Source organism: Entelurus aequoreus, linkage group LG01 (genome assembly GCF_033978785.1).
Source record: "Entelurus aequoreus isolate RoL-2023_Sb linkage group LG01, RoL_Eaeq_v1.1, whole genome shotgun sequence".
NCBI classification, from domain to species: domain Eukaryota; kingdom Metazoa; phylum Chordata; class Actinopteri; order Syngnathiformes; family Syngnathidae; genus Entelurus; species Entelurus aequoreus.
In genome coordinates this window covers 75,745,602-75,889,780 of record NC_084731.1, presented here as the reverse complement: position 1 = coordinate 75,889,780, position 144,179 = coordinate 75,745,602, and the positions used below count along the sequence as shown (strand labels likewise).

The window sequence follows — 144,179 nt, the reverse complement described above, 5'->3', positions numbered from 1 at the left end:
TGTTTATAAGATACTGTGATTAATTGTGTCAAATGCTTTACTTAAATCCATAAACACTGCAGCCGCACATTTTTTGCTATCTATTGCATTGGTGATCTCTTCCGTTATCTCGATTAATGGCATTGATGTTGAGATGTTGGCTCTGTATCCATATTGATTGTCTGAGTTTTTATTCATGAATTGGTCTAATCTGTTGTTAAACAGTTTTTCAATGATTTTAGAAAATTGTGGAAGTAGAGAAACAGGTCTGTAGTTTGTAAACTGGTGTATGTCTCCAATCTTATAAATCGGTACGACTTTTGCTAATTTCATTTGATCTGGGAATTTGCCTGTTGGAAATGATATGTTGCTGATATATGTTAAAGGTTCTGAAATCTCTTCAATAACCTGCTTTATCGTTTCCATATCAATTCCGTTACAATCAGTTGAGGTATTGGATTTACCTTTCTTCACAATATTGATTATTTCCTCTTTGGTCCCTCCTTCGAGGAACATAGAGTCGGGGTTTCTGTCTATGATGTCATTCAAGTCCTCAACTGACTCGGGATCTGAAATCTTTTCCTCCAGATTTGGTCCAATGTTCACAAAGTACTTATTGAGGCTTTCAACTACTTTGTTCATATAGTAATTTTTTACATTTCCATCTGAGAAGTATTTAGGATAGTCACTTTTAGCACCATTTTAATCATGCTATTTAGGATGCCCCATGTTGCTCTCATATTGTTTTTGTTCCAGTCCAATAATTGACTGTAATATTATTTTCTACATGTTCGTAGTATGCCAGTTAGCTTGTTCTCATACATATTGTACTTGTTTTCTGCTTCTGTAGATTGTTTTTTATTATGTCTGAACAAGATCAAGCAAAGTTTAAGAACAGTCAGGGTCTCAGTCTCTTGAGTAGCTTACTTACAACATTCATGGTTTTAACGTTGTTTTTCTTAAAAATAACATTGTTTGCAAGCAGATGTTTCAAACAATCGAGTGATGTATTTTTATAAAGAAAAAAAGACATTGACTTGACACTCTAAATTAGCCAAAAACCAACAGAGCAATGCATTGTGGGTACACAGCGGAAGCCGTTTTAACTGCCCTGTTACATTCTGGGGGGAAAACATCACTTAAAACAGCAACGTATTTAGGTGCCTCCAAATACTTTGTTCTTCCAGCATCATTAGAAGTTGTGTCACCTGAACCTAAGTCAAGCAGCTATTTTATTCATGGTGGTATGGTTCAGTGTGGAAAGCAGTCAACGTGAAATTTGTGGATTTGCCCCAGGGCAGCGCCAAATTGCAGGAGGTGAATTTTTTTTTGATAACAACAACAATTGTTGGATAATGCGCACTTATTTGTAACATTTTCTTTTAAAAAAAACAACAATCTAACCCAGGGGTCCCCAAAGTTTTTGACTCGGGGCCCACATTGGGTTAAAAAAATGTGGCCGTGGGCCAGGCTGTGTGTGTGTGTGTGTGTGTATATATATATATATATATATATATGTATATATATATATATATATATATATATATATATATATATATATATATATATATATATATATATATATTCCTCACACACTAATTGATTAAAAAAGTGCGCACTTGCCGCCCGGTCGCCCGATGGTGTCACGTAATCGATAGGAAAATGCATTTTTAGACAATATGATTTGCCTGAGCGTCTAGGAGACCCCAAGAGTAACAAGCGGTAGAAAATAGATTAGAAAGGACACTTTTTTTTTTTTAAACTTGAGACTTCCTGTGGGCCGGATTTTGGACGCTGGCGGGCCGTATTCGGACGTAGTTTGGGGACCCCTAAGCTAAATTTACCGCTGCCTGGTATTTTTTTCTACACTTTTATTGTAATATTTTCAGAATGTGTTTGTTCTATTTTTGGCCAAAGTAAAACAGAAAACAATCTGAAGTTGTCCTCATTTTTCAGTTTCAATGCCATGATTTTAATAGTCCGGCCTGCGTGTTCACAGATTTATCCCTCCATGCGGCCCCTGAGCTAAAATGAGTTGGACACCCCTGATGTACGATATTACAGTATATGTAACAGCTGCAGCAAAAAAGGGCAGCATAAAATAGAGAGTAGATCCAGCAGAAAATAGACATTATAAACAAAGAGAGGTAGCTAACATAGAGGCGGTTGGACAAATAAAATAAAAAAACTTGAGGCTTACCGCGGGCCGGATTTTGGACGCTGGCGGGCCGGATTCGGAGGAGGAGGAAATACGAGTTGAAAGCATACGTGCGTTAGCATCATGACTTTTCTTATATGAGCTAACAACAATAAGCGAGTGTTGCTCTTAATTCCTATTGAGGGACAGCAAGAGTAGTTTGCATACGATAACTAATATATTAGCTCAACTGGGGGAACTTCTTAGGTAAACAAAGTAAGTAAGCAAAATCTGTAAAGCAGAACATCCAGAAATTAAACTACTTTTATAGTAATCTATTGGCTCGTTTGGAAGCTATCATTTAAATGAAATAATGGAGGCTATTTGCGATGTGATGCAATAAGAACATATTTACAGGCATGTGGAGAGGCTGCTACAGAGGAGGAGGTGGCACTGTGTTAGTGTGTTCACCTGTCGTGAAGAAACATGTACGTTTTTCAGTTTTGGAATATGATTGCAGAGAAACTCCTTCCCATTATCTATGTTTTATTCATCAATAAATACAATTTGAATGTAGAAAAAGTACTTTAGAGTAAGAATGCATTCAGACATGACATTTGTGCCATTTTGTGTTTTACAGTACAGCAACTATTCAGACAGCAAGCAGCAGCAGCACATTTGCTGCTGAGAGACAGACTCAACATGTAGATCCAGGTGAGGGTTTGTTATTTGTAACAGACTGTAGTAACAATCCTTTTTCACTTCAAAAGTATACAACATATATTTTCAATGGTCCATCATCCATCCATCTTCTTCCGCTTATCCGAGGTCGGGTCGCGGGGGCAGCAGCTTAAGCAGGGAAGCCCAGACTTCCCTCTCCCCAGCCACTCCGTCCAGCTCCTCCCGGGGGATCCCGAGGCGTTCCCAGGCCAGCCGGGAGACATAGTCTTCCCAACGTGTCCTGGGTCTTCCCCGTGGCCTCCTACCGGTCGGACGTGCCCTAAACACCTCCCTAGGGAGGCGTTCGGGTGGCATCCTGACCAGATGCCCGAACCACCTCATCTGGCTCCTCTCGATGTGGAGGAGCAGCGGCTTTACTTTGAGCTCCCCCCGGATGGCAGAGCTTCTCACCCTATCTCTAAGGGAGAGCCCCGCCACCCGGCGGAGGAAACTCATTTCGGCCGCTTGTACCCGTGATCTTGTCCTTTCGGTCATAACCCAAAGCTCATGACCGTAGGTGAGGATGGGAACGTAGATCGACCGGTAAATTGAGAGCTTTGCCTTCCGGCTCAGCTCCTTCTTCACCACAACGGATCGATACAGCGTCCGCATTACTGAAGACGCCGCACCGATCCGCCTGACGATCTCACGATCCACTCTTCCCTCACTCGTGAACAAGACTCCGAGGTACTTGAACTCCTCCACTTGGGGCAGGGTCTCCTCCGCAACCCGGAGATGGCACTCCACCCTTTTCCGGGCGAGAACCATGGATTCGGACTTGGAGGTGCTGATTCTCATCCCAGTCGCTTCACACTCAGCTGCGAACCGATCCAGCGAGAGCTGAAGATCCTGGCCAGATGAAGCCATCAGGACCACATCATCTGCAAAAAGCAGAGACCTAATCCTGCAGCCACCAAACCAGATCCCCTCAACGCCTTGACTGCGCCTAGAAATTCTGTCCATAAAAGTTATGAACAGAATCGGTGACAAAGGGCAGCCTTGGCGGAGTCCAACTCTCACTGGAAACGTGTCCGACTTACTGCCGGCAATGCGGACCAAACTCTGGCACTGATCATACAGGGAGCGGACCGCCACAATCAGACAGTCCGATACCCCATACTCTCTGAGCACTCCCCACAGGACTTCCCGAGGGACACGGTCAAATGCCTTCTCCAAGTCCACAAAACACATGTAGACTGGTTGGGCAAACTCCCATGCACCCTCAAGGACCCTGCCGAGAGTATAGAGCTGGTCCACAGTTCCACGACCAGGACGAAAACCACACTGTTCCTCCTGAATCCGAGGTTCGACTATCCGGCGTAGCCTCCTCTCCAGCACACCTGAATAGACCTTACCGGGAAGGCTGAGGAGTGTGATCCCACGATAGTTAGAACACACCCTCCGGTTCCCCTTCTTAAAGAGAGGAACCACCACCCCGGTCTGCAAATCCAGAGGTACCGCCCCCGATGTCCACGCGATGCTGCAGAGTCTTGTCAACCAAGACAGCCCCACAGCATCCAGAGCCTTAAGGAACTCTGGGCGGATCTCATCCACCCCCGGGGCCTTGCCACCGAGGAGCTTTTTAACTACCTCAGCAACCTCAGCCCCAGAAATAGGAGAGCCCACCACAGATTCCCCAGGCACTACTTCCTCATAGGAAGACGTGTTGGTGGGATTGAGGAGGTCTTCGAAGTATTCCCTCCGCCGATCCACAACATCCGCAGTCGAGGTCAGCAGAACACCATCCTCACCATACACGGTGTTGATAGTGCACTGCTTCCCCTTCCTGAGGCGGCGGATGGTGGTCCAGAATCGCTTCGAAGCCGTCCGGAAGTCGTTTTCCATGGCTTCCCCGAACTCCTCCCATGTCCGAGTTTTTGCCTCCGCGACCGCTGAAGCCGCACACCGCTTGGCCTGTCGGTACCTGTCCGCTGCCTCAGGAGTCCTATGAGCCAAAAGAACCCGATAGGACTCCTTCTTCAGCTTGACGGCATCCCTCAACGCCGGTGTCCACCGACGGGTTCTAGGATTACCGCCACGACAGGCACCAACTACCTTGCGGCCACAGCTCCAATCAGCTGACTCGACAATAGAGGTGCGGAACATGGTCCATTCGGACTCAATGTCCAGCACCTCCCTCGTGACATGTTCAAAGTTCTTCCGGAGGTGGGAATTGAAACTCTCTCTGACAGGAGACTCTGCCAGACGTTCCCAGCAAACCCTCACAATGCGTTTGGGCCTGCCAGGTCTGTCCGGCATCCTCCCCCACCATCGCAGCCAACTCACCACCAGGTGGTGATCGGTAGAAAGCTCCGCCCCTCTCTTCACCCGAGTGTCCAAAACATGAGGCCGCAAATCCGACGACACAACTACAAAGTCGATCATGGAACTGCGGCCTAGGGTGTCCTGGTGCCAAGCGCACATATGGACACTCTTATGTTTGAACATGGTGTTTGTTATGGACAATCTGTGACGGGCACAAAAGTCCAATAACAAAACACCGCTCGGGTTCAGATCCGGGCAGCCATTCTTCCCAATCACGCCTCTCCAGGTTTCACTGTCGCTGCCAACATGAGCATTGAAGTCCCCCAGTAGAACGAGGGAATCACCCGGGGGAGCACTCTCAAGTACTCCCTCGAGTGAATCCAAAAAGGGTGGGTAATCTGAGCTGCGGCTTGGCGCGTAAGCGCAAACCACAGTCAGGACCCGTTCCCCCACCCGAAGGCGGAGGGAAGCTACCCTCTCGTCCACCGGGTTGAACTCCAACATGCAGGCTCTGAGCCGGGGGGCAACAAGAATTGCCACCCCAGCCCGTCGCCTCTCACTGCCGGCAACGCCAGAGTAGAAGAGAGTCCAGCCCCTCTCGAGAGAACTGGTTCCAGAGCCCTTGCTGTGCGTCGAAGTGAGTCCGACTATGTCTAGTCGGAACTTCTCCACCTCGCGCACTAGCTCAGGCTCCTTCCCCCCCAGCGAGGTGACGTTCCACGTCCCAAGAGCTAGCTTCTGTAGCCGAGGATTGGACCGAGCTGGGCGGCAGCCGAAGGCAGGGCACATATTTTCAATGGTAATACATGTAAATCAATATTAGACTATTTTTTGTCACAATGTCCTCTGAAATAGTTGTCTTACTTTGGCTGCATTAAAATGTATTTTATTACTAATAACATCATGCTGCTAGAGAAAATAATGGATATTAATCATGGATATTAGCTTGCATGCTCATAAACTAGCTTTCAGTGCTGTTATATGGACTTTTTCGCAATAGATAAGTATAGTTAGTATAACTATTACTGGAATAGGTATATTATGGGTTGCACCCTATCATTATATTATACTCATATACAGTATACTATATATACTTTGCTTGTATACTTTGACATATAATTACAGTATATCATGATATACAACAGGGCATAGTGAACACTCAAAACAAAGTCAAAATTTAAAATGTTGATCTTGTAATTGAATTAAAATCATATTTTTTAATAATACATCTACAGATATATTTCAAAGTTGTTCTGTGTGTTTAATTTTCCTACAGGATAACGACGCAGTAGCAGCAGACTCAATGTTACAATCCAACAACCTGAAGACACATCCTCAGCTTCAACAGATGCCTGTGAAAGCTGCCCCCATAGATCCTGTTAACTGGCCACACCATTTGACTGACACACTAAGAACTGAATTGCTTAGCCGAAGATCTTATGAGGTGAACTCAGACTTCATATTCCCTAAAAAAGATAATGGAAGAAGTTTCCATCACCACTACTTCCACAGACGTTTAGTGAACAGAGAGAAAATTAACAGAACGTGGCTCATGTATTCTCCTAATTTCCCCCAATGCTATTTGCACTACATCGCCCCATAGATCTTCTGTGCCAGTGCATTGAGCAAGTCAAACACTGGATGTGCCAAAATTTCCTACAACTAAATGAAGATAAAACTGAGATAATTGTTTTTGGTGCTAAAAAAGAAAGGTTTAAAGTCATCCAACACCTTAAATCACTGTCCCTGAAAACCTCAAATAAAGCCAGAAATCTTGGGGTTATTTTAGATTCTGATTTACATTTCGACAGTCACATCAAATCAGTAACAAAATCGGCCTACTATCACCTCAAAAATGTAAAAAGACTTAGAGGGCTCATGTCAGCTCAAGACTTAGAAAAACTTGTACATGCCTTTATTACCAGTAGGCTAGACTATTGTAATGGTCTCCTTGCAGGTCTTCCCAAAAAAACTGTCAGGCAGCTACAGCTTGTTCAGAACGCTGCTGCTAGAGTTCTAACAAAGACCAAAAAATGTGAGCACATTACACCAATTCTTAAATCCTTACATTGGCTCCCTGTACATCAGAGAATAGATTTCAAAATCCTCCTGCTCACATATAAATCACTACATGGTCTAGGGCCCAAGTATATCACTGATATGCTCCCACTATATACGCCCTCTAGATCACTAAGATCTTCTGAGACCAATCTGTTAGCGGTTCCAAGAGTAAACTCAAATCAAGGGAGATCATCATTCAGTCACTATGCAACACATAGCTGGAATAAACTTCCTGAAGATGTCAGACTCTCCCCAACTCTCACTACTTTTAAAACTAGACTGAAGACTTTTATGTTCACCTTAGCTTTCAGCTAAATCTTTTAATCTTTTAACTTTTAACGTCTGCACTGTTTTTATTTTTTATTGTCTGCATTTTAATTTTGCTTTTATTTTCTTTCATTTCACTTTGTTGTCTGTGAAGCACTTTGAGTCTGCCTTGTGTATGAAAAGCGCTATACAAATAAAGTTGCCTTGCCTTGCCTTGCCTACATTTGTAGGTGTAAAGTCATTATTTCATTGTCAGATAAATTATTTAAATGGTTTATATTTTTTGTCTGTTGACATTTTTGTGTCTTTACATGTCAAATACATAATTACTGTGTAATGCTGGATATATACTTGTTGACACAATAGTAAAATATATCATTCATCAAATTCCACTTTGACGTGAGGCAGGTAAGTGTTGCGTCATTATCTTGTTGTTGAACTTGCATGTTAACTTTTTTTAAACCAATTTTGAGCCAAATACAAATGGCACTTGACACATACTAACTGTTATTATGCTAACTGTTTACGCTGTATACCTCAGAGTCATATAACTTGGTCCCTGACGCATTCTGCCGGTCGATGGTGGAGGATGTGTCAGTCGATCGCCAGCCAGGCATTAAAAAAATAGACCTAAAAATTGGCGATCATCAATCTTCACCAAGACGTCACTTTCGTCACTTGATTGACATTCACGGCACCCGAGGGTCTTGTGAGATGAAGCTGGCTGCTGCCAGCTCATTATTAAGAAAAAATGACCGACAGAAAGGCGAGAAACACTTTTTATTTCAACAGACTGCCGTACCTGCTGTCAAAACTCTAAAGACCGACTGCACAGTTCCTGTCTTCACAATAAAAGCCCTGCTTCATCCTGCCTGCGCTAACAAAATAAGAGTCTCAAAAAGTCAGCGTGCACAAGCTGGCAAGCTACAGAGTTTGCCACCTATGTATTTGTTGTAAAGTGTATAAAGGAGTATGGAAGCTGGACAAATAAGATGCCAAAACCAACCACTTTTATGTATATATTGGACAGAAAGGAGGACTTTTTTTCCTCCTCCATTTGAAAATGCGGACGTTCTCAGCACTACAGTCTGACTCCTATCAATGCAAGTCATCAGAATCAGGTAATACACCAAATTATTTACTTTTCTTCATGAAAGAAATGACTCTATATGTGTTAAAGTTAAAGTCCCAACAATTGTTAAACACACACTGGGTGTGGTGAAATGTGTCCTCTGCATTTGACCCATCCCCATGGTCACCCACCAGGAGGTGAGGGGAGCAGTGAGCAGCAGCGTGCTCCATTCTCGGGAATCATTTAGTGATTTAACCCCCAGTTCCAACCCTTGATGCTGAGTGCCAAGCAGGGAGGCAATGGGTCCCATTTTTTGTAGTATCTGGAGTTTGAACTCGCGACCTCCCAGTCTCAGGGTGGACACTCTAACTGCAAGGCCACTGAGTTGGTGTTAAACTTGCTTGTATTATCATTAAACAAATGTTTTACTTTTTAACAAAAACGTCTCTTTCATAAATAAATAAATATAAATGAAATATATGAATGAGATAGATCCCTTCGACTTGGTCAATTGAAAAGTAGCTCGCCTGCAGAAAAAGTGTGGGCAGTTGCAGTTCTTCTTCCGGCCTGCAAGTGTCGCTGCCACTTCACGTCTTGTCGCCAGGCAAGGAAACAGGAGTCAGTGAAGAAGACAATGCGGATGCTTTTGTGATTATGGTGTCAACAAAGAGACGACTACTTATGTCCTTTTTACGATTTTGAGATTTTTAGCGACGGCCGGCCTGTTTTTTTGGGGGGGACCCACGTGACCATGGTGAGTGAGTTTGGTGCTGGCGAAGTAGAAGAGAAAGATCTCGAAGCCGAAAACAGCCGTGCCGATGAACAATAATGACGTCAATGTTGGATTTGTATCTTCCTTATTCTTTCTTCATTCTTCTTCATTGTTTGTTTCCCTGCTACACGTGGGCGTGTTGTTTGTTTGTATTGATGTCATGAGCATTTGATCAGTCTTTTTTTTCTTTTTTTCTTATATTTTGTTTTTGCATTTGCTAATTCTAGCTAGAGAGGCTAACGCTACACATGACGTCACGTCCTGTTTAGGTAGCTGGGACGTGCTCCTGTGAGTAGCAAGTCTAAACTACTGTTATTGTAGAAAACACGATCAAACAGAAGAATTTAGATAAATAATCACATTAAACGTGTATTAATATCACATGTTTTGACGTTGACAATAATGTAAACTGCATAGAAATCCATTGATAAACAAGCACGTTATGGTTTATTTTCAATATACATGCATAGCCTTTGATGTGAACTTGGCCCTCACCAAGATGGCCGCTACATAGGCACAATGTTTGCAATTAGGTGTGGAACGGTTTGTAAAAGTCATGATTCGGGTTTTATCATGATTTTGTGACACAGTTTTCGGTTCAGTTTGACGTACATTGTTGTTCTTTTTGACACCCCATAATACTTCCATCCATCCATTATCTACCGCTTGTCCCTTTCGGGGTCGCGGGGGGTGCTGGAGCCTATCTCAGCTGAATTTGGGTGGTAGGTGGGGGACACCCTGGACAAGTCGCCACCTCATCGCAGGGCTAACACAGATAGACAACATTCACACTCCCATTGACACACTAGAGCCAATTTAGTGTTGCCAATCAACTTATCCCCAGGTGCATGTCTTTGGAGGTGGGAGGAAGCCGGAGTACCCGGAGGGAACCCACGCAGTCACGGGGAGAACATGCGATCTCCACACAGAAAGATCCCAAGCACGGGATTGAACTCAGAACCTTCGTATTGTAAGGCACATGCACTAACCCCTGTGCCACCCCATAATACAATGCTTCTCAAATAGTGGGTGCCATTATTGTTTGCATTTATTTTGACGTCCTCATTTTAACCAAAAAAATCAGCACAAATAATTTTATTAGTTTTTGTTTTTTTAGGTATTTTTTATATAATGTACTCCTGAGTTAATGTTGCATATCAATTTGAATTTGGTATTTACGATTAACTAAAATTTTTTAGTATCAAACAGTCCGGTAGCTCTCATCTATTCATTATTGGGCTTTTACAGTTTATTTTCAAGTTCATATGGATATCGACAAAGTACTTACTCACTGCAAACCAGTGACGTGCACTGAGATTTGAGGTTGGGGAGGCACTGACCCACTAGTCAGATTTACACACATACAGTATGATGCTAAGTCACTGACTCACAAGTCAGATTTACAAACATGACAGTATGATGCAATGGCACCGGCTCAAAAACACACAGTATGATGCTAGTATGATGCTAGAATAAGACATTTCAATACACTTAGCACACAATTAACACAGCACTGCAGAGCAGACACTAGACCAGGGGTCCCCAAACATTTTGACTTGGGGGCCGCATTGGGTTAAAACAATTTGGCCGAGGGCCCGGTTGTATGTATATATATATATACACACAGTCGTGGTCAAAAGTTTACATACACTTGTAAAGAACATAATGTCATGGCTGTCTTGAGTTTCCAATACTTTCTACAACTCTTATTTTTTTGTGATAGAGTGATTGGAGCACATACTTGTTGGTCACAAAAACATTCATGAAGTTTGGTTATTTTATGAATTTAGTATGGGTCTACTAAAAATGTGACCAAATCTGCTGGGTCAAAAGTATACATACAGCAATGTTAATATTTGGTTACATGTCCCTTGGCAAGTTTCACTGCAATAAGGCGCTTTTGGTAGCCATCCACGAGCTTCTGGTTGAATTTTTCACCACTCCACTTGACAAAATTGGTGCAGTTCAGCTAAATTTGTTGGTTTTCTGACATGGACTTGTTTCTTCAGCATTGTCCACACGTTTAAGTCAGGACTTTGGGAAGGCCATTCTAAAACCTTAATTCTAGTCTGATTTAGCCATTCCTTTACCACTTTTGACATGTGTTTGGGGTCATTGTCCTGTTGGAACACCCAACTGCGCCCAAGACTCAACCTCCGGGCTGATGATTTTAGGTTGTCCTGAAGAATTTGGAGGTAATCCTCCTTTGTCATTGTCCCATTTACTGTCTGTAAAACACCAGTTCCATTGGCAACAAAACAGGCCCAGAGCATAGTACTACCACCACCATGCTTGAAGGTAGGATGGTGTTCCTGGGATTAGAGGCCTCACCTTTTCTCCTCCAAACATATTGCTGGGTATTGTGGCCAAACAGCTAAATTTTTGTTTCATCTGACATCACATGGACCAAAATAAGACCTTCTGGAGGAAAGTTCTGTGGTCGTTTTACCAATATCCATAGTGGAATCACTAGACTTTAAAGGCCTACTGAAACCCACTACTACCGACCACGCAGTCTGATAGTTTATATATCAATGATGAAATCTTAACATTGCAACACATGCCAATACGGCCGGGTTAACTTATAAAGTGCAATTTTAAATTTCCCGGGAAACTTCCGGCTGAAAACGTCTAGGTATGAAGACATTTGCGCGTGACGTCAAGGGTTGAAGCGGAAGTATTCGGACACCATTGTATCCCAATACAAACAGCTCTGTTTTCATCGCAAAATTCCACAGTATTCTGGACATCTGTGTTGGTGAATCTTTTGCAATTTGTTCAATTAACAATGGAGACTGCAAAGAAGAAAGCTGTAGGTGGGAACGGTGTATTAGCGGCTGGCTACAGCAACACAACCAGGAGGACTTTGAGTTGCATAGCAGACGCGCTACCGTGACTACAGCTTTGGCTTCCAAACATTTGATCGCTTGCCCGTACGTGCGTGTCGCTATGTGCATGTCACGTACGTAACTTTGGGGAAATATATGTTTCTTGCCGACTCTGATGGCGGCCGGGGTGTCGTCGAAAGCTACTACGCCCGCCGCCGCCCGCGCAGCTGTCCTCACCTTGACTTCCTCCGTCTCCGGGCCGCCGACCGCATCGATGATCGGGTGAAGTCCTTCGTCGCGCCGTCGATCGCTGGAACGCAGGTGAGCATGGGTGTTGATGAGCAGATGAGGGCTGGCGTAGGTGGAGAGCAAATGTTTTTAGCATAGCTCTGTCGAGGTCCCGTAGCTAAGTTAGCTTCAATGGCGTCGTTAGCAACAGCATTGCTAGGCTTCGCCAGGCGGTACAGCATTAACCGTGTGGTTACAGGTCCAGAGTTTGGTAGTATTGTTGATCTTGTCTATCCTTCCAGTCAGGGGCTTATTTCGTCTGTTTCTATATGCAGTTAAGCACGATGCTATCACGTTAGCTCCGTAGCTAAAGTGCTTCGCCGATGTATTGTCGTGGAGATAAAAGTAACTGAATGTCTATTTCACGTTCTCGACTCTCATTTTCAAGAGGATATAGTATCCGAGGTGGTTTAAAATACAAATCTGTGATCCACAATAGAAAAAAGGGGGAGTGTGGATTCCAATGAGCCCTTGTACCTAAGTTACGGTCAGAGCGAAAAAAGATACGTCCTGCACTGCACTCTAATCCTTCACTCTCACGTTCCTCATCCACAAATCTTTCATCCTGGCTCAAATTAATGGGGTAATCGTCGCTTTCTCGGTCCAAATCACTCTCGCTGCTGGCGGCCATCATTGAAAACAATGGGGAAATGTGAGGAGCCTTTCAACCTGCGACGTCACGCTAATTCCGGTACAGGCAAGGCTTTTTTTTATCAGCGACCAAAAGTTGCGAACTTTATCGTCGATGTTCACTACTAAATCCTTTCAGCAAAAATATGGCAATATCGCGAAATGATCAAGTATGACACAGAATGGATCTGCTATCCCCGTTTGAATAAATAAAATTAATTTCAGTAGGCCTTTAACTTAACCGCGGTAGGGGTGCCCCGATCCAATATTGATATTAGTCTGATATCAGCAAAGAAAAAATAGGGGACAATATCGTCATGTCTGATACAAGTCGTCATGCAGTGTGTTTACTTGTGCAAAGTTAGCATCTAAATGTCCTCCAATAAGCACACACTTTCTTCTATTTTAGTCGAGTCGTTTACAAAAGATGCACATGCTCGGCTATAGTCCAGTGACCGTTGTTGGGCCTAGAGGGCTGGCAAAAATATCGTTTTCAGCTGGAGTCTATTTGGGCCGACGCGGTACACAGTTGTAATACCCTTTTCCTCCACTTGTGGCAGTATTGACAAAATCAAATAAACAGAAGAAGTCTAAGGCTTAAGTCATAGAGAAGTTTGCTAAGCTCAAAAAATACGACTTAAGTGGTGAAGCTGTATTTTCGTTTTTCATTAAAAAAAATTATATGTAATTATTATTATTAATTGAATTAGATTTTAATTTTTATTTCAGCACTGCATAATTGTATGTACATTTATTTTCCATCAGTTTTTATGGGTCCCTTCTTTTGCAGTATATTGTGATTGATTGTGATCAGCCTTACATAATCCTTGGTATTATGTTTTGTTATTAACACATGCGTTTATGTCATTTGACAAGGATTATCCTGTTAAACTGTAAGTAAGTTAGATATAATGATTGAGTATGTTCAAATCAAGATTTCTAATTCAGTGTTAATTTTTGAGTGGGCTCTGAGGTCAAAAAGGTCAAGAACCCCTGCTACTATGAGCTAGCGGATACACAACAGCTAAGCACACAATAGCACACAGGCTAGACTAATGTAATAATAATTGAACAATATTGCAGTCTAAAACAGCACATTTGTCAATATACAAAAGCTAAACATGGGAGCTACAGGCTACTAGGAGCTAGCAGCTACACAACAACTCAGCACACAATAGCAAAGAAGCTTAGTGAAACAACATCACAGTCTAAAACACATTTGTCTACATAAACAAGTATCAAATAAGAATAGTTTCATGTTACTTACACATACAAAGTCTCCAAGGCAGAAGCGTATTAGAAAGTATCCAGTAACAGACGTGTCCGCATCATTCAACTTACTGCGTAATGACCTAAATTTATTGTGACCACTAGATCTTGCAAAAAAAACTATTACCACTCCACTTCAACTTAAAAACAGTCCATTCCAGACGGTTAATAATAAATAGGTTAGTGTTTTTCATACCGACAATTGTTCTACTTTTGACTCGTTTCATAAGATCAAAGCTTTTCCAACATTCCACGTTACAAACTAATACAAGTATGTGTGACACCTGCTGATATCGTATCAGGTTAATGTCCGTATCGGCCAACCATCAAGGCTCCACATCATATATCGGAAGTGAAAAAGTAAACTAGTAACTGCAGTGAATTGTTTGTTGTCTTTGAGGCTGACGAGGCTTTGCATCGTTTCCCTGATGTCGATGACGAGGAGGAGGAAGAGGGGGAGGTTACCAAGGAAACGCCAAAGCGTCCTGTCTACTGCATATGCAGGAAGTCTGACATCAATTGTTTTATGATGTAATACCCCCGAACTGCACTACATCCACGCTGTGCCCTTTGTGCACTCTGTCATACTGTTGTCGTCCAATCAGAGGCTGCGATGGCTGCGCAGAGTGGTTCCATGGCAACTGCGTGGGCGTGTCAGAGAAGGCAGCCAAAGCCATCAGAGTTTGGTTCTGTCCGTCCTGCCGAGGTCGCTCGTCTTTTTGGTGAACAAAACACTTTACGTCACCGCTAGCAGGTTAGCGCTTAGCGTCCTCTCCTCGTCTTTAGAGATTGACCCCTCTCTAGAGGTGAAGTATCGCCAGAAGAAGACAAAGGAGGCAGAGGAAGACGGGGAGGAATGGGAGGAGGACGGCAGCTCCACCCCCCAGGCCAAGATGGACAGGAGGCGGGGCTCGCAGCAGGTAACCTGGCAACCAGGAATTTGTTGGCTTGCACAAACAAACCTGCTGCGAGACAACCTTTGGCTTTGTCCCTCTGCTTCCTGTCCCGCAGCAAATCAAGCGCTCAGCTCGCATGTGTGGCGAGTGCAACGCCTGCTTGAGGACGCGCGACTGTGCCACCTGTGACTTCTGCAAAGACATGAAGAAGTTCGGAGGCCCTAACAAAATACGACAAAAGTGTCGCCTCAGGCAGTGTGAGGTGCGCGCACGGGTGAGTGACCGCAACGCACACACAGCCTCGAGCACACCTTCAGGCGTGTAAACATGTATCTAGCACGCGTGTAGTAGACATGTTCACACCTGTAGCATGCATGTAGCAGACATGATCACGCCTGTAGCATGCATGTAGCAGACATGATCACACCTGTAGCATGCATGTAGCAGACATGATCACACCTGTAGCATGCATGTAGCAGACATGTTCACACCTGTAGCATGCATGTAGCAGACATGTTCACACCTGTAGCATGCATGTAGCAGACATGATCACTCCTGTAGCACGTGTAGTAGACATGTCCACAGCTGTAGCACACATGAGCATGTGTAGCAGACATGTTCACACCAGTAGCATGTGTAACAGACATGTTCACACCTGTAACATGCATGGAGCAGGCATGATCACACCTGTAGCACGTGTAGTAGACATGTCCACAGCTGTAGCACACATGAGCATGTGTAGCAGACATGTTCACACCTGTAGCACACATGAACAAGTGTAGTAGACATGTTCACACCTGCAATTTGTGTAGCAGACATGTTCACACCTGTAGCATGTGTAGCAAACATGTCCACACCTGTAGCACACGTGAGCATGTGTAGCAAACATGTCCACATCTGTAGCACACATGAGCATGTGTAGCAGACATGTTCACACCTGTAACATGCATGTAGCAGACATGATCACACCTGTAGAACACATGAGCATGTGTAGCAGACATGTTCACACTTGTAAAATGCATCTAGCAGACATGTTTGCACCTCTAACATGCATCTAGCAGACATGGTCACACCTGTAACATGCATGTAGCAGACATGATACATCTTTAGCATGTCTAGCAGACATGTTCACACCTGTAGCATGTGTAGCAGACATGCTCACACTTGTAACATGCATGTAGTAGACATGTTCACACCTGAAGCTCGTATGTTCACACCTGTAGCATGTGTAGTAGATATGTTTACACCTGTAGCATCCATGTAGTAGACATTTTCACACCTGTAGCTTGTACGTTCACACTTGTAGCATGTGTAGCAGACATAATCACACCTGTAACATGTGTAGCAGACATAATCACACCTGTAGCATGTGTAGCAGACATTAACACATGTGTAGCAGACATATTCAGACCTGTAGCATGCATGTAGCAGACATGTTCACACCTGAAGCGTGTGCATTCACACCTGTAGCATGTGTAGCAGACATTTTTACACCTGTTGCATGTGTAACAGACATAGTCACACCTGTAGCATGCCTGTAATAGACACCTTCACACCTGAAGCTTGTATATTCACACCTGTGACATGTGTAGCAGATATGTTCACACCTATAGCATGCATGTAGTTGACATGTTCACACCTGAAGCTTGTGTAGTAGACATGGACACACATGTAGCATGTGTAACAGACATATTTACACTTGTAGCATGCATGTAGTAGACATGTTCACACCTGAAGCTTATGTAGTAGACATGTACACAACTGTTGAATGTGTAGCACACAATCACACCTGTAGCATGCATGTAGTAGACATGTTTACACCTGTAGCATGTGTAACATAAATATTCACACCTGTAGCATGCATGTAATAGACATGTTCACACCTGTAGCATGTTTAGCCGACATGTTTACACCTGTAGTTTTCATGTTCACACCTGTGGCAGACATGTTTACACCTCTAGCATGCGTGTGTAACACTTGTTGACGCCTGTAGCATGCATGTACAACACACCTGTTGCAGACATGTTGACGTCTGTAGCTGACATGTTGACACCTGTGGCAGACATGTTTACATCTGTAGCATGCGTGTGTAACACCTGTTGATGCCTGTAGAATGCATGTACAACACACCTGTTGACGCCTGTAACAGACATGTCGACGCCTGTAACAGACATGTTGACGCCTGTAGCAGACATATCAACGCCTGTGACACAGTTAATTTAATTTAATTTATTTAGCCTTTATTTAACCAGGTAAAATCCCATTGTGATCAAAGATCTCTTTTCCAAGGGAGACCTGGCCAAGAGGGCAGCAGCAAGGTCACATTAAAAACAGTAAACAACACATAAAACATAAAATTTACAACATTAAAACTTGCTCACATAACACATGTGCATACAGACAAGGTAGACTGCAATCCTTTCACAGAAGCTTTAAGCCTGTAGCAGACATGTTGATGCCTGTAGCAGACATGTTGTTGCCTGTAGCTGACATGTTGACGCCTGTAGCAGACATGTTGACGCCTGTAGCTGACATGTTGTTGCCTGTAACTGACATGTTGTTGCCTGTAGCAGACATGTTGACGCCTGTAGCAGACACGTTGACGCCTGTAGCAGACATGTTGATGCCTGTAGCAGACATGTTGACACCTGTAGCAGACATGTTGACACCTGTGGCAGACACGCTGACGCCTGTAGCAGACACACTGACGCCTGTAGCAGACACGTTGACGCCTGTAGCAGACATGTTGACGGCTGTAGCAGACATGTTGTTGCCTGTAGCTGACATGTAGCTGACGCGTTGACGCCTGAAGCAGACAAGTTGACGCCTGTTGCTGACCTGTTGACGCCTGTAACAGACACGTTGACGCCTGTGACACGGTTAATTTAATTTATTTTATTTAGCCTTTATTTAACCCGGTAAAATCCCATTGTGATCAAAGATCTCTTTTCCAAGGGAGACCTGGCCAAGAGGTCAGCAGCCAGGTTACATTAAAAACAGTAAACAACACATAAAACATAAAATTTACAACATTAAAACTTGCTCACATAACACATGTGCATACAAACAAGGTAGACTGCAATCCTTTCACAGAAGCTTTAAGCCTGTAGCAGACATGTTGACGCCTGAAGCAGACATGTTGACGCCTGTAGCTAACATGTTGTTGCCTGTAGCTGACATGTCGTTGCATGTAGCTGACATGTTGTTGCCTGTAGCTGACATGTTGTTGCCTGTAGCAGACATGTTGACGCCTGAAGCAGACATGCTGACGTCTGTAGCAGACATGCTGACGTCTGTAATAGACATGTGGACGCCTTTAGCTGACATGTGGACGCCTTTAGCTGACATGTGGACGCCTTTAGCTGACATGTGGACGCCTGTAGAAGACATGTGGATGCCTGTAGCAGACATGTGGACACCTGTAGCTGACATGTGGACGCCTGTAGCTGACATGTCGACGCCTGTAGCAGACATGTCGACGCCTGTAGCAGACATGTCGACGCCTGTAGCAGACATGTCGACGCCTGTATCTGACATGTCGACGCCTGTATCTGACTTGTCGACGCCTGTATCTGACATGTCGGCCCCTGTAGTAGACATGTCGACGCCTGTAGCAGACATGTCGACGCCTGTAGCTGACATGTTGATGCCTGTAGCAGACATGTGGACGCGTGTAGCTGACATGTGGACGCCTTTAGCTGACATGTGGACGCCTTTAGCTGACATGTGGATGCCTGTAGCAGACATGTCGACGCCTGTATCTGACATGTCGGCGCCTGTAGCAGACATGTCGACGCCTGTAGCTGACATGTCGACGCCTGTAGCTGACCTGTCGACGCCTGTAGCTGACATGTTGACGCCTGTAGCTGACATGTTGACGCCTGTAGCTGACATGTTGACGCCTGTAGCAGACATGTTGACACCTGTAGCAGACATGTTGACGCCTGTAGCAGACATGTTGACGCCTGTAGCAGACATGTTGAAGCCTGTAGCTGACATGTTAATGCCTGTAGCTGACTTGTTGACGCCTGTAGCTGACATGTGGACGCCTGTAGCAGACATGTCGACGCCTGTATCTGACATGTCGACGCCTGTATCTGACATGTCGGCGCCTGTAGCTGACATGTCGACGCCTGTAGCAGACATGTCGACGCTTGTAGCAGACATGTCGACGCCTGTAGCTGACATGTCGACGCCTGTAGCAGACACGTTGAAGCCTGTAGCTGACCTGTTGACGCCTGTAGCTGACTTGTTGACGCCTGTAGCTGACATGGCGACGCCTGCAGCAGACATGCTGACGTCTGTAGCAGACATGCTGACGTCTGTAGCAGATATGGTGACGTCTGTAGCAGACATGCTGACGTCTGTAGCTGACATGTTGACGCATGTAGTAGACATGTTGACGCCTGTTGCTGACATGTTAACGCCTGTAGCTGACATGTAGAGGCCTGTCGCAGACATGTGGACGCCTGTAGCTGACATGTGGACGCCTGTAGCTGACATGTGGACGCCTGTAGCTGACATGTGGACGCCTGTATCTGACATGTCGACGCCTGTAGCTGACATGTTGGCGCCTGTAGTAGACATGTCGACGCTTGTAGCAGACATATCGGCGCCTGTAGCAGACATGTCGACGCCTGTAGCTGACACGTTGACGCCTGTAGCAGACATGTCGACGCCTGTAGCTGACACGTTGACGTCTGTAGCTGACGCATGTAGCTGACACGCTGACACCTGTAGCTGACGCCTGTAGCTGACACGTTGATGCCTGTAGCTGACGCCTGTAGCTGACACGCTGACGCCTGTAGCTGACATGTTGACGCCTGTAGCTGACATGTTGACGCCTGTAGCTGACATGTGGACGCCTGTAGCTGACATGTCGACGCCTGTATCTGAAATGTCGACACCTGGAGTAGACATTTCGACGCCTGTAGCAGACATGTCGACGCCTGTAGCAGACATGTCGACGCCTGTAGCAGACATGTTGACGCCTGTAGCTGACATGTCGACGCCTGTAGCTGACATGTCGACGCCTGTAGCTGACATGTCGACGCCTGTAGCAGACATGCTGACGTCTGTAGCTGACATGTTGACGTCTGTAGCTGACATGTTGACGTCTGTAGCTGACATGTGGACGCATGTAGCAGACATGTTGACGCCTGTAGCTGACATGTTGACGCCTGTAGCTGACATGTAGACGCCTGTAGCTGACATGTAGACCCCTGTAGCAGACATGTCGACGCCTGTCGCAGACATGTCGGCGCCTGTAGGGAACATGTCGACGCCTGTAGCTGACACGCTGACGCTTGTAGCTGACACGCTGACGCCTGTAACTGACACTTTGACGCCTGTAGCAGACATGTCGACGCCTGTAGCGGACATGTCGACGCCTGTAGCTGACATGCTGACGCCTGTAGCTGACACGCTGACGCCTGTAACTGACACTTTGACGCCTGTAGCAGACATGTGGACGCCTGTAGCTGACATGTGGACGCCTGTAGCTGACATGTGGACGCCTGTAGCAGACATGTCGACGCCTGTTGCTGAGATGTCGACGCCTGTAGCTGAGATGTCGACGCCTGTAGCTGACATGACCGCGCCTGTAGCTGACATGACCGCGCCTGTAGCTGACATGACCGCGCCTGTAGCAGACAAGTCAACGCCTGTAGCTGACATGACCGCGCCTGTAGCAGACATGTTGAGGCCTGTAGCAGACATGTCGACGCCTGTAGCTGACATGTTGACGCCTGTAGCTGACATGTTGACGCCTGTAGCAGACATGTCGACGCCTGTAGCTGAGATGTCGACGCCTGTAGCTGAGATGTCGACGCCTGTAGCTGACATGACGGCGCCTGTAGCTGACATGACCGCGCCTGTAGCTGACATGACCGCGCCTGTAGCAGACAAGTCAACGCCTGTAGCTGACATGACCGCGCCTGTAGCAGACATGTTGAGGCCTGTAGCAGACATGTCGACGCCTGTAGCTGACATGTTGACGCCTGTAGCAGACATTTCGACGCCTGTAGCTGACATGTTTCATTCATGTCCACACATGTTTCCGCCTGTAGCACATGAGGTTGTGTAAGAAGTTGGACGTTGGCACTGTGGAGCAGAAGATGCTTCGGGTGAAAGAAGTGGAGGAGGCGAGAGCGAGCGGCGTGAAGGGGCGGGGCCTCCACAGAAAAAGTCACATGACCGAGGAGGAGGAGGAGGAGGAGGAGGAGGAAGAGGAGGCCTTCAGTGAAAGTGAGCTGGAGCTCTACAAGCAGTACAAAGCTGCTGGATTCAGAGACATGGTTAGTAGCAAGTGGGCGGAGCCAGTGGGTTGTGAGAGGCGGGACTTCCTGTCATGTGTCTTGCTGTCACAGGTGTGGCACAGCGAGGAGGAGGAGGAGGAGGAGGAACCCGACACCTTAAGGAAAAAGGCGGTGAAGGTGAAGCACGTGAAGAGACGCGAGAAGAAGCCTGAGAAGAAGGTGAGCTGGTCCTCGTAGACCGCCATCACGCCACTGACGCTGTCGCCGTCTGGCAGAAGTCTGTGTCCGCTCCCAAGGTGGAGGTGCGGCGTCACAAGGTCAAGCAGCGGCACAAGGAGCGCGTGCGGCACAGCGAAAGAGGCGGAGAGGGTGGAGCCAAGGAGCCGGGCGGGACCCTGCGCCAGTGCCTCGGTCCGGGCTGCGTCCAGGCGGCCCGGAACAACTCCAAGTACTGCACCGACGACTGTGGCATGAAGCTCGCCGCCAAGTCAGTGGCACGCATGCACCATCATCCTTCCCGCCACGTCACATGACCATGGCCATGTTTGCGTGTCCGCAGTCGCATCTACGAGATCGTGCCTCAGAGGATCCAGCAGTGGCAGCAGAGTCCCTGCGTGGCGGAGGAAATGGGGCGGAGACAGCTGGAGCGAATCAGGAAGGAGCAGCAGGCGGCCAGGCTCCGCCTCACGCTGATGGAGAAGCGCTTCCACGAGCTGGAAGGCATCATCGCCAACTCCAAGGTGCACCAGGTGCTGCACGACGAGGAGGTGAGGACGCGCGCTTACGCAGGAAGTCAGGCCGCCTTTCAAAGTAAAAGCGTGCGCGTGTGTGTTGGCGCAGGTGAACGAAGGCGAGGGCGACGACACCGACTTTCAAATCTTCTGCGTGTCCTGCAGTCACCCTGTCAACCCCAAGGTGGCGCTGAGACACATGGAGAGGTGCTACGCCAAGGTCAGTCTCCACGCCCTCCATGTTGGCTTTCAGGTGACCTCTGCTGACCTTTGACCCTACAGTACGAGAGCCAGACCTCCTTTGGATCCATGTACCCCACACGCATCGAAGGGTAGGACACCCATCTCTCCGCCTGTCTCTGCGACTGTCCCTCACAGTCTGTCCCTTACAGTCTGTCCCTCACAGTCTGTCCATCACAGTCTGTCCCTCACAGTCTGTCCCTCACAGTCTGTCCCTTTTAGCCTGTCCCTCACAGTCTGTCCCTTACAGTCTGTCCTTCACAATCTGTCCCTCACAGTCTGTCCCTTACAGTGTGTCCCTCACAGTCTGTCCCTCAAAGTCAGTCCCTCACAGTCTGTCCCTCACAGTCTGTCCCTTTTAGTCTGTCCCTCACAGTCTGTCCCTTACAGTCTGTCCTTCACAATCTGTCCCTCACAGTCTGTCCCTTACAGTCTGTCCTTCACAATCTGTCCCTCACAGTCTGTCCCTTACAGTCTGTCCCTCACAGTCTGTCCCTCAAAGTCAGTCCCTCACAGTCTGTCCCTCACAGTCTGTCCCTTTTAGTCTGTCCCTCACAGTCTGTCCCTTACAGTCTGTCCTTCACAATCTGTCCCTCACAGTCTGTCCCTTACAGTGTGTCCCTCACAGTCTGTCACTTACAGTCTGTCCCTTCCAGTGTGTCCCTCACAGTCTGTCCCTTACAGTGTGACCCTTAAAGTGTGTCCCTCACAGTCTGTCCCTAACAGTCTGTCCCTTACAGTCTGTCCCTTCCAGTGTGTCCCTCACAGTCCGTCCCTCACAGTCTGTCCCTCACAGTCTGTCCCTTACAGTCTGTCCCTTCCAGTGTGTCCCTCACAGTCCGTCCCTCACAGTCTGTCCCTCACAGTCTGTCCTGTCCACCTTGCAGAGCCACCCGCTTGTTCTGCGACGTCTACAACCCTCACAGCAAAACCTACTGCAAGCGCCTGCAGGTCTTATGTCCGGAACATTCCAGAGATCCAAAGGTTTGACCCGCCTTTTGCCCTAGTGCTAATGCTAACGCTAGTGCTGTCGATGTCAAATCTCAACAATGCTAGTAGTCTTGTGCATATGTCAACAATGCTAATATAACAACAATGCTACTAGTGTTGTCAATGACATGTCAACAATGCTAATATGTCAACAATGCTACTAGCGTTGTCCATGACATGTCAACAATGCTAATATGTCAACAATGCTACTAGCGTTGTCCATGACATGTCAACAATGCTAATATGTCAACAATGCTACTAGCGTTGTCCATGACATGTCAACAATGCTAATATGTCAACATTGCTACTAGCGTTGTCCATGACATGTCAACAATGCTAATATGTCAACAATGCTACTAGCGTTGTCCATGAAATGTCAACAATGCTAATATGTCAACAATGCTACTAGTGTCGTCAATGACATGTCAACAATGCTAATATGTCAACAATGCTACTAGTGTTGTCCATGACATGTCAACAATGCTAATATGTCAACAATGCTACTAGTGTTGTCAATGATATGTCAACAATGCTAACATGTCAACAATGCTAATTTGTCAACAATGCTACTAGCGTCAACATGTTAACAATGCTAATATGTCAACAATGCTACTAGCGTTGTTTATGACATGTCAACAATGCTAATATGTCAACAATGCTACTAGCGTTGTCCATGACATGTCAACAATGCTAATATGTCAACATTGCTACTAGCGTTGTCCAAGACATGTCAACAATGCTAATATGTCAACAATGCTACTAGCGTTGTCCATGAAATGTCAACAATGCTAATATGTCAACAATGCTACTAGTGTTGTCAATGACATGTCAACAATGCTAATATGTCAACAATGCTACTAGTGTTGTCCATGACATGTCAACAATGCTAATATGTCAACAATGCTACTAGTGTTGTCAATGATATGTCAACAATGCTAACATGTCAACAATGCTAATATGTCAACAATGCTACTAGCGTTGTCCACGACATGTCAACAATGCTAATATGTCAATGCTAATGGCTTTGTCCACAACTTCTCAACAATGCTAATATGTCATCAATGCTAATATGTCAACAATGCTAATATGTCAACAATGCTAACATGTCAAAAATGCTATTAGCGTTGTCCTTGACATGTCAACAATGCTACGAGCGTTGTCAACATGTCAACAATGCTAACATGTCAACAATGCTACTCGCGTTGTCAACATGTTAACAATGCTAATATGTCAACAATCCTAATATGCCAACAGTGCTAATTTGTCAACAATGCTACTAGCGTTGTCAACATGTTAACAATGCTAATATGTCAACAATGCTACTAGCGTTGTCCATGACATGTCAACAATGCTAATATGTCAACAATGCTACTAGCGTTGTCCATGACATGTCAACAATGCTAATATCTCAACAATGCTACTGGTGTTGTCAATGACATGTCAACAATGCTAACATGACAACAATACTAACATGACAACAATGCTGATACGTCAACAATGCTACTAGCGTTGTCCACGACATGTCAACAGTGCTAATATGTCAATGCTAATGGGTTTGTCCACAACTTCTCAACAATGCTAATATGTCATCAATGCTAATATGTCATCAATGCTAATATGTCAACAATGCTAATATGTCAACAATGCTACTCGCGTTGTCAACATGTTAACAATGCTAATATGTCAACAATCCTAATATGCCAACAATGCTAATATGTCAACAATGATACTAGCATTTTCAGCATGTTAACAATGCTAATATGTCAACAATGCTACTAGCGTTGTCCATGACATGACAACAATCCTAATATGTCAACAATGCTAATATGTCAACAATCCTAATATGTCAATGCTAATGGCTTTGTCCACAACTTCTCAACAATGCTAATATGTCATCAATGCTAATATGTCATCAATGCTAATATGTCAACAATGCTACTAGCGTTGTCAACATGTTAACAATGCTAATATGTCATCAATGCTACTAGCGTTGTCCATGACATGACAACAATCCTAATATGTCAACAATGCTAATATGTCAACAATGCTAATATGTCAACAATCCTAATATGTCAATGCTAATGGTTTTATCCACAACTTCGCAACAATGCTAATATGTCATCAATGCTAATATGTCATCAGAGCTAATATGTCAACAATGCTACTAGCGTTGTCAACATGTTAACAATGCTAATATGTCAACAATGCTACTAGCGTTGTCCATGACATGACAACAATCCTAATATGTCAACAATGCTAATATGTCAACAATCCTAATATGTCTATGCTAATGGCTTTGTCCACAACTTCTCAACAATGCTAATATGTCATCAATGCTAATATGTCATCAAAGCTAATATGCCAACAACGCTAACATGTCAACAATGCTACTAGCGTTGTCAACATGTCAACAATGCTAATATGTCAACAATGCTACTAGTGTTGTCAACATGTTAACAATGCTAATATGTCCATGACATGACAACAATCCTAATATGTCAACAATGCTAATATGTCAACAATGCTACTAGTGTTGTCAACATGTTAACAATGCTACTAGCGTTGTTCATGACATGACAACAATGCTAATATGTCAACAATGCTACTAGCGTTGTCAACATGTTAACAATGCTAATATGTCAACAATGCTACTAGTGTTGTCAACATGTTAACAATGCTACTAGCGTTGTTCATGACATGACAACAAACTTAATTTGTCAACAATGCTAATATGTCAACAATGCTAATATGTCAACAATCCTAATATGTCAATGCTAATGGCTTTGTCCACAACTTCTCAACAATGCTAATATGCCAACAATGCTAACATGTCAATAATGCTACTAGCGTTGTCAACATGTCAACAATGCTACTAGCGTTGTCAACATGTTAACAATGCTAATATGTCCATGACATGACAACAATCCTAATATGTCAACAATGCTAATATGTCAACAATGCTACTAGTGTTGTCAACATGATAACAATGCTACTAGCGTTGTCAACATGTTAACAATGCTACTAGCGTTGTTCATGACATGACAACAATGCTAATATGTCAACAATGCTAACATGTCAACAATGCTAACATGTCAACAATGCTAACATGGCATCAATGCTAATAGTGTTGTTCCAATGCTAAGGTTGATGTAGAAAGATGTCCTGCAGGTGGCAGCAGACGAGGTGTGCGGCTGTCCTCTGGTCAAAGATGTCTTCCAGCCCACAGGAGAGTTCTGTCGCATCTCCAAGAGGAAGTGTAACAAACATTACTGCTGGGAGAAACTACGCCGCGCTGAGGTCGACCTGGAGAGAGTCCGAGTGGTACTGCAGGTTTTTTAAACACTGTCTTGACGGTGGGACCCAATGACGCCAACAAGTGTGTGTGTGTGTGTGTGTGTGTGTGTGTGTGTGTGTGTGTGTGTGTGTGTGTCTGGGTGTGTGTCCTCAGTGGTACAAACTGGACGAACTGTTCGAGCAGGAGAGGAGCCTACGCGCCGCCATGACCAATCGAGCAGGTCTACTGGCTCTCATGCTGCATCAGACCATCCAGCACGACCCCATCACCACTGACCTGCGCTCGGGCAAAGACCGCTAGGGATGGCTTTTATTGTGAAGGGGAGAAAGGAAGTGTGCTGTGATCACCGCTAAACCCAGCAGCACTTCCTCAAAACATCTGTAACTCCAGCCTTCTGTTTTATACCATTTGTAACTTTTAAATGTTGACATATTATCTTGTATTTCTTACATATTGTGTTTCATTTTTATATTTGTTTCTTCACAAATACACCTCACGTATCCCTTTTCACTTTCATAGAAACACAACAAGTACTTTGTATGAACACTTTTGGAAATGACATACCAAGAAACTTCATACAAAATATGAATTTCTGTTTTTAGGGCGAAAAAAACAAAGACAATAAATGGACCTTAAAACAATGTCAGTCAGGTTTATTTTGTTTAATTATAATGGGGTACATAATTCTAACTTGTAAGAATGCTGTGTGTGATGATGATGTTAGCATGTGTCATATAGCAAGTTATATGACTGAGGAAAACGGTTAAATTAGCAAGAAAAGTTAGCATGCTAATGTTGGCAGCACATGTCAAATACCAAGTTATATGGCTCTGGGGTAAACGACTGAAAAGTTAGCTAAAAGAGTTAGAATATGTCATGTGCCAAGTTATATGGCTTTACCATACCATACCAACTTTATTTATAAAGCCCTTTAAAAAGCAAGCACAGTTGAAGAACAAAGGGCGGTACACCACAAAGAAATAGAGGCAAAGGACAGAAATAAAAATACACATTGAAAAAACAAATGCAAATTACCCTAAGAAAAATTTGTTAGATAAAAAACAGTTTAAAAAGTTAAAAACAGTTAAAAAAGTTAAAAGCTAAAAACAGTTTAAAGCAGTGGTTCTTAACCTGGGTTCGATCGAACCCTAGGGGTTCGGTGAGTCGGGCTCAACGGTTCGGGGGAGGTCAAAACACCCAACTCATCGTGTAAATAAAAACTTCTCCCTATCGGCGTATTACGGATACGGCAACAGCAGAAGTCACACTGATTTGCAGGTGTGTAATTTGTTGTGAGTTTATGCAGTGTGTTGGTTTTGTTGTTTGAACAAGGTGATGTTCATGCACGGTTCATTTTGTGCACCAGTAAAAAAAACATGGTAACACTTTAGTATGGGGAACATATTCACCATTAATTAGTTGCTTATTAACATGCAAATTAGTAACATATTGGCTCTTAACTAGTCATTATTAAGTACTTATTAATGCCTTATTCGAGCGGCATGGCCTTATTATAACCCTAACCCTCTAACCCTAACCAAATAACTCTAAATTAAGTCTTTTGTAACCCAGGCTTGAAAACACCATATGCCTGGAGTTTAAATAATTCATTTGAGTTAAAATAATTCATTTAGTAACGATACATTCATTTCAGTTAAATAACAGTGTTAAAACAGGTACAAACTAATCTGCACTTTACGTTATTCATTTATATTTTTAACCTGCTCTACAAGTTGTTAAAATAGAAAATACACAATATACATAAAAATGTTGACACAAACATGGTGTCTTAACAGAAATTGCAGAGGTAAAAATTACCTGTCTCCATGATTGTCACCTCTAGAGGGCAATCAGTGAGCCTGTGAGCCCTTCCGTGTCACTCGTTTTATGACGCAACTTCCTGTAGTGTGGAAGAAGAGAAACTCCTCTTCCGGTTTTGTCGGTACATGCGATCAATCCTTAGCCATCCACTCGGTAAGGCTTGAAAATAAGCTTGCAATTCGATCCATCCACATTTCTAATGTTGTTATACAACTTTTGATCCGTATATTGTGTTGTTTGAACCTTGTAGAGCAGTGTGACATCCGAGTGTAATATTCACTGACTGATATCCGGTGTGCAGTCATTTCACTTGATCAGCGGTAGTGTTGGGTTGATTTTTTTTTATTATTATAGAGGTTTATTTGAAATAGGGACAGATACAAAAACATAGACATCTGAAACAGTTATCCGATGCATGCATCACAGTGTTTGTAGCCAAAGCTAATTTACAACACTTGTCCCCAACAACAACAACAACAACAACAACAACACAGATCCAACATCATTAAAATAGGAAAATAAAAAATAGAGTGAGTTGATAATAATGATAATAGTAATAACACAGACAAAGTGCAAACTAGATAAAAGCCAATAATAATAATAATAACACATACAAAGTGCAGACTAGATAAAAACCAATTAGTAAAAATGAGTAAAAACTAAACATGGGAACACGATTGTTGCTCAACTAGCCATAATTTTGTTTGTTTTTTGAAAGTGACAAGTGCAGGTATACTTTTCAAAGTGTCCGGTAAAGAGTTCCATAGTTGTGGTCCTTTTATTGAAAAGGCAGTCTGGGCAAAAGATGTTCTACGGAATGGAACACAACAGTTGCCTTTTGACACTGCTCGGGTGGTAGATCTGGTACCACTTTGCAGTCTTGTAATTGCCTTGCAGAGCAATTGGGGAGCAGAGTTATGCAAGCATTTAAAAACCAGTTTGACTGTGTGTAACAAAATAAAATTGGTAAAACTTAAAATATTGTATTTGGTTAAAATTTGGCAATGATGATATCGTATACTCTTCTTGTCTAGAACTTTCAAGGTGCGGTTATAAAGACACTCAATGGTCTTGATTGATGACTGGTGTGCCTGGGACCATGTGGTTAAGCCATAAGATATGTGTGACAGAATCATTGCATTCATAAAAGTAAAAGCACAGCTAAGAGTTAAGCAGTGTCTTATAATCTTAAAACAGCCTAGGTTTGCCTTCAGGGTTTTACACATCTTCTTAATGTGACTTTTAAAATTCAGCTGATAGTCTATGATTATGCCCAAATATTTGACTTCAGGTACTTGTTCAATGACCTCCTCATTAATTTTTATATTCAGGTTTGTTTGAGGTAGCTTTTTTATGGAGAAGCAGACAGAGTTAGTCTTTTTAGTGTTTAGGGTTAAACAGGATGACTCCAGCCAAGATGCTATTTTGTCTAATTGAGCATTTAACTTCTCAGCAACTAGAGTACAGGTCTTACCTGATGTATATACCACTGTGTCATCCGCATACATCTGTAAATCTATATCTGTGCATACATCTGGTAGGTCATTGATGTATAGACTGAATAGTATAGGTCCCAAGACACTACCCTGAGGTATCCCTGTTTCTATTTTGCGGAAGGAAGATCTCACATTATTAATGGTGACACATTGTTCACGGCCCTTTAGATATGACTCAAACCAGGACAATGACTGTTTGGATAAATTGAATTTAGTTAGTTTTGAAATTAAAATGTCATGATTGACTGTATCAAATGCTTTTTTTAAGTCTAGAAATACTGCACCGACCACCTGTCCTTTGTCAAGAGAATGTTTGATCCTTTCAGTTAAAAAACAAGTGGCAGATTCTGTAGAATGGTTATGTCTGAATCCGAATTGTAGGGGAGTCAAATAGTGATTTGTCTCAAGGTGGTGCATTAATTGTTCCGAAACAATCTTCTCCAGGACTTTAGATAAAACTGGAAGAAGGCTGATAGGTCTATAGTTAGATGTCATTCCAGCATCACCAGATTTTAAAAGTGGTATTACCTGTGCAGTTTTCCATCCATCTGGGAATTGCCCAGTTTTAATGGAAATATTAATAAGACGGGTAAGAGGCTGTATAAGGATGCCGCTATATTTTTTAAGAAAAGCTGTGTCTAGGTTATAAATATCCTTTGAGTATGTGGTGTTTAGGTCATGTATGACATTTAGGACAGTTGTCTGACTAACCTCCTTGAGCTGAAATGAGCTGTCTTGTTCATTAGGTATGTCTGTTGTTTGATCATCATTAGTCCTACAAGAGAAACCAGAGGAAAGGTTTTTGACAGATTCTATAAAGAATTTATTGAACTCATTTGAGACTTGTGTACAATCAGTAATGATTTTGTCTCCTACTTTAAGTTTATATTGGGTTTGGGTGGTGTTACCCTCTGGGTTTAATAGGCTGTGTAGTAGTTTCCAGATCATTTTGCCATTTCCTTTGGCCTCTAATAGCATGTGGATGTAGTAGTTTGATTGGGACATTCTGAGCTGTTTAACTACTTGATTACGCAAGCCTTTAAATATTTTCAAATCAGTGTCACTACGAGTTTTGACAAAAGTTTTTAAGGCATAATCTCTCTTTTTCATTAATTTCCGGATATCATCATTAATCCATGGTAATTGAAATTTTCTGTGGGATTTTTTTCGCTTTCTAATAAATTTATCAATAATGCGTCCGATAGTAGACATTAGCTGATTACAACAGGCGTGTACTTGGTCATGTTGTTGGAGCTCGTCCCAATTAATACCCTTTAATTCGTTTTCAAAAGCAGTTGTTGATTGGCGAGGGATCTCAAGTTTAAAAGTTTTCTGATCTTGATTTTTAAACCTTGTCAGACGTGTCTTTGTGAGTTTTCTTGCAGCTAATGTCAGATTATGGTCTGACAAGCCGGTGACTAGATTGTACGTTTTTACGATTCTGTCAGGCTTGTTTGTGAAGATTAAATCAATTAGTGTCTGAGTGTTTTTAGTGATACGTGTGGGGGTTTCTATCTTCTGACTAAAGTCATGTTTAGATGTGAGGTCTTTTAGTTTTTTTCTGCAGTGTTTGTCAAGCCAGTTTAAGTTAAAGTCTCCGAAGACAAGTACTTCACTGTTATTCTTAAAATTCTTAAACAGTACATCTAAGTCTTCGCATAGCGTTCCAACGCATGCAGATGGAGGGCTGTATACCACCAATACATTGAATTGCATATTTTGTGATAGTGTGACATTAATACATAAACATTCAGTAGATGAGGCCTCATGAAGCGTTTCGACACATTGCAAAACTGTATTGATACTGTGTCACTAAATACTGACATCTGCTGGACATTAAAAATCCCTACAGGCAACCTATGGACCGACTCAACTGACACTGATTTTATGACTTAGTATATACAATAATATAAACCAAGTCATTGTATTTCATTTAGGATTATTTAATATCTTCATTTAAATAAAAATATATTTTTATCTTTTTTAGATACAGTCAAATAATGTGAACATGTATCGTGACTAGGATGGCAGAAGGTGGGGATTGAACCCCAGTAACCAGCAACCCTCCGATTGCTGGCACGGCCACTCTACCAACTTCACCACGCCGTCATTCCTGTAACTTCTCTAGTAACAGTAGTGATGGGTCCTGCAACACAGATGCATCGGCGCATGCGTCGAGCTCCTAGAGCGAAACCCTGTTTCGGTGCGCGTACCGCTTTTAGAAAGTCCGATCATGAGCTGCTTTGGTCACGTGACCGATACGCGAACTGTATCGCACTGACGCCTCCTCTGTGCCCTGTGAGCAACGTTCCCTCTAAGGTGCGCGCCTGCGCAATTGCGCAGTGCTCAAGCGTCCTCCGCGCACACCGTGCGCCGCACAGCCAATATATGCCGCGCACCAAATCAAACCCATCTGAATTCTAAACAAAATAGACACATTTATTCTGTGTAATTTTGAAATGCAACTTTGAGTGACAGTGACAACAAGCGGCCCTAACGGTGTTCGTCAACAACACGCATTGCGCCGCTTCCTAATAAACACAGTTTGGCGCGCAGGCGTCAGTGCGATACAGTTCATGAGCGGTCACGTGACCAGAACAGCTCATGAGCGGTCACGTGACCAAAACAGCTCGTGTTCGGTCACGTGACTTTCTAAAAGCGATACGCGCACCGACACGGTATCGCTCTATGAGCTGGACGCATGCGCCGATGCATCGGTGTTGCCGGACCCATCACTAATCAGCGGTGAGTGAATAACAATGATGTGATGTTTTATTTGAGCCATAAGTGTTGGTGATAAGTGTTGGTGATATTCATGTTTACAGCACATGCTAGGAACACTGTGATTATTTTTGTTTTACTGAAGTAATAGATTACTGAGTACTTTTGATTTAGTGATTGAAGGGGTAATTTTTAGTGCATCTCTCACCTGTGCTAGCAAGGGAGAGATTTAGCACGTTGTAACCTTATATACCTCCAAGTTGCTACACAAAAGTCCATTTTGAGCATTAATGTGAACTTTGTGCAATTAACCTACCTCGTTTAATTGTGAACTTAAAGGTGCATTTAAATAGTATTTGTATTTTTGTATTTGAAGAAACATTTCATATATTTTTGAATATTTGAACAATTGGAAAAAAGAACTATAATAAGCGCTTAACTTTTATTTTGATATTTCATATTTTGAAAACAAATACATTGTAAACCAAAGCATTTGAGATACATGATTGGTGATTAATGACATGATTGAGCTAATTAATGCTAGTTAAAAGTATTTAAGCTAATTCATGGTTATTTAAGAACACAGTTGAAACCAGTGTGTGTGAATAATACAAGCTATTGGGTCTTGTCTGATCTATTGTTAGGTCAGGTTTTTTGATTGGGTGATTCAAATACCATCTTAATTCCTTGGAGCACCTTGTGTGGAGAGGACGACATCGCCCTTCCAGCCCAGGTGGATGAGAGGCTCCGCAGTCTCTCCAACTCCAACACTGATTCCCCCCATTCCCTAGATCCATCAATCCGATTCCCAGTGCATACTGGGTGGCGAGCTACCTTAGAATCTGGACACTGTGGTGCAGTGTTGACGCCCCCTCCCCCACGGTCTGTGCGGTAGGACAATACTTATACAGTGCACTGTTAGCTACAGAGAAACGGGCCCCAACGAACTATTTAAACAAACTTTGGGAACTTTGAAAAAAGGGTTTCTATTCTGCCGGCTTTTCTTATTCTTGTTCATTATTTTTCATATACTGCAGTTGTTGTAAATTTATATGTGCACTTTTCAATACATGTTTGGCCATTCAACATTCAAGTTCATCGTTGTCTGTGTCATTATTGATATGCAACACTGGCTCTTAAAAACACTAGGATTCTTCTGATACTAGTCCAGTTCGATATTTACACCATTGACTACTACTCACCTGTTTCCTCTATTACTAGTTCGTAACTAGGCTTACAGAATTGGCGAGCTAGCCAGGAGCCAGTAATTTGCATATCAATATTGAAATTGTGTCCAATATGGATTTTGTACAAAACTCTGGTGTTAAAGTCCCGAATGCAGTCATTGCTAGTGGGGTAACCGGTACTAAAGAACAGGATGACCAAGGCATTGATTTTCTTAAGAAATACGGCACTATTGAAAGATCCCTTTACGTTGATGATGATTCGTCCCCGTTTTACAAAAACCTGATCGTTGAATACTCAAACCGCGAAGATGTAGAAATCTTAAAAGCAATTTTGCCTTACAGCAATCACATGATACATGGTGAACACAGTGTTGTTTATACTGTTAAAACATTAGGCAGTGTGTACACTACTGAAATGGGCAGCGACGTTACCAAAACGTTCCTAAATGACCTTAAAACCATAGCTAAGCTAAGTGGCAAAGAGTATGAGGAGGTGCTGCAAGAAATGATGTCCCAGATTGGCAGGGATATTGGAGCTACGAGCCCTGTGACCGAAGAGGACTCAACTGTGCATGTTGAGACCACTTTTGTGACCCCACAGCTCCTTTTCACCGGTGAACAGTCTGAACATCCCCCCATTTCCTCCTCAAATGCCTCTCAGAATAACGTTGGTCTCAATGTCGCTGACTCAGCCCCCATTTCTAGTGAAAGAAGAGCCCCTTTACTTTTAGTAAGTGACTTGAACCCCCCAGAGATACAGAAGGTTGGGGTTGAGCATATTGTGAGAAGGGAAGATGTAAGCTCACACTTGCAGTCTCCAGTAAGGCTCCGTTCCTTTTCCGGCAAGACTCCCAAACCCAACAATGAAACCGATTACGACACTTGGCGCTCACATGTTGAGTTAAATGGGTTATACTTGTATAGCGCTTTTCTACCTTCAAGGTACTCAAAGCGCTTTGACAGTATTTCCACATTCACCCATTCACACACACATTCACACACTGATGAAGGGAGCTGCCATGCAAGGCGCTACCAGCACTCATCAGGAGCAAGGGTGAAGTGTCTTGCCCAAGGACACAACGGACGTGACTAGGATGGTAGAAGGTGGGGATTGAACCCCAGTAACCAGCAACCCTCCGATTGCTGGCACAGCCACTCTACCAACTTCGCCACGCCGTCCTCATGAAAGATCCGAACATGTCCCCTTTCCAAATATCCAGAAGGATTCTGGAAAGCTTGCTTTCACCCGCAGCCGAAGTAGCCAAAGGGCTACGGCCTGATTCACCACCTTTAACCTACCTGCAGCTGCTCGACTCAGCCTTTGGCACCGTCGAGGAGGGAGAAGAGCTTTTTGCACAATTCCTAAATACTTACCAAGATCCTGCTGAAAAGTCCTCCACTTACCTCCATCGGCTGCAGGCAGCTCTTAACCTTGTTGTGAAAAGAGAGGGAGTTGCACCTGAAGAAGTAGACAACCATCTCCTTAAGCAGTTTTGTAGGGGGTGTTTCGATTTTTCTCTGCTTTCTACTCTGCAACTAGACCAAAAGAAAAGCAGCCCACCTTCATTTTCAGCACTCCTGCTAATGGTGCGAACTGAAGAGGATCGGCAGCAGCAGAAATCTATTCGCATGAAAAAACACTTTGGTGCCACAAAACAGCGAGCCCAACTTCAGTCTCAAGGCGCATGTGCTTGGGCTGAGCCAGAAAGGAAAACAGAAGTCAGTCCCAATGTTATTGAGGAACTTATGAGGCAGGTGGCAAGCCTGCAAAGTCAATTAACCACTTTTATGACTCAGAAAAAGAGCAAAGGTTCCAATAAGGGATCTGAAAATTAATCCCAAAGCAAAGTACCAGACAATGCAAATGCAGACACACAGAAGCAGACAAGAGAAAAGCAAAGAGGCAGACCAAGACCCTGGTACTGCTTTAATTGTGGAGAAGATGGGCACATTTCGCCACCATGCACTGAAACTGCAAACCCTGCCCTAGTGGCTAAAAAGAAAAAACAATTAGAAGACAAGCGGCGTGCATGTGAGGCGCAAAACCATCCCAATTCTCATTTAAACGACTAACAGCTCCTGTTGTGGGACAAACAGGTGCTGAAAAGAGTCAACGTCCCCCAGTCGTGAATGTCAAGAGCAAAGCTCAAGTATATAACAACTCAGAACAGTCAGAGAAAACTCATCCATTCAAACTCCCTAAGGGGTTGGTTGGTACCAAGAGTACGGCCTTAGTTAAGGTAAAGGATGAAGCTGTTAACTGTCTACTTGATACGGGATCCCAAGTCACAACTGTTCCCCAATCATTCTATGAACAGCATTTCTCAGAACAAGAAATTAAGCCCCTATACAACCTCCTAGAAGTGGAGGGAGCGGCAGGTCAATTTGTTCCCTACATAGGTTACATTGAATTGGCTATAACTTTTACAAAAGAGTTTGTAGGGATACCAGTTGATGTAACTACACTTGCTCTGGTAGTCCCCGACATTAAACTCACCACAGAGTCCCTTGTACTGATAGGAACCAATACACTTGATGTCCTGTATGACATCTACTCCAAAGCTGGAATGACACACCAGCCGATTCCACATGGCTACAGAGCAGTCCTCAAAATACTTGAGGTGAGACACCAACAGACGAGCAACACTGTGCCTCGTTGTGCAGTGAGGCTGCAAGGAAAGAGTACACAAGTTATCCCAGCTGGAGAAACTGTTGTACTGGAAGGAATTGCTCCATTGGATGGAGTACAGAATGAAAAGTCTGTTGTCATTGAACAACCAGCTTCACCTTCCTTACCAGGGGGCTTACTAGTGAAAGCTGGCTTGGTAGATCTCCCCCAACGGGAGCCTTACAAGCTACCGGTTGTAATCTGTAACGAGTCCAACCACGATATTGTCATTCCTGCAAAATGTACAATAGCAGAGATCTGTACTTACCAGAGTATTCTGTTAAAAGAACACAGTGTCAAGTCAGCAGAACCTTCCCAAAACCCCACCATAGCCTTTAACTTTGGTGAATCCCCAGTTCCCCCTGAGTGGAAGGAACGCATCACTCTGCAGCTTAACAACATGCCTGATGTGTTTGCGCAACATGACCTGGACTTTGGCCGAACGGATAAAGTAAGACCCCACATAAAGCTCTCAGACGAAGCTCCTTTCAAACAGCGTGCTCGACCGATACACCCACAGGATATCGAAGCTGTTCGAAAACACATTCAAGAGCTTCTCGAATCTGGAGTTATCAGAGAGTCTGAGTCTCCATTCTCTTCACCAATTGTGGTGGTCAGAAAAAAGAACGGCCAAGTCCGGTTGTGTATTGATTACCGACGTCTGAATCTTCAGACCATAAAAGACGCATACTCTCTCCCAAAACTAGAGGACACCTTCTGTGCGCTGAATGGCTCCCAGTGGTTTTCTGTCCTCGATTTGAAATCAGGATTTTATCAGATAGAAGTTGAGGAGGCAGATAAACCAAAGACTGCTTTTGTTTGCCCCCTTGGCTTCTGGGAGTTCAACCGCATGCCTCAAGGTGTGACAAATGCCCCTAGTACATTTCAAAGATTAATGGAAAAGTGCATGGGAGATATGCACCTGAAGGATGTGCTAGTCTTTATTGACGACTTGATTGTGTTCTCAAAAACCCTAGAGGAACACGAAGAGAGGCTGATGAAAGTACTCTCTCGCCTCAAAGAATTTGGTCTTAAACTGTCCCCGGAAAAGTGTGTCTTCTTCCAAACATCAGTTCGTTACCTTGGCCACGTAGTGTCCAGGAACGGAGTTGAGACCGATCCGGAGAAGATCACAGCCCTTAAGACTTGGCCAGTTCCCCAGAACTTACGAGAACTAAGATCATTTCTCGGGTTCGCTGGGTACTATAGGAGATATGTGAAGGGCTGCTCCAGTATCGTCAAGCCACTTCACGACCTAACCTCTGGCTACCCTCCTTCTCAAAGGAAAGCCAAACTAAAACAGAAATCAGATCAGTACCGAAATCCGAAAGAGCTCTTTGGAGAGCGGTGGACCCCTGCTTGTCAGCACGCATTCAAGCTGGTTATTCATAACCTCACCACTGCCCCTGTGTTGGGTTTTGCGGATCCCCGAGAGCCCTATATACTTCACACCGATGCCAGCACCACCGGGCTCGGTGCTGTCCTGTATCAGGAGCAGGGAGACCAACTTCGAGTGATTGGCTATGCAAGCAGAGGGCTGTCACGAAGTGAGAGTCGCTACCCAGCGCATAAATTAGAATTTCTGGCACTGAAATGGTCAGTCACTGAAAAGTTCAGCGATTACTTATACGGCAACCATTTCACTGTCATTACCGACAGTAATCCCCTGACATATATATTGACATCCGCAAAACTGGATGCGACGAGTTATAAATGGCTGGTAGCGCTGTCTACATTCTCGTTCAAACTTCTCTATCGCCCTGGAAAGCAGAATGGTGATGCAGACGGCTTGTCTCGCAGACCTCATGGGGAGTTGGCAGATGATCACAAATCTCAAAAAGAGAGAGAACGTATTCTCCAATTTACCCAAGACCACCTTTCTGATCCAGACAACATTGATGCGGTGGACCAAGAAGTTGTGCAAGCAATCTGCGAGAGGCAACTCATCTACAGTGTCAACCCTGATGACCCCAGTAGTGCAGATAATGTCGCCTTAGTTGAATGTCTTGCCATCTCCGCTGATGCTGTACGTGACAGCTATGGACAAGAGTATCAGTCTGGAGGGTTGCCAGTTATCCCCCATCTAACTGAGACAGAGCTAATAGACAAACAGAGAGCTGATCAGTGTATAAGGCATGTCATCACTCAAATTGAAAACGGTGACAAACCACCCCCCACTTTACGAAGTGAACTCCCTGACCTCCCACTACTTCTGAGAGAGTTAAACCGCCTTGAGCTAATAGATAACATCCTATACAGGCGACGCCAAGAAGGTCCCAAGACAACTTACCAGCTTGTACTCCCAGCTGAGCTCCGTGATACAGTCCTGACCAGCTTACATGATCACATGGGTCATATGGGAGTGGACCGTACAATGGATCTTGTAAGGACCAGGTTCTATTGGCCGAGGATGGCTGTAGATGTGGAGAGGAAGGTGAGGACTTGTGGAAGATGTGTACGGAGGAAGGCACAGCCTGAGAGAGCTGCACCCCTAGTAAACATTGAAACCACAAGACCTCTTGAGCTCCTTTGCATGGACTATCTCTCTCTCGAACCTGACAAAAGTGGAACCAAGGACATTCTAGTGATCACGGACCACTTTACCAAATTTGCGGTTGCTATTCCAACATCTAACCAAAAGGCCCGCACAGTTGCAAAGTGTCTGTGGGAAAACTTTATGGTACATTACGGAATGCCAGAGAAATTACATAGTGACCAGGGACCAGATTTTGAATCTCGGTTGATAAAAGAGTTCTGTCAAGTGGCTGGCATACACAAAGTAAGGACAACCCCTTATCACCCCAGGGGAAACCCTGTTGAGCGATTTAATCGCACCTTACTAAACATGCTAGGCACTCTTCAGAACCAGGATAAGTCCCGTTGGCGTGACTTCGTCAAACCCCTAGTCCACGCCTACAATTGCACCAGAAATGATGTGACAGGCTTCACTCCATACGAGCTAATGTTTGGGCGCCAGCCTCGCCTGCCGGTTGATTTGGCGTTCGGATTGCCGGTGCGTGAAGGTCGACCTACATCACACTCTGACTATGTGCAAAATCTCAAGTCACGGCTTGAAGAAAGCTACAAAATAGCCATGGACAATGCTGCTAAGATAGCGCACAAGAACAAAACAAGATTTGACAGACGTGTAACTGCCTCAGACTTGGAAGTTGGAGACCGAGTATTAATCAGAAATGTCCGCATCCGTGGGAAACATAAGATCTCAGACAAATGGGAGTCAACTATCCATGTAGTTGTGAGCAGAGCAGGTACTCTCCCTGTCTATACGTTCAAACCCGAAAACAAGGATGGTCCTCTCAGGACACTGCATAGAGATTTACTTCTCCCATGTGGATACTTGCCTACAGGGGAAAACATTGAGCCTGCCCAGCAGTCTGCAAGACGCAGACCAGCAACTCGTGCAAACCCAGCTGTGGATGCTGATCATTCCCTGGAAGAAGAAGAGGAGGATGATAATCTCACTCCAGTCTACTGGTTTAGAGAATCACCAAACCCTCAGGTCCCCACCATCCATGAAAGTCCAGTACCGCCTGATCCATCTATGTCTACCGAGCAATATACAAAGCATGCTAAACCTCCAGGCATATGTCCTGTCGAGAATTCAGTAAATGCTCACGATGTTGATTGCAATCCTGGAAGTGACAACCCACCTGATATGTCCGATGGTACATCAGATAGTCCCCTGGTGCTTGACGAATCTACCAGGCCTCAGGGTGACACCGAGTACTTACCTACTGAAGAAATAATTCCTACCGAACAAGAACTAAACCCAAATGAAAGTGACTTACCTGATACTGAATGTTCTGTCGAAAACAGCAACTTACCTGGAAATGAAGAACACGAGGAGAGAGAAATGGACAAGTTGGATGAAACGGAAACAGCAACTGAAGAGACAGAGGAACAAACAGGCATGGATACCTCTATCAGGAGATCAGAGAGAAGTCATCAGCCTTCAAAGCGTCTTGACTATGTCGAACTTGGAAATCCCTTGGTCACAGTGGTGAAATCATTCTTCCATGGGCTTACCACAGTTTTGGCCGATGCTCTAAGTGAGACTGAGAACAATCCCCTTGCCCCATCCCGTCAAATGATAACTGTTTAAGTTATTGCTAATAACTAATTTGTTACCATGCACAGGGACGTACATGAGTTCAGGAGGGGAGGGTGTAACCCAGGCTTGAAAACACCATATGCCTGGAGTTGAAATAATTAATTTGAGTTAAAATAATTCATTTAGTAACGATACATTCATTTCAGTTAAATAACTAAGTGTTAAAACATGTACAAACTAATCTGCACTTTACGTTATTCATTTATATTTTTAACCTGCTCTACAAGTTGTTAAAATAGAAAATACACAATATACATAAAAATGTTGACACAAACATGGTGTCTTAACAGAAATTGCAGAGGTAAAAATTACCTGTCTCCATGATTGTCACCTCTAGAGGGCAATCAGTGAGCCTGTGAGCCCTTCCGTGTCACTCGTTTTATGACGCAACTTCCTGTAGTGTGGAAGAAGAGAAACTCCCCTTCCGGTTTTGTTGGTACATGCGTGGCAATGCAAACACACGCGGAGAACCTGTCGATCAATCCTTGACCATCCACTCGGTAAGGCTTGAAAATAAGCTTGCAATTCGATCCATCCACATTTCTAATGTTGTTATACAACTTTTGATCCGTATATTGTGTTGTTTGAACCTTGTAGAGCAGTGTGACATCAGAGTGTAATATTCACTGACTGATATCCTGTGTGCAGTCATTTCACTTGATCAGCGGGGAGTGAATAACAATGATGTGATGTTTTATTTGAGCCATAAGTGTTGGTGATATTTATTTTGTTCATGTTTACAGCACATGCTAGGAACACTGTGATTATTTTTGTTTTACTGAAGTAATAGATTACTGAGTACTTTTGATTTAGTGATTGAAGGGGTAATTTTTAGTGCATCTCTCACCTGTGCTAGCAAGGGAGAGATTTAGCACGTTGTAACCTTATATACCTCCAAGTTGCTACACAAAAGTCCATTTTGAGCATTAATGTGAACTTTGTGCAATTAACCTACCTCGTTTAATTGTGAACTTAAAGGTGCATTTAAATAGTATTTGTATTTTTGTATTTGAAGAAACATTTCATATATTTTTGAATATTTGAACAATTGGAAAAAAGAACTATAATAAGCGCTTAACTTTTATTTTGATATTTCATATTTTGAAAACAAATACATTGTAAACCAAAGCATTTGAGATACATGATTGGTGATTAATGACATGATTGAGCTAATTAATGCTAGTTAAAAGTATTTAAGCTAATTCATGGTTATTTAAGAACACAGTTGAAACCAGTGTGTGTGAATAATACAAGCTATTGGGTCTTGTCTGATCTATTGTTAGGTCAGGTTTTTTGATTGGGTGATTCAAATACCATCTTAATTCCTTGGAGCACCTTGTGTGGAGAGGACGACATTGCCCTTCCAGCCCAGGTGGATGAGAGGCTCCGCAGTCTCTCCAACTCCAACACTGATTCCCCCCATTCCCTAGATCCATCAATCCGATTCCCAGTGCATACTGGGTGGCGAGCTACCTTAGAATCTGGACACTGTGGTGCAGTGTTGACGCCCCCTCCCCCACGGTCTGTGCGGTAGGACAATACTTATACAGTGCACTGTTAGCTACAGAGAAACGGGCCCCAACGAACTATTTAAACAAACTTTGGGAACTTTGAAAAAAGGGTTTCTATTCTGCCGGCTTTTCTTATTCTTGTTCATTATTTTTCATATACTGCAGTTGTTGTAAATTTATATGTGCACTTTTCAATACATGTTTGGCCATTCAACATTCAAGTTCATCGTTGTCTGTGTCATTATTGATATGCAACACTGGCTCTTAAAAACACTAGGATTCTTCTGATACTAGTCCAGTTCGATATTTACACCATTGATTACTACTCACCTGTTTCCTCTATTACTAGTTCGTAACTAGGGTTACAGAATTGGCGAGCTAGCCAGGAGCCAGTAATTTGCATATCAATATTGAAATTGTGTCCAATATGGATTTTGTACAAAACTCTGGTGTTAAAGTCCCGAATGCAGTCATTGCTAGTGGGGTAACCGGTACCAAAGAACAGGATGACCAAGTCATTGATTTTCTTAAGAAATACGGCACTATTGAAAGATCCCTTTACGTTGATGATGATTCGTCCCCGTTTTACAAAAACCTGATCGTTGAATACTCAAACCGCGAAGATGTAGAAATCTTAAAAGCAATTTTGCCTTACAGCAATCACATGATACGTGGTGAACACAGTGTTGTTTATACTGTTAAAACATTAGGCAGTGTGTACACTACTGAAATGGGCAGCGACGTTACCAAAACGTTCCTAAATGACCTTAAAACCATAGCTAAGCTAAGTGGCAAAGAGTATGAGGAGGTGCTGCAAGAAATGATGTCCCAGATTGGCAGGGATATTGGAGCTACGAGCCCTGTGACCGAAGAGGACTCAACTGTGCATGTTGAGACCACTTTTGTGACCCCACAGCTCCTTTTCACCGGTGAACAGTCTGAACATCCCCCCATTTCATCCTCAAATGCCTCTCAGAATAACGTTGGTCTCAATGTCGCTGACTCAGCCCCCATTTCTAGTGAAAGAAGAGCCCCTTTACTTTTAGTAAGTGACTTGAACCCCCCAGAGATACAGAAGGTTGTGGTTGAGCATATTGTGAGAAGGGAAGATGTAACCTCACACTTGCAGTCTCCAGTAAGGCTCCGTTCCTTTTCCGGCAAGACTCCCAAACCCAACAATGAAACCGATTACGACACTTGGCGCTCACATGTTGAGTTAAATGGGTTATACTTGTATAGCGCTTTTCTACCTTCAAGGTACTCAAAGCGCTTTGACAGTATTTCCACATTCACCCATTCACACCCACATTCACACACTGATGAAGGGAGCTGCCATGCAAGGCGCTACCAGCACTCACCAGGAGCAAGGGTGAAGTGTCTTGCCCAAGGACACAACGGACGTGACTAGGATGGTAGAAGGTGGGGATTGAACCCCAGTAACCAGCAACCCTCCGATTGCTGGCACAGCCACTCTACCAACTTCGCCACGCCGTCCTCATGAAAGATCCGAGCATGTCCCCTTTCCAAATATCCAGAAGGATTCTGGAAAGCTTGCTTTCACCCGCAGCCGAAGTAGTCAAAGGGCTACGGCCTGATTCACCACCTTTAACCTACCTGCAGCTGCTCGACTCAGCCTTTGGCACCGTCGAGGAGGGAGAAGAGCTTTTTGCACAATTCCTAAATACTTACCAAGATCCTGCTGAAAAGTCCTCCACTTACCTCCATCGGCTGCAGGCAGCTCTTAACCTTGTTGTGAAAAGAGAGGGAGTTGCACCTGAAGAAGTAGACAACCATCTCCTTAAGCAGTTTTGTAGGGGGTGTTTCGATTTTTCTCTGCTTTCTACTCTGCAACTAGACCAAAAGAAAAGCAGCCCACCTTCATTTTCAGCACTCCTGCTAATGGTGCGAACTGAAGAGGATCGGCAGCAGCAGAAATCTATTCGCATGAAAAAACACTTTGGTGCCACAAAACAGCGAGCCCAACTTCAGTCTCAAGGCGCATGTGCTTGGGCTGAGCCAGAAAGGAAAACAGAAGTCAGTCCCAATGTTATTGAGGAACTTATGAGGCAGGTGGCCAGCCTGCAAAGTCAATTAACCACTTTTATGACTCAGAAAAAGAGCAAAGGTTCCAATAAGGGAGCTGAAAATAAATCCCAAAGCAAAGTACCAGACAATGCAAATGCAGACACACAGAAGCAGACAAGAGAAAAGCAAAGAGGCAGACCAAGACCCTGGTACTGCTTTAATTGTGGAGAAGATGGGCACATTTCGCCACCATACACTGAAACTGCAAACCCTGCCCTAGTGGCTAAAAAGAAAAAACAATTAGAAGACAAGCGGCGTGCATGGGAGGCGCAAAACCATCCCAATTCTCATTTAAACGACTAACAGCTCCTGTTGTGGGACAAACAGGTGCTGAAAAGAGTCAACGTCCCCCAGTCGTGAATGTCAAGAGCAAAGCTCAAGTATATAACAACTCAGAACAGTCAGAGAAAACTCATCCATTCAAACTCCCTAAGGGGTTGGTTGGTACCAAGAGTACGGCCTTAGTTAAGGTAAAGGATGAAGATGTTAAGTGTCTACTTGATACGGGATCCCAAGTCACAACTGTTCCCCAATCATTCTATGAACAGCATTTCTCAGAACAAGAAATTAAGCCCCTATACAACCTCCTAGAAGTGGAGGGAGCGGCAGGTCAATTTGTTCCCTACATAGGTTACATTGAATTGGCTATAACTTTTCCAAAAGAGTTTGTAGGGATACCAGTTGATGTAACTACACTTGCTCTGGTAGTCCCCGACATTAAACTCACCACAGAGTCCCTTGTACTGATAGGAACCAATACACTTGATGTCCTGTATGACATCTACTCCAAAGCTGGAATGACACACCAGCCGATTCCACATGGCTACAGAGCAGTCCTCAAAATACTTGAGGTGAGACACCAACAGACGAGCAACACTGTGCCTCGTTGTGCAGTGAGGCTGCAAGGAAAGAGTACACAAGTTATCCCAGCTGGAGAAACTGTTGTACTGGAAGGAATTGCTCCATTGGATGGAGTACAGAATGACAAGTCTGTTGTCATTGAACAACCAGCTTCACCTTCCTTACCAGGGGGCTTACTAGTGAAAGCTGGCTTGGTAGATCTCCCCCAACGGGAGCCTTACAAGCTACCGGTTGTAATCTGTAACGAGTCCAACCACGATATTGTCATTCCTGCAAAATGTACAATAGCAGAGATCTGTACTTACCAGAGTATTCTGTTAAAAGAACACAGTGTCAAGTCAGCAGAACCTTCCCAAAACCCCACCATAGCCTTTAACTTTGGTGAATCCCCAGTTCCCCCTGAGTGGAAGGAACGCATCACTCTGCAGCTTAACAACATGCCTGATGTGTTTGCGCAACATGACCTGGACTTTGGCCGAACGGATAAAGTAAGACCCCACATAAAGCTCTCAGACGAAGCTCCTTTCAAACAGCGTGCTCGACCGATACACCCACAGGATATCGAAGTTGTTCGAAAACACATTCAAGAGCTTCTCGAATCTGGAGTTATCAGAGAGTCTGAGTCTCCATTCTCTTCACCAATTGTGGTGGTCAGAAAAAAGAACGGCCAAGTCCGGTTGTGTATTGATTACCGACGTCTGAATCTTCAGACCATAAAAGACGCATACTCTCTCCCAAAACTAGAGGACACCTTCTGTGCGCTGAATGGCTCCCAGTGGTTTTCTGTCCTCGATTTGAAATCAGGATTTTATCAGATAGAAGTTGAGGAGGCAGATAAACCAAAGACTGCTTTTGTTTGCCCCCTTGGCTTCTGGGAGTTCAACCGCATGCCTCAAGGTGTGACAAATGCCCCTAGTACATTTCAAAGATTAATGGAAAAGTGCATGGGAGATATGCACCTGAAGGATGTGCTAGTCTTTATTGACGACTTGATTGTGTTCTCAAAAACCCTAGAGGAACACGAAGAGAGGCTGATGAAAGTACTCTCTCGCCTCAAAGAATTTGGTCTTAAACTGTCCCCGGAAAAGTGTGTCTTCTTCCAAACATCAGTTCGTTACCTTGGCCACGTAGTGTCCAGGAAAGGAGTTGAGACCGATCCGGAGAAGATCACAGCCCTTAAGACTTGGCCAGTTCCCCAGAACTTACGAGAACTAAGATCATTTCTCGGGTTCGCTGGGTACTATAGGAGATATGTGAAGGGCTACTCCAGTATCGTCAAGCCACTTCACGACCTAACCTCTGGCTACCCTCCTTCTCAAAGGAAAGCCAAACTAAAACAGAAATCAGATCAGTACCGAAATCCGAAAGAGCTCTTTGGAGAGCGGTGGACCCCTGCTTGTCAGCACGCATTCAAGCTGGTTATTCATAACCTCACCACTGCCCCTGTGTTGGGTTTTGCGGATCCCCGAGAGCCCTATATACTTCACACCGATGCCAGCACCACCGGGCTCGGTGCTGTCCTGTATCAGGAGCAGGGAGACCAACTTCGAGTGATTGGCTATGCAAGCAGAGGGCTGTCATGAAGTGAGAGTCGCTACCCAGCGCATAAATTAGAATTTCTGGCACTGAAATGGTCAGTCACTGAAAAGTTCAGCGATTACTTATACGGCAACCATTTCACTGTCATTACCGACAGTAATCCCCTGACATATATATTGACATCCGCAAAACTGGATGCGACGAGTTATAGATGGCTGGCAGCGCTGTCTACATTCTCGTTCAAACTTCTCTATCGCCCTGGAAAGCAGAATGGTGATGCAGACGGCTTGTCTCGCAGACCTCATGGGGAGTTGGCAGATGATCACAAATCTCAAAAAGAGAGAGAACGTATTCTCCAATTTACCCAAGACCACCTTTCTGATCCAGACAACATTGATGCGGTGGACCAAGAAGTTGTGCAAGCAATCTGCGAGAGGCAACTCATCTACAGTGTCAACCCTGATGACCCCAGTAGTGCAGATAATGTCGCCTTAGTTGAATGTCTTGCCATCTCCGCTGATGCTGTACGTGACAGCTATGGACAAGAGTATCAGTCTGGAGGGTTGCCAGTTATCCCCCATCTAACTGAGACAGAGCTAATAGACAAACAGAGAGCTGATCAGTGTATAAGGCATGTCATCACTCAAATTGAAAACGGTGACAAACCACCCCCCACTTTACGAAGTGAACTCCCTGACCTCCCACTACTCCTGAGAGAGTTAAACTGCCTTGAGCTAATAGATAACATCCTATACAGGCGACGCCAAGAAGGTCCCAAGACAACTTACCAGCTTGTACTCCCAGCTGAGCTCCGTGATACAGTCCTGACCAGCTTACATGATCACATGGGTCATATGGGAGTGGACCGTACAATGGATCTTGTAAGGACCAGGTTCTATTGGCCGAGGATGGCTGTAGATGTGGAGAGGAAGGTGAGGACTTGTGGAAGATGTGTACGGAGGAAGGCACAGCCTGAGAGAGCTGCACCCCTAGTAAACATTGAAACCACAAGACCTCTTGAGCTCCTTTGCATGGACTATCTCTCTCTCGAACCTGACAAAAGTTGAACCAAGGACATTCTAGTGATCACGGACCACTTTACCAAATTTGCGGTTGCTATTCCAACATCTAACCAAAAGGCCCGCACAGTTGCAAAGTGTCTGTGGGAAAACTTTATGGTACATTACGGAATGCCAGAGAAATTACATAGTGACCAGGGACCAGATTTTGAATCTCGGTTGATAAAAGAGTTCTGTCAAGTTGCTGGCATACACAAAGTAAGGACAACCCCTTATCACCCCAGGGGAAACCCTGTTGAGCGATTTAATCGCACCTTACTAAACATGCTAGGCACTCTTCAGAACCAGGATAAGTCCCGTTGGCGTGACTTCGTCAAACCCCTAGTCCACGCCTACAATTGCACCAGAAATGATGTGACAGGCTTCACTCCATACGAGCTAATGTTTGGGCGCCAACCTCGCCTGCCGGTTGATTTGGCGTTCGGATTGCCGGTGCGTGAAGGTCGACCTACATCACACTCTGACTATGTGCAAAATCTCAAGTCACGGCTTGAAGAAAGCTACAAAATAGCCATGGACAATGCTGCTAAGATAGCGCACAAGAACAAAACAAGATTTGACAGACGTGTAACTGCCTCAGACTTGGAAGTTGGAGACCGAGTATTAATCAGAAATGTCCGCATCCGTGGGAAACATAAGATCTCAGACAAATGGGAGTCAACTATCCATGTAGTTGTGAGCAGAGCAGGTACTCTCCCTGGCTATACGTTCAAACCCGAAAACAAGGATGGTCCTCTCAGGACACTGCATAGAGATTTACTTCTCCCATGTGGATACTTGCCTACAGGGGAAAACATTGAGCCTGCCCAGCAGTCTGCAAGACGCAGACCAGCAACTCGTGCAAACCCAGCTGTGGATGCTGATCATTCCCTGGAAGAAGAAGAGGAGGATGATAATCTCACTCCAGTCTACTGGTTTAGAGAATCACCAAACCCTCAGGTCCCCACCATCCATGAAAGTCCAGTACCCGCCTGATCCATCTATGTCTACCGAGCAATATACAAAGCATGCTAAACCTCCAGGCATATGTCCTGTCGAGAATTCAGTAAATGCCCACGATGTTGATTGCAATCCTGGAAGTGACAACCCACCTGATATGTCCGATGGTACATCAGATAGTCCCCTGGTGCTTAACGAATCTACCAGGCCTCAGGGTGACACCGAGTACTTACCTACTGAAGAAATAATTCCTACCGAACAAGAACTAAACCCAAATGAAAGTGACTTACCTGATACTGAATGTTCTGTCGAAAACAGCAACTTACCTGGAAATGAAGAACATGAGAGAGAAATGGACAAGTTGGATGAAACGGAAACAGCAACTGAAGAGACAGAGGAACAAACAGGCATGGATACCTCTGTCAGGAGATCAGAGAGAAGTCATCAGCCTTCAAAGCGTCTTGACTATGTCGAACTTGGAAATCCCTTGGTCACAGTGGTGAAATCATTCTTCCATGGGCTTACCACAGTTTTGGCCGATGCTCTAAGTGAGGCTGAGAACAATCCCCTTGCCCCATCCCGTCAAATGATAACTGTTTAAGTTATTGCTAATAACTAATTTGTTACCATGCACAGGGACGTACATGAGTTCAGGAGGGGAGGGTGTAACCCAGGCTTGAAAACACCATATGCCTGGAGTTGAAATAATTCATTTGAGTTAAAATAATTCATTTAGTAACGATACATTCATTTCAGTTAAATAACTAAGTGTTAAAACAGGTACAAACTAATCTGCACTTTACGTTATTCATTTATATTTTTAACCTGCTCTACAAGTTGTTAAAATAGAAAATACACAATATACATAAAAATGTTGACACAAACATGGTGTCTTAACAGAAATTGCAGAGGTTAAAATTACCTGTCTCCATGATTGTCACCTCTAGAGGGCAATCAGTGAGCCCTTCCGTGTCACTCGTTTTATGACACAACTTCCTGTAGTGTGGAAGAAGAGAAACTCCCCTTCCGGTTTTGTCGGTACATGCGTGGCAATGCAAACACACGCGGAGAACCTGTCGATCAATCCTTGGCCATCCACTCGGTAAGGCTTGAAAATAAGCTTGCAATTCGATCCATCCACATTTCTAATGTTGTTATACAACTTTTGATCCGTATATTGTGTTGTTTGAACCTTGTAGAGCAGTGTGACATCCGAGTGTAATATTCACTGACTGATATCCTGTGTGCAGTCATTTCACTTGATCAGCGGTGAGTGAATAACAATGATGTGATGTTTTATTTGAGCCATAAGTGTTGGTGATATTTATTTTGTTCATGTTTACAGCACATGCTAGGAACACTGTGATTATTTTTGTTTTACTGAAGTAATAGATTACTGAGTACTTTTGATTTAGTGATTGAAGGGGTAATTTTTAGTGCATCTCTCACCTGTGCTAGCAAGGGAGAGATTTAGCACGTTGTAACCTTATATACCTCCAAGTTGCTACACAAAAGTCCATTTTGAGCATTAATGTGAACTTTGTGCAATTAACCTACCTCGTTTAATTGTGAACTTAAAGGTGCATTTAAATAATATTTGTATTTTTGAATTTGAAGAAACATTTCATATATTTTTTAATATTTGAACAATTGGAGAAAAGAACTATAATAAGCGCTTAACTTTTATTTTGATATTTCATATTTTGAAAACAAATACATTGTAAACCAAAGCATTTGAGATACATGATTGGTGATTAATGACATGATTGAGCTAATTAATGCTAGTTAAAAGTATTTAAGGCAGCACGGTGGCAGAGGGGTTAGTGCGTCTGCCTCACAATACGAAGGTCCTGAGTAGTCTTGGGTTCAATCCCGGCCTCGGGATCTTTCTGTGTGGAGTTTGCATGTCCTCCCCGTGACTGCGTGGGTTCCCTCCGGGCACTCCGGCTTCCTCCCACCTCCAAAAGACATGCACCTGGGGATAGGTTGATTGGCAACACTAAATTGGCCCTAGTGTGTGAATGTGAGTGCGAATGTTTTCTGTCTATCTGTGTTGGCCCTGCGATGAGGTGGCGACTTGTCCAGGGTGTACCCCGCCTTCCGCCCGATTGTAGCTGAGATAGGCTCCAGCGACCCCAAAGGGAATAAGCGGTAGAAAAAAAAAAAATGGATGGAAAAGTATTTAAGCTAATTCATGGTTATTTAAGAACACAGTTGAAACCAGTGTGTGTGAATAATACAAGCTATTGGGTCTTGTCTGATCTATTGTTAGGTCAGGTTTTTTGATTGGGTGATTCAAATACCATCTTAATTCCTTGGAGCACCTTGTGTGGAGAGGACGACATCGCCCTTCCAGCCCAGGTGGATGAGAGGCTCCGCAGTCTCTCCAACTCCAACACTGATTCCCCCCATTCCCTAGATCCATCAATCCGATTCCCAGTGCATACTGGGTGGCGAGCTACCTTAGAATCTGGACACTGTGGTGCAGTGTTGACGTCCCCTTCCCCCACGGTCTGTGCGGTAGGACAATACTTATACAGTGCACTGTTAGCTACAGAGAAACGGGCCCCAACGAACTATTTAAACAAACTTTGGGAACTTTGAAAAAAGGGTTTCTATTCTGCCGGCTTTTTTTATTCTTGTTCATTATTTTTCATATACTGCAGTTGTTGTAAATTTATATGTGCACTTTTCAATACATGTTTGGCCATTCAACATTCAAGTTCATCGTTGTCTGTGTCATTATTGATATGCAACACTGGCTCTTAAAAACACTAGGATTCTTCTGATACTAGTCCAGTTCGATATTTACACCATTGACTACTACTCACCTGTTTCCTCTATTACTAGTTCGTAACTAGGGTTACACTTTGTTACTTAGAATATGTTCCCCTAGTGTCCAAAAAACTCTAAATTAAGTCTTTGTTACTTAGAATATGTTCCCCTAGTGTCCAAAAAACTCTAAATTAAGTCTTCGTTACTTAGAATATGTTCCCCTAGTGTCCAAAAAAACTCTAAATTAAGTCTTTGTTATTGAGAATATGTTACCCATACTAAAATGTTACCGAAAACATATAACTTTGTCTTGAATTTGAAAAATAACATTTTATTTTTCACTAAAGAAGGGTTCGGTGAATGCGCATATGAAACTGGTGGGGTTCGGTACCGCCAACAAGGTTAAGAACCACTGGTTTAAAGTCTCATGCTGGGTTAAAAGCCAGTGAATAAAAATGGGTTTTAAGAAGGGTCTTAAAAATAGCCAAAGAAGGGGCCTGTCTCACATACAGAGGGAGATCGTTCCAGAGTTTGGGCCCCGCAACAGAGAAGGCTCTGTCCCCTCTGAGCTTGTGCTTTGTTTTGGGTACCTCCAGGATCAGCTGACCTGAGGGACCGGGTGGGGGCATAGAGGTGGAGCAGCTCAGAGAGGTAAGGTGGGGCAAGACCACGTAAGGTTTTAAAAACGAGTAAGATCATTTTAAAACGGACTCTAAAAGACACAGGCAGCCAGTGGAGGGAGGCTAAAACAGGAGTAATGTGCCCTCTTTTTCTTGTGTTTGTTAAAAGTCGGGCAGCTGCTGCAGACGTGAAAGGGAGATTGACTAATTCCAAAATACGAGTTACAGTAATCCAGCTGAGATGTGATAAAGGCATGGATTACTGTCTCTAACTGTTGCCTAGAAAGAAGGTTTTTAACGTCGGCCAGCTGACGTAAATTAAAAAAAGATGGCTTTCACCACTGTGCCAATCTGACGGTCCAATTTAAAATCACTGTCAATACGAAAGCCCAGGTTGGTGATTATGGGCTTGCTTTGGGGTAAACGGTTGTAAAATAGGAAAAAAATGTGCATGTTAACAGTTATTATATGTCACATACTAAGTTATATGACTAAGATGCACGGCTGCAAAATCAGCTTAATATAATAGTATATTAGTGTTAGCATGTAAACAGTTAGCATATGTCAGGTACCAAGTTGTATGACTGAGGTAAACGGTTGTAAAATTAGCGCACACAAAAAAGTCAGCAGGCTAATGTTAGCATATTAACGTTAGCATGGTAACACTTAGCATATATAAAGTGCCACGTTATATGACTGCGTTAAATTATTGAAAAATTAGCTAAAAGAGTTAGCATATGTCAAGTACCAAGTTATGTAGCTCTCAGGAAACGGTTGTAAAGTTAGCAATAAATGTTAGCATGTTAACAGCACATGTCAAGTACCAAGTTATTGTTTTTACAAATGATGACAGATGTGAACAAAAGCATGTATTGTCTTTGTGTGATGATGTAAATGAGGTGTGGTTGTATTGTATATTAAGTATGTGTCCATGAAAGGGCATTTTATGACTTTTTTCTTAATACTTGTGTATGATTTTATTGTTATAATTTTATTGCATTATTTTTGTATCCCTTTAATTTAGGTAGCCAGGGACTGCAGATGGAAATTAGCTATTTAGCTATAATCTGGTACAGAACATATCTGTCTTTGAGCTTAATGTTTCTGTACATTGTCCCTTCAAATAAAGACTAAACTAATATGGCTCTGGGGTAAACGGCTGAAAAGTGAGCTAAAAGAGTTAGAATATGTCATGTGCCAAGTTATATGACTTCGGGGTAAACGGTCATAAAATTTGCAAAAAATATGTAGTATACTAACGGTTAGCATGTGTCATGTACTAATTTATATGACACAGATGTACGACTGTAAAATTACCTTAAACAATTAGCATGTTAATGTTAGCATGCTAAAAGTTAGCATATGTCACATACCAAGTGATATGACTCTGAGATGCACGACAGCAAAATTATCTTAAAACATAGTATATTAGTGTTGGCATGCTAACAGATAGCATATGTCAGGTACCAAGTTGTATGACTGAGGTAAACGGTTGTAAAATTAGCACACAAAAAAGTCAGCACGCTAATGTTAGCATACTAATGTTAGCATGATAACAGTTAGCATATATAAAGTGCCAAGTTACATGACTCTGGAATAAATGGTTGTAAAATTAGCAAAAAAATTGAGTATACTAACGGTTAGCATGTGTCACGGACCAATTTGTATGACACAGATGTACAGCTGCAAAATTAGCTTAAAAATTAGCATGTTAAAAGTTAGCATATTTCACATACCAAGTTATATGACTGAGATGCACGGCTGCAAAATTAGCTTAAAATAATAGTATATTAGTGTTAGCATATGTCAGGTACCAAGTTGTATAACTGAGGTAAACGGCTGTAAAATTAGTACACACAAAAAAGTCAGCACGCTAATGTTAGTATATTAACGTTAGCATGGTAACACTTAGCATATATAAAGTGCCACGTTATATGACTCTGGGGTAAATGTTTGAAAAATTTGCTAAAATGTTAGCATATGTCAAGTACCAAGTTATATAGCTCTGAGGAAACGGTTATAAATTAGCAATAAAAGTTAGCATGTTAACAGCACATGTCAAATACCAAGTTGTATGACTTTGGGGTAAACGGCTGAAAAGTGAGCTAAAAGTGTTAGAATATGTCATGTGCCAAGTTATATGACTTTGGGGTAAACGGTTGTAAAATTTGCAAAAAAATTTTTAGTATACTAACGGTTAGCATGTGTCACGTACTAATTTATATGACACAGATGTACGACTGTAAAATTACGTTCAACAATTAGCATGTTAATGTTAGCATGCAAACAGTTAGCATATGTCACATACCAAGTGATATGACTCTGAGATGCACGGCTGCAAAATTAGCTTAAGAAATAGTATATTAGTGTTAGTATGCTAACACTTAGCATATGTCAGGTACCAAGTTGTATGACTGAGGTAAACGGTTGTAAAATTAGCACAAAAAAAGTCAGCATGCTAATGTTTGCATGCTAACAGTTAGCATGTATAAAGTGCCAAGTTGTATGACTCTGGGGTAAATGGTTGAAAAATTAGCTAAAAGAGTTAGCATATGTCAAGTACCAACGTATACGACTTTGGGGTAAAAGGTTGCAAAAGTAGCAAAAGAAATGGAGTATGCTACGGTTAGCATGTGTCAGGTACCAAATGATATGACTCTTGAGATGTACGGCTGCAAAATTTGCTTAAAATATTTGCATGTTAATGTTAGCATGCTAACACTTAGCATATGTCACATACCAAGTTATATGACTGAAATGCATGGCTGCAAAATTAGCTTAAAAAAATAGTATATTAGTTTTAGCATGCTAACAGTTAGCATATGTCAGGTACTGTCACTCCAATTTTCTTCCCATTACAAAAACCTTCCTACCCCCCATTTACTTCCGGGGTCATTTCCGCTTACGTCAGTTCCTCTTACTTACGTCATTTCCTCTTACTTACGTCATTTCCTCTTACGTCATTGACAGCGATCGATAAATCCAAATCTCCTGAAAATGGTGGTGTCACTGGATGATATTCGTCTTTATCTGTCCCAGGGGACTTATGTCAAACACCAGCAGGCTTCGCAACATTTCAAGCGGAGTGTTAGGGCCGCTGCTGCGAACTTCTGTCTTCGTGGTAACGTGCAAAAAATATTAATTAATATATAATACTGTTAAATGTCTGTACTACTTTAAATCAACATTATTGTTGAAACCATTTCACTAATATTAATTAATATATAATAATGTTAAATGTCTGTACTTTAAATCAGCATTATTGTTGAAACATTTTAGTAATATTAATTAATATATAATGTTAAATGTCTGTACTTTAAATCAACATTATTGTTGAAACCATTTCACTAATATTAATTAATATATAATACTGTTAAATGTCTGTACTACTTTAAATCAACATTATTGTTTAAACAATTTCACTAATATTAATTAATATATAATAATGTTAAATGTCTGTACTTTAAATCAACATTATTGTTGAAACATTTCAGTAATATTAATTAATATATATAATGTTAAATGTCTGTACTTTAAATCAACATTATTGTTGAAACCATTTCACTAATATTAATTAATATATAATACTGTTAAATGTCTGTACTACTTTAAATCAACATTGTTGTTGAAACCATTTCACTAATATTAATTAATATATAATAATGTTAAATGTCTGTACTTTAAATCAACATTATTGTTGAAACCATTTCACTAATATTAATTAATATATAATAATGTTAAATGTCTGTACTTTAAATCAACATTATTGTTGAAACCATTTCACTAATATTAATTAGTATATAATAATGTTAAATGTCTGTACTTTAAATCAACATTATTGTTGAAACCATTTCACTAATATTAATTAATATATAATACTGTTAAATGTCTGTACTTTTAATCAACATTATTGTTGAAACCATTTCACTAATATTAATTAATATATAATACTGTTAAATGTCTGTACTACTTTAAATCAACATTGTTGTTGAAACCATTTCACTAATATTAATTAATATATAATAATGTTAAATGTCTGTACTTTAAATCAACATTATTGTTGAAACCATTTCACTAATATTAATTAATATATAATAATGTTAAATGTCTGTACTTTAAATCAACATTATTGTTGAAACCATTTCACTAATATTAATTAATATATAATACTGTTAAATGTCTGTACTTTTAATCAACATTATTGTTGAAACCATTTCACTACAATATTGTGTGTGCTGCTGTCCTGTGTAGAAGAGGTCCTGTACCATGGGAACAGAAGGGTCATTTGGACAGAGGAGGAGAAAGTGGCTGTGTTAACCGAAGCCCATGCAGGCCATTTTGGACCACGGAGGATGCAAGCGAAGATTGCTCCCCGGTTTTATTGGCGGTCCATCACACAGGACACATTGGATTGGGTAAGCAAGCTCCTAGAAGGAAGATATTTGCTTTTAATTTTAATTTTTAGTTGAAACACTCAGGTTAGTAGTTAGTAGTAGGTCGCAAAGTGTTGTGGAATCAAATCATATCTACAATATGTTTCCCTTTATTACTGCTTTTAGGTGCGCACATGTCCTGACTGCCAGCGCTTTGAAAAATGAAAGACTGAGGCGCCTGAGCTGAAGCCCATCAAGGTCGTATCACCTTGGTACATGGTTGGTGAGTGGCTTTATTCACACATCCCTCACCTTTTCACGCACAACTATACAAAAACTCAGTCCACATTCAAATATTTGCTAAACTGAGAACAGGAATTCATGCTCTAGGTGTGGACCTTTTTGGACCTGTGAAAAAGTCGTCTAAGGGGAACAGATATTGTCTCACTTTGACCGATTATTTCACCAAGTGGGTTGTTGTACTAATATAATTTCTGTGGTGCCCCACAGGCCTTGAGGGACATTTTCTACACTCATGGTTTGCCTGAAGTTATCCTCACTGACCAGGGCACTGAATTCAAGAAAGAGGTAACTTTCTTTTTCTACAACTGCATGTTTAAACTGGCCATATTTTTAGCAGACACACACATTCCTCAAAACACAAGTAACGGACTCCTTTTTCGTGTATAGGCTGAGGTAGCTTTCAAGGAGTTGGACATTGAACATCGGGTTTCGTCAGCATACCACCCCCAGACCACTGGGCTTGATGAGGACGAACCAAACCATTAAAGTGTCTATTGGGAAGACCATCAGGGGCCAACAGGAGAAGTGGGAGGACAAGCTCAGGGAGATAGTGTATGCCCATAACACCTGTGTACAGGCATCGACCAGGTACTCCCCCTTCCGCCTGTTGTTTGGTCGAGAGGCACGGATGTTTACGGAGGTAGGTGGTTTGTTTTTATTTAGCTCTATGTAGGTCAAATCAAAATGAGTGCTCATTACACAGTGGTACCTCGCAATACGAGTTCATTTCATTCCTAGACGAGCTCATTATGTGAAACTCATTTTGTGAGACAAATATTCCCATAAGAAATGATATTCGTGCCATTCATACATTCCAGGACCCTAATATAACCACAGCCTTTTGAACAAAACAATACGCTCCTGTGTAGATGAAAGTGTCTTTGTAGCCATAAATTCATACTTAGAAGTCTGTGTTGTCTTTCAATGTGTTAAAGGTTACAACTGAGTGTCCTGAGGTGATGGCAGCTCCTGACCAGGCTGATTCTCTGGAGGCCTTTGTGCAGCTCCGAGTTGGCCAGGATGAGGACATTTTTGGGAAGGTACTCATTATGTTGATGTATGACAACGTGTCCTGTTGAAGGATGATTACTTAATGGCTACTGGTTAATATTTAGTTATTTATGTTTCTTTAAATGCTCTGTAATCTAAACATCTTGAATCAATTAAGGTGATCAACAATGTGGAGAGGGCCCAAGAGAGACAGAAATTGTCATACCGGCAGAGGATGAAGAAGGGGGTCAAGCGCTTCATCATCCAACCTGGAATGGAGGTCCTCAAGAAGGATGCGAGGAAGAAAGGGAGACCTGGGCGAACCATGGACCCAAACTGGAGCCAGACCATCTACAGGTATGCTTATCTAATGTCCCATTACATTTCATACCAAAAGTATCGCTGATGGCTTTTTTTCTATTTTCAGCTCAATACATCTGTTTGATTGTTATCTGTGAAAACATTTGCAAAGAAAAAATTATTTGATTGGAAACCAAGTAAATGGTGGTCTTTGACTATTGTACTCTAGGATTGTAATTCAGTCTGAATGTACTCACATGCTTGAATGCAATATTGAATTCTAACCACAACGTTACTGGTAAAATGTTTCATGATTGTCATATTGGTGATGACCAAGCCAGAACTCATTCCCTTGATGTTACAGAGTTATGCAGGTAATAGGTTTACTCTATAAAATATACATTTCTTGTAGTAAACCCAAAGGCTGTATACATTTTCATGGTGCTAATGTGTATTACCAGGAGATCCCACGCCAGACCTCAGGGAATGACTGTGGTGTTTTCATGCTCATGGTAAGTTGAGCATTTTTAAAGAAGAAGAGTAGGTTAAACTTCCCCCACAATGATGTGAAACACAGTATCAAATTACAAAAATATTTGGTTGCAATTATTGCTTCCAGAGATATTCCTATCCATCACATTTCCAGTATTGATGTTGACGGCTCTTTTAATCAATTTAGTAGATTATTACAAAGTAGAGAAATATTTTTTTCATTACACAATTATTAATACTATTTTCTATTTTTAGTACTCCCTCTGGCTCTGTACGGACACTACTTTTCACTACAGTGTGGTAAGTATTTAGATATTTAAAAGATTTCAAAATAAGCGGCTCTGAGAGGTAAAAATAATTAACTCATTGTTATATCTGCTCTAGCTGGACATGCAGTCAATCCGGCGTTTGTGGTGTGTCCTTCTAATGGAGCGCTTTGGCATTGAAGGGTAGGACAACTTCTTGAAATATCTGCTGTATTGTTTATCATGATTAGTAACTGCCTGCGATGAGGTGGCGACTTGTCCAGGGTGTACCCTGCCTTCCGCCCGAATGCAGCTGAGATAGGCTACAGCGACCCCCCGCGACCCCAAAAAGGGACAAGCGGTAGAAAATGGATGGATGGATGGATGGATTAGTAACTGTAACATGGCCAGAGGTTCTGTTATTGGACAGACAAGGCGAGCGGCCTATTGCAGGGCATTCTTCAGCCAGTCTTTAGGGTATCCAGAAACTCAGTCCAGGCCATCGACTGCGTCATCAAAGAATAACTGAATACAGTACTGGTATGCCATGACACAAAAGTGAATAAATTGTATCATACCTATGTTGCTCCATAAAAAACATGATTGGAGAAATATGTAAGCTGGGGGAAAAAAATAACTGGTTCAAAAATAATAATCTAATAACCTTTATTGGTTTGTACCTTGATGGGGTTTAAGAGCTTTTCATTATAACATGTCTACTTCTGAGGTGACCACCACTTGTGATTATAATTGATGCTTTGTCCTTTATCTGTGTTCCCCATTCTTTAGGTGCAGCTCCTGCAATGTTTGGAACAAAACATTTGTAAACAATAAAAAATCATTTTACATGGCAGTTTCTTGTCTCATTTTAAAGTCTTGAAGAAATACCCAAGGTTTTTCTTTATTTTTATGTTCTTATTCTAAATATTGTCGTTTGTCTGACCACGGGTCATCTGACTTCACTGAGGTACATATGTGCACATAAATGTCATTTTAATTTAGTTCACTTACACAGAGAACTAAAAAAAACTGAATGTAACGAATACATTTAGTTTTAATAAAGTTTGATAATGTTGATTGATAATGAATTAACTTATTGTACACTGTTATTCATTTCCGCATACGTCCACGAGTCAAATGTGCAGTCAGGAATATCCTCAAGTTAATTTGTCAGATTAATACTTGTCTGATTAATACAGACGTTTTGTTAACGCTGTATTATAAAAAAAAGAGTCAAACGAAGTGCTATCGATCGCTGTCAATGACGTAAGAGGAAATGACGTAAGCGGAAATGACCCCGGAAGTAAATGGGGGGTAGGAAGGTTTTTGTAATGGGAAGAAAATTGGCGTGACAGTACCAAGTTGTATGACTGAAGTAAACGGTTGTAAAATGTGCACAAAAAAAGCCAGCACGCTAATGTTAGCATGTATAAAGTGCCAAGTGTATATGACTCTGGGGTAAATGGTTGAAAAATTACCTAAAAGAGTTAGCATATGTCAAGTACCAATGTATAAGACTTTGGGGTAAACAGTTGCAAAAGTAGCAAAAGAAATGGAATATGCTAGCAGTTAGCATGCGTCACGTACCAAGTGATATGACTCTAAGATGCATGTCTGCAAAATTAGTTTTTACAGAAATAGCATGCTAAAAGTTAGCTTATGTTACAATCAATGCGAGTTATATGACTCTCAGGTTGTAAAATGACCAAATAAGTTGCAATGTTAATGTTAACATGTTAAATATTTGGATATTATCTAATGACGTGAAGAAGAAGGTCGACTGCAGTTTGACTGCCACCCCTCATGCATGTGCTCATATACTACCGTCCACTAGGTGGCGGAAGATAAAATGGGTTGTCTTGTGCGCATGTCAGAGACCAGACGAAGAAGTGTAAGCGTAAACAAACATGGCGGACGGCTTGCGTCCAAAGACCGAGCTCGTTATACATACAATGTATTATTATATTTCTACCCCTTCATGTTGGATACTTTGTTATATATAACATTACATGATGTCTGAACTGTGTGTTTTAACCTTACAACATGTGGCTTTTTAGCGCAACAACGGAGTTTTAGCATAGCCAGCAGGTTACCTAGGCAACCACAGCCCGTCTGAAGTATTCTACTGTCAAAGGTCAGTGATTTTTACTCCAAATATATGTTTTTGTAATACTTAACACTTGGACACCGGAATGCGCCTACCGAGTACTTTATTGTTCACGTTTGGGGGGACGATACCGCCTAATTGTGCATGTATATAATAAGTAATACATACAGTCGTGGTCCAAAGTTGACATACACTTGTAAAGAACATAATGTCGTGGCTGTCTTGAGTTTCCAATAATTTGTACAACTCTTATTTTTTTGTGATAGAGTGATTGGATTTGCGATACATGTCAACAATGCCAATATATGTCAACAATGCTACTAACGTTGTCCATGAATTGTCAACAATGCTAATAGCTAATATACCAACAAATGCTACTAGCGTTGATAAAGTTCCCAAACATTTCCACTGAGCGCCACAGACTGACAAATCAAAGTATCCGGGGTCCATTTGGGTAGTTTTCATCTTCAAAACCAGTACAACATGTAGATGTTTTTTTTAAAGAGCTAGAAAAAACAATTTTGTATGAATGCTGAAGATCCAAAGCCAAACTGTAATGCTAACGATTAACACTGGCCAGCTAGCATCAATTAACAGAAAATATGAGCAAAATGAGCTAAAAAAAGATAGCATGCGAACACTACTATGTTAACAATAGCTAGCTTAAGAGTTTGCATTAATGAAATACTAAAATATATGACACTGAAGCATATGCCTGCTAAATTAGCAAAAACATAAATAAATCTGGCACTCTTGTTTTAGCATGCTAAAATGTTAACTGTAAAATGTGTCAAAGACCAAAATATATTACTCTGAGATGTGTACCTGGAAAACATTGTTTAAAATGCCAATGTTAGCATGCATCAAGTACCAAATTATGACAGAGGTGTATATTTACACTAATAACTTAAGAAAGCTAGCATACTAAGGTTAGCATGCCAACAGGTATCATTCGTCAAATAACAGAATATTTGACATTGAGTTGTAGACCTGCTAATTTAGCTATAAAATCTGGCTTGCTAATGTTAGCATGTTAAAGGCCTACTGAAACCCACTACTACCGACCACGCAGTCTGATAGTTTATATATCAATGATGAAATCTTAACATTGCAACACATGCCAATACGGCCGGGTTAACTTATAAGGTGCAATTTTAAATTTCCCGCCACACTTCCGGTTGAAAACGTCTAGATATGATGACGTATGCGCGTGACCTCAACAATTGATACGGAAGTATTGGTACCCCATTGAATACAATACAAAAAAGCTCTGTTTTCATTTCAAAATTCCACAGTATTCTGGACATCTGTGTTGGTGAATCTTTTGCAATTTGTTTAATGAACAATGAAGACTGCAAAGAAGAAAGTTATAGGTGGGATCGGTGTATTAGCGGCTGGCTGTAGCAACACAACCAGGAGGACTTACTTGGATAGCAGACGCGCTAGCCGACGCTAGCCGCCAACCGCACGGATGATCGGGTGAAGTCCTTCGTCCTTCCGTCGATCGCTGGAACGCAGGTGAGCACGGGTGTTGATGAGCAGATGAGGGCTGGCTGGTGTAGGTGGAGAGATAATGTTTTTATCATAGCTCTGTGAGGTCCCGTTGCTAAGTTAGCTTCAATGGCGTCGTTAGCAACAGCATTGTTAAGCTTTGTCAGGCTGGGAATTATTAACCGTGTAGTTACATGTACATGGTTTAATAGTATTGTTGATCTTCTGTCTATCCTTCCAGTCAGGGATTTATTAATTTTGTTTCTATCTGCATTTGAGCCAGATGCTACCACGTTAGCCCAGTAGCTAAAGAGCTTCGCCGATGTATTGTCGTGGAGATAAAAGTAACTGTGAATGTCCATTTCGCGTTCTCGACTCTCATTTTCAAGAGGATATAGTATCCGAGGTGGTTTAAAATACAAATCCATGATCCACAATAGAAAAAGGAGAGAGTGTGGAATCCAATGAGCCAGCTTGTACCTAAGTTATGGTCAGAGCGAAAAAAGATACGTCTTGCACTGCATTCTAGTCCTTCACTCTAACGTTCCTCATCCACAAATCTTTCATCCTCGCTCAAATTAATAGGGTAATCATCGCTTTCTCGGTCCGAATCGCTATAGCTGCATTGAAAACAATGGGAAATTTTGAGGAGTCCTTCCTCTGTTGACATCGCGCTACTTCCGGTACAGGCAAGGCTTTTTTTTATCAGCGACCAAAAGTTGCAACTTTATCGTCAATGTTCTCTACTAAATCCTTTCAGCAAAAATATGGCAATATCGCGAAATGATCAAGTATGACACATAGAATGGATCTGCTATCCCCGTTTAAATAAAAAAAATTCATTTCAGTAGGCCTTTAAAATATTAACTGTAACATGTGTCAAGTACCAACATTTAGGAGTGTGAATCTTCGGGCACCTAATGATTTGATCCAATTCCTTGGGTAACGATTCGAATCAGAATTGATTCAACAGGATTCTCGATGCAACCTGATGCCTTCTAATGTATTATTTGCTATAAAAATGATAAAACAACTTTTTCAAAACAGGTTACAGGTTAGAAAAACTCCTTCTGGTTGCATAGAAATGGTCCCAAAACTTTGTTTTGAAATTTGATTGTTATAAAAAAAAAAAACATAAATATTGATAGATATTTTATTCATTTATTTTTAAATTGATTTTAAAAAATTATGAATCGATTTAGAATCGGGATGAATAAAACGTGCGATCCAGATGGGAATCGATTTTTTTGTCCACCCCTACAATATATATGACTTTGAGATGTGTACCTCAAAATGTTGTTTAGAATACTGGCCCGCTAATGTTAGCATGCATCAAGTACCAAAATATGACTGAGGTGTAGACCCTACCAAATGAGTTAAAAAAAAACAAAAAACTAGCATACTAACCTTAGCATGCTAACAGGTATCATTTGTGGAGTAACAAAATATTTTACGCTGAGGTGTATACCTGCAAATTAGCAAAAAAGCTGGCATGCTAACCTTAACATGCTAACAGGTATCATTCGTGGAGTAACAAAATATTTGACGCTGAGGTGTATACCTGCAAATTAGCAAAAAAGCTAGCATGCTAACCTTAACATGCTAACAGGTATCATTCGTGGAGTAACAAAATATTTGACGCTGAGATTTACATAGGTATGTGGGCTTGTATAAAGCCTCAGGGAGTTGAACGGCCCTGCTTTACATAGTTCCGGGTCACCCTTGGGCAAGGTGTAGCACCCGAATGCCCCCCCCCATCAGGGTTACGATACCCCCCATGAAAGAAACTAAGAGAGGATGCGTTACCCGGCCCGGAAGAAGCCCGGGGCCCTCCTCCGGACCTAGGCCCGGAGGCAGGGCTCGTCAGCAAGCGCCTGGTGGCCGGGCTAGCCACAGAGCCTGAAGAAGCTACGTGGACACACCATCCTACCCGCCACGTGGGCCCACTACCCGCGGTCGGAACCAGTGGGGTCGGGTGCGCTGCCAAGTGGATGGCAGTGAAAGTGGAGGCTCCAGACGGACCAATTCGGGGCAGCATAGGCTGACTTTTGGGACATGGAACGTCTCTACGCTGGTGGGGAAGGAGCCTGAGCTGGTGCGGGAAGTGGAACGCTACCGGTTGGATCTGGTGGTGCTTACCTCTACGCATAGCAAGGGCTCTGAAACCACACTCCTGGACAAGGGATGGACCTTGTTAACTTCTGGAGTTGCTCAGGGTGTGAGGGATACTCACGAGTGCCCGGCTGAGTGCCTGTACGTTGGACTTCACCCCAGTGGACAAGAGGGTCGCCTCCCTTCGCCTTAGGGTTGGAGGGGGGAAAACTCTGACTGTTGTTTGTGCGCACGCACCAAACAAGACTTCAGAGTATTCGGCTTTCTTGGATACCTTGCCTGGGGTCCTGTATGGGGCGCCGGCAGGGGATTCCATAGTCTTGCTGGGGGACTTCAACACGCACGTGGTGACAGTGATACTTGGACTGGCGTGATTGGGAGGAACGTTCTCCCTGATCTGAACCTGAGTGGTGGATTGTTATTGCACTTCTGTGCTAGTCATGGACTTGCGATAACAAGCACCATGTTCAAGCATAAGGATGCTCATAGGTGTACCCGGTACCAGAGCACCCTAGGCCAAAGATCAATGATCGATTTTGTAATCGTACCAGCTGATCTGAGGCCGTATGTTTTGGACACTCGGGTGAAGAGAGGGGCTGTACTGTCAACTGATCACCATCTGGTGGTGAGTTGGGTCAGATGGCGGGGGAAACCTCTGGACAGACCGGGCAAACCCAAGCGTGTAGTGCGGGTGAACTGGGAACGTTTGGAGGAGTCCTCTGTCCTGAAGGACTTCAACTCCCACCTCGTGGGGGACTTCTCTGCCATCCCTGTGGAGGTTGGGGATATTGAACAGGAATGGGCAATGTTCAAAGCCTCTATTGCTAAAGTTACAACTGCGAGCTGTGGCCATAAGGTCTTAGGTGCCTCAAGGGGCGGTAACCCTCGAACACCATGGTGGACAGCGGTGGTCAGGGAAGCCGTCCGACTGAAGAAGGAGTCCTACCGGGGTATGTTATCCCAGGGGACTCCGGAGGCAGTTGCAAGGTACCGACAGGCCCGAAGGGCAGCGGCCATGGCTGTGGACGAGGCTAAGCAGAGGGTGTGGGAGCAGTTCGGGGAATCCATGGAAAAGGACTATCGGGCGGCACCAAAGCTGTTCTGGAAGACCATACGGCACCTCAGGAGGGGGAAGCAGGGAACCATCCAAGCTGTGTACAGCAAGGATGGGACTCTGCTGACTTCAAGTGAGGAAGTCGTAGGGTGTTGGAAAGAGCACTTTGAGGAACTCCTGAACCCAATTACATCAGACACACCCTCCCTGACAGGAGCGGAGCCTGAGGATGATGGGGGATCGATGTCGATCTCTCGGAGTGAAGTCACTAAGGTAGTTAGACAACTCCACAGTGGCAAATCTCCGGGGGTTGACATGATCCGTCCAGAAATGCTGAAGGCTCTGGGTGTTGAGGGGCTGTCTTGGTTTATACGCCTTTTCAACATTGCGTGGAAGTCTGGGACAGTGCCGAGGGAGTGGCAGACTGGGGTGGTGGTTCCCCTATTCAAAAAGGGGGACCAGAGGGTGTGTGCTAATTACAGGGGTATCACACTACTCAGCCTCCCTGGGAAAGTTTACGCCAAGGTACTGGAAAGTAGGGTCCGGCCGATAGTCGAACCTCAGATTTGAGAGGAGCAATGTGGATTCCGTCCTGGCCGTGGAACAACTGACCAGCTCTTTACTCTTGCAGGAATCCTGGAGAAGGCCTGGGAGTATGCCTATCCAGTCTACATGTGCTTTGTGGATTTGGAGAAGGCGTATGACCGGGTCCCCCGGGAGATCTTGTGCTGAGGGAGTACGGGGTGAGGGGAACCCTGCTGAGGGCCATCCAATCTCCGTACAACCAAAGCGAGAGTTGTGTCCGGGTGCTTGGATGTAAGTCGGATCCGTTTCCAGTGGGGGTTGGTCTCCGCCAGGGCTGCGCTCTGTCACTTATCCTGTTTGTGATTTTCATGGACAGGATTTCTAGGCAGAGTCGTGACCATGGCGGAGAATATGCAACAAGGGTAATATGTCTGGGGGGGCTAAAGGTCGCGTTACTGCTGTTTGCAGATGATGTCCTGATGGCACCTTCGGTTCGTGACCTTCAGCTCTCACTAGATCGGTTCGCAGCCGAGTGTTCAGCGGCTGGAATGAGGATCAGCATCTCCAAATCTGAGGCCATGGTTCTCAACAGGAAACCGATGATTTGTACAGTCCAGATAGAGAACGAGACTCTGTCCCAGGTGGAGGAGTTTAAGTAACTTGGGGTCTTGTTCACGAGTGAGGGAAAGATGGAGAAGTAAATCAGCCGGAGAATCGGAGCAGCTGGGGCAGTATTGCAGTCTCTCTGACGCACTGTTGTGACGAAACGAGAGCTGAGCCAGAAGGCAAAGCTCTCGGTCTACCGAGCTGTCTACATTCCTACTCTCACCTATGGTCATGAAGTGTGGGTCATGACCGAAAGAATAAGATTGCGGATACAAGCGGCCGAAATGAGTTTCCTCAGAAGGGTGGCTGGCATCTCCCTTAGGGATAGGGTGAGAAGTTCAGTCACCCGAGAGAGCCTCGAAGTAGACCCGCTGCTCCTTCGCTTGGAAAGGAGCCAGCTTAGGTGGTTCGGGCATCTCGTGCAGATGCCTCACGAGCGTCTCCCTAGGGAGGTCCTCGTTGCATGTCCCACTAGGAGGAGACCCCGCAGCAGGCCAAGGACCAGATGGGGGGATTACATCTCCTCTCTGGCCTAGGAACGCTTCGGGATTCCCCAGGAGGTTGCTAATGTTGCTCTGGAGAGGGAAGTCTGGGGGTCTCTGCTGGAGCTGTTGTCCCCGCAACCCGATTCCGGATAAGCGGTTGAAGATAGATGGATGGATGGCTAAGGTGTATACCTGTAAATTAGCATGAAAGTTAGCATGCTAACAGCTATCATTCGTGGAGTAACAAAATATTTGACGCTGAGGTGTATACCTGCAAATTAGCATAAAAGCTAGCATGCTAATAGGTATAATTCGTGGAGTAACAAAATATTTGACGCTAAGGTGTATACGTGCAAATTAGCAAAGAAGCTAGCATGCTAATATCAGAATGCGAACGATTGTGCTAAAAATGAGCTACAAGCCGCACTTTGGTGGATTAAGTATGTTACTTCTGCCGCGCACTCTGATACCACCCTTGCTATCGATATTTAGATTACTCGACTCTGGTTGTGGCGTCCTGTGGACCATGGAGCAGTACAGCATTCTGGGCCGTGTGGGAGAAGGCGCTCACGGCATCGTGTTCAAGGCCAAGCACATTGAGGTGACGCATCACACTTTGTGCTGACTCGCTGAAATGCTAACCGTGCATGCGTGGCATCAGACGGGCCAGACGGTGGCGCTGAAGAAGGTGGCTCTGAGGCGCCTGGAGGACGGCGTGCCCAACCAGGCCCTGCGAGAGATCAAGGCCCTGCAGGAGATCCAGGACAACCAGCATGTGAGGGAGACTCTGTGCTGCGCCGCTGGGGTCAGGGGTCACTCTCCTTTGTCCGCAGGTGGTGGCGCTGAAGGAGGTCTTCCCTCACGGGACGGGCTTCGTCCTGGTCTTTGACTTCATGCTCTCCGACCTCTCTGAGGTCATCAGGAACTCCCAGCGCCCTCTGACCCCGGCGCAGGTCAAAGGTTACATGCTGATGCTGCTGAAGGGCGTGGCCTTCCTGCATCACAACAACATCATGCACCGAGTGAGCGCACACGCCCATCCTGCCCCGTCACAATAAAAGCTTTGACCACTTCCTGTCCGCCTGCAGGACCTGAAGCCTGCCAACCTCCTCATCAGCTCCTCGGGACACCTAAAGATCGCCGACTTCGGTCTAGCCCGCCTCCTCAGCCAGAACCCAGAGCGACTGTACAGCCACCAGGTGGCCACCAGGTGACGCCGTATGGTACTTGTCAAGCATCGCGCCTTGCTTTGTTTAAATGTGTGTGTGTGTGTGTGTGTGTGTGTGTGTGTGTGTGTGCGTGTGTGTGTGTGTGTGTGTGTGTGTGCGTGTGTGTGCGTAGGTGGTATCGTGCTCCTGAATTGTTGTATGGAGCCAGAAAGTACGACACGGGGGTCGACCTGTGGTAAGTTGGTCAACAATGCTAATATGTCAACAATGCTACTCGCGTTGTTCATGACATGACAACAATGCTAATATGTCAACAATGCTACTCGCGTTGTGTTATGACATGACAACAATGCTAATATGTCAACAATGCTACTCGCGTTGTTCATGACATGACAACAATGCTAATATGTCAGCAATGCTACTCGCGTTGTTCATGACATGACAACAATGCTAATATGTCAACAATGCTACTCACGTTGTTCATGACATGACAACAATGCTAATATGTCAGCAATGCTAGTAGCGTTGTTCACGACATGACAACAATGCTAATATGTCAACAATGCTAATATTTCAACAATGCTACTCGCGTTCACGACATGTCAACAATGCTAATGGCATTGTCCACGACACAACAACAATGCTGATATGTCAACAATGCTAATAGTGTTGTTTACGACATGACAACAATGCTAATATGTCAGCAATGCTACTCGCGTTGTTCACAACATGACAACAATGCTAATATGTCAACAATGCTACTCGCGTTGTTCACGACATGACAACAATGCTAATATGTCAAAAATGCTAATATGTCAGCAATGCTACTCGCGTTGTTCACAACATGACAACAATGCTAATATGTCAACAATGCTAATAGCGTTGTTCACGACACAACAAAAATGCTGATATGTCAACAATGCTAATAGCATTGTCCACGACACAACAACAATGCTGATATGTCAACAATGCTAATAGCGTTGTTTACGACATGACAACAATGCTAATACGTGTGTGTGTGTGTGTGTGTGTGTTGCAGGGCAGTAGGTTGTATTTTTGGGGAATTGCTGAACTCGTCTCCTCTGTTTCCTGGGGAGAACGACATCGAGCAGCTATGTTGTGTCCTCAGGGTGCTGGGGACACCCACGCGTGACACCTGGCCTGTAAGAACTACACACACACACACACACACACACACACACACACACACACACACACACACACACACACACACACACACAAAGTATAAGAACAGGTGATCCGTGCACATGCAGGAAATGGTAGACTTGCCAGATTACAACAAAATCACCTTCAAGGAGAATCCCGCCATCCCATTGGAGGAGCTTGTCCCTGACTCCTCCCCCGAGGCCGTCCACCTGCTCTACAAGTTCCTGGTTTATCCGTCAAAGCGGCGATGCCCCGCCCACCAGGTGAGAGACAGGAAGCATCCGTTCGGCGTCCAATGACAAGACTCCTCGTCCCGCAGGCTCTGGTCCACGCCTACTTTTTCTGCCCGCCTCTCCCCGCCCACCACTCGGAGCTGCCCATCCCTCAGAGGGGCGGCGGCCATCCCCACCAGCGGATGCAGGCTCCGCCCTCCGACTTCTCCACAGACCTCCCCCTGGAGAAGAGCGTGGTGGACCCCGCACTGCTGCGGAGACACGCCTCCTGCCTGTGACCGCTGCAAAGATATCAAGTATGGCAAAGGGGGGCAGGGCCTCACTGCAGTGCATTGTGGGACTTGTAGTTATTTTGTCCTCAAGACAAGACAGAAGAAAAGCATTAAAATGTTTAATCATTTGTTGAAAGTTTCATCAGGCCATAAAAGAGACAGGAAGTGGAGGGTTTGGGGGGCGGACATCTTGCTGGGGAAGTCAACGAGGCACTTTGTTACCACTTAGCTGCAGGACGTCGGCCATCTTGGCTGTTGCTATAGTGGTCGCCGTAGCGACGTGTGTATGGCTCTAGTTCAACTTCTAAAGGTTTTTCATCACAAGCAAGCAAGTAGTTTCTATTCTCTATAGTGGTCATATATCAAGGTTATTTCCTTTTAGAAAAATAAAAAAAAATGACATGCTTGGAAGGGTCGAGGTCAAAGTTCAGCCGAGGTCTTTGCATATGCTTTTTAAAAGTGTCATTGGCCACGCCTCTTGTCCCGCCCACCACCTCCTCAGAGCGTCCAATCACATGCAGGAAGAGGCGGGTCTTAGCCAGAAAAGCCCTTAAAATGACAATTAAAAAATCCTCCTATCAGAGGGAGAGTCCACCCACTAGGCCCCGCCCACTGAGACGACGGCCATTCAGAACCTGCGAGAGTTTGTGTGGGCTGGGCTCCAGCCAGGGGCCCAGAGCCTCTTCTTGCATCGGCCCGGCTCTCGTCCAGTCAGAAGCCTGCGCTACACTGGTGCCTGATTGGCTGTCGTCTGATTGGCTGTCTTGAGCGGCGTCCAGCGGCATCAGGAAGGAGAAGGCCGCTTGCTGAGGAGCGGCCGAGCTCCCACAATGCTCGGCGTCGCCCTCCTCCTCCTCCCTCATTTTGCCACTCCTCCTCTCCTCTCTCATCTTCCTCTTCTCTCTCATCCTCCTCTTCTTCTCCTCCTCCTTGGCCTCCTCCTCCACCAGGTCCAGGTCCAGATCAGGAGGCCCTCCCCTTCTGCTTCTTGGTTTGCTTCCTCTGGTCTTCATCCTCCTCCTCCTGTCTCCTCCTTCTCCCCTGTGTGTGCTGTGGGGGGTGGTCGCCATGGTGACAGCCTCTCGTGAGGGGGTGTGGGCGGAGGCGTCTTCCTCAGGGCCTATCAGAGATGAGGGCACACAGTTAGCCCACTCCCTCAGGCCACCACTAGAGGCTGCCGTCAGCCCACTGCCACTACCTGCCAATGGAATAGGATGTAAACTACTGATACACTCCAGGTAACTTTTATACATTTATATAAAGTACATCATATAAATACCTTTTAGCCTGACCATTAATAATGATTAAAAGAAACTTAAAGCCATAAGCTGCCTTCTTAGACTGTTGAGCGTTAGTTAGCGCCGGCTAGCATAGCTAATCAGGCTAACTAGTATTAGCATTCATTCTCTCTACTTCTTATCGGAGCACACGTTTTTAGGAGATTTACATCAGGATTGAGAGGTGTTTCACTTTCCTAATACTGCTATACACCTTCATCTTTCATTGGACGTACCACAACCGTAATACAATAAGTATTCATTTGTTCACATCCTATTCCACAGGGAGTGTTGTGATGTCACGTGACATGCTGCGCAATGCTCGTGTGTGATTGGCCGAGCATAGATTCGACGTCCTGTTTGCCACGCCAAAGACGAAGCAGGGTAGTGATGTGCTTTATCGCTCTAATACATACTTGCCAACCCTCCCGATTTTCCCGGGAGACTCACAAATTTCAGTGCCCCTCCCGAAAATCTCCTGGGGCAACCATTCCCCCGAATTTCTCCCGATTTCCACCCGGACAACAATATTGAAGGCGGGCCTTAAAGGCACTCCCTTTAGCGTCCTATACAACCTGTCATCATGTCCGCTTTTCATCCATACAAACAATGTGCCGGCCCAGTCACATTATATATGCGTCTTTTACACACACATGAGTGAATGCAAGGCATACTTGATCAACAGCCATACAGTTCACACTGAGGGTGACCGTATAAACAACTTTAACACTGTTACAAATATGCGCCACACTGTGAACCCACACCAAACAAGAATGACAAACACATTTCGGGAGAACGTCCGCACCGTAACACAACATAAACACAACAGAACAAATACCCAGAACCCCTTGCAGCACTAACTCTTCCGGGACGCTACAATATACACCCCCGCTACCACCAAACCCCGCCCCCCACCTCAGCCCCCCCCATCTCGGAGGTCTCAAGGTTGGCAAGTATGCTCTTAATATCGATTCCCAAATCAAAATATCGGTACTTTTGATGCTTTAGTTATTTGAGATAATGTACATCATTAACAGGAACACGGTGTAAAGTAACTAAATCGTTGAGATCTTGTCTTAATGAAACACACATGGTGGGAACTATTTTTTCTTCTGCCCAGTAATGCAGAAACAAGAAAATAACTGCAATTGAAATGAGTCAGTCAGTATTATAAAGCATCAAGTGTACAGTATACATCCTTTAATTGTAGGCTATTTGGAGACACAACATGCATAAGTGCAGAATAACGCCATCATTTGTTTCACCCCGTGATTGTATATTGTTTGAAGATGATTCCACAAGAGCAGAAAGTACACTATTTTGTAAATATTATCAGACCCATTAGGTTTATTTTCACAAAGTATCTGTATAGGATCAGTATTGCCGATACCTACGTATATTTTTACTCTGTATCTGACCAGAACAAAAATCAGTGGTATCGCACATCACTAGTGAGCATCTCGCTTGCCAGGAAGTAGAATTATGGAGGTTAATTTGTGTCTTAATTACAAAAGCTATGTATGTAACAAATGTATGTAATTTAATATTTTTGTGCACTAAATTTTCTGACATTGTTTTCATTGAAAAAAAATTGTGAGCAAATAGTGTGTGTATTCAAAAATTCAGTTTTAAAATTCAGTGTAAAAAAAAATTCAGTACAGAAAAAAATTGTCATATTATTTTTATAATATTCGTGTTACGTGGCTACAAACTTGACACCTCATTGGCTGATTTTGAGTCAGGGTTGATCGCTTTCGCTTTAATTTACTGGATGTGGGTTTTGAGTTTTGAAGCAGCAAACATTTCTGCACTGAAATGTTTTTACACATAATTTTTTTTACATATAATTTTTTTTAAGCTGAAATTTTCTGAACTTAATTTTTTTACACTGAATTTTTATACATACATACATACAATAACAAAATATAAATAAAAAATACATAAAAAATGTTACAATTAAATTTTTCACACTAATTTTGTACACTAAATTTTTATACATTCAAGTTTGTTTTACAGTGAATTTTTATGTATTGAATTTTTTGCACTGAATTTTTTAAAATTGATTTTTTGCACTGAATTTTTTTACATACAATTTTTTACGCTAACATTTTTTACATATAATTTTTTAACACTGACATTTTTAAAAGTAATTTTTTTACACTGAATTTTTACACATTTAAATTTTTATACTGATTTGTTTTACACTGAAAATGTACAGGTTTTTTTCACACTCACTTTTTATACATTGCCATTTTTTACACTGAATTTTTAGGCATTGAATTTTTTTTTACCCTGAATTTTTATACATAAAACTTTTTTACACTGAAATTTTTCACAGTGAAATTTTATACATTCAAATTTTTTTACACTGAATTGTTATGCATTGCATTTTTTTTACACTGAATTTCTTTACACTGAATTTTTATACATTGACATGTTTTACATAATATTTTTTACACTGACATTTTTTACACTGAATTTTCTACATTTATTTTTTTTACACTAACATTTTTAAACGTATTTTTTTTACACAGAATTTTTACACTAACATTTTTTATACAGATTTTTTTACCCTGAAAATTTTGACCGTTTTTTTTCACTGAATTTTTATACATTTACATTTTTTACACAGAATTTTTAGGCATTTAAATTTTTTTACGCCGAATTTTAATACATTGACATTTTTTCACACTGAAATTTTTTACACTGAATTTCTCTACAGTGAATTTTTATACATTGACTTAATTTTTTGACATACAATTTTTTACACTGACATTTTTTAAACGTAATTGTTTACACTGAATTTTTATACACTGAACTTTTATGCATTTAATTTTTTTACGCAGAATTTTTTTACATACAATTTTTTTTACGCTGACATTTTTTAAACATAATTTTTTACACTGAATTAACGTTTTTTACACTGAAATTTTAGGCATTGGATTTTTTTTTACGCTGCATTTTTATACATAGACATTTTTTACACTGAATTTCTCTACAGTGAATTTTTATACATTCAAGTTTTTTTTTACGCTGAAATTTTATGCATTGAATTTTTTGACATACAATTTTTTTAAGCTGACATTTTTTAAACGTAATTTTTTTACACTGAAAATTTTCAGACTGATTTTTTTATACATTGATTTTTTTACACTTAATTTTTATGTATACATTTTTTTTTTACATTTAATTTTTATACACTGAAATGTTTTTCACTGAATTTTTATGCATTGAATTTTTTTACGCTGAATTTTTATACATTGACATTTTTTTACAGTGAATTTTTATACATTAAAAAAAAATTTACAGTGAAATTTTTCACTGAAATTTTATACAGTGACATTTTTTTTCTCACTGACATTTTATGCATTGAATTTTTTTTACACTGAAATTTTTGACTTACAATTTTTTTTACGCTAAAAATTTTTAAACCTAATTTTTTACACTAGATTTTTATACATTGAATTGTTTTTACACTGACATTTTTTACACTGATTTTCTACACATTTACATTTTTTACATTTCATTTTTATGCATACATTTTTTTTACACTTCATTTTTTCACACTGAATTTTATGCATTGAATTTTTTACACTGTGTTTTAACTGATTTTTTAACACAAATTTTGCTCACAAATTTGTATTCAATGAAACTGCCAGCATATTTTGATGAAAAAAATTCAATTGAAACGTAAGAAATTCACTGACATAAACTGAGTGTAAAAAAAAAAGCTTTCGTAACAAACAGACAAATGAGCCTCCATAGAGAACCAACATGGATGACGCAAACAAAATACACGTTCTCAGCCAAATGAAGATGATGAAAAAGAAGGGAGGCAGAAAAGGAAGAAGCAGCAGAACGTTACCGACCGCGAGTTTTCCGTGCGTCCGATGACGTAGAAGCACGGCTCGCCCTGCTTGGAGTTGGTCATGCACAGAGAAAGGCTGGACAGCTCCACTGAGGAAGACCAGGAAGCAGAACAGGAAGTAGAAAGACAACAGCCTTGCGTGGCGGTAAAAGAAGAGAAGAAAAGAACAAGAGGAAGCGTTGCGTTTGAGTAGGCCACGTAATGGTCATCACCGTAATCTGGGACGTAGCCGTTTCCTTTCTTCAGGACCAGATGGATGCCATGACCTCCTCGCCGGATCTGCTCTACCGCCTGACTGTGCGTCATTCCCACCGCGCTGTTGCCGTTGATCTCCACCAGCTGGTCCGACACCTGAGAGCGCACGCCGGCTTTTATTGTGAAGGAGCCACGGGAAGTGCTGCCACTGAAAGGTTAGCGCGGTACCTGCATCTTGTTGCTGCGCTCGGCCGGCCCTCCCTCCATGAGTCCCAGCACGTACAGCCCCATGTTGTACTCGCTGCCCCCCCTCAGCGAAAACCCAAAACCCGTGGGTCCTCGCTCTAGATCCACGGTGTAAAACCTTGACTCGTCCTACAAAAAAGAAAAGACAACGTTAACACGCTGCTAGCGCTAACAGTCACCCTGGTGCTACTGTGTTTCCTTGGCAATGTTCGCAAAACCAAAAAACAGACAATAAGAGTCAGACTCAAACGTTAGCAATAGCGAGTGAGTGACCTTTGTCCTCCCTCTGGATCCCTTTGGAAAGTGGTTGTCGATGTCCACGTCTGCCGCCTCCGTCTCTGAGAGGGACAATAAAAGTTTGGAGTAAGGACTCAGGGAAGTTTGCCACATGAGATGGCACAACATGTAGCACCCGAGGTTAGCCCAATGAGTACACAAGAAGATAGTATGTACACAATCATGGAAATAGCATAGGTCATTAGGAATAGATTATAAATAAAACACATTTTAATTGGGCCTGGTATCTCTACCTTCTGGCCTGGGGCTGGTAAAAGCTAAACATTTTAGGTTTAAATGATCAAAATGAGCTAAAATGCCAGCATGAAATGTTAACATGCTAATGTTACCATGATAACATATAGTTAGCGTACTTGTAAGGAGGCGCCAAGTATTAAAATCCATGATTTTTAGGTTCCAATGAATATAACATGCTAAAATACTAGCATAAATCGTTAGCATGATAACATCGGAAGAGTTAGCATATGTTTAAAATGCCGCCAAGTATAAAGATCAATCATTTTTGGGTGTCAACGAATAAAATTAGATAGTAGTTTTTTTGGGGAAAAGTTAAAAACAAAGCAAAAGAAAAAATTATGAAAAAAAGGAAATAATCTTGACAACATTACATTAGATCAGGGGTCTCTTTAATTTGCATTGCCTCACACGATGAACACTACATATATTTTTATATGGCGCCATATAACACTCCGGGAGCCGTCACTTGTTCCCGGTACTTTCCGCCGACCGCCGTGTTGCTGTCGGGAGGAAAAGCGGAACGACACACATTGCGGAAATAACATTATTCTCTGTGCGTCAGTTAAATACAAATATATTCCACAACCCCAAACATGTCTTTTTCAAAGCATGCAGTGAAGAGAAAGGTTACTGATGAGCAAAGACAATTCCAGGAAAAGTGGGAGATGCAATATTTCTTTGTTGAGCACAGGGGCACCCCGACGTGTCTTATTTGCACAGAGAAAGTTGCCGTGCACAAGAAATACAATTTAAAACGTCATTATACAACTAGACATGCTGAGGAGTATGCAAAATACCAGGGAGATGAGAGAGTGAACCGGGTTGCACATTATGTGTATGTGTATACATTGTTGCTGACTGGAGAAATCTAATTATTATTGTTGGAATAGAATAGAATAGAATAGAAAGTACTTTATTGATCCCTGGGGGAAATTCAGCACCACAGTTCGCTCACAATAGACAAGAATAACAATAAATAATATAATATATTATATATATATAATATATAAATAATATAAATATATTCTACATATACTACATATACTCTACAATTAAATGCAGTCAAGGAACATATGCATTATACAGATTGATGGCTGTCGGTATGAAGGACGTCTTGCATTTTGGGAGTCTGAGCCTTCCACCGAACGTGCTCATTCTCCCCGCAAGGTCCGAGTGCAGTGGGTGGGAGGTGTTGTCCATAATGGCTAGGAGTTTTGCTAGACTTCTCCTCTCTTGTTATTACTTATGACTGATTTATTTACTTAATTCTCATTTTGTTCATTTATATTTTGATTTTATTTTGTGTTGAAAATAAAAATAAAGACATTTAAAAATAATTTTTTAAAGAAATCTTTTCTTGCAGCCAAGCCTAACCCAGACTCTGCATCCAGTGGCCCCCAGGCAAATTGAGTTTGAGACCCCTGCATTAGATAGATAGATAGATAGATAGATACATAGTACTTTATTGATTCCTTCAGGAGAGTTCCCTCAGGAAAATTAAAAAAAGGTACAGAAATAGAAACACATTTTTCACAATGAAAATAAAATACAAACATAAAACGTTAGCATGTTAATATTAAACATGCTAACATTAGTAAAGTTGGCATACTTCTAAGATGGCTCCAATTTTTGAAAGTCATGATTTTTAGGTTTTAGGAATACAATTTACTTAAATGCTAACATAATATGTTAGGATGTTAACGTTAAACATGCTAACATTAGTTGAATTATCATACTTAGATGGTGCTAATTTTTTAAAAGTCATGATTTGTAAGTTCGAACGAATAAAATTAGTTAAAAAGTTAGCATAAAACATTAGCATGTTAAAGTTAAATATGCTAACGTAAGTGATGTTACCAAACTTCTTAGATGGTGCCAATTTTTTAAAAGTCATGATTTTTAGGTTTAAACGAATAAAATGTGCTAAAATGATAGCATAAAATTCTCGCATGTTAACGTTAAACATGCTAACATTAGTGAAGATAGCATACTTCTTAGATGGTGCCAATTTTTTTTAAAGTCAGGATTTTTCGGTTCAAACGAATAACACTAACTAAAGTGATAGCATAAAATTTTAGCATGTTAACATTAAACATGCTAAGATTAGTGAAGTTAGCATACTTTTAAGATGGCGGCAATTTTTTAAATCACGATTTTTAGGTTTAAACAAATCAAATTAACTAAAATGCTAGCATGAAATGTTAGCATGTTAACGTTAAACATGTTAATACCAGTGGAGTTACAATACTCATTGGCGTCAATTTTTTAAAAGTCATGATTTTTAGGTTTAAACAATTAAAATTAGCCAAAAATCTAGCATAAAACGTTAGCATGTTAACATTAAACATGCTAACATTAGTGAAGTTAGCATACTTCAAAGATGGCGCCAATTCCCCCCCAAAAAAATTCAGTTTAAACAAATACAATTAGCTTAAAAGATAGGATAAAACATTAGCAAGCTAACAATAAACATGCCAACATTGGGGAAGTTTGTTAACTTCTAAGATGGCGTCAATTATGAAAGTCATGATTTTTAGGTTTAAACGAATGAAATTAGCTAAAATGCTAGCATGAAACATTAGCATGTTACCGGTAAACATGCTAACAATAGTGAAATTTGTATACTTCTAAGGCGGCGCCAATTTTTAAAAAGTCATAATTAGGTTGAAACAAACACAATTATCTTAAAAGATAGCATACAAATTAGCATGCTAACAATAGACGTGCTAACATTGGAGAAGTTTGCAAACTTCTAAGATGGTGTCAATTTTGAACGTCGTGATTTTTAGGTTTAAACGAATGAAACTAGCTAAAATGCTAGCATAAAACATTGCATGTTACCATCAAACATGCTAACAATGGTGAAGTTTGCAAACTTCTAAGATGACGTCCATTTTTTTAACGTCATGATTTTTAGGTTTAAACAAATACAATTATCCAAAAAGCTATTATAAAGCCCATCATAAAGGTGGAGTACCTAATCAATGGGCCCATTGAGGGACTTTTCTCTTAATAATAATAATAATAATAATAATAATGGATTAATAGCATTGCCATGGTAATGCAAAGTGTTTCAAAAATAAAGTAGCGCTTTAGCCACCATGGAGAGCTTCCCAACGATGTAAGATATGTTGGAGTTCGTTGGTCGGTTCGTCCCGTAATAAACGCGGCAGAATACAATAAAGGAATAAAGCATAAGTGCAAGCAATCTTCATACAGAAAAATAGAATAGTTTGTGGTCCAAATAGAATGTCAAAATGTTGACAGCAAACCAAATAAAAGCCCAGTTTGGACACGTGTACAAGTTTCGGCCATGAGATTGTGTGTGTGTGCGTGGCATACGTGCTCGTGCCGTGACGCTGAGCCTAAGCGTGTTCCCCGCCCTCCTCAGGATCTGGGCCAGGTCTCTGTGCTGGAGACCCGTCACCGCACGGCCCTCCACCGCATCCAGCTGGTCTCCCGGCTGGATGAGTCCGCTGCGTGCGGCCGGACTGCCGCGTCTCACCGTCACGAAGCGGTGCGACATCATTGAGGCTTGAGGCGCTGCGGGGAGGGAGGGAAGACACGACGCTGTCAAAGACGCCACATAGAGACAACCATGTCCTAGGACAGGGGTCGGCAACCCAAAATGTTGAAAGAGCCATATTGGACCATAGATACAAAAAAAAAAAAATTGTATGGGGCCGCAAAAAATTGAAAGCCTTATATAAGTGTTATAATGAAGGCAACACATGATGTAAGTGTCTACATTAGCCTACTATCAAAATTACTTTAAAAGTCTTATATAAGTGTTATAATGAAAACAACACATGATGTAAGTGTCTATATTAGCCTACTATCAAAATTACTTTAAGTCTTATATAAGTGTTAGAATGAAGGCAACACATGATGTAAGTGTCTATACTAGCCTACTATCAAAATTACTTTAAAAGTCTTATATAAGTGTTATAATGAAAACAACACATGATGTAAATGTCTATATTAGCGTACTATCAAAATTACTTTAAAAGTCTTATATAAGTGTTATAATGAAAACAGCGATGAGGTGGCGACTTGTCCAGGGTGTACCCCGCCTTCCGCCCGGATGCAGCTGAGATAGGCTTCAGCGCCCCCCGCGACCCCGAAGGGAATAAGCGGTAGAAAATGGATGGATGGATGGATAATGAAAACAACACATGATGTAAGTGTCTATCTTAACTATATTAGCCTACTATCAAAATGACTTTAAAAGTCTTATATAAGTGTTATAATGAAGGCAACACATGATGTCAGTCTCTATATTAGCTATATTAGCCTACTATAAAAATTACTTTAAAGGTCTTATATAAGTGTTATAATGAAGACAACACATGATGTAAGTGTCTATATTAGTTATATTAGCCTACTATCAAAATGACTTTAAAAGCCTTATAAAAGTGTTATAATGAAGGCAACACATGATGTAGGTGTCTATATTAGCCTACTATCAAAATGACTTTAAAAGTCTTATATAAGTGTTATAATGAAGACAACACATGATTTAAGTGTCTATATTAGCTATATTAGCCTACTATCAAAATGACTTTAAAAGTCTTATATAAGTGTTATAAAGAAGGTAACACATGATGTAAGTGTCTATATTAGCTATATTAGCCTACTATCAAAGGCTGACGCAAATCTTCGATGACAGAAATATTATATTTAAATTTTTATTCTACACATTTTTGCAACAATTGAAATCATTAGTAAAACAGAAGCTTCTCACTGGATGAGATAACTCCTGGAAATGACTTTCTTAGAATGGCCAAAGGTATAGATGTGTGTGTCTAGGTTTAAGGAAACGGCAGGCTGTCTTCTTTTAATGGATTTTTTTACAATCTTTGCAAGCTGGGTAACGTTTGCTGTGGTCTGGAACAACATGGCACACCAACTACTATCAGAAATGCAGCCAATATAACATACATATAATGTGTCATGAGACATGCAAATATAAATTAAATACACAGAGGACATAAGTAATGGATATTAAATGAGCTCAAATATACCTACAAACGAGGCATAATGATGCAATATGTACATAAAGCTAGCCTAAATAGCATGTTAGCATCGATTAGCTTGCAGTCATGGATTGACCAAATATGCCCGATTAGCACTCCAGCAAATCAATAATATCAACAAAGCTCACCATTGTGCATTCACGTACAGCATAAAATGTTTGGTGGACAAAATGAGACGAAGAAGGAGTGGCAAAAAAAAACATCTTTCTGTGGCAGCATCGGAGAAAGTTGTACATGTTAACAAACTACGATGAATTCAAGGATTGCTGAAATTAGTAGGACAAAACAGTGCTCGCCAAAATACTCTCATCAGTGAAGCATGTTTAATATAAACATTGGGATTTCGGACAATTAGGGAGGTTTGTCCTCCTACAGAAAATATACTAAAACAAACATTTTTTTTTCTTCATTTTTTTCCATTTTCACACATCTCTAAAATAGGTCCAGGGAGCCACCAGGGCGGCGCTAAAGAGCCGCATGCGGATCTAGAGCCGGGGTCAGCAACCCGCGGCTCTACATGTCCTCTACATGTCCTCAATGCCGACTTCACAGCTCTACAGAAAAATGGAACAGCCAGGGATGGATACTGTTCACATTTGAACCGATACGGTACCTGAGGTTCCATAACGGTACCAATTTTCGGTACTAAGTTTGTATGTTGTCTCCTTTTCCATGAAGATGAATGTGTTATGTTGCGCCCTACAAAGGGTTTGTACTGTAAGTATTGCAGTTATTCCACACCAGCTGTAACATTCATCTTAGTTGTAGTTTTCATTACTAAATTTGGCGGTGTTGAAATCGCTAATGCTAACAGTAGCCTGTCTATGGCGAATCCACTGTAAATTAGCATCAAGCTAGCGCATTTTGGAGAAGTGGAGCCTTACCATATGTTTGAGCATTTTTTACCTAGAATGTTTGCTTTGTAGGTGGTGAAAGTTGCAATATTACTTGGAGTGACGCCAGGTATCGAAATATGTCACCGTTTGATTTTACGTGAATCCATACCCGCTAGTACCGACAAATTCGGTCGGTGATTATAAAAGTACAGAATTCGGTACCCATTCTTAGTGATAGCATCTGCTAATTAATTCGTAGCTTCATCTTTGGCGTTGCTAACAGGAAGTCAAATCTATTCTCAGCCAATCAGAAGGCATCAATCCAGGGACTGTTTTGTGAGAGAGCGTGATGGGGGCGTGGCTGTGCACTGTACCATGTGAGGAACGCTAGTTAGCGTTAGCCTCGGTCGTCTATGCATAATTGATCAAACGGCGATTAAGAACGCTGAATTATTCACACCAGCTCAAAATCTGTCACGAGGGCACAAAAACAATCCCGAACGCTTTCATCTGGTCCTCGTTCTTTGAAATAATCTTGCCCCCTCCGCACCCCTCAAGAGTGTGAGCACAGGGAGGGCCAGTGGGAGAGCAAACAAGACGCTGGCGAGCGCAAAAACACGAGAGGAGCTGACGCGATGCGAAGCGACAGCACAGAGCAACACGCAACATTGCGCTAAAAATAGAAAATTGTCCCAAGTTCAACACCAATTGGCTGCTAAAGAAGAAGAACAACACCTTTATTTACCTGCACTCTTTGGGCTAAGCTAGGCTAGCAGTTTCTCTTTGCTTCTGATGTTTGTGCTAAGCTAAGCGGTTTTTTCCCTTACATTGTCTATGCTATTCTAGAATAGTTTATTTTTACTTCCAGTGTTTGAGCTAAACTAAGCCTTTTTACCATGTTGTCTCTGCTAAGCTAGGCTAGCAGTTTCCCCTTGCTTCCGATGTTATTGCTAAACTAAGCCAGTTATTTTTCCTCTAATTTTTAATACTAAGCTAGCAGGGTTTTTTTTGCTTCCATTAACTCCTTTCACTTGAGTGTCTTTGCTAAGCTCGGCTAGCAGTTTTCCCTTTTTATCCTTTTGTACTAAGCAAATTCTTCCACTGCGGTGTCTGTGCTAAGCTAGGCTAGCCGTTTTGCCTTCTTATTTGTTATTTGCACTGAGCTATTTGCTTTGACTGTGTAATGTCTGTGCTAAGCTCGGCTAGCAGTTTTCCCCATTCATCCAATGCTAAACTAAGCTACCGTAGATTCCGGACTATAAACTGCTACTTTTTTCCTATACTTTAAACCCTGCAGCTTATACGACAGAGCGGCTAATTAGTGGATTTTTCTTCGTTAACAGCCATAATAAATATTTTACAAGTAAATATTACAATATAACTAAAACAATTCTTACTTAACCGTCCCATGTGTGATGTCTGTAGGAGTGTTTTCATGCATATTTGTACGTGCTATCGTAATGTAGTAAAGCTAGCGTCGTTATCATTAGCTAATACGCTAACACGTTTACGAGTGTCTGTTGTTAGTATTATTAACTTACGACGGCATTCTTTTTATATTATTTCAGTTTCACAAATTCCTCAGTAAATTCACCAAAACGTCACTGTGGAGTCTGTTTAGCTGATTAGAGAGCCAGCTTGCGCAGCTAGCGGGTCCATGACAACGGCTTCTGTTTTGTGTGATCTGCCGTCTTGACACAGTGTTACAGACACCGTTTGGAAACAATTAAGGTATGTAAATAAACATTTACAAAATCTTAAGTGTAAACAACTCATTTCACAACGTATTAACCTGTAAATTATCACTCTTCTAAAATTTAGTGGGTGCGGATTTTAGTCCAGAAAATACGGTAATTCCTTTTCTACACTTCTCCCGAGAGACTCCTTTTTGGGGGATGTTTGGTGGGCCAAATTAAAAGCTTTGTTGCGGGCCATACGTTGCCTATTGAGGGCCCCTGCCTTACAGCGTCTGTGCTAAGCTAGGCTAGCAGTTTTGTCCTTGCCCCCCGGCGTGTGTGTGCTAATCCAGCTGTTGTCACCAAGTCAGGCGGATGCATAAAACAGGTCGATAAATAAAAGATTAACTTGACTCTCACTCTCACGCTCCCTGCTCTTTATCAGCGCTCTGGAATGTTTGAACCTCTTTGCACTCGTGACACACTTCGCTACACACACACACACACACACACACACACACACGTTACCCGACTCTAGAACTATACATATCAAGTGTGCCAGTCATTAAAAGTAACTTTGCACAAAAACAGGAAGTTCAGACTAGACTCCGCCCACAAAACATTCCCTCTATCATCACATGCTCAAAGATCCTCACCGGAATGTGAGATGCTCCACTCCTGGCGGTTTGAATAGAGTGCGACATCCTCCTGGAGGATCTCTGAGCGACAACACACACAAGGACTTACGTTTCCAGTCCTTGACCGTCTTCAGAAGAGACTGCAGCCGCTCCAACATGATGAGTTCACAAACCAGACCTAAAACCTGCGCCGAGGTCTGGGCGCGCACGTGTGTGTGTGTTACTCAGCTGAGAAGAAGCAGCTGTCTGAGGGGGCGGGCCCACTTGGGAGGTGGGAGAGGCTGACGCACTGACTGTGTGTGCAATAATCTTTGTGAGGCCACGCCCCCTAAACTCAAGCCGAACCACCTGACAAATGTCAACAACATTCCCAAATTAAATCCCTTAAGAGTTTGTATGGAAGGTCAAACTTCACGCGGAGACAAGCAGGACGCGGAGCGACTCACCGCCCCGGTTGATTTCCTGGGAGGCGATGACAAATCCAAAGCCTTCGCCGGGCCGCCGCCTAAGCTCCACCTCCACTGTCCTCCCAACCCTGGTGTCCTTGGCGGCAGCCGCCCCTCTGACGGGCCCTGCCGCACTCTCCTCCGCCCCCTGCAGGTCGCGTGGCTCAAGGGTCAGGGTGACGGGAACGGAGTCCAGGAAGCTGGTGCTTTGGATGAGGCCTGAGACGGGGGGGCCGTTGGAGGTCTGAGTAGGAAGCGCCCCTGGAGGGAAAAAACCACAGAGACATGAAAGGGCGGGGTCCAAAGAAACAACAACTTGAGGTCATGTAGGAGGAGCCCATGTGAGGGCGTTACCTGCAGCTGGGAGGTGCCCTTCCTGGGGGGCCTCCATGGCCAAGCCTGTCTGGCTGAGCGGGGGAACGCCCCCCACCAAGGCCCCGGAAGAAGGAGAAGGCAAATCGGCAGAAGTTGAGGGCGAGGATTTGGGGCTGGTGAGGCCATGTGGCGAGGGGAGGGGCTTATACAAGTTTGGTGTGACCACAGGAGCTGTGGGAGGGACAAATGTCAGCCATCAAAAGTTCGATGAAAACAATAATCAATAAGTACCTCGTCTGTGTACCAGCAGAACCATGTCCCCCTGTTTGGAGTGTTCCTGCAGAACCTTCTGGACCTGAGTAATCAAACACACGCCGTTAGTGACTCTTCATGTTGTCATGGAAGCCCAGGTGGTCTAACCTGGGAGAAACTGAGGTTCTGCACGTCTGCACCGTTGATCTTGACTACCGCGTCCCCGGCCTGTAGCGAGGGGCACTGCCTGCGGTCCCAGACCCGTCTCACCACAGCCAGCTGACCCCCCGGCCCGCCCGCCGTGATGCTGAAACCCAGACCCCCGCCATTGCAGCGTCCCAGCGCCACGGGCACCAGCTCGCCAGCGGGAGGCGACCCTGCAGCAAAGGGGGTCCCACGGGGGGCCTGCGGTGGCACTTGGTGGTTGGCCGGGCACCCGTTGAAACCGCAGGATGGGATTTCCCGAGGCGATGTGGGGGGGAGGCATGTCTGCGGCATCAGGGGCCGCGGGGCGGGGCCACCGGGAGGCGGAGTCTCTGGCTGAGTGAAATTGGAGAGCGCGTGGGAGGATGTGGATGTGGATGTGATTGGGAGGGTGGACGTGGACAAGTCGCTCTCTGAAGACTTGGAGCTCTGATGCTGGAGGAAGGAGGAGGAGAGGGTGGGAAGGGTGCTGCTGTTGTAGCCAATCACAGAAGACCTGTTCAAAACGGGGCGGGGCAGGTTAACAGCGCCCCCTCGTGGACCAAACCACATGAAAGGCTATGCTAACGTTTAGCTGACCTTCGGGTGCTACTGCCAGAGTCGCTGGGATTGGCCGACATCCTCTCTGCGGGAGTAGGAGGAGCCACAGGGGGTTCAGAGGAAGTGGGAGTGGGCGGGCCTGTCAGCCCATTGGTCATTGGCTGGGTTGAATAGGAAGGCGGGACTTGGGGGAGTCCTGCAGCGACATAAAGCCATCAAAGACAGGAAGAAGAAGTGTGTCAAAGTTTTGCTGACCTGAGCCACAGCTTCCGGCGTCCTCCACGTGGCTGTAGATCAGCGGCCCGCGCTTTTGCTTGGGGGGAGGAGTCTGCGGCTGTGGGGAGGAGTCAAGGCATCATGTGACCGGGGCGAAAAAGCGGCGCGTTGACGTTGTGAGCGGCTGGCGTACCATGTCCAGGTTGTGTTTGGGGCAGCCGTCCGGGTTGTAGAGCATCGGGTATCCTCGCCTCAGAACCACATCTACGCTCTGACCCATCGGGGCCGACTTGAGCATCTCCACCACCTCCTTGTGCGAGCGACCCAAGACGCAGGTGTCGTTGATGTACACCAGGATGTCGGCTGGGGACGCGGCACACGGGACCCGTCATTGCCAAAAACGGGTCAAGAGGCGGAGCTTCCGCCCCAACTGACGTACCTTGGTTGAGACTGGGCGGGCCTCCGGGCGTGACGCTGTAGACCTGCAGGAACTCGCGCGCTCGACTTCCCCCCACGATGTTGAAGCCAAAGCCTCGCGGGCCCTTGGAGAGACGCGTGTGCACAGAAAAGCCTCTCAGCTGACTCGGCTCATCCGTAAACTCTGGAACTGAAAGCGTGAGCGTCATCGGCAGGGAGCGGGTGTGCTGTCAAAATAAAAGCCTGGAAGACGTTGCTTACTCACGCTCTGAGCAGGAAGTTGTCCCCTTGTTTTGAGCCTCAACATCCTGTCTGCTGCTCTTTGACATGTGACTGACAGAGAGACTGCATCATCAACACTATTACGTCAAAGTTCTCAATGCATGCTGGGAACTGTAGAACCGCTCTTCAAATGTAAACAGGAAGTAGCAGGGGTTATTTGTCAGGGTGACACCACGACTCACTCGAGGTAGAAGTTGTTCCCGCCGTCGCCGTAGGCCACGTCCCACGTGTTGGTCGTAGGCGCTCTTCCTCGCCGTCCTCCATTCTCCGTCACCCCTGTCGACTCCCATGATTGGCTGAGAGGCAGCGTGGTGGGCGGGGCGCCGGCCGACCCTCCTGGAAGACAGAGACAGCGCGTCAGCGCACGTGTGTACGTGGGCGGGGCTACCATGTGCATGCGCACCGGACAGGCCGCTGTCTTCCTCGCTGTTGTCTTCTTCTACGGTTTTTTCCAGGTTGCTGAGGGATTTGCTTCTGGTCCTGAAGTTCCTAAGCAGGTTTCGATGTTCCTGATACGTGATTGGTGGACTGTCGGGACCTATGTGGACGGGGCGGGGCGTCCCGTAGTAGTTGCCTGTGATTGGACGAGAAAGCCTTACATTGAGATCAGTAACGACAACTCGAGGGAAGATAAAACTAGTAGGCCTTTTGAAGGTATCAAGTCCTTAGCTAAAGATTCACAGGACAGGAGCAAACACAATGCATCTTGGGATATTAAAGTCCTGTTGAGTCCTAGCCAAAAGGGGGCGTAGCTACAACACAACGCCACTGAACTGAATCGGTGAATTCGTCTGAAGAAAAACTCGCACACGATTTAGCGAGTCATGTCGGCAGATTCAGGACGCTTTTGGTATAGCGAGAAGAGTTAGCATAATTCCAAAAGGGTACAAAGTAACATAATCCATGATTATTAGCCTAAATGCTAGTATACAGAGTTAGTTTGCTAACAAGGGAACAGCTACCATACTTCTAAGATGGTGGCCAGTAACGAAATCTATGTTTATTTGGTTAAAAATACATTGTTAGCTGGCTAACATTAGCCCCTTAACGGGAACAGCTAGCATACTTCTAAGATGGCACTAAGTAACAAAATAAATTATTTGTAGGTAGAAATTAACAAAATGCTGACAAAAAAACGTTACAATGCTAACATTAGCACTGTAACGGGAACAGCTAGCATACTTCTAAGAGGGCGGCAAGAAACAAAATCCATGTTTATTTGGTTAAAAATATACAGTTTGCTAAAATGCTAGCAAAAAATTGTTAGCTGGCTAACATTAGCCCCTTAACGGGAACAGCTAGCATACTTCTAAGATGGCACTAAGTAACAAAATCAATTATTTTTAGGTACAAATTAACAAAATGCTGGCGAAAACGTTGGAATGCTAACATTAGCATACTTCTAAGAGGGTGGCAAGAAATGAAATCCATGATTATTGGGTTGAATTGGACAAAATTAACTAAAATGCTAGCAAAAAAAAAAAGTTAGCATGCTAAAATTAACACTGTAACGGGATCAGCTGGCATACTTCTAAGATGGCGACAAGTGACGAAATCCATGTTTATTTGGTTAAAAGTACGGTTAGCTAAAATGCTGTCAAAAAACGTTAGAATGCTAACAGCAATGTAACGGGAACAGCTAGCATACTTCTAAGATGGCGGAAAGTAACAAAATCCATGTTTATTTGGTTAAAAAGTACAGTTAGCTAAAATGCTGACAAAAAACATTAGCATTCTAACATTAGCATGGTAACAGGAACAGCTCCCATACTTCTAAGATTGCACTAAGTAACGAAATGCATGATTATTGGGTTGAAATTAACAAAATTTGCTAAAATGCTAGCAAAATTTTTTTTGCATGCTAACATTAACACTGTAACAGGAACAGCTGGCATACTTCTAAGATGGCGACAAGTGACGAAATCCATGTTTATTTGGTTAAAAGTACGGTTAGCTAAAATGCTGTTAAAAAAACGTTAGAATGCCAACAGCAATGTAACGGGAACAGCTAGCATATTTATAAGATGGCGGAAAGTAACAAAATCCATGTTTATTTGGTTACTAAGTACAGTTAGCTAAAATGTTGGCAAAAATCATTAGCATTCTAACATTAGCATGGTAACAGGAACAGCTGCCTTACTTCTAAGATGGCACTAAGTAACGAAATCCATGATTATTGGGTTGAAATGAACAAAATTAGCTAAAATGCTAGCAAAAAAAAAAAAAATGTTAGCATGCTAACATTAACACTGTAACGGGAACAGCTGGCATACTTCTAAGATGGCGACAAGTGACGAAATCCATGTTTATTTGGTTAAAAGTATGGTTAGCTAAAATTCTGTCAAAAAAACGTTACAATGCTAACAGCAATGTAACAGGAACAGCTAGCATACTTCTAAGATGGAGGAAAGTAACAAAATCCATGTTTATTGGGTTAAAAAGTACAGTTAGCTAAAATGTTGGCAAAAAACATTAGCATGGTAACGGGAACAGCTACCTTACTTCTAAGATGGCACTAAGTAACAAAATCCATGATTATTGGGTTGAAATTTACAACATTTGCTAAAATACTAGCAGAAAACGTTAGCATGCTAACATTAACACTGTAACGGGCAACAGCTGGCATACTTCTAAGATTGCGGCAAGTAATAAAATTCATGTTTATTCGGTTAAAAGGTAAGGTTAGCTAAAATGCTGTCAAAAAAAACCCATTAAAATGCTAACATTAGCACTGTAACGGGAACTGTACTTCTAAGATGGCGGAAAGTAATGAAATCCACGGTTATTTGGTTAAAAGTACAGTTAACTAAAATGCTGGCAAAAAAACATTAGCATTCTAACATTACATTAGCATGGTAATGGGAACAGCTAACATACTTGGGAAGATGGCATTAAGAAACGAAATCCATGTTTATTTGGTTAAAAAGTACAGTTAGCTAAAATGCTGGCCAAAAACATTAGCATGCTAACCTTAGCACTGTAACGGGAACAGCTAGCATACTTGTAAGATGGCACCAAGTAACGAATTCCATGATTATTGGTTTAAACAAACAAAATTAGCCAAAATGGTAACACATTTTTTTTTAGCATGCTAACATTAGCACTGTAACGGTAACAGCTAGCATACTTCTAAAATGGCACTAATCCATAGATATTGGGTTGAAATGAACAAAATTAGCTAAAAATGCTAGCATAAAATATATATATATATATATTTTTTTTTTTAATTTAGCCTTTATTTAACCAGGTAAAATCCCATTGAGATCAAAGATCTCTTTTCCAAGGGAGACCTGGCCAAGAGGGCAGCAGCAAGGTTACATTAAAAAACAGTAAACAACACATAAAACATCACATTTACAACATTAAAACTTTGCTCACATAACACATATGCATACAGACAAGGTAGACTGCAATCCTTTCACAGAAGCTTTAAACTCATTCAATGTAACAAGGGTTTGAACTTTAATATTCGATTGTAGGTTATTCCAAGCCTTCAGTGCTGAAAACCTAAATGCTTTCTTGCCCAGTTCAGTTCTTATTTTGGGGACGACAAATTGCAGAACATTCATTGAACGAAGATTGTGACTTCCTTGTTTCTTTGTTAAAAGACAAGACATATAAACATAAAATATTTTTGTCTTCACCTTTAAACTTTCCGCTCTCCAGCAACGCGCCCGACTCCTCCAAAGAGAAGAACTCCTCGATGGACACAAAGTTGTAGTCCACACCGCTGATCTCCCCCTCGCGAGGCTGCCGGGTCGTACCTGCCGACGGGAAGAGTGATGTCATCACAGAGCGCCACACGTACGTGTGTGTGTGTGTGTGTGTGTGTGTGTGTGTGTGTGTGTGTGTGTGTGTGCACGTACAAGGCACGGCGCGCAGGTAGAGGTTCTCCCGTATGAGCTGCTGCAGCTGACTGTCCATGGAGGACGGAGTGAAACACTTACTGAGGTACAGGCGAAGATCTTTGCACAGCGACGCACCTGTAGACACACACGCACGCCATCTTAGCAAAGAACTCACGCACATGGCGCAAGCCTTGGCCACCTGGTGAGACGGTCTTGATCCTGATTGGATGAGGACAGGAGTTGAGGACCCCTCGCACGTCGCCCAGCGTCATCCCCAACACGGGCGTGCCGCCGATCTCCAGGATGATGTCGGCCACAGTGGCGCCGCCCCCGGGGGCCACCGTCACGAAGGGAAACTCGCCATAGTCGGCCCCGCCCCCGATGGCCAGCCCCAGCTCACCCGAGCTGCCGCCCAGCGGCACAAAGCCCTCCTGCACCTGCGACAAGATGGCAGCCAGATGATTAAGTCAGTTGTCAGGCGACGTGCTAGCGTGTTAGCGTGTCGTACCTTGGAGCGCCAGTGCAGCTTCTTCACCGTGTTTTTAGACATGGCCGCCGAGCTGCAAAGAGGAAGACGTTCTTCACTTATTGTTTACAAACTAACAAACCCCTAGACCAGGGGTGTCTAAGGTGAGGCACGGGGGCCATTTGCGGTCCGCAGCTAATTTTCTAACAGCACATTCTAAAAATACTCTTAAAAAAAGTTAAATAAAAGAGAAAAGTAAGAAAAAATAAAATAAAAAAATAAAAATAAAATGTATATATATATATATATATATATATATATTGTATGACTTATTTTAACACTATTATTAGTGGGACCCTCCTGGGTCCCTAAAAATTTTAGTGGGATTTAAAAAATAAAATTAAATCTTTGCTCAAAAAATAGTATTTTAAGGCTCCAATTACTTCACATCAAATATTCTGTGTAGGCGGGGTTGAGGAGGTCTTCCTTCCACCCTTCCACAACATCCCCAGACGAGGTCAGCAGCACACCCCCCCCCCACCATACACAGTGTTGACAGTGCACTGCTTCCCCCTCCTGAGGCAGTGGATGATGGTCCAGAATCGCTTCAAAGCCACCCAGAAGTCGGTCTACATGGCTTCTCCGAACTCCTCCCATGTCCGAGTTTTTGCCTCTGCAACCGCCAAAGCCGCACACCGCTTGGCCTGTCGGTACCTGTCTGCTGCCTCCAGAGTCTTATGAGCCAAAAGGACCCAATAGGACTCCTTCTTCAGCTTTACGGCATCCCTTACCCTTGGTGTCCACCAGTGGGTTATAGGATTACCGCCACGACAGACTCCGATCGTCCGCCTAGACAACAGAGGTACGGAACATGGTCCACTCGGACTCAATATCCAGCGCCTCCCTCGAGACATGTTCAAAGTTCTGCCGGAGGTGGGAAGTGAAACTCCCTCAGACGGGAGACTCTGCTAGACGTTCCCAGCAGACCCTCATAATGCGTTTGGGCCCGCCAGGTCTGTCCGGCATCCTCCCCCGCCATCGCAGCCAACTCACCACCAGGCGGTGATCGGTTGAAAACTCCGCCCCTCTCTTCACCCGAGTGTCCAAAACATGAGACCGCAAATCTGATGATCCAACCACAAAGTCGATCATGGAACTGCGGCCTAGAATGTCCTGGTGCCAAGTGCACATATGGACACCCTTATGTTTGAACATGGTGTTTGTAATGGACAATCTGTGACCAGCACAAAAGTCCAATAACAAAACACCACTCTGGTTCAGATCCGGGCGGCCATTCCTCCCAATCACACCTCTCCAGGTTTCACTGTCGTTGCCAACGTGAGCGTTGAAGTCCCCTAGTAGAACAAGGGAATCACCTCTCCAGTACTCCCTCGAGGGACTCCAAAAAGGGTGGGTACTCTGAACTGCTGTTTTGTGCTTAAGCACAAACAACGGTCAGGACCCGTTCCCTCACTCCGGAAGCGGAGGGAAACTACGCTCTCGTCTACTGGGTTAAACTCCAACGTACAGGTTCTGAGCCTGGGGGGCAACAAGAATTGCCACCCCAGCCCTTCGCCTCTCAATGCTGGTAACGCCAGAGTGGAAGAGAGTCCAGTACCTCTCGAGAGAACTGGTTCCAGAGCCCTTGCTGTGCGACTAGATCCAGCCGGAACTTCCTCACCTCGCGCACCAGCTCAGTTTCCTTTCCCCCCAGGGAGCTGGAAGGGGGGACCCATGTTGCCTCTTCAGGCTGTGCCACCATCAAGTCCCACCTCCAACGCGGGCGGGAGAAAACCTTCGTCCAACATTTTTTGTATTCATAGAAGTCTTGAGCTGCTCTTTGTCTGGTCCCTCACCTAGGACCTGTTTGTCATGGGAGACCCTACCAGGGGGCACAGCTCCTAGGACCATTGGGACACGCAAACTCTGAGAGGAGTTGAAGGAAGGTTTTGTATTAGTTTTGAAAATATCAAAATGGACCCCACATGCTTTGATTTTTCACTGTGCGGCCCTCAGTGGAAAAAGTTTGGACCCCCCGCCGTAGACATACTGTACATGCGGACATCTTTGCATTTTCACACACACACACACACACATGCATGCACGCACACACGCACACACATTCTTGTATTTGTTACCTTCTTGAGACCTACGAAAAATGCCTACCTCTTTAGGACCACCCTTTCTAGATATATAAAGATTTGTATTTACAACATTAATAATATAGACATACTATGCAAATATAAAAAAAGCTTGTTGTAAAAAAATGACTTGAAATTTCACAAGAAAAAGGTCACAATTTCACAAGAAAAACTTTTAATTTTGGCAGTATTATAATCAAAGTCATAATTTTACTCAACGCAAGTCAAACTTTTACAAGAAAAACTGAACATTTGTGCAATATTATGATAAAAGTTGGAATTTTACTCAATAACAGTTGCAATTTTACAAGAAAAGCTTAAAATTTGGGCAATTTTATGAAAAGAGTCGTAATTTTACTCCAAAAATGTCACTATATTACAAAAACAACAACAAAATTGGCAATATTGTGATAAAAGTCAGAATTTGATACGACAAATGTCACCATTTTGCATAAAAAGTAATCATTTTACCTAAAAAAGTAATAATTTTACAAGAAAATATTGTAATATTACAGAAACAGATAGAATATGAGAAATTGTTCCCAATTTTATAAGAAAAAAAGTCGACACTGTGAGAAAAACACTGCTTTTAGTTTATTTATTTATTAGTTAATTTATTCATTTATTTTTGTTTTGTTTGTAGTTGGTTTTTAATCTTCAATATTTACTTCAAGTTATTACAGTATGTCTCTATATACATATATATTTTAAATTAATTTTTGTTAAAGGGGGCTGTCACGCCAATTTTCTTCCCATCACAAAAACCTTCCTAACCCCCATTTACTTCCGGGGTCATTTCCGCTTACGTCAGTTCCTCTTACTTACGTCATTTCCTCTTACGTCATTGCCAGCGATCGATAAATCCAAATCTCCTGAAAATGGTGGTGTCACTGGATGATATTCGTCTTTATCTGTCCCAGGGGACTTATGTCAAACACCAGCAGGCTTCGCAACATTTCAAGCGGAGTGTTAGGGCCGCTGCTGCGAACTTCTGTCTTCGTGGTAACGTGCAAAAAATATTAATTAATATATAATACTGTTAAATGTCTGTACTACTTTAAATCAACATTATTGTTGAAACAATTTCACTAATATTAATTAATACATAATACTGTTAAATGTCTGTACTTTAAATCAACATCATTGTTGAAACATTTCAGTAATATTAATTAATATATAATGTTAAATGTCTGTACTTTAAATCAACATTATTGTTGATAATTCAGACGTTTTGTTAACGCTGTATTATAAAAAAGAGTCAAACGAAGTGCTATCGATCGCTGTCAATGACGTAAGAGGAACTGACGTAAGCGGAAATGACCCCGGAAGTAAATGGGGGTTAGGAAGGTTTTTGTGATGGGAAGAAAATTGGCGTGACAGGGCACATTTAATTTCTTACACACACTTGTTATTACATATGCTGGTCAGAGGGGGAGCACTTCGAATTTTTACACACTCTTGTTATTTCATATGTTGACCAGAGGGGGAGCACTTTTAAAAGCGACACACAGTCAATTTGAAAAATCCCTCCTTTTTGGGACCACCCTCATTTTGATAGATTTCACCACCAGGGGTGCAAATGAGACATTCTCTATTAGATGCAATGGTTTTCTGTATTGGGACCATGATTTATGTCCTAACTTGTTCACACCTCCTCATATGAAAGATACTTTTCCTTTTTGATATCTCAAGAAGGATAGAAATACGAGAACACACACACACACACACACCTGCCTCTTATTGACACCTGCCAACACGATCTGTGCACGGCCATTCGTACCTGAAAAAAGTGTTGACGGTGACAAGCTAGGACACTTCCAAGGAAACGTCCTCTAGTTAGGAAGTAAGGTGGCAAAGAAGGTAGCAAGGAGGTTACCGAAACAGCGAGGAGATGAGGAGGGATCCTAGGAGGTGAAGCGTCGTTGGTGGCTATGTCACTTCCTGTATGTGTGTGTGTTTATTTCCCTTATGCCCTCTATCTCTCAACAGTTGTCGCTCGCCCCTCCCTCTCCGACAGGACCGGTCAAAGGTTGTCCAAGGTGTGATGAAAGAATGTGTGAGTGTGTGTATTGTGTGTGTGTGTGATAAACATGTCCCTACCTACCTATCTATCTTTAAACGCACGAACATGTTATGTAAACAATGTGTTGACTTTTTTTTTTTTTTTTTTACAGCATTCTAATGTGTTGTTTTTGATGCGCACGCTTCCAAAAGGCATTATTTCACGACAGGAGCACTCACTCCGACACCTTTTTTCATTCGCGTCAATTAAAAGTTTATTTTCTCGCGCCACCGACAGGTCGCCAACATGTTGACTGACACGTGTTGCCTCGCTGTCGGATATGTTAACAAGATGACGTCATCGCCACGGTGCGGAAACGACGACGTCATCCCGACTCGGGTCGGAGGTCACTAACTAAGCGAGTAAGTTGTCGATGTTAGCATGTCCGCTAGCGTTAGCGCGGCAGTGTTTACACTTGACGATGTCAGAGAGAGAGACATCCCCGCGAACACACGACCTTTGGCGCCTCGAAAAGCCACCTGTCAATCAGGCGGTGCGTTTCAACTCGTCGTGACGTCATACCGTGGCAGCCTACACAATAGAGGATCACCGTGTCAACACGAACGCGCGCGCATCAGCACAGGACACGCGCGCGCGTGCTCGCCGGGCAATGTGCTGACGGTGTCGTTTTTGACCTGCGGCAGCGCACTCACACGCACGCGCCACGACAAACTAAAAAAAAAACCCAAAAACGTTATCTCTCACGCACGCACACAAGCACACTGCGTGGGTTTTTGTTGTTGTTGTTTTTTGTTTTTTTTTACCGTCATGCTCGTCCGCCCCCGTGGCCGCGTCGTGGTGCTCCTCTGCCGGCTCGGAGCCGCTCGACGCCTCGCTGACGCTGTTGCTGCAAGGTGCATGCGCGCGCGTGTGCGCGGGTTAAGGGAAGGCGCGTGCCGGACGACCACTGCAGGTGAGGATGCAAAGCAGCGACGTGTGCGTGAGCGCGTGCACGCCAGCTAATGTCCCTCCATCCCGTACTCCATCCACTCACTCTCTCTCTCTCTCTCTCAGGCATGTACGCGCTTGGAAGGGGGCGGGGCAGCAGAAAGAAGAGAGGAAGAGGATCCTCATAGTGGGAGGAGTCAGAGAAATGTCTTCAGAAGGTGAGAGTAGTAAACACACACACGGTGATGTGAGTTCACCTCACATTTACTCTCCTCCCCTGACAAGTAGAGTGACGTAAGGATTCGAACACTGAAGCAAAGACAACAAGCCGCACGCACTCTACCCCACTCACTACAACGTCGTGCTAAAGCTAGCAGCTAGCCAAACCACTACAGCAGGGGTCGGCAACCCAAAATGTTGAAAGAGCCATATTGGAGCAAAAATACAAAAACAAATTTGTCTGGAGCCGCAACAAATTAAAAGCCATATTACATACAGATAGTGTGGCTTGAGATATACATTGAATTGAGATGATTTACAGGAAACTAAATGAGCTCAAATATAGCTACAAATGAGGCATAATGGTGCAATGTGTACATATAGCTTGCCTAAATAGCATGTTAGCATCGATTAGCTTGCAGTCATGCAGTGACCAAATGTGTCTGATTAGCACTCCACACAAGTCAATATCATCAACAAAACTCACCTTTGTGCATTCACGCACAACGTTAAAAGTTTGGTGGACAAAATGAGACAGAAAAAGAAGTGGCATAAAAACACGTCCTAGAAAGTCGGAGAAAGTTATATATGTAAACAAACTAAGGTGAGTTCAAGGACCGCCAAAATTAGTAGGACAAAACGGCGCTCGCCAAATACTCGACTCAGTGAAGCATGTTTAATATACAGTGTGCTTTATAACAATTAGGGAGGTTTGTGTCATGTTTGTCCTCCTACAAAAACAATATTAAAACAAAAATATATATTTTTTCCCCTCATCAATTTCCATTTTTCATACATTTTTTAAAAAGCTTCAGAGAGCCGCTAGGGCGGCGCTAAAGAGCCGCATGCGGCTCTAGAGGCGCGGGTTGCCGACCCCTGCACTACAGGAACATTTCACATGTTAGCCGTCCAATTAAATTGACATTTAGCTCAAGATGACCAAACTATTTTTATTTTGTCATTTTGTACACTGTTATTACTATTAATGATGGCACAGGGGTTAGTGCATGTGCCTCACAATACGAAGGTCCCGAGTAGTCCTGAGTTCAATCCCGGGCTCGGGATCTTTCTGTGTGGAGTTTGCATGTTCTCCCCGTGACTGCGTGGGTTCCCTCCGGGTACTCTGGCTTCCTCCCACCTCCAAAAACATGCTTGATTGGCAACACTAAATTGGCCCTAGTGTGTGAATGTGAGTGTGAATGTATTCTGTCTATCTGTGTTGGCCCTGTGATGAGGTAGCAACTTATCCAGGGTGTACCCCGCCTTCTGCCCGAATGCAGCTGAGATGAAGTGAAGTAAATTATATTTATATAGCACTTTTCTCTAGTGACTCAAAGCGCTTTACATAGTGAAACCCAATATCTAAATTACATTTAAACCAGTGTGGGTGGCACTGTGAGCAGGTGGGTAAAGTGTCTTGCCCAAGGACACAACGGAAGTGACTAGGATGGCAGAATCGGGGATCGAACCTGGAACCCTCAAGTTGCTGGCACGGCCACTCTACCAACCGAGCTATGCCGCCCCAAGAGATAGGCTCCAGCACCACCCGCGATCCCAAAAGGGACAAGCGGTAGAAAATGGATGGATGGATGGATACTAGTAATACTGCATTTGTTGTGTTTTTAAGAAGGGTAGGTAATTTTAACTGACCAACCAATGTAGCATGTTGGGCAGTACGGTGGAAGAGGGGTTAGTGCGTCTGCCTCACAATACGAAGGTCCTGGGTTCGATCCTGCGCTCGGGATCTTTCTGTTTGGAGTTTGCATGTTCTCCCCATGACTGCGTGGGTTCCCTCCGGGTACTCCGGCTTCCTCCCACCTCCAAAGACATGCACCTGGGGATAGGTTGATTGGCAACACCTAATTGGCCCTAGTGTGTGAATGTGAGTGTGAATGTTGTCTGTCTATCTGTGTTGGCCCTGTGATGAGGTGGCGACTTGTCCAGGGTGTACCCCGCCTTCCGCCCGAATGCAGCTGATATAGGCTCCAGCACCCCTGCGACCCCGAACGGGACAAGCGGTAGAAAATGGATGGATGTAGCATGTCTATGAATGTTCTCATATGTTTTTTTATTGTTGTTTGATTTTTTTTGTTTTTTGTTTTTTTATTGAACAACATACATACATTTATAATTCACTCAACAGTCAAGGCACTTTCAACAACAAGGAAAGAAAACCAAAGCAAATACAGAGAGTATTAAATATTAATAAATAATAATAATTTTTTAAAAAATTAAAAGACAAAAAGGGCTACCTAAATCACTTTAAATGTTTTTAACAAAGATATCAATTTCAGGGCTTTTGTACTCTTAATCATTCTCCAAGATTCGATTGATAATTGTAAACCATTAAGCCAAGTACAAAATATAGGCCTTACTTTCACAAATCGACATTTATGTAGAAAATTTTTTGCCTGGAGCATAATAATGTTGACAAACATTTCTATGTTACAGTCGTTTATAAAAATACCAAATGTAATCTCTTGTATAGTGAATTATATCTATATAGCGCTTTTCTCTAGTGACTCAAAGCGCTTTACATAGTGAAACCCAATATCTAAGTTACATTTAAACCAGTGTGGGTGGCACTGTGAGCAGGTGGGTAAAGTGTCTTGCCCAAGGACACAACGGCAGTGACTAGGATGGCAGAATCGGGGATCGAACCTGGAACCCTCAAGTTGCTGGCACGGCCACTCTACCAACCGAGCTATACCGCCCCACAGTGAATGGGGACATCTCCACACTCTTGTCTCTCAGCCAATCTCTAATCTCCTCCCAAAACACATGTACACTCTCACATTCCACACACATTATTGACATCCTCTGCCGTCAACCTCCATGTTAAATTTAAGTTTCAAAAAATCCTTTGAAGGGTATATGCCATTAATAATTTAAAATTGTATTTCTTTAATTTTGGGAAGAATTGGGTATGTAATATATCTTGTCCTCATTTTCCTTAGCTCAACTTTTGTAAACTCCTTCAGGTGAATGTTCTCATACGTTGCATGTTAGCCATCCAGCTAGCAGCCAGCTAAAGTAAGGTAATGTTCAACAATAGTTAATAATATGATCATGAAAACGTAATTATTTCCTTATTTGTTAGTGTCAGCGTTTTAAAATTATTTCACTTAGAAATTGTAACGTGTTAGCTAGCATGAATATAATTATATATTTAATGCAGGGGTGTCCAAACTTTTTCCATAGAGAGCCACACACTAAAAAATCAAAGCATACGTTGGCCAATTTAAAACTTGTATTTTCAAAACCAACACAATATATATATATATATATATATATATATATATATATATATATATGTATATATATATATATATATATATATATATATATATATATATATATATATATATATATATATATATATATATATATATATATATATATATATATATATATATATATGTATGTATATATATACAGTATACATATATATCCATCCATGCATCTTCTTCCGCTTATCCGAGGTCGGGTCGCAGGTGCAGCAGCCTAAGCAGGGAAGCCCAGACTTTCCTCTCCCCAGCCACTTCGTCGAGCTCCTCCCGGGGGATCCCGAGGCTTTCCCAGGCCAACCGGGAGACATAGTCTTCCCAACGTGTCCTGGGTCTTCCCCGTGGCCTCCTACCGGTTGGACGTGCCCCAAACACCTCCCGAGGGAGGCGTTCGGGTAGCATCCTGACCAGATGCCCGAATCACCTCATCTGGCTCCTCTCGACGTGGTGGCTTTACTTTGAGCTCCCCCCGGATGGCAGAGCTTCTCACCCTATCTCTAAGGGAGAGCCCCGCCACCCGGCGGAGGAAACTCATATATATATATATATATATATATATATATATATATATATATATATATATATATATATATATATATATATATATATATATATATATATATATATATATATATATATATATATATATATATATATATATATATATGTATGTATATATATATATGTATATGTATGTATATATATATATATGTATGTATATGCTCGGCGGTGGGCCGAGCATTTTAACACCGTGCTCAACCAGCCCACCCCAGTGGACCCAACTGTCCTTGCAGAGCTCCCTGAACATCCTAGCTTGCCAGATCTCGACCTCCCCCCAACCTTCAAAGAAATCCTGCATGCAGTCAAAACCCTGAAAAACAATAAATCCCCTGGACCTGACAGCATCCCGGCTGAACTTCTCAAGGAAGGAGGCTACCTCTGTACACGGACACTGTATCTCTACATTTCAGAGGTGTGGAGACGAGAGTGTGTCCCGCAACAGTGGAAAGATGCCAACATTGTGACCATCTACAAGAACAAAGGAGACAAATCCATCTGCTCCAATAGTAGGGGTATCTCTCTGTTGGCCATTGCTGGAAAGGTCCTTACCAAGGTCATGCTCCGCAGACTCATCCCCGCAATATCAGAACGGGTCACCCCAGAGTCGCAGTGTGGTTTTCGGAAGGACAGGGGGACAGTTGACATGATCTTTGTGACACGTCAGCTCCAAGAGAAATGCCGGGAGCAGCACAAGGACTTGTTCATTGCCTCTGTCGACCTTTCAAAGGCGTTTGAAAAGGTAGCACATCCCAAAATTAAGACTAGTAGGACAAAATACTCACATTTCACTTGATTTATTGCTCACATCAAAAAAGAGGAACGCTTACGCGTTTCGGCACGTGGCCTTCGTCAGAGCGAAGGCCACGTGCCGAAACGCGTAAGCGTTCCTCTTTTTTGATGTGAGCAATAAATCAAGTGAAATGTGAGTATTTTGTCCTACTAGTCTTAATTTTGGGATGTGCTACCTTTTCAAACATTTTTGAAACATTTACTGGATTACTTTTTTTTGGGTTTGGCACTCCATCTTGAATCACATTGAGAAGCGCAATCTCCTTTTTGGACCTTTCAAAGGCATTTGACACAGTGAACAGGGACCTACTGTGGCAAGTCCTGAAGAGATTTGGGTGTCCACCCAAGTTTCTCACCATCCTTGCACAGTTCCATTCTGGGATGATGGCCCGAGTGGTAGTTGGAAGACACAGCTCAAAGCCCTTTGGTGTGAAAACTGGAGTGAAGCAGGGCTGTGTGCTGGCTCCAGTTCTCTTCAACATCTTCCTCGTCTGTGTCACAACACTGCTACGTAGGGGGATGGAGGAGCAGGCTGGAGTTACCATAGACTTCAGGCTTGATGGTAACCTGTTTAACATCAGGAGGCTACAGGCAACTACCAAGCTGACCTCAGAGACCATCATTGAGCTGCAATACGCCGATGACTGTGCCCTGGTTGCCCATACACCACAGGCTCTGCAAAACATCCTCTCGGCAGCTGTAACTGCATATACCAGAATGGGACTGACGATCAACACCCAGAAGACAGAGGTACTCTGTCAGTCCAGTGCTGACCTCCCACAATACCCCACAATAACCCTCACAGCAGCAGGGCAACAGCTGCTCACGGTGCCCACCTTCAAATACCTGGGGAGCATAATGTCTGACACCTGCTCAATGGATGACGAGATCCAGAACCGCCTCAAGCAAGCATCAGCATCTTTTGGTTGTCTAAGGAGAAGGGTTTTTCAGAACAGCAACCTCAAACTCCACACCAAAGTGCTGGTCTACAGAGCAGTATGCATCACTGCATTACTGTACGGATGTGAGGCATGGACTATCTACAGCCGCCATCTGAGAAGCCTGGAGACCTTCCATGTAAGATGTCTGCAGAAGATCCTTGGCATCACATGGAAGGACAGAGTGCCGCACACAGAAGTGCTGGAGAGGGCAGGCAGCTGCAGCGTGGAGTCCATCATGACCCAACATCAACTCAGGTGGTTGGGGCATGTCATCCGAATGCCCAGCCATAGACTCCCACGCAGAATCCTCTATGGTCAGTTACACCTTGGCCAACGCAGTGCTGGTGGGCAGAAGAAGCGGTTCAAAGACCAAATGAAGACCACACTGAAGAGATGCCAGATCAACCCCTCTTCACTGGAGGAACTTGCTTCCTGTCGAGACCTCTGGCGCTCCCACTCCTGACAGGGAGTGGATTATATAGAGGAACAGCGCACACAACACCGTGCAGCAAAGCGTGCGAAGAAGCATGCTCGCCAAGCCACCCCTGCTCCCCCCAGCACCTCCTTCACATGCCCGGTCTGTAACCGCATCTGTGGATCCAGGATCGGACTGTTCAAACATCAGCAGACTCACAAATAAAAGAAGAAGATGGTCATCATCGAATCGATGGACAACCATAAGCATGTATGTATATATATATATATATATATATATATATATATATATATATATATATATATATATATATATATATATATATATATATATATATATATATATATATATATATGTATATATATATATATATATATATATATATATATATATATGTAGTACCGGGGACCCCGAAGAGTCTCAGAGTCATAAAAATAATTCATGTATATAAAAAATGTTTTGTCAACACTTAAATCTCTAGATCAACTTCAGGTCTATCTGTCTGTATAAAAAGTTTTATTTATTTTGTTATTAATGTTTTATGCCCTTTTTGTTCAAGAAAACCTTGTTTTTTATGGCAAAAACACAAACAAATCCCATATTTCCCCCTCAATAAATGTTCAAATTTGAATATTTGATGTAAAGTATTTGGAGCTTTAAGTAGGTCAGTAATTCATAACACCATTCATTTTGATTCGTTATTATTTATAGAGCAAAGACCGTTTAAAAAAAAAAAAATCGCAGTAATCCAGAAGGGCCCCACTCAAAAGAAGTGTTGAAAGTAAAAAAAATAAAAATGTATGACTTATTTTTAATGCTTAAATCGGATCCAGTGGTGCCCAAAATGGGGTCCGGGGGCCATGTTTGGCCCGCTGAGTCGTTTTGTTTGGCCCGCCAAAGGGTGGAAACTTTGTTATTTACATTTAGGTTGTTTGTCTTTCACACTTAAAATGAGCCGTTTTTTGTTTCAATATCGATATAGGATATCGGCATGTGGTCAGCAAAAAACAACAACAAGTATCGGATTGTATCCCCTTGCATGTAAAATGTCCTACACAAGCAGTCCTGCAGCGTGTTAACTTCTAAATGTCCTCCAATGAACACACATGGTTGATCTTTTCTTCAATTTTACTCAAGACGTATTAGAAAGCATCCAGTAACAAACGTGTCCGTATCATTCAACTTACTGCGTCATGCGCTGAACTTTAGAACTGTTTTGACCACAAGGTGTCGCCAAAAAAACAATAACCACTCCACTTCAGCATAAAGATGGCATAAGTCCATTCCAAACAGTTAATAATAAATAGGTTACAATGAGCTTTCTGTTTGAATAATTTCACATGTCCAAACATTTTCTAACATTCCACACTACAAAATAGTACAAGTATTCCTGCTGATATTGTATCGGATCAATATCGGTGTCGGCCTATTCTCAAGGCTCCAATATCGGTAGCATATTGGAAGTGAAAAGGTAGTATCGGGACATCCCTACTTAAAATTGTGATCTTTGGCTCGCCGCCCATTTGGCCCCTCCGCTCTAGAACAACTTTAGAGCCATCCATTGATTATACATTTTTTAAATGTTTTTTTGGTTAATTTTTTGCCCTTTTTGTCATAAAATTTTGTATTTTATGGCTAAAATACACAATATTTCCCCCCCAAAAAATATTTCAAAGTGAAGTAATTGGAGCCTTAAATAGGTCAATAATTCCCAACATATTATTTTTTTTCTATTCATTATTATTTTTTAAACAATGATAGTTTAAAAATCCCACTAAAATTCTGAGGGACCCACTAATAATAGTGTTAAAATAAGTCATACAATATATGATATCCAGTGAGGTCCACAAGTATTTGCACACTCTGCAATTTTGCAAGTTCTCCCACTTAGAAATTAGGGATAGGTCTGAAATGTTCATCTTAGATGTATTTCCACTGTTAGAGACATCATATAAAAAGAAAAATCTGTAAATCACATTGTATGATTTTTTAATGATTTATTTGTATGTCACTGGGGTTCATAAGTATTTGCACACATGAGAACATCACTGTTAATATTTAGTGCAGAAGCCTTTGTTTGCAATTACAGAGTTCAAACGTTTCCTAGAATTATTCACCAGGTTTGCACACACGGCAACAGGGATTTTTGCCCACTCCTCCACACAAATCTTCTCTAGATCTGTCAGGTTTCGGGGCTGTCGCAGAGCAACACAAAGTTTCAGCTCCCTCCAAAGATTTTCTATTGGATTTAGGTCTGAAGACTGACTAGGCCACTCCAGAACCTTGATATGCTTGGTATGGAGCCACTCCTTGGCTGTCATTGTCATGTTGGAAAACCCAGCCACGACCCATTTTCAATGCTCTGACTGAGGGAAGGAGGTTTTTGGCCAAAATCTCACAATTCATTCATCTTCTCCTTAATACAGTGCAGTTGTCCTGTCCCCTTTGCTGACAAGCTCCCCCGAAGCAGGATGTTCCCACCCCCATGCTTCACTGTAGGGATGGTGTTTTTCATCCTTCTTTTTCCTCCAAACCCGACGAGTGGAGTTTATACCAAAAAGTTATATTTTGGTCTCATCTGACCACATGACTTTCTCCCATGGCTCCTCTGGATCATCCATATGGCCATTGGCAAACTTCAGACGGGCCTGGACATGGGCTGACTTAACCTTCCGTGCGATGCATGATTTTAAACCACTACGCCGTAGTGTTCTACTGATAGTAGCCTTGGAAACAGTAGTCCCAGCTCTCTTCAGGTCATTCACCAGCTCCTGCAGTGTAGTTCTGGGCTGATTCCTCACTTTTCTTATGAGTGATGCCCCACGAGGAGAAATCTTACATGGAGCCCCAGTCCGAGGTAGATTAGCAGTCATGTTTAGCCTCTTCCATTTTCTAACAATTGCTGCAACAGTTGATCTATTCTCACCAAGCTGCTTCCCAATTGTCCCATAGCCTTTTCCAGCTTTGTGGAGGTCTACAATTTTGTCTCTGGTCTCTTTTGACAGCTCTTTGGTATTGTCCATGGTAGCATTTGGTCCTTGACTGACTGTGGGCTGCACAGGTGACTTAAATGAGCTGAAAGTGGTGGTGGGTGGTTGATTAGTTGTGGGGTAAAGGTGGACTTTTTTAAGATAGACTGACAGCTCTTTGAGAGTCACAATTCTTGCTGATTCTCATGTGTGCAAATACTTATGAACCCCAGTAACATACAAATAAATCATACAATGTGATTTCTAGATTTTTCTTTTTAGATGATGTCTCTAACAGTGGAAATACATCTATGATGAACATTTCAAACCTCTCCCTAATTTCTAAGTGAGAGAACTTGCAAAATTGCAGGGTGTGCAAATACTTGTGGACCTCACTGTATATAGAACCTTTATTTAACCAGATAAGAAAACCCATTGAGATCAAGATCTCTTTCACAAGGGTGACCTTGCCAAGAGGTCAACAGCACATGTCACAGAGCAGTTTCAAAAATAATACATTAAGACATACATTTTAAAATACATAAGAGAACTGTAAAACAACAGAGATTTACATCTTTAAAAACACAGGCACTGTGCAAACGTCTCTCGCTGTTTGTCCCTCAGGACAGAATGGAAGGCTCCAAATGGAAGTAGTTCTGTAAGTTTCAGTTTAGTCTGCAATGCATTCCATGCCATAGGGGCAGCAATGCCAAAAGCTCTTTTGCCAAATTCAGTCCGTACATGAGGAACAGTTAAAACATACAAATTGTTAGAACGTAATGCGTAAGAGCTGCTTTTTCTTTGTAACAGAGTACACAAGTATGGAGGTATTAAACCTAAAAGAGCCTTATAAATGATAGTCAGCCAATGTGTGTATCTGCGTGCACTCAATGAAGATAAGTCTGACTTCATATACAGTTGACAATGGTGGGTGAGACTACGACAGCCAGTAACAAATCTTAGTGCTGAATGAAAAACAGTGTCCAAGGACTGGAGGCATTTAGATGAAGCACTAAAATAAAGCACGTCTCCATAATCAATTACAGGCAAGATAGTTGCTGTCACCAATTTCTTTCTGACTTTAAGAGAGAAGCAGTTTTTATTTCTAAAAAAGAAACCAAGCTTTACCCTAAGCTTAGAGACCAAGTTGTTTATATGGGCTTTAAATGAAAGCTCCTGATCAAGAGTAAAACCCAAGTACTTGTAATTTAAGACCTGCTCTATAGGGTTTCCATTTGATGTTACAATATTTGGAATATTTTCCAGTAGCACCCTTGAATGAGAGAAAACCATTACCTTGCCTTTATCTGTATTTAAAACCAATTTAAGATCAAATAAGCGAGCCTGGATGACATCAAAAGCAGCTTGTAAAAACTCAAAAGCCTGAGTGATGGAGGTTGAACAGCAATAAATAATGGTGTCGTCTGCATAAAAATGGTACATTGCATTTGACAAATTATTACAAAGATTATTTATGTAGATAGAAAATAAAATGGGCCCCAGCACTGAGCCTTGTGGAACGCCTTTGGTAATGTCCAGTAATGAAGAGGTGGTCCCAGCCACCTGTACACGTTGTGTTCTGCTGGAGAGATAGTCTGTGAACCAAGCAGCTGCATTTTTAGATAATCCAACGTGATGAAGGGCTTGAATTAACAGACTGTGGTCTACTGTGTCAAATGCTTTTGACAAATCAATAAATAGGGCGACACAATATTTCTTGCCGTCTACAGCCTCGATTAAATCATTGAGGACCTTAAGAGCAGCTGTAATAGTGCTATGCTGTTTTCTAAAACCAGATTGAAATGGAGATATAATATTGTTTGATTCTAAAAAATCCTCTAGCTGGTTACTGATGATCTTCTCAAACAATTTTGCTAAAATGCATAATTTAGAAATTGGTCTGTAATTATTTATATTTGTGGGTTCACCCCCTTTTAGCAGGGGAAGAACAAAGGCCGATTTCCAGATTTTTGGAATGCTTTTACTTGTTAGACTTAGGTTAAAAATATGCGAGAGAGGCTCAGCAACAAAATCAGCAGCCAATTTTAAGAAAAAGGGTTTAATTTGGTCAGGTCCTGCTGCTTTAGTTGTGTCCAGGCTCTTTAGTGCACTGTTTACCTCGGATATTGATACAGGTGTGAACTCAAAAGTGCAGGTGCTGCGTCTATTTACAGCCTGTGGTGTATTTGGTATATTAACATTAGTTAAACCAACATTTGACAATTGGGGATTCAACGACTCAAACAAGGATCCGGCAGAAACAAAATACTCATTAAAACAATTTGATATAATTGTCTTATCAGACAAAGTACCAGATTGAGTAATTAAAGGACTTGGAAAGTAATTTGTTGTCACACGATTTAAAGAAGCTTTTATGGTTTGCCAAAACTTTTTGGGATCATTTATATGTTTTTTGCATTCATGCAGGTAAAAATCAGACTTGGCCCTCTTAACAAGCGAAGTACATTTATTTCTAAGCTGGCGAAAGCTAAGCCAGTCAGCCTCTGTCTTTGTTTTTCGAGCCCTGGCCCAAGCAACGTCTCTCTCTTTGAGAAGGTTTCCAATTGCAGAGGAAAACCAGGGATTATTTCGACCTTTAACTCTTAAGTTTTCGAAAGGGAGCATGTTTATTGACTATACGTTGAAATTCATTATAAAAGTATTTCAACGCTATCTCAATATCATCAATTAAAGCAACTCTGTTCCACTGAAAGGCAGCTAAATCGTATATAAAAGCTGGGAGGCAAAAGTTTTTAATATTTCTTTTGCATGTAATAGTGGGTTTTGATTTTGGTAGCTTATATATTTTTTTTTCTTCTTAATTTTGACACTTAAGTTTCTAGATCAACTTCAGATCCATCCGTCCATTATTAGTTATTATTCTTTAATGTTTTGTTTGTTTTATTCTCTTTTCGTCACAGAAAACTTAGTTTTTTTATGGCAGACACACAAAATATTCAATATTTTCCCTAAAAATATTTCAAAGTGGAATATTTGATGTGGCATAATTGGAATGTTAAATGGGTCAATAATTCATAACAACATTGATTTTGATTCATTATTATTTTTTGAGCAATGACAGTTTTAAAGAGAAAAAAATAGTTTAGTATTAGAGTCAACATTACAACTTTTTCTTATTATATTTTACATGTATGCGCTTTATTCCTCTTTTTTTCGTGTGTGTTTTTTTGTAATAGTATTTTTAGAATTAAAAAATTAGATGCGGGCCACACTTTAGACACCTCTGGTTTAATGTTTCTATTTCTGTGTATTCACTGTTGAAACCTTGCTAGCTCAGCATCTTTGTCTCCTGGCCATCTGTTCACCTCACACACACACACACACACACACACACACACACACACACACACACACACACACACACACACACACACACACACACACACACACACACACACACACACACACACACACACACACACACACACACACACACACACACACACACACACACATTTATGCATACTTGCAGTACACACTATTGTCACGCTGAACACATTTGCTCCCTTGTCCAGCAGGAGGCAGCAGAGCGCCGTTGTTTGCGTCCGTGATGACGTCACACGCGGCTCAACCTGAGCAGCAGGTGAGGCTCTTCTCGTCTATCAATCAATGCAATGTCATGTACATGCTGTACACACACACACACACACACACATTCACACACACACACACAGTGTGTATGAACAACACCTCAGTGCATCATTGAAAGTGAAGGATGGAGGAGAGGGAGTAAACAAGGCAATAAGGGAAAGGATGTAGTGAAGGAGAGAGGAAAGGTAATAGGAGGTGTGAAGGTCAGGTTCATCTTCAATTTCACTTGGAGTGGCTTCCCGTGCAGCGTTTCGTCCACGCTTCCTCGTGCGTTGGCCTCGCTCAAAGCCATCAATAATAATGTCCTTCCCGCTTGTCGCTGTGCTTGTTACATGCTAACTAGCTCGCCGCTAGTTCAAACAGGAGCGTGGCGATGTGTGAAATGATTGACAATATAACACACATTATGTGCCCGTCGTTACCACACATGACTACTCCAACAATCTCCCTTTTCGCAGTTCACACTTTGTGTAGGACCACTTTCAATGCATGTGTGGCAGACAATGCATGACATTTTACAGCAAACGAATTCCTAGAGTAGGGGTGTCCAAAGTGCGGCCCGGGGTCCATATGTGTGCCGCAGCTAATTTTTCTAACGGTCCCCGCGGCAAATTCTAAAAATACTATTTGCAAAACATGAAATAAAAAAAAAGTGGAATAAAAGAGCAAACAGGTGAAATGTAGTGAGAAAAAGTTGCAAAGTTGACGTTTTTCTCAAAAAATTATAATTAATCAAAATCAATGTTGTTATGAATTATTGACCAATTGAATAATACTCCACTTTAAAATATTTTTTTTGGGTGGGGATGTTGTATATTTTGTGTTTTTTGCCATAAAACACAGGGGTTTCTTTTACAAAAGGTGCAAAGCATTTTAAATTACTTTATATTGACAGATACATTTGAAGTCGTTCTAGAGATGCGTGTGTCAAAAGTTAAAAAAAAGAAAAGAATAATGTATATAACTTATTTTTAACACTTTCATGAGATGGGCCCTTTTGGTTCCCTGATCATTTTAATAGGATTTTTTTTTTTAGAAACTGTCTTTACTCAAAAAATAATAATAAATTAAATCAGGGGTGTCCAAACTTTTTGGCTGGGGGCCGAAAGCCGACTACATATACTATAAATAATAATATAATGGATACATATTTAATACTTATTATAATTGAGTATTAAGAGTATGTAAAAGTTCAACTCCTACCTTGTTTACTTCTGAAAGGACCTCAAAGCTTTGTAATCAATCAGCAATATCAAGCAGCTAAAAGTCAAACATGGAGAAATGTGGAGAGACTGTTTTGCATTTTTCCCATCATGCCTTGCAATGTATTTAAATGGGTGCAATTTAGAATTTTTATGGTGACGGGACATCTTTTTTAAATAATACTCACAAAGTTCAGTGAGCAGGTGTGTGTAATGTGTGACCATGTTAGTTGACTTGAGTTTTTATTCCTGCGCCATGACTAGGGAAGGTTGTTTGGATCGCACTTAGCCCGCAGGCCGTAGTTTGGACATCTCTGAATTAAATGAATATTGCCATGAATTATTGACCTATCTAAAGCTCAGATTACTTTACAATAAATATTACACTTTGAATATTCATTTTGGGAGGGGGGGGAATATTGCATTTTTGTGATTCTGCAATTAAAAAAACTGTGTTTTCTATAACAAAAAAGCATAAAATATTTTTAAAAAGTTTACTTTATATTGATAGATAGATTTTAAGTTGTTTTAGAACAGTGGTTCTCAAACTTCTTTCACCAAATACCACCTCATAAAACAGGTGGCTCTCCATGCACCATCACAACGACCAATATTAAATTACACTAACGTAGTAGGCCAAAGTATTCATTAAAACAAGGCAGAGGTTTTATTCATCCAGTATATTGTAACATTACACACCGTTTGAACAGTAACAGTGTTTAAATATAGGGGGAAAAAACTGTTACATTACAATATTTAATTAAGTGATTCTTTAGTGTACCTCTAGATAGAGCCCGCATATCCCCAGTGATACTCGTACCACAGTGTGAGAATCACTGGTCTACAGATTTACTAAGGTTGTTAACGATAAGCGGACGTGACCGGATAGCCAGTTTGAGAAATGACCGGTTATAGACCTAATCTATAAGATTCAGTTGTGAATCCTGAGGTGGATCGAGTGTAGACACATAAACTGGTTATCACATATATAAAAACATATATATATAATATATATAAATTAGGGCTGGGCGATATATCGATATATATTCGATATATCGCGGGTTTGTCTCTGTGCGATATAGAAAATGACTATATCGTGATATTCGAGTATACGTTCTCACGCAGTTGCTTTTATCTGCGGGGCATTAAACTGCATGCGTTTCTCCCTCTTTCTTGTCTCTCCTTCTCACAGAGACATTAAAAACAAGCGCACCTTCTTACATACGTCACATACTGTCACGTGAGCAACGTCACACGCTCCCGCGGAGCAGACAGGTAGCGACATGGTAACGTTAGCTGTGATGCTAACAGCTAACGGTGTGGTTTGAGTGGTAATACGAGAGAGAGAAGGTGCAAATCTGGTAACAAATGGAGGAATAATTATTCCCAAAAAAACCAGCACGGGGTCCATCATCTGACGGTGGTTTGGCTTCAAGCTGGAATATGTCTTTACATCATGTCAACATCTCCGTTCGGTGCCACACCAACTAAATGCTGAAGCAACTATTTCCACATCAACACCGTAGGACATATACTATTTGATATGCAGCTCATTTTTATTTGACACTTATTGAAATATCTTGTGTGACATCATGCACAAAAGTGCACTTTATTTGTTTTAAACTATTGTAGTGGCGTTCTGTACAAAAAGTGCACTTTAATTTAGTGTTGTTTTGAAATGTCATCTTAGTGACATCATTCACAAAAGTGCACTTATAGCTTGTTTTAAAATGTCTCTGACAATCTTGCACTTTCTGTTTTGGAAATGACATGAATGTTTGTGCCACTGCTTAATAACTGTTTAATAAATACAGTTTCGCTAAATTGACTTAGTTGTGATTTCCCTCTCTGCATTAAAGATGAAAATGATCATATATTAATGCAGTATGAACAAGAATGTTTTAATGTAGACACATAGAATCATCATACTGCTGTGATTATATGTATCAAGTGTTCATTCAAGGCTAAGGCAAAATATCGAGATATATATCGTGTATCGCGATATGGCCTAAAAATATCGAGATATTAAAAAAAGGCCATATCGCCCAGCCCTAATATAAATACAAAAAATATATGTTGATACTAATTCATAATAACAGATGTGTTTTTAAATGTATGTACACATTGTTTGATCCTTTTTAAAGACACAAATATCATCATACCGAATTTGGCAAATTATTCGATGATGTCATGGTGACCACGTCCATAGCCACACCCCCACTACCACAGGTATCTTGGCAGTCTAGAGGAAACCCTGTATATATATGTATGTATATATATATATATATATATATATATATATATATATATATATATATATATATATATATATATATATATATATATATATATATATATATATATGTATATATATATATACACACATATATATATATATATATATATATATATATATATATATATATATATATATATATATATATATATATATATATATATATATATATATATATATATATATGTGCGTACATATGTATTATGTATATGTATATATATATATATATGTGTGTGTACATTATATATATATATATATATATATATATATATATATATATGTGTGTGTGTGTGTGTGTGTGTGTGTGTGTGTGTGTGTGTATGTATTATGTATATGTATGTATATACTGTATGTATATGTATATACAGTATATGTATATACAGTGTATGTATATCTACATATATGTACATATGTGTATGTGTATATATGTATACACATTGTGTGTGTGTGCTCGCACACAGGGTGCGTGTGATGCGTCAGTGTGTTAGATTTGTGGCAGAAGTGCTTGTAGTTAGTGCATGCTTCGTGCTGCCCCTGCTTGCTACTCTCTGCTTACAGCTATCGCCGCCAGCTAGCCCCTGGGTGGGTGAAAAGAGGAGCCGAGTGTGTAAGCCTCCTCCTGCTGGTACAAAGCCTCTCCACCACCAAGACTCCTGTAGTGCCTCCTCGTGGCCACACACGGTAAACTACGTCTTTGCGGACACAGGCAAAACTGCAGGGGATCTCGGAGCAGCAGTGGGCCCCAGAGGCGAGGCGTGCAGGCCCACCAGTGTGTGGAAACGCCCTGGCGTCCGCTAACCACTGCCCCATCTATGGGTTAAATAGATTCTCCACGGGTCGCCACCTTGTCGTGGTGGAGAGCCTTGTGTGTTCCAATGAACCTAAGAGCGATGCCGTCGGGAGCCTCGGCTCCTGGTAGGTTCAACCATGGCGGTAGGGTCGAGGGGGAGGTTCCAGACGAAGCGCGATCCAAAAACCTCAACGGCGGAGCTGGCGGAGGATGACGCGTCGCCCCCGGCAGTGAAGGCGGATGAAGGCTAAGGGTGCCTCACTGCCTACTGGGTGCACCGTGTGTGTTTGGCTACGGGAGTAAACCCCTAGCGACAAATCTGTTGTGAAGACCCGCATCAGGCAGCCATCAACAGACCGGTGTGCTGGCAGTCTTCTGCAACTCCTTTCTGCAGAAGGTCGTTATGAGCTCTTCATGCCACTGGAAGACGTAGGGGGGAGCCAAGGTAGTGAGGGTAGTGACTGCGCACCACTTCCTTCACTCTAATCTACTCCTCGCGCAGGCCTGCTCCAAACACCCCCACCCCCTTTCCCACCCCATCCCCTCCCCTCCAAGTCCTGCGGCGATGGAGAAGGGTGGCAGATACAGGTCAGGATGTGACTGGGAGTATCTAGCCCAACTCTGCACGCAGGCGGCGTGGGATAGACGGTCGCTGAGGTACGGGACGGAACAGCGTGTCTCTTCGGCAGCTCCCCACGTGACTGAGCAGCCCCACCCTGCTCACCCTGAGATGGGAAGGGCCTAGAAAATGTGGCCTAAAAATGGTCTGTTCCTCCACTCCCGGGCAGCCTACCGCAGCTGCCGGGTCATCCCCCTATGCGGTCGAAAACACAAGAATAAAACCCGACTGACACTCACACTAGCGACTTGGAACGTCCGTACGCTTTTGGATGTGCGTGATGATTCATCTCGTCCCCGCAGAAGAACAGCGTTGGTGGCGCACGAACTGAAGAGGTATAACATCGACATTGCGGCCCTTAGCGAGACCCGCTTCCATGGGGAGGACTCCATAGCCGAGGTGGGAGAAGGATACACTTTTTTCTGGAAAGGGCTTCCGGAAGGCTCCCGCCGCCTTCATGGTGTAGGCTTCGCTGTGCGGACCTCCCTACTCCAGAAGCTTCCCGGATCTCCAGTTGGCATTAGCGAAAGGTTGATGACCTGGAGGATTCCCCTCACCAATAACCGTTACTGCACCCTCATCAGCGCCTATGCCCCAACACTGATTGCCGACCCTCAATGTAAGGAAGAGTTCTATGCCTCCCTGCACTCCGCCATCAGCAAAACACCACTCACTGACAAGCTCATCCTTCTAGGGGATTTTAACGCAAGAGTGGGCTCGGACAGTGTTCTGTGGAGGGAAGTGATGGGTCGGCATGGTGTTGGTAAGCTCAACAACAATGGTCTCCGTCTTCTCACTCTATGTTCTGAGCATCAACTGGTCATCACAAACACCTTGTTCCAACTGAAGAACAAGTACAAAACATCCTGGCAACATCCTCGCTCTAAACACTGGCATCTCCTAGATTACATCATCACCCGCCACGCGGACAGGAAGGAGGTGCGCATCACTAGGGCCATGCGTGGAGCTGACTGTTGGACTGACCACCGCCTGATCAGAACAAAGATTGACTTAGAAATACGTCCTCAACAGAGAAAAACACCACCTTCCAAGAGGCTCAACTGCGATGCACTGAAGTCCACGCACTCCGTCAACCAGCTCAGGAAAAAGGTAGCAGATCAGCTGTTCAAGATTCCTGAAGTACCACCAGATCTGGACACTGGACCTACCTGGAGCACCCTACGCACTGCCCTCCACCAGGCGGCCGTGGAGTCTATAGGGTACACCAGAAGGCGACATCAAGACTGGTTTGACAATAGTGCGCCAGGACTCTATGACCTGCTTCAGGCAAAACACAAGGCCCTTGTAGCTCACCTATCAAACCCTCAATCCACCGTCCTGAAGGCTCAGTTCATCCGTCTCAGAAGTGAAACCCAGCGCACCCTCAGAGCCATGGAGAACGACTGGTGGACCCAGAAGGCCCGCGAAATACAACATCACGCAGACACCAACAACTCTCATGCCTTCTACGACTCCATCAAGTCCATCTATGGCCCACAGAGGAAGAACATCACCCCAGTTAGATCAGCTGATGGCACCACTCTCTACAAGGACAAACAACAGATCCTGGACAGATGGGCTGAGCACTTCAGGGTACTGTTGAACACCACAAACCCTGTACAGACAGACATACTCTCTGACCTCCCATGCCTGCCCCCTGTAGACTCACTGGACTCCTCTCCCAGCTTCTCAGAAGTACTCAAGGCCATCAAGGGTCTAAAAAACAACAAGAGCCCAGGCCTTGACGAGATCCCGGGAGAAATCTTGAAGCACGGTGGATATCTTCTGCACCGCAGAATGCACCAGCTGGTCACTGCCATATGGTCGTCTGAAGTCATCCCGCAAGATTGGAAGGATGCTAACATCATAACGATCTATAAACGCAAAGGCGACAAAGTAGACTGCGGCAACAGTAGAGGTATCTCCCTACTATCCGCAGCTGGGAAGGTGCTAGCAAGGATCATGTTACATCGTGTAGCAACTCATGTAACCGAAAACATGCCGCCCAAATCTCAATGCGGCTTTTGACATGATCGGAGCACCGCAGACATGATCTTTGTTGCCAGACAGGTACAGGAAAAATGCAGAGAACATCGCAAAGACCTGTACATGGCATTCATTGACCTGTCCAAGGCCTTCGATACAGTAAACCGGGACTTGCTGTGGAAAGTACTTGGAAAACTAGGTGTACCAGCAAAGTTTTGCAACCTACTGCGACAGCTACATGATGGCATGCAGGCCTGTGTGAGCAACGGCGGCCATCAATCCCCATTTTTCAGTGTGAATGTGGGGGTCAAGCAAGGGTGTGTCCTTGCCCCAACCATATTCAACATGTTCATTTCCACTGTCACCCTTCTGTCCCATAAACACCTGGACCCCACAGATGGGATTCAGATACAATACCGGCTAGATGGTAACCTTTTTAACATCCGTCGCCTCCAAGCCACCACTAAACTCACCACCCAGCATATTCTGGAACTACAGTATGCAGATGACTGCGCTGTACTTGCACACTCACCAGAGTCTCTTCAGCGCGCACTGAATGTGGTAGCCTCCATCTACAGTGCCATTGGTCTTCAGATAAACACCAAGAAAACACAAATACTCGTGCAGGAGTTCACTCCCCAGCCAAACACGCCGATCTTCACCCTTGACGGGCACCCATTAGCCACCGTCCCCCATTTTACCTACCTCGGTAGCACCCTGTCGCCATCCTGCACCATTGACGATGACGTCCAGGCCCGTATTGGCCTGGCCTCTGCTGCCTTTGGAAGGCTACGGTCCAGGGTTTTCTTGAACAGGAATCTAACCATCTCCACCAAGACAGCCGTGTATAAGGCAGTCTGCCTCTCCACGCTGCTCTATAGTTCTGAAACCTGGACACCCTACCAGAGGCACATCCAGAGTCTCGAGGCCTTCCATATCCGCTACCTCCAAAGGATCCTAGGTCTAACCTGGGAAGACAGGGTGCCCTACACTGAAATTTATGACTGGACCAACACACCCAGCATCACAGCACTCCTTGGCCAAAAACACCTAAGATGGGTCGGACATGTGATCCGTATGCCAGCCCACCGTCTACCCCATCAGATATTGTATGGCCAGCTTTCAGTCGGTCAAAGGTCTGCCGGGGGCCAGAAAAAACGGTACAAGGACCACATTAAAACTCTTCTGAAAAAGTGTGACATCAAACCACCAGCACTGGAGTCCCTGGCTGCTGACCGCCAGACCTGGAGCTCTACCTGCCACCAGGGAATCACTCATCTTCAGGAGAAGTTCACAGAGCGGAGACACCAACGTGCCACAGCACCAGCGACCATCACTGCTGCCTTCCCCTGCCCCTCCTGTGACAAAGTCTGTGGATCACGCATAGGCCTGAGCAGCCACCTGGCTATGCACAGGCGAAAGGCACAACAATAACCAATCCAATACTTTGTTTAGAGCAACGTCATCATCGACATCGATGGACTGCCATAAGCAAGTAAGCAACACATATATGTATGTATAGACCAGAGGTGGGTAGAGTAGCCAGAAATTGTACTCAAGTAAGAGTACTGTTACTTTATAGATTTATTACTCAAGTAAAAGTAAGGAGTAGTCACCCAAATATTTACTTGAGTAAAAGTAAAAAGTATGTTGTGAAAAAACTACTCAAGTACTGAGTAACTGATGAGTAACCTGTTCGTTTAATGATGACGGCAACAAATAATGCACAAAAACATAAAAATAGCAATAAGCAAATTCAGAGCCAGGAATATCTCTTAAGCAACTAAAACAATAATATATATTAAATAATAATACATTAAAATAAAAAAAAAATAAGGCAAATTGAGCCACAAAAACTTAACAGCACCATAGGCTCAGTAGGCATTCATTGATTGATTGAATGAAACTTGTATTAATAGATTGCACAGTACAGTACATATTCCGTACAATTGACCACTAAATGGTAACACCCCAATAAGTTTTTCAACGTTAATCAATTACTTAATAAATACCAAGTCGAGGTGATCTACCTCATATATACATATACATACACACACACATATCATATATATATATATATATATATATATATATATATATATATATATATATATATATATATATATATATATATATATATATATATATATATATATATATATGTATGTATGTATGTATGTATGTATGTATGTATGTATATATACATATGTATATACTGTATATATATATATATAATATATATACAATATATATGTATATATATATACAGTATATATATATATATACAGTATATATATATACATATATGTATATATATACATACATATATATATATATATACATACATTTATATATATAGTATATCATTTATATTTATTTATTTTGCTGTTTTTGTTCACATGTTAAAGGTGTTTTAATGAATATACATGCATGTTTAACATATAGATTCCTTTCTTTCATGAAGACAAGAATATAAGTTGGTGTATTACCTGATTCTGATGACTTGCATTGATTGGAATCAGACAGTAGTGCTGATAACGTCCAGGTTTTCAAATGGAGGCGAAAACAAGTTCCTCCTTTCTGTCTAATACCACATGAAATTGGTTGGTTTTTGGCATCTTATTTGTCCAGCTCCCATATTCGTTTTTAAACACTTTACAAAAAATACATTGGCGGCAAACTCCGTAGCTTGCTAGCTTGTTTGCGCTGTCTTTCGGAGACTCTTCTTTTGTTAGCAAGACAGGAACTGTGCGGTCAGTCTTTAGGCTTTTGACGGGAGGTACGGTTGAAATAAAAAAGTGTCTTTTTTCCTTTACACTTTTGATTGATTGATTGAAACTTTTATTAGTAGATTGCACAGTACAGTACATATTCCGTACAATTGACCACTAAATGGTAACACCCGAAAAAGTTTTTCAACTTGTTTAAGTCGGGGTCCACGTGTGACGGTCATGTGACCGCCTGGCTCTGTTTGATTGGTCCAACGTCACCAGTGACTGCATCTGGTTGGTGAAACGGAGTCAAACGTCACCAGTGACTGCATCTGATTGGTGAAACGCAGGCATGCATAGATCCTACTTTGAAGGTCTGTCTGACAAACCAAAACAAACAAAGTGTGCATTAACAGATCGATAAAAATCAGTAGCGAGTAGCGAGCTGAATGTAGATAAATGGAGCGGAGTAAAAGTAGCGTTTCTTCTCTATAAATATACTCAAGTAAAAGTAAAAGTATGTTGCATTAAAACTACTCTTAGAAGTACAATTTATCCCAAAAGTTACTCAAGTAGATGTAACGGAGTAAATGTAGCGCGTTACTACCCACCTCTGATATAGACACATGCATATATATGTATATACTGTATATTATACATGTGTATGTATATATGTATAAATATATATATATATATATGTATGTGTATGTATATATGTATAAATATACATATATATTTGTGTGTATGTATATATTTATTTATATATGTGTATGTATATATGTATAAATATTCATATATTTGTGTGTATGTATATATTTATATATATATATGTGTATGTACATATGCCATCCGTCCATTTTCTAACGCTTATCTCTTTTGGGCTTGCGGGGGTGCTGGAGCCTTTCTCAGCTGCATTCAGGCAGAAGGCGGCGTACACCCTGGACAAGTCGTATGTATATATGTATAAATATACATATATATTTGTGTGTATGTATATATTTATTTATATATGTGCATGTATATATGTATAATTCTATGTATGTATGTATGTGTATATATATATATATATATATATATATATATATATATATATATATATATATATATATATATATATATATATATATATATATATATATATATATATATATATATATATATGGGTATGTATATATGTATATGTATAAACATGTATATATGTATATTTATATGTATATGTGTATGTATATATGTATATTTATATGTATATGTGTATGTATGCCAATTTTCCGGATGTGTCCAGTCCTTGGAGACATCCTGTAGTGTCACAATTAATAATGATAATGATTGATTGATGGTGTGTTCAAGTCAGGTGTGGTTGTGTCCATTTGCCAGTCGTGCTCCTACGTTGGCGTGTGCCTTTAATTCGTGTGCAGCTGTCCTCCACTTTCACACACTGAGCCCTTTTCCTATTTAATCCCCAATTGGAGCATGGGGAGGGGGGAGTGGGGGGGCGAGAGAGTGAGAGAGATGAGGATGAGGAGGGGAGATGAAGAGATTCAGATTAGTGAAGCCGAGCTGAATTTGTCTCCTCTCGCTCTCTCGTTGTTTTTCCCGTCGAAGCCCCGCCGTCATGCCCGCAACAGTCTCCGGAGCGTGGACGAAGGTGTGAGCGGCGAATAACATGACAACTTTTATTTGTTTGTTTGTCTTTGTGAGAGGCGGTGAAGACATGAAGGTCTGAGGTGGAGCGCCGGCACCAGACATGCAGCACAACCACAAAAGTAAGTTGTCATCTACGCTGTCACATGTTGCTACTGTTTGTCCTTATTGCACAAGACGGAATAGGGTTCCTCCTCATGGCCTTAGCAGTGATGCTCCTCGCCTTGACTCCAAACATCATCGCAGTCATTTCAATGAAGGTTACACAACTTTGGGTCCTGCACCGTCCTCTCAGACAAGAACTGCCCTGTCTCACTCTTTGAGCAGGAAGTGATGAAGCCTGACACAGTCCGCTTGCCATCGATTCCATGGCCTGACATTACAATAACATGGTCTCAGTAACCTGCACAGGCTGGACAGGAAGTAGAATTGCAATTCCAATTTAAGGAAGCGGAACTGAAATTCCATGAAATTCCACAATCATGCATCACAGTGTATTCCATCCATGACTGTGTTCCATACATGTTATTACTTTGAACCTCACCTACACCTTATATTTATTATTTTTCATTAACAGTTAAGGATAAAAATATATTTTAGAAAAATAATACTTTACTTGATGGACTTAGCATGCTAAACTAAAAGTCATGGATATTGTTACTTGGCACTATCTTGCCAGTATTTTAGCCAATTTTGTAGGTATAAAACTACAAGATTTGGTTCTTGTTACTTGCTGATGCTAAATGTTAGCATGCCTACATTTTAGCCAATTTTATAGGTATGAAACAAAAATTTGTGGATATTATTACTTGGGGCTTTTCAGCTAAGTGTTAGCATGCCTACATTTTAGCCAATTTTTAGGTATAAAACTAAAAGTCATGGATATTGTTACTTGGGGCTATTCAGCTAAGTGTTAGCATGCCTACATTTTAGCCAATTTTGTAGGTATAAAACTATAAGATATGGTTCTTGTTACTTGCTGATGCTAAGTGTTAGCATGCCTACATTTTAGCCAATTGTGTAGGTATAAAACTAAAATTTGTGGATGTTATTACTTGGGGCTATTCAGCTAAGTGTTAGCATGCCTACATTTTAGCCAATTTTATAGGTATAAAACTAAAATTTGTGGATGTTATTACTTGGGGCTATTCAGCTAAGTGTTAGCATGCCTACATTTTAGTCAATTGTATAGGTACAAAACTAAACGTCGTGGATATTATTACTTGGGGCTATTCAGCTAAGTGCTCGCATACCTACATTTTAGCCAATGTATAGGTATAAAACAAAAAATGTGTGGATATTGTTACTTGGGGCTATTCAGCTAAGTGTTAGCATGCCTACATTTTAGCCAATTTTGTAGGCATAAAACTATAAGATATGGTTCTTGTTACTTGCTGATGCTAAGTGTTAGCATGCCTACATTTTAGCCAATTTTATAGGTATAAAACTAAAATTTGTGGATGTTATTACTTGGGGCTATTCAGCTAAGTGTTAGCATGCCTACATTTTAGTCAATTTTATAGGTACAAAACTAAACGTCGTGGATATTATTACTTGGGGCTATTCAGCTAAGTGCTCGCATACCTACATTTTAGCCAATGTATAGGTATAAAACAAAAAATGTGTGGATATTGTTACTTGGGGCTATTCAGCTAAGTGTTAGCATGCCTACATTTTAGCCAATTTTGTAGGCATAAAACTATAAGATATGGTTCTTGTTACTTGCTGATGCTAAGTGTTAGCATGCCTGCATTTTAGCCAATTTTATAGGTATAAAACTAAAATTTGTGGATGTTATTACTTGGGGCTATTCAGCTAAGTGTTAGCATGCCTACATTTTAGCCAATTTTTCAGGTATAAAACTAAAAGTCGTGGATATTATTACTTGGGGCTATTTAGCTAAGTGTTAGCATGCCTACATTTTAGCCAGTGTTGCAGATATGAAACTAAAAGTCATGGATATTGTCACTTTGGGCTACTTAGCTAAGTGTTAGCATGCCTACATTTTAGCCAATTTTTTAGGTATAAAACTAAAAGTCATGGATATTGTTTCTTGGGGCTATTCAGCTAAGTGTTAGCATGCCTACATTTTAGCCAATTTTTTAGGTATAAAACTAAAAGTCATGGATATTGTTACTTGGGGATATCTTGCTAAGTGTTAGCATGCCTACATTTTAGCCAATTTTATAGGTATAAAACTAACATTTGTGGATGTTATTACTTGGGGCTATTCAGCTAAGTGTTAGCATGCCTACATTTTAGCCAATTTTTCAGGTATAAAACTAAAAGTCGTGGATATTATTACTTGGGGCTATTTAGCAAAGTGTTAGCATGCCTACATTTTAGCCAGTGTTGCAGATCTGAAACTAAAAGTCATGGATATTGTTACTTGGGGCTATTTAGCTAAGTGTTAGCATGCCTACATTTTAGCCAATTTTTTAGGTATAAAACTAAAAGTCATGGATATTGTTACTTGGGGCTATTCAGCTAAGTGTTAGCATGCCTACATTTTAGACAATTTTTTAGGTATAAAACTAAAAGTCATGGATATTGTTACTTGGGGATATCTTGCTAAGGGTTAGCATGACCACATTTTAGCCAGTGTTGCAGAAATGAAACTAAAAGTCATGGATATTGTTACATGGCGCTATCTTCCTAGTGTGTCAATACTTCAAAGATTCGTTGTCATCAATTATTAACATGCTAGCATTTTGGCAAATGTTGTAGATTTAAAACTAAAAGTAATGGATATTGTTACTTGGTGCTATCTAGCTAGCAGGCTAATATAAGAATCTTTGAAGTCTTAACATGTTAAGACTTCAAAGATTATTTGACTTCAATTGTTACCATGCTAGCATTTTATCCAATTTGTATGTGTAACACTAAAATGTATGCATATTGTTAATTTAGCCTAGTGTGGCAAGATAGCGCTAACTAATAACATGTCAAGACTTAAAATATTATTTGTCGTCAATTGTTAACATGCTAGCATTTTAGCCAATTTGTATGTTTAAACTTAAAACTTATGGATATTGTTACTTAGCCATACCTTGTTAAGTGTTAGCATCCCTGCATTGTAGCCAATGTTGTAGATATGAAACTAAAAATCATAGATATTTTTACTTGTCGCAATCTTGCTAGTGTGCTAAGACTTCAAATAATATTTGTCATCAACTGTTAACATGTTAACATTTTAGCCAATTTGTATGTATAAAACTAAAAGTCATCGATATTGTGACTTAGTGCTATCTTGCTAGCATGCTGGCACCAAGTAACCAAGCATGCTAGCAATATAGCGCTAGACTAAGATTTCAAAGAACCTTTGAAGTCCCAACATGTTAAGACTTCAAATATTATTTGTCATTAATTGGGAATGTTGTCTGTCTATCTGTGTTGGCCCTGCGTTGAGGTGGCGACTTGTCCAGGGTGTACCCCACCTTCCGCCCGAATGCAGCTGAGATAAGCTCCAGCACCCCCCGCGACCCCGAAAGGGACAAGCGGTAGAAAATGGATGGATGGATGATAGCACTTTAGCCAATTTCTACGTATAAAAGTAAAAGTCATGGATATTGTTATTTAGCCCTATCTTGTTAAGTGTTAGCATGCCTACTTTTTAACCAGTGTTGTAGATATGAAACTAAAAGTCGTGGATGTTCTTACTTGATGTCTCAGTGTTAGCATGTTAGCATTTTAGCCAGGTTTGTCAGTATAAAAGTCCTGAATGTCTATGTGCATGTCTGGACCAATCTTGTCTTCCTGTACTGATTGTGTAGTGACCAGCATTAATCACTGATGCTAGTGCTAATGTTAGCATTTATGTAAGGGCAAATCACTTGTGCTAATGTTAGCATACATGTTAGCGCTAATCACTGATGCTCGTGCTAATGCAAACATTCATGTTAGTGCTAATCACTGATGGTACTGCTAATGTTAACATTCGCGTTAGCTGATGCTAGTGCTAATGTTAGCATTTATGTAAGCGCAAATCATGAGTGCTAATGTTAGCATGCATGTTAGCACTAATCACTGATGCTCGTGCTAATGCGAATATTCATGTTAGTGCAGTGGTTCTTAACCTTGTTGGAGGTACCGAACCCCACCAGTTTCATATGCGCATTCACCAAACCCTTCTTTAGTGAAAAATAAATAAATACAACATTTTAAAATTCAAGACAAAGTTATATGTTTTTGGTAACACTTTATTATGGGGAACATATTCTAAATAACAAAGACTTAATCTAGAGTTATTTGGTTAGGGTTCGGGTCAGGGTTAGAGGGTTAGGGTTATAATAAGGCCATGCCGAATAAGGCATTAATAAGTACTTAATAATGACTAGTTAAGAGCCAATATGTTACTAATTTGCATGTTAATAAGCAACTAATTAATGGTGAATATGTTCCCCATACTAAAGTGTTACCATGTTTTTTTTTTACTGGTGCACAAAATGAACCGTGCATGAACATCACCTTGTTCAAACAACAAAACCAACACAGTGCATAAACTCACAACAAATTACACACCTGCAAACCAGTCAGCTGTTGCCGTATCCGTAATACGCCGATAGGGAGAAGTTTGTATTTACACGATGAGTCGGGTGTGTCTTGACCTCCGCCGAACCCCTGATGCCGACTCACCGAACCCCTAGGGTTCGATCGAACCCAGGTTAAGAATCACTGATTTAGAGTTATTTGGTTAGGGTTAAGGTTAGAGGGATAGAGCCAGGGTTAGGGTTATAATAAGGCCATGCCGAATAATGCATTTATAAGTACTTAATAATGACTAGTTAAGAGCCAATATGTTACTAATTTGCATGTTAATAAGCAACTAATTAATGGTGAATATGTTCCCCATACTAAAGTGTTACCATGTTTTTTTTACTGGTGCACAGAATGAACCGTGCATGAACATCACCTTGTTCAAACAACAAAACCAACACAGTGCATGAACTCACAACAAATTACACACCTGCAAATCAGTGTGACTTCTGCTGTTTCCGTATCCGTAATACGCCGATAGGAAGAAGTTTTTATTTACATGATGAGTCGGGTGTGTCTTGACCTCCGCCGAACCCCTGAGCCGACTCACTGAACCCCTAAGGTTCGATCGAACCCAGGTTAAGAACCACTGTGTTAGTGCTAATCACTGATGCTAGTGCTAATGTTAGCATTTATGTAAGCGCAAATCATGAGTGCTAATGTTAACATGCATGTTAGCGTTAATCACTGATGCTCGTGTTAATGTGAACATTCATGTTAGTGCTAATCACTGATAGTTTTGCTAATGTCAACATCCGCGTTAGCTGATGTTAGTGCTAATGTTAGCATTTACTTAAGCGCAAATCATGAGTGCTAATGTTAGCATGCATGTTAGTGCTAATCACTGATGCTCGTGCTAATGCAAACATTCCTGTTAGTTCTAACCACTGATGCTAGTGCTAATGTTAGCATTCATGTTGGCGCTAATCACTGATGTTAGTGCTGATGTAAACATTCATGTTAGCTGATGTTATTGCTAATGTAAACTTTAATGTCAGCGCAAATCGCTACGGTAGTGCTAATGTTCGCATTAGTGTTAGCGCTAATCACTGATGCTAGTGCTGATACTAACATTCATGTTAGTGCTAATCGCTGATGCTAGTGCTAATGTTAAGATTCATTTTATCTGATGCTATTGCTAAAGTTAACATTAATGGTAATATAAATCACAAATGGTATTGCTAAAATTAGCAACCATATCATCGGAAATCATTGATACTAGTGCTGATGCAAACATTTATGTTAGTGCTAATCGCTGATTGTAGTGCTAGTGTTAAGATTCATGTTAACACAAATCTTTGATGCTAGTGCTAATGTAAACATTTATGTAAGCTGATGCTATTGCCAATTTTAACATTTATGTTAGTGTAAATCACTAATGGTAGTGCTAATGTTAGCATTTATGTTAGCGCTAATCACTGATGGTAGTTCTAATACGCATACATGTTAGTGCTAATCACTGATGCTAGTGCTGATGCGAACATTAATGTTAGCGCGAATCACTGATGGTAGTGCTAATGTTAACATTCATGTTAACCAGGGGTCTCAAACTCAATTTACCTGGGAGCCACTGGATGCAGAAACTGGGTGAGGCTGGGCCGCAAGAAAAGATTTCTTTAAAAAATCTAACATGCACTTTTTAATAAATTCACCTTCTTTGAATGGCTATCCCGCCCTAGCAACATACTTGCCAACCCTCCCGATTTTTCTGGGAAACTCACGAATTTCAGTGCCCCTCCCGACAATCTCCCGGGGCAACCATTCTGCCGAATTCCTCCCGATTTTCACCCGGACAACAATATTAAGGGCATGCTGTGACGGCACTGCCTTTAGCGTCCTCTACAACCTGTCGTCGCATCCGCTTTTTCACCATACAAACAGAGTACCGCACAAGTCACATGTTGTATTCGGCTTCTGTACACACACGTAAGTGACTCCTAGACATACTTGATCAACAGCCACACACGTCACACTGAGGGTAGCCGTATAAACAACTTTAACACTGTTACAAATATGCGCCACACTGTGAACCCACACCAAACAAGAATGGCAAACACATTTCGGGAGAACATCCGCACCATAACACAACATAAACACAACAGAACAAATACCCAGAACACCTAGCAGCCCTAACTCGGGGCGGGGCGGGGTTTGGTGGTAGCTTGTATATTGTAGCCCGGAAGAGTTAGGGCTGCATGGGATTCTGGGTATTTGTTCTGTTGTGTTTATGTTGTGTTACGGTGCGGATGTTCCCCCGAAATGTGTTTGTCATTCTTGTTTGGTGTGGGTTCACAGTGTATTTGTAACAGTGTTACAATTGTTTATACGGCAACCCTCAGTGTGACCGTGTGGCTGTTGATCAAGTATGCCTTGCAGTCGCTTACGTGTGTCTACAGAGGCCAAATACAACATGTGACTGGGCTGGCACGCTGTTTGTACAGGGTGTAGAGGACGCTAAAGGCAGTGCCGTCACGGCACGCCCTTAATATTGTTGTCCGGGTGAAAATCGGCAGAAAATCGGGAGAATGGTTGCTCCTCGATATTTCCGGGAGGGGCACTGAAATTCATGAGTCTCCCGGAAAAATCGGGAGGGTTTACAAGTATGACGCTGTCAAGCGGCACTCATATAAAACTTGCGGGCCGCACTAACATTCAATTTTCATATTAAGGTGCGGGCCGCAAAATAACGTTTCGGGGGCCGCAATTGGCGCGCGGGCCGCGTGTTTGAGACCCCTAGCATCAAAGAGTACTGTTAACATTGTTAACAGTACTCTTTGATGCTAGTGCTAATGTTAACTTTTATTGTTAGCTTATGCTATTGCTAATTTTAACATTTATGTTAGCGCAAATCACTGATAGTGCTGATGTAAACATTGATGTTAGCGCTAATTGCTGATGGTAGTGTTAATGTTAACAGTCATATTAACACTACTCTTTGATGCTTTTGCTAATTCTTAACATTTATGTAGCTGATGCTATTGCTAAAGTTAACATTTATGTTAGCGCAAATCACTGATAGTGCTGATGTAAACATTGATGTTAGCGCTAATTCCTGATAGTAGTGTTAATGTTAACAGTCATATTAACACTACTCTTTGATGCTTTTGCTAATTCTTAACATGTATGTAGCTGATGCTATTGCTAAAGTTAACATTTATGTTAGCGCAAATCACTGACGCTAGTGCTGAAGTGAACATTGATGTTAGGGCGAATCACTGATGGTAGTGCTAATGTTAACATTCATGTTAACACTACTCTTTGATGCTAATGTTAATGTTAACATTTATGTTAGCTTATGCTATTGCTAATGTTAACATTTATGTTACCACAAATCACTGATGATAGTGCTGATGTAAACATTGATGTTAGCGCTAATCGCTGATGGTAGTGCTAATGTCAACGTTCATGTTAGCGCTAATTACCGATGATAGTGCTGATGTTAACATTCATGTTAGCGCTAATTACCGATCATTGTGCTAATGTTAACATTCATGTTAGCGCTAATTACCGATGATAGTGCTGATGTTAACATTTGTTTTAGCGCTAATTACCGATGATAGTGCTGATGTTAACATTCATGTTAGCGCTAATCACTGATTGATTTTGATTGATTGAAACTTTTATTAGTAGATTGCACAGTACAGTACGTATTCCGTACAATTGACCACTAAATGGTAACACCCGAATACGTTTTTCAACTTGTTTAAGTCGGGGTCCAGGTTAATCAATTCATGGTAAACGTGATCCACGTGCTGATGTCAACATTCGTGTTAGCGCTAATCGCCGATGATAGTGCTGATGTTAACATTCATCTTAGCGCTAATAACCGATGATAGTGCTGATGTTAACATTCATGTTAGTGCTAATTACGATGATATGCTGATGTTAACATTCATCTTAGCGCTAATAACCGATGATATGCTGATGTCAATATTCATGTTAGCACTAACTAACGATGATAGTGCTGATGTTAACATTCATGTTAGCGCTAATTACCGATGATAGTGTTGATGTTAACATTCGTGTTAACGCTAATTACCGATGATAGTGCTGATGTTAACATTCATTTTAGTGCTAATTAACGATGATAGTGCTGATGATAAAATTCATGTTAGCGCTAATTACCGATGATAGTGCTGATGTTAACATTCATGTTAGCGCTAATTACCGATGATAGTGTTAATGTTAACATTCGTGTTAGCGCTAATTACCGATGGTAGTGCTGATGTTAACATTCATTTTAGCGCTAATTACAGATGATAGTTGTGATGTTAACATTCGTGTTAGCGCTAATTACCGATGATAGTGCTAATGTTAACATTCATGTTAGCTCTAATTACCGATGATAGTGTTGATGTTAACATTCGTGTTAGCGCTAATTACCGATGTTAGTGCTGATGTTAACATTCATTTTAGCGCTAATTAACGATGATAGTGCTGATGTTAACATTCATGTTAGCGCTAATTACCAATGATAGTGTTGATGTTAACATTCGTGTTAGCGCTAATTACCGATGATAGTGCTGATGTTAACATTCATTTTAGCGCTAATTAACGATGATAGTGCTGATGTTAACATTCATGTTAGCGCTAATTACCGATGATAGTGTTAATGTTAACATTCGTGTTAGCGCTAATTACCGATGATAGTGCTGATGTTAACATTCATTTTAGCGCTAATTACCGATGATAGTTGTGATGTTAACATTCGTGTTAGCGCTAATTACCGATGATAGTGCTAATGTTAACATTCATGTTAGCTCTAATTACCGATGATAGTGTTGATGTTAACATTCGTGTTAGCGCTAATTACCGATGATAGTGTTGATGTTAACATTAATTTTAGCGCTAATTAACGATGATAGTGCTGATGTTAACATTCATGTTAGCGCTAATTACCAATGATAGTGTTGATGTTAACATTCGTGTTAGCGCTAATTACAGATGATAGTGCTGATGTTAACATTCATTTTAGCGCTAATTAACGATGATAGTGCTGATGTTAACATTCATGTTAGCGCTAATTACCGATGATAGTGCTGATGTTAACATTCGTGTTAGCGCTAATTACCGATGATAGTGCTGATGTAAACATTCATGTTAGTGCTAATTACCGATGATAGTGTTGATGTTAACATTCGTGTTAGCGCTAATTACCGATGATAGTGTTGATGTTAACGTTCATGTTAGTGCTAATTACCGATGATAGTGATGATGTTAACATTCGTGTTAGTGCTAATTACTGATGATTGTGCTGATGTTAACATTCGTGTTAGTGCTAATTACCGATGATAGTGTTGATGTTAACATTCATGTTAGTGCTAATTACAGATGATAGTGTTGATGTTAACATTCGTGTTAGCACTAATTACCGATGATAGTGCTGATGTTAACATTCGTGTTAGTGCTAATTACCGATGATAGTGCCGATGTTAACATTCATGTTAGTGCTAATTACCGATGATAGTGCTGATGTTAACATTCGTGTTAGTGCTAATTACCGATGATAGTGTTGATGTTAACATTCATGTTAGTGCTAATTACCGATGATAGTGCTGATGTTAACATTCGTGTTAGTGCTAATTACCGATGATAGTGCTGATGTTAACATTCATGTTAGTGCTAATTACCGATGATAGTGTTGATGTTAACATTCATGTTAGTGCTAATCACTGATCCTCGTGCTGATGTCAACATTCGTGTTAGCGCAATAAGTGATGCTGGTGCTAATGCAAGACTTCATGTTAGCGTAGTTTATTTGCTGTGCTTTCAAGCAGTCAACAACAACTTTTGATTAGCCCGCGTTGACTGAGGTCAAAGTTCACCTTTTGTCATAGCAGCACACAGGTGAGTGTGACCTTTGACCTGCGCTCCTACCCCTCAATGTGATACATCGTTAATCCTTCCGCCCTGGCGCCGGATCAGAGTCGGAATTAAGATGGCGTCCCGATATCGTTGTCATGGAAATGAGCACCACTAAGTCACCGGTTGCCATGGCGCCAGAGTTAATCCCTCCCCCTTTTGTTCCATCGTCTCATACGCGCCGCCTGATCGATGCACGCGCGATTTCGGAAACATGAGCCCGAGGAACACTGTCAGAACTTTCCTCGACGCCTCTGTTAGCTCCGCCCCCACCACGCCTTCAACCCTCGACCCCGCCCCTGCCGCCGTCACCACGGCTGCGAGTGAGCGGCAATAGAAAAAGAAGGAACTAGAAGAAATGTTCATTAAATAACCTGATGACCGTCCCAGCTGGACCAGGCTGCGGGGCACGCGCACACACACACACACACACACACACACACACACACACACACACACACACACACACACACACACACGAGCAGAACAGAAAAAAGCAGAAAGTTAACAAGGCGTGTGAGGCTTGTGTGCCAGTGCTGTGCCACACAAACACGCACGCACGCACACACACACACACACAAACACGCACACACACACACAAACACACACGCACACACGCACACATACACACACACACACATCCTAGCAATTGTACCTTTGTGGGGACCAGCCAAAATGTCCTCACAAAATCACATGTCCTCACAGTAAAGGTAGTGGCACACATGCAGAGAAATACACACACACACACACAAATCTCTAAACAAGGAGGTCACGCTAGTCCTCTCACACACACACACACTTACACACATAGACACATACACACGCATGCGTGTGCGCTGCTGTCAGGATGATCTCAGTTGTCTCGGGATAATTCGGGCATAATTAGACGGATTCTCGTGGGGCAATGCAGGGGGCGGGGAGTGTGTGAGTGTGTGTGTGTGTGTGTGTGTGTGTGTGTGTGTGTGTGTTGTGCAGCTCCACACAGAGAACAACACAACGTGAGCAAGAGTCATGTGACCCGCGCTGTCCTAACCTCAGCCGCCCGAGGACATTATTCATGCTGCATCAGCGCCCCCTGCAGGCTCACTTCACCCCTCATTTCTTTGACGCAACTCCCTTTTGTTTATCATACTTCTTATTATTATTTTCATATACGCACGTTCCTTTGAGTCGTGGAATTATTATCCGTCCGCTCGACTCTCGCCGCCCTCGCACGCCACATTGCCGCGTCGCCGCCATTTTGTCGCGCGTTAGCGTCCGCCGCGTTCCAGAGGTTTATCAGCTTTGTGTCACAGCTGGACGCGGCAAAGCATTGTGGGAAACGGGGAAATCTAGGAAGGTGGAGCGAGGCAGCAGTAATCTCGCTGAGATGGTCAGGTAGTAAAACACACACAGAGATGTAGGTCACAGCTGTTCACTACTATGTTGCAGCATCCACTAGGGGTGCGCAAAAAAAATAAATTCAAATTGCGATTCTTATTCATCCTAAATAGATTCATCATTTAAAAAAAATTATGATTCCTTATTTATTTATTTTTTCATAAGATCGATTTTTGACTCCACTCAACCAAAAGATGCTTTTTTTTAACCTGAAACCTGCTTTGAAAAAGTTTCATTATCATTACATATCATACCGAATAATACAGTGAGAGAATCGGATTGAATCGAGAATTGATTCTGAATCAAATCATCACCCCAGGAATCCTGAGGAGCCCAAAGATTCACACCTGTAATATTTTGGTACTTCACACGTTACAGTTACCATTTTGGCATGCTAACATTATAGCATGCCAGATTTTGTTCGGCTAATTTAACAGATAATCACCTCACTGTCATATATTTTGGTATTTCACTGTGTGCATGCTTTTGTTAGCATAGTACTGCTAGCATGCTAGCTTTTTTAGCAAATTTTTCAGGTATACATTTCAGCGTCAAATATTTTGTTGATTGACGGATGATACCTGTTAGCATGCTAATGTTACTATGCTACCTTTTTTTTTAGCTAATTTCTTAGGTATACACACACCTTAGTGATATTATGGTACTTGATGTATGCTAATGTTACCAGGCATTTTAAACCAAAATTTCAGGTACACACCTCAGACTAATATATTTTGTACGGTGGCAGTAAAAAATTAATTTACATCCAAATCTGGATTCTTATTCATCCCGATTAAAAATTGATTCATGGTTAGAGTGTCCGCCCTGAGATCGGTAGGTTGGAGTTCAAATCCCAGCCGAGTCATACCAAAGACTATAAAAATGGGACCCATAACCTGCTTGGCACTCAGCAACAAAGGGTTGGTGTTGGGGGTTAAATCACCAAAATGATTCCCGGGCGCGGCGCCGCTGCTGCCCACTGCTCCCCAAGGGGATGGGACAAATGCAGAGGACAAATTTCGCCACATCTAGTGTGTGTGTGACAATCATTGGTACTTTAATCTTAATCTTAATAATTTTTAAATGTTAGTAAAACAAACTAAACAAAAAATATATTTACAAAAATGTTTTCCCAAATACACCCAACACAAATAAAAATAAAAAATAAAAATAAAATACATACATACACATATTTAAATTTATTTTTTGAGAAAGAAAAAAATCCATCCATCCATCCATTTTCTACCGCTTGTCCCTTTCGGGGTTGCGGGGGATGCTGGAGCCTATCTCAGCTGCATTCGGGCAGAAGACGGGGTACACCCTGGACAAGTCGCCACCTCATCACAGGGCTAACACAGATAGACAGACAACATTCACACTCACATTCACACACTCGCGCCAATCGATTCATAATTTTCAAATATTAATAAAAAATATGTTGGGTTTTTGTCAAACTCCACAAATTAAAAAAAAAGTATATACAGTATATATATATATATGTATATATATATATATATATATATATATATATATATATATATATATATATATATATATATATATATATATATATATATATATATATATATATATATATATATATATATATATATATATATAATAAAATAAAATAAAATAAAAAATATGTTGGGTTTTTGTCAAACTCCACAAATTAAAAAAAAAGTATATACAGTATATATATATATATATATATATATATATATATATATATATATATATATATATATATATATATATATATATATATATATATATATATATATATATATATATATATACATATATATATATATATATATAGTATATACTTTTTTTTTAATTTGTGGAGTTTGACAAAAACCCAACATATTTTTTATGTTTATATATATATATATATTTATATATATATATATATATATATATATATATATATATATATATATATATATATATATATATATATATATATATATATATATATATATATATATATATATATATATATATACTGTATATACTTTTTTTTTAATTTGTGGAGTTTGACAAAAACCCAACATATTTTTATACATATATATATATATATATATATATATATATATATATATATATATATATATATATATATATATATATATATATATATATATATATATATATATATATATATATATATATATAATTTATTTTTTATATATAATTTTCAAATATTAAAATATATATATATATATATGTGTGTGTGTGTGTGTGTATATATATATATATATATATATATATATATATATATATTTATATATATATATATATATGTGTGTATGTATATATATATACATGTATATATATATATATGTATGTATATATATACATATATATATATATATATGTATGTATGTATGTATGTATATATATATATATATATATATATATATATATATATATATATATAAATATTTGAAAATTCTGAATAAAAAACAACAACAAATAAATACTGTATATATATATACACGTTAGAGATGCGCAGATAGGCAATTATTTCATCCGCAACCGCATCACAAAAGTCGTCATCCACCCGCCATCCACCCGAACTAACATTTTATCAAAACCACAACCGCCCGCCACCCGCCACCCACCACCCACCCGTTGTTATATATCTAATATAGACAATGCAAAGCATTCCTGTTAAAGGCCTACTGAAATGAAATTGTTTTATTCAAACGGGGATAGCAGATCCATTCTATGTGTCATACTTGATCATTTCGCGATATTGCCATATTTTTGCTGAAAGGATTTAGTATAGAACAACGACGATAAAGGTCGCAACTTTTGGTCTCTGATAAAAAAAAGCCTTGCCCCTACCGGAAGTAGCGTGACGTAGTCAGTTGTTCACCTCCTCATATTTTCCTATTGTTTTCAACGCAGCTAGAGCGATTCGGACCGAGAAAGCGACGATTACCCCATTAATTTGAGCGAGGATGAAAGATTTGTGGATGAGGAACGTTAGAGTGAAGGACTAGAATGCAGTGAAAGACATATCTTTTTTCGCTCTGACCGTAACTTAGGTACAAGCTGGCTCATTGGATTCCACACTCTCTCCTTTTTCTATTGTGGATCACGGATTTGTATTTTCAACCACCTCGGATACTATATCCTCTTGAAAATGAGAGTCGAGAACGCGAAATGGACATTCTCAGTGACTTTTATCTCCACGACATCACGTCATTGACAGCGATCGATAGCACTTCGGCTTTGACTGCCCGTCGCTGGAAGGATACTTCGTCTTTGACAGCTGCTGGAATCTGAAGAAATCGATTATTGTTTTTTTTTTGTACAGGCGCGAAACAGGACACTCGCGTGCGGGTTAAGAACCCCCGGCAACTTTGTGACTTTATTGGACGCAGCCCTGGAAGTAAATGGGGGGGAAGGCTTTTGTAGGGGGAAGAAATTTGGCGTGACAGCTGCAGCAGTGCCTGATGAATAATTGCCTGTTTCAAAGAGTGCTGCTCGTTTTTCGTATGTGGCTAACAACATTTAACTATGTATTTTTTTTCTGAATTGGTTCAACCGCCACCCGCCCGAATCTATTTAGAATCTATTTTTTTCGTCATGCATCCGCCCGACCCGCGGATTATGTTGTGTCCGCAAACCGCTCATCTCTAATACACGTATAGATATATTTTGGTGGAGTTGGAAAAACATATTTTTGTATTAATATTAATATTTGAAAATACTGAATCGATTTTGTCTTCCTCAAAAAATACATTTTAATATATATAGTATATGTATATATATATATATATATACATATATATATATATATATATATATATATATATATATATATATATATATATATATATATATATATATATATATATATACATACACACACACACACACACACACACACACACACACACATTTATTCGAGAACCGATTCTGACTGGACCCTCCACCCCAGGAATCTGATTTAATCATTTGGTGCCCAAAGATTCAGACCCCTAATATTCACCTACATCATCATCAACATCCTCTCAGCTGACCATGACAGGGCCAATCATCAAGTATGTCACATGATCGCTCACGTACGTCCAACCTTCCTGTCTCGTTCCCAGGCGCCTCACGCAACGGCTACGCCAAGGCGGTGGACGGCGAAGATGGCGGCGGCGGCGAGGGCGAGGAGGCCGGAGAGGGGGACGGGGGAGGAGGTGGAGAAGGGGAAGAGGAAAGGGACGGGGACTGGGATGAAGAGATGGACGGCGATGGCGATGGCGATGGTGATGGCGATGGCGGTGGCGTGAGGATGACGAGGACCGACACCCTCCACTCCACCACCAGCTCCACGGCAACCCAACGCAAAAGAGCGCAACACGCCAAGAAACAGGTAAGACGACACGGCGACGGGACAACAGGTCGTCTTGATGATGTCACTTCCTGTCCAGGTCCAGGGCAGTAATCAGGTCCAACGAGCTCCGCGGGCGTTGTTCTGCTTGAAGCTCAACAACCCCATCAGACGCGCCGCGCTCTCCATCGTGGAGTGGAAGTATCCTTCCACATCACTTCCTGTTTGACCTGTCCCGCTAAAGACAGTTGCGCTTCCTTAGCGTCCCCTCAGACCCTTTGACATCTTCATCCTGTTGGCCATCTTTGCCAACTGCGTGGCTCTGGGCGTGTCCAAACCCTTTCCTGAGGACGACTCCAACTCCACCAATCACGACCTGGTGAGCTCCATACTAGTTTGATGCTAAGCTAGGCTCGTCCTGTTGGTCTGTTTGGGGGAGGGGTTACGTAATGATGTCACCGGCTGATTTGCATAATTGTCCATGATGCTTTTGCATCTTATTATTATTGCTTTTTTTCTTCAAATGTCACAGGCAAAACAAAGTGTTTTAAGATGGGGGGAGGGACCCACAGCGGCATCCGCTGCTCGCTGAGAAGATGCCTGCTTTCATGTTATCGTCTCCGTTAGACAGCCCACCATTTTTACATGTGGAACCTCTAATTACAAACTTAATTGGACTTTGAAGCTTGAACAGTTCGTATAGTGAAGCAATTTTCTCCATGAGAAACAAAGTAAATATGAATAATTGGTTGCAGCCTTGATAAAAGTCCCTATTTTAGTGAAAGTTTGTACACTTTGAACACAATATAAAGCAGACCTGGGAAAAATACGGCCCGCGGGCCACATGCGGCCCATTACAATTTTCAATCCGGCCAGCAACATTCTACATAATTTTTTTTTACCTTTAACATCAAAACTGTCGCCGCCATTATGATGTCCAGTGCTGTTTTTAAATTACCGTAAGTAAGAAAGTATTTTATTGGTTGGAATCTGCGCTTTTGAGTGTTATAGGAGTTATTACGGTAATCTACGTCACAGCAGCTCAGACGAGGAACAAAGCAGAGTGGGTGGGGTTTGTTTTCAGCGCAGCCAGCCCCAAACGCATGTATCAGGAACAGATGCGGAAGCACATTTCTGCATAAAAGAGATAGGTGATTATTACTCTTTGCATTCATATTTTGCTGTTTGTTACATTTTTGTTGTGTTCTGCTTAATTGTAAAAGATTTATTTCGAGGAGCTGGTCTGAGAAGTAAAAGAGGAGCCATGTTCATATGTTGTTAATATTCAGTGTTGTATTGTTCGTAGTTATTATTGTAAATCTCACTTTTTTTTATTTTAATGTACATTTTGGGTGTCCCATTCAGTAAAAAACTGTAAAATTCCATTCCGTTTTTTTGAGGTGGTCTTGTCATAACTTTTTTAGAACTCTATTGGACATTGTGACTTTTGGTATTAGTGTTCCTGAAAAAAAGGGACCCAAACACACATACTGTACAGCAGATTTTTACAGCTAAACGTGTATATATCATTTATACACACATACACACTGGTCCCCCAGACACATGTTTTCTCTCAATGTGGCCCCCGAGTCAAAATAATTGCCCAGCTTTGATATAAAGTGTTATCCAGTACTGAAAATCAAAGAAACATAACAAGGAGGTGATTGATCAACATTATATTCATCAACAAGCCAAAACAACAACAACAAGCTGCTGTCCTCTGTTTTGCTCTGATTACTGCTTTGCACACTCTTGGCATTCTCTCGATGAGCTTCAAGCACACCTGTGAAGTGAAAACCATTTCAGGTGACTACCTCTTGAAGCTCATCAAAAGAATACCATGAGTGAGCGATAAAGTAATCCGAGCAAAGGGTGGCTATTTTGCAAAAACTAGAATATAAAACATGTTTTCAGTTATTTCACCTTCTTTGTTAAGTACATAACTCCACATGTGTTCATTCATAGTTTTGATGCCTTCAGTGACAATCCTAAATAGTCATGAAAATAAAGAATATGCATTGAATGAGAAGGTGTGTCCAAACTTTTGACCTGTACTGTATATACAGCACAGCATTTACTTATTATACCCAATCCAAACAACCTTCCCTAGTCATGGTGCAAAAAAACTGCAACAAACACAAAAAGTCAACACACATGGTCACACACAACACAACCTGCTCACTGAACTTTGTGAATATTATAAAAAATGTCAGAGCGCTATATTTATACAAAATTACACCCATTTAAAGCCACTACAATGCATGATGGGAAAATGCAAAATACCCTCCATGTTTGGCACGTTTTAGCTGCTTGGTATTTCGAATTGGTTAAAATACTTTAAAGTGGTCGTCACGGGCTTTCGGCCCTCGACCAAATTTTTTTTGCCTTAATGTAATTGCCCGTGGCAAATAAGGATTATTTGACATGAAAACTAATTCAAGTAAAATGATAATAAGTCACTTCCTCATTCTCTGCCAATCCCCTTTCAGGCACAGAGCGGCGTGTTCGCGATCGTGGGAAAAATAAACATCAAATCAAAACCACACGAACATCAAACATTACCACCAGCGGATAACCACTATTTTCGCACTGCACCGACCAAAAACGGCACCGCAGAAACAAGACGCACGCGATTGTCGGGAGCTTTCGATTTCCAATTCGAAAATCATATCATCATGGCAAATTATGCAAACTATACGATGATGTCATGTGACCACGCCCCAAACGCCACAAGTAATCTAGGGGGTGCGTGTGATGTGTGTTAACAAGCGGGCGGTCCCATCATAATGTGTTGATAGACACGTGTGTGGGAAAACACAAGCTAAACTTGTGCTGGCTTCATTTTGTACATCTTGTCAAAGATGTGCCTGTGACAGAAATGATTGACAGCTCCTTGAGGGGATCTGATTGGTTTAGTTTCTGCTCTGATGGTTTTCACGTGTCCACCTTTGGTACGGAGCCAAATGTAGAGCCACTATGGGGACACGTGGACACAGTGAGTGTTGTTGTGTCTCCCGTAGGAACAAGTGGAGTACGTCTTCCTCATCATCTTCACGGTGGAAACCTTCCTGAAGATTCTGGCCTACGGTCTGGTCATGCATCCCAGTTCGTACATCCGCAATGGCTGGAACCTTCTGGACTTTGTCATCGTCATCGTGGGGTAAGTTGTAGATCTCGTGTGCGCGCAGAGAGACGCGATGTAGAGGCGGATGCGGTCGAGTTAGTTGATGTGGCGCGGCGAGCGGTTCAGCGCTTCAGAGTGGAGGCAAACGTGAGCTGACGTCCTCGTTTGGCGGCGTCCGAAGTCACCGCCCGCGGCCCCGCTACAATTTGTGTGATTCAGCTTTGTTGTGGTGAGTGTGCGTGACGCTCTGCTACACTCACGAGCCTCGCAGCCTCGTCACGGGGGAGCTTCTAGCTGGTGCTCGCCACTTCCTGCTTGCAACCTTTTTGATCACCTGACCTTCTATCCTTAATGAAGGCTGCGAGCTCGCTGTTTTCTTGACAAAACTCCGAACGGGATGCATTTGGTTGGTTAATTGCATCACTTCCTGTCGATGAACCCCTTGTTTTCAAAGACCGCTGTGTGGTTTTCACCAGGACTCCACTTCCTGTCTCCACCGCAGGCTGTTCAGCGTGGTCCTGGAAACCATGACCCACAAGTCCGGCGAGCAAGCGAGCACCCACCACGTACCGGGCAAACCTGGCGGACTGGACGTCAAAGCTTTGCGGGCCTTCCGGGTGCTCCGCCCCCTCCGGCTGGTGTCCGGCGTACCTAGTGAGTGTGGTCAGGTGGCGGCATCACTTCCTGGTCACCGACGCACGTTCATGTGACAGGCCTGCAGATCGTGTTGAACTCCATCATGAAGGCGATGGTTCCGCTGCTGCACATCGCTCTGCTGGTCCTCTTCGTCATCATCATCTACGCCATCATCGGCCTGGAGCTCTTCATCGGACGCATGCATAAAACCTGCTACTACACCGGAGCCGGTATGCACCACCGCAGCTTTGTCATTCGGAGGTGTGACGACCGCTGACGTCTTCCTTCCTCGCAGACACCTTCGTGGAGGACGACCCGGTGCCGTGCGCCTTCGCGGGCAACGGGCGCCAGTGCGTGATAAACGGCACCGAGTGTCGCGGCCGCTGGGACGGACCAAATGGAGGCATCACCAATTTTGACAACTTCTTCTTCGCCATGTTGACCGTGTTCCAGTGCATCACCATGGAGGGCTGGACCGACGTCCTCTACTGGGTGAGTGAGGAATTTCCCTAAAGAAATGTCCAGAGAAAGCTGAGGTCTTTTAAGTATTTTTTTTTTCAGATCTTAAAGAGGAAATGCACTTTTTTTTGGAATTGTCCACAATCATTTTGAGAGACAAGACGATGGATGTATTTTTTAATGCATTATAACTCATAAATAAAAGTCTGCTTACAATGGAGCCATTTGGAGGTCCTCCATTGCGCCCATAAAGTCCTCTAAATCAGTGGTTCTCAAATGGGGGTACGCGTACCCCTGGGCATACTTGAAGGTATGCCAAGGGGTACGTGATATTTTTTAAAAATATTCTAAAAATAGCAACTTTTCAAAAATCCTTTAGAAATATATTTATTGAATAATACTTCAACAAAATATGAATGTAAGTTCATAAACTGAACATCAAATCAAATAGGCTATTCCATTCATTACCATAAACCCAGAGTTTCCCCCATGGCCCATGCCATGATGGTTTGACCCTACTTGGCGGTGCCACACGGCACCAACTGTCAATCAACTATCGATGTAGAAAACAATGGAGGCTTGGTTAAAGCGTAGCAGTAATGCAGCTGAAAACAAGGAGGAACATGTGCCAAAGCAGGCCAAACCAGAGCCGGAAAAATTCAAACAGTATTCCGAAGAATATGTGTTAATGGGACGGCTTCGAGTTATAACCCCCCCAAGGCATTGTGTTTTTTCTGTGGAGAAATGTTAGCTAACAGCGGCATAAAGCCTGCACATCTTCAGCGGCATCTCCGGACAAAACACGCTTGCCATGTCGGTAAGTCACCTGATTTTTTTAAGAGGAGACTAAATGAATTCAGGTCATCTCAAGACACGATGCGGAAGGCCTCCACAACATCAGCCAAAGCCCTGGAGGCTTCTTACGCGGTGTCTTTGCTCGTTGCTAAAGCCAAAAGCCGTTCACTATCGCTGAAGAGCTGATACTTCCAGCCGCTGCAGTGCTGGCCGAGACAATACTGGATAAAAACGCAGCCGAGAAAATAAGGAATGTGCCTTTATCAAATGACTCTGTTTGCCGGAGAGTAGATAAAATGGGAAAATACATTTTTGAGCAAGTTGTTGGAAAACTTAGCGACTCATTTTCCCTCCAGCTGGATGAATCCACAGATATTAGTGGAAATGCACAACTTGTAGGTTTTGTCAGATACATCGATACTGACGATATTTATGAGCACATACTTTTTTGTAAAACATTAGAGGGGAGAACAACAGGAGAGGACATTTTTGACATTGTCAACACTTTCTTCTCTGAGATTAGCATCAGCTGGAAGTCCTGTAGCAGCATCTGCACGGATGTCAATGACGGGTAGCGTGAGAGGACTGATTGCACGCGCTAAAAAAGAAAACCCCGACGTGAAGTGGACTCACTGTGTCATACACAGGGAGGCATTGGCATCCAGGAAAATTAGCCCTGTGCTTCATGACGTTTTAAACGACAGCGTCAAAGTCATCAACTTTATAAAGTCAAGATCACTTAATTCACGTCTGTTTCGTTGCCTCTGTGAAAATATGGGAGCTGAACACACACAACTGCTGCTGCACAAAGAAGTGCGCTGGCTCTCCCGAGGGAAAATACTAAACCGGCTGTTGGAATTACGTTCCGAGGTACACACCTTTCTGATTGATCACCATTCCCCCCACGCCACCTTGTTCCAGGACACGGACTGGCTTACTAAGTTATGTTATCTGGCAGATATTTTTAGCAAACTGAATGAACTGAATATGTCCCTACAGGGCAAGGACACCAACATTTTAAACCTTTATGAAAAGGTGGGTGGTTTTCAGAAGAAAGCTAAACTGTGGAAAACGGCCTGTGCTCAGGGAAATTTCACCTGCTTTCCTCAGGTGGATGATTTTCTCACAAATGAGGATGTGGACAGAGCTCCAGTCAAGTCAGTCATCATGGGTCATTTGACCAACTTGATTCAAGATTTTCATTACTACTTTCCTGACATGGAGGAGAAATCTGCACAGCTGGATTGGGTGAGAAATCTGTTTCTATTGTCTGAAGCTACCAGAAGCAAGCTACCTGTCACTTATCAGGAAAAACTCCTGGAAGTGTCATCTGACCGTGGCTTCCAGATGAAGTTTTCCACCTCCACACTCACACAGTTCTGGGTGTTTGTGAAGCAGGAGCACCCTCACCTGGGGCAGAAAGCTCTGGAGCAGCTATTACCCTTTGCCTCCACATATTTATGCGAGTCCTCCTTCTCTGCAATGACTGTGATCAAATCAAAGCAAAGAAACAGACTCTGCGTGGAGAAGAGCTTGAGCACAGCAGTTGCCTCCCTGCCAACAAGACTGACAAAGATCATCAGTGAAGCACAAGCTCAGGTTTCTCACTAAAATGTCTGTCAAAAAGAACTGTGAAAAGAAATGCAACAATGCAATATTCAGTGTTGACAGCTAGATTTGTTGTGGCCATGTTCCATAAATATTGATGTTAAAGATTTCTTCTTTTTGTGAAGAAATGTTTAGAATTAAGTTCATGAATCCAGATGGATCTCTAATACAATCCCCAAAGAGGGCACTTTAAGTTGATGATTACTTCTATGTGTAGAAATCTTTATTTATAATTGAATCACTTGTTTATTTTCCAACAAGTTTTTAGTTATTTTTATATATTTTTTTCCAAATAGTTCAAGAAAGACCACTACAAATGAGCAATATTTTGCACTGTTATACAATTTAATAAATCAGAAACTGATGACATAGTGCTGTATTTTACTTCTTTATCTCTTTTTTTCAACCAAAAATGCTTTGCTCTGATTAGGGGGTACTTGAATTAAAAAAATGTTCACTGGGGGTACATCACTGAAAAAAGGTTGAGAACCACTGCTCTAAATGATAGTAGTGTCAAAAAAAAGCGGTTTTCGAATTATATTTATATTTTTAGTTTTAATTATATTTGTAACGATTCTTAATCGATTTAAAAAAAACATGATGTAAGTATATATGTAATGTTGTAACATTCATAATAACATGTAATATATACATGATGTAAGTATATACAGTACAGGCCAAAAGTTTGGACACACCTCCTCATTCAATGCATTTTCTTTATTTTCATGACTATTTACATTGTAGATTGTCACTGAAGGCATCAAAACTATGAATGAACACATGTGGAGTTATGTACTTAACAAAAAACGGTGAAATAACTGAAAACATGTTTTATATTCTAGTTTCTTCAAAATAGCCACCCTTTTCTCTGATTACTGCTTTGCACACTCTTGGCATTCTCTCCATGAGCTTCAAGAGGTAGTCACCCGAAATGGTTTTCACTTCA

General features: G+C 42.1%; 5 protein-coding genes and 1 pseudogene across 11 annotated transcripts in view; 5 read left to right on the top strand and 1 right to left on the bottom strand.

The window, feature by feature from the left end:
• Positions 1 to 9,100: 9,100 nt before the first annotated feature.
• Positions 9,101 to 27,329, top strand: LOC133657313 (CXXC-type zinc finger protein 1-like). 3 transcript variants are annotated; one of them, XM_062058491.1, is made up of 14 exons: positions 9,101 to 9,255; positions 14,689 to 14,819; positions 14,894 to 14,994; positions 15,075 to 15,208; positions 15,300 to 15,458; positions 21,253 to 21,480; positions 21,553 to 21,660; positions 21,720 to 21,928; positions 22,001 to 22,208; positions 22,282 to 22,392; positions 22,455 to 22,504; positions 23,300 to 23,396; positions 26,571 to 26,723; positions 26,851 to 27,329. In XM_062058491.1, exons 1-14 carry the CDS (start codon positions 9,253 to 9,255, stop codon positions 26,995 to 26,997), a joined length of 1,839 nt encoding a protein of 612 aa, XP_061914475.1. In that variant the 5' UTR covers positions 9,101 to 9,252; the 3' UTR covers positions 26,998 to 27,329. The 3 variants fall into 3 exon arrangements, with proteins under 3 accessions (XP_061914475.1, XP_061914469.1, XP_061914481.1); XM_062058485.1 differs by having other exon boundaries at positions 21,717 to 21,928; XM_062058497.1 differs by lacking the exons at positions 14,689 to 14,819; positions 14,894 to 14,994 and having other exon boundaries at positions 9,105 to 9,255; positions 21,717 to 21,928.
• A 6,687-nt stretch (positions 27,330 to 34,016) lies between these two features.
• Positions 34,017 to 51,494, top strand: LOC133646025 (uncharacterized; annotated as a pseudogene).
• A 3,610-nt stretch (positions 51,495 to 55,104) lies between these two features.
• LOC133640854 (uncharacterized) lies at positions 55,105 to 59,558 on the top strand. Of its 3 annotated transcripts, XM_062034649.1 has the most exons (9): positions 56,130 to 56,546; positions 56,691 to 56,787; positions 57,015 to 57,092; positions 57,195 to 57,447; positions 57,743 to 57,847; positions 57,976 to 58,154; positions 58,559 to 58,609; positions 58,845 to 58,889; positions 58,974 to 59,558. In XM_062034649.1, exons 4-9 carry the CDS (start codon positions 57,271 to 57,273, stop codon positions 59,014 to 59,016), a joined length of 600 nt encoding a protein of 199 aa, XP_061890633.1. In that variant the 5' UTR covers positions 56,130 to 56,546; positions 56,691 to 56,787; positions 57,015 to 57,092; positions 57,195 to 57,270; the 3' UTR covers positions 59,017 to 59,558. The 3 variants fall into 3 exon arrangements, with proteins under 3 accessions (XP_061890552.1, XP_061890633.1, XP_061890714.1); XM_062034568.1 differs by lacking the exons at positions 56,691 to 56,787; positions 57,015 to 57,092; positions 57,195 to 57,447 and adding an exon at positions 55,105 to 55,252 and having other exon boundaries at positions 56,383 to 56,546; XM_062034730.1 differs by lacking the exons at positions 56,130 to 56,546; positions 56,691 to 56,787 and having other exon boundaries at positions 56,952 to 57,092.
• Positions 59,559 to 60,703: 1,145 nt separating this feature from the next.
• LOC133657308 (cyclin-dependent kinase 20-like) lies at positions 60,704 to 70,593 on the top strand. Its single transcript, XM_062058476.1, has 10 exons — positions 60,704 to 60,788; positions 60,892 to 60,968; positions 67,707 to 67,815; positions 67,876 to 67,989; positions 68,048 to 68,236; positions 68,303 to 68,424; positions 68,556 to 68,618; positions 69,423 to 69,546; positions 69,658 to 69,813; positions 69,870 to 70,593. Exons 3-10 carry the CDS (start codon positions 67,741 to 67,743, stop codon positions 70,059 to 70,061), a joined length of 1,035 nt encoding a protein of 344 aa, XP_061914460.1. The 5' UTR covers positions 60,704 to 60,788; positions 60,892 to 60,968; positions 67,707 to 67,740; the 3' UTR covers positions 70,062 to 70,593.
• Positions 70,147 to 97,184, bottom strand: LOC133657298 (membrane-associated guanylate kinase, WW and PDZ domain-containing protein 2-like). 2 transcript variants are annotated; one of them, XM_062058464.1, is made up of 21 exons: positions 97,145 to 97,184; positions 91,390 to 91,441; positions 91,081 to 91,318; positions 90,900 to 91,016; positions 90,678 to 90,797; positions 87,437 to 87,607; positions 87,216 to 87,369; positions 87,017 to 87,084; positions 86,774 to 86,941; positions 86,528 to 86,697; positions 86,374 to 86,452; positions 86,158 to 86,314; positions 85,543 to 86,074; positions 85,414 to 85,477; positions 85,162 to 85,353; positions 84,808 to 85,068; positions 79,518 to 79,718; positions 75,915 to 75,979; positions 75,624 to 75,770; positions 75,413 to 75,551; positions 70,147 to 71,175 (listed from the first exon to the last, which is right to left on the bottom strand). In XM_062058464.1, the coding sequence occupies exons 2-21, from the start codon at positions 91,429 to 91,431 to the stop codon at positions 70,634 to 70,636; spliced, it is 3,627 nt and encodes a 1,208-aa protein (XP_061914448.1). In that variant the 5' UTR covers positions 91,432 to 91,441; positions 97,145 to 97,184; the 3' UTR covers positions 70,147 to 70,633. The 2 variants fall into 2 exon arrangements, with proteins under 2 accessions (XP_061914448.1, XP_061914440.1); XM_062058456.1 differs by lacking the exon at positions 97,145 to 97,184 and adding an exon at positions 96,315 to 96,614.
• Positions 97,185 to 120,387: 23,203 nt separating this feature from the next.
• The window catches only part of LOC133657289 (voltage-dependent L-type calcium channel subunit alpha-1D-like), a 59,347-nt gene continuing 35,555 nt past the window's right edge, over positions 120,388 to 144,179 (top strand). For both annotated transcript variants that reach the window (XM_062058443.1, XM_062058435.1), the window contains exons 1-8: positions 120,388 to 120,619; positions 136,385 to 136,653; positions 136,712 to 136,812; positions 136,885 to 136,990; positions 139,632 to 139,771; positions 140,238 to 140,389; positions 140,449 to 140,601; positions 140,667 to 140,863. In XM_062058443.1, the coding sequence (XP_061914427.1) occupies positions 120,601 to 120,619; positions 136,385 to 136,653; positions 136,712 to 136,812; positions 136,885 to 136,990; positions 139,632 to 139,771; positions 140,238 to 140,389; positions 140,449 to 140,601; positions 140,667 to 140,863 (1,137 nt within the window). In that variant the 5' untranslated portion in view covers positions 120,388 to 120,600. The remainder of the gene's footprint in view (positions 120,620 to 136,384; positions 136,654 to 136,711; positions 136,813 to 136,884; positions 136,991 to 139,631; positions 139,772 to 140,237; positions 140,390 to 140,448; positions 140,602 to 140,666; positions 140,864 to 144,179) is intronic.

Bases quoted from the DNA above. Each gene is read 5' to 3' on its own strand.
- LOC133657313 (XM_062058485.1), top strand. The intron at 21,661-21,716 runs GTGAGCTGGTCC...GCCGTCTGGCAG, and splicing joins AGAAGAAGCCTGAGAAGAAG to AAGTCTGTGTCCGCTCCCAA. The intron at 22,209-22,281 runs GTGAGGACGCGC...GTGTTGGCGCAG, and splicing joins AGGTGCTGCACGACGAGGAG to GTGAACGAAGGCGAGGGCGA.
- LOC133657308 (XM_062058476.1), top strand. From the start codon at position 67,741: ATGGAGCAGTACAGCATTCTGGGCCGTGTGGGAGAAGGCGCTCACGGC. The intron at 67,816-67,875 runs GTGACGCATCAC...GCGTGGCATCAG, and splicing joins TCAAGGCCAAGCACATTGAG to ACGGGCCAGACGGTGGCGCT. The intron at 69,814-69,869 runs GTGAGAGACAGG...CTCGTCCCGCAG, and splicing joins GGCGATGCCCCGCCCACCAG to GCTCTGGTCCACGCCTACTT.
- LOC133657298 (XM_062058464.1), bottom strand. From the start codon at position 91,431: ATGTCTAAAAACACGGTGAAGAAGCTGCACTGGCGCTCCAAG. The intron at 91,319-91,389 runs GTACGACACGCT...ATCTTGTCGCAG, and splicing joins AGCTGCACTGGCGCTCCAAG to GTGCAGGAGGGCTTTGTGCC. The intron at 71,176-75,412 runs GTGATGACCATT...CATCTCTGATAG, and splicing joins CGGCTACGTCCCAGATTACG to GCCCTGAGGAAGACGCCTCC.
- LOC133640854 (XM_062034568.1), top strand. From the start codon at position 55,129: ATGGTGGTGTCACTGGATGATATTCGTCTTTATCTGTCCCAGGGGACT. The intron at 58,610-58,844 runs GTAAGTTGAGCA...TTCTATTTTTAG, and splicing joins GTGGTGTTTTCATGCTCATG to TACTCCCTCTGGCTCTGTAC. The intron at 58,890-58,973 runs GTAAGTATTTAG...TATCTGCTCTAG, and splicing joins CTACTTTTCACTACAGTGTG to CTGGACATGCAGTCAATCCG.